This window comes from Hyla sarda, chromosome 5, assembly GCF_029499605.1.
Source record: "Hyla sarda isolate aHylSar1 chromosome 5, aHylSar1.hap1, whole genome shotgun sequence".
NCBI lineage: Eukaryota > Metazoa > Chordata > Amphibia > Anura > Hylidae > Hyla > Hyla sarda.
In genome coordinates, this window is record NC_079193.1 from 30385786 (window position 1) to 30529964 (window position 144179).

The window sequence follows — 144179 nt, forward strand, 5'->3', positions numbered from 1 at the left end:
AAAGGTGGAAACTACCAGAACAGCCATAAGCACACTAACCGGGGAAGGAGAGGGCACCAACCCAGCTAGCCAGTTGAAGACAACTGGCCTGCCAAAGCACCAAGGGCAGGCACGAAAATAGAGCCCCCCCTGCCCCCCCGCAACAGCACACTCACTAAGTCCAGAAGATGGAGAAGGCACAAAAGCAGGAGGAACCACTTCACCACCGCAGGCGTTGAACAAGGCACGCTGGAGACCACCTGGTTGCGGGTACTCTGCCGCCGCCCGGAATGGCGCCGGGAAACCAGCAGCAGAGAACTCAGGAAGAGGGACAGCAGCGGCCGCAGTGGTGGTTTTTCGGGAAATCGGGGCGGAGAGGTGATGGAGGGTTTGGGGTGCAGTGGCTGCCTGAACCATGCGCCGTGATCCGAAGTTTACAGCGATACAATTGTCGTGTCAAACAGAGTTGCGATATATATATATATATATATTTTATTTATTATTATTATTTTTTTTTTATAGGTATGAAAAGCGACCAAAATACGCTATATGGGACTGTAGAATTTATATATTTAATTTTTAATTCGCGCTTACACGCGGATCAAATGAGGATATATAACTTGATAGTGCGGACATTGACGCACGTGGCAATACCACATGTGCCTGTGTATTGAAATCTACACAGTTTGTACTTTTTTATTTTATTGTAATTTTTCTTTTCTTTTTTTTTTTTTTTTTTTTTTTTATTTCTAAATTATTTTTTTTTTATTTTATTTTTATTTTATTTATTTATTTATTTATTTTTTAAATTAATTAAATAATTTTTTTTTTTTTTTTGCGCATACGCCATTGAAGGAATGCTGCAATCGAAGACATATTTAGATAGTACGGACATGTACGCACGCAGCGATACCATATACATGCTTGATGTAATACAGTTTTTATTTTATTTATTTATTTAATTATTATTATTTATTTATTTATATTTTAATTCATGTTTTTATGTATGGGGGAAAAAGGGGGGGGAGGAGTGATCCAAACATTTATCATGGCAAGGGTAAAGTTTTTTTTTTTTTTTTTTTGTGCGCAATGCTATAGCTCCATAGGGAGCCATAACACTGCACACACAGATCACTTGCCATGTATTAACATGGCAATGATCTGGGTTGTCAGTGATTGATTGCTCAAGCCTGAATTTCAGGCTTGGAGCAATCAATCCACGAGCGGACGCGCAGGAGGCAGGTGAGTGACCCTCCTGCTGCGTTCCAGCTGATCGGGACATCGCGATTTAATCACGATGGTCCCGATCAGCCCGATTGAGCAGCCGGGATGCTTATACATACATTCAGATGCGGCGATCAACTTTGATCGCCGCATCCAAAAAGGTAATGCCGGACATCTGCCCGATCGGCGATGTCCGGCATTAGCACGGGTCCTGGTTGCTAATAGCAACTGGGACCCGACGGCTATGATGCGCGCTCGCCTTGTGAGCGCGCATTATAGCTGGGAACACGCAAATGGACGTTAATAAACGTCCATTTGCGCAAGGCTATACAAAACAGCCGCAGCAACCCAGGGGGCCGCCACCGCAGACGGAGGGGACAGCAACGGGGAAGGAGGCAAAGCGCGCACATAAGGAGCACGCCTGGCAAAGGGGCTCGGGCCAGGGGCAGAGAAGTGGATTGCAGGAACGGGCAGGGAAAAGGATTAAAGGTACGGGAAGGGGATTAAAGGAACGGGGCAGGGAAGAGGATTAAAGGAACGGGCAGAACGGGCGGACGGGGGGGGGGGGGGGCAAAGGAGGGCGGGACTGTGAGAGGGCGAGAGGTCCGCCAGCCTCCCGAACCTAACGCCAGGGTGCAACAGGAGGGGAGGTCAGCTCAGCCACATGCGAGCATGCCAACCCTCACCCTCCTGCTCCATCCGGGCCATAATATAAGGGGCAGATACATACCAACCGGCAGGCAAAACTCCGGGTCCTGGGCAGATTGAGGGGGGAAGGGAGGCACCACAGCTATAAATACCCAGGGGAGGGCCTCTGAAAGCCCGGGAAACTATTAAACCCCTGATTGGTGCACTCCTTCCCCCCCACCCATGGGACATACCACTGTAGCCATTTGCAAGTTTTACAGGCGAGGGAGGGGGCTAAAAATCTTGCCTGTATATTTCTTAACCTCTTACTGCTCACCAGTCAGGGGGCAAGCTAGTTATGCACAGCTTGCCCCTCCATACCCTAACTGCTATATATCCTGAGCCCATAAAGATAGCAGCTGTAGCATACAGATAGTGCTGGAGGGGAGGTGTATAACTACTATGTATCCTGATCCTATGGAGATAGCAGCAGCAGTATACAGATAGAGCTGGAGGGAAGGAGTCAGCTGACTGAGGATTGACCACTTCCCTTGACACATTAACACCTTAAGGACGCAGGACATACCTGTACACTCTGCGTCCGCTCCCCTTCTATGTCACACGCTAAGGAGCTGAGCATGCGTCATTGCGTTGGTATTAGCCAACGAGAACTGTGGTCAATGCCGGAGAGTGTATCACTAATCGCGGTGATGCCCGCATTAACCCTTTAGACGCCACAAGTAAAGTTGATTGCTGCGTCTAAAATTTAAAAAGTTACATCCCGGCTGCTCAGTGGTGCTAATCAGGACCACCACAGTTTTCCTGTTCAGCTTAGAGAATGGTGGGAGGACTCTTACCTACCTCCTCGCCTTCCGATTGGTGCTCCAATGCTCCAGTCAGTCATGGGACTGCACCATATAAGGAAAAAAAATACCAGCCCAAGTCCCGAATTGCGTATTTTTCATCTCTTTGTTTACCATAAAAAAATGTTTAAAAAGCAATAAAAAGGTCCCATTGAAACAAAAAAAGGTAGGTGGAAAATTGGTGGAGTCCTTAAAGGGGTACTCCGCTGCTCAGCATTTGGAACAAACTGTTCCGAAAGCTGGAGTCGGCGTCGGGAGCTTGTGACATCATAGCCCCACCTCCTCATGAAGTCACCTCCTCATGACGTCATGAGGGGGCTGGGCTATTACGTCACAAGCTCCCAGCGCCGGCTCCAGCGTTCGGAACAGTTTGTTCCAAACGCTGAGCAGCGGAGTACCCCTTTAAGGGATTAAACTGTGATTTTCTGGGGGTCAGACTTGTTGCAATCAGCTGTAACATCCAAGAGTTTCCTTCCCCCGCAGTATCACCTGAAGTCGAAAGTCTGAGGGTATCTAGTATTTTGGTGGGAGATTTATCAAAACCTGTGCAAAGGAAAAGTTGCCCAGTTACCCATAGCAACCAATCAGATCGCTTCTTTCATTTTGCAGAGGCCTTGTGAAAAATGAAAGAAGCGATCTGATTGGTTGCTATGGGCAACTCAGCAACTTTTCCTCTGGACAGGTTTTGATAAATCTCCCTTATTATGTGTGAAATTTCACCCCAAATTAGGCATTTTTTTTGTGACAGACACCTGAGGGACAGTTTAATAATAAGCCCCCTGATGTGCACAAAACATTGCCACTTTTTGACTGTCTGTGCTGCACATATCAAGTGAGCAAGGCTTTCCACTAAGGGGACATGGCCGCCCCAGGCGCCATATTTACTACAATTACACCTGCTGGCAGCCATGAATTGTAGTGAAAATCTACACCAGTATTTATCACGGCACATGAACCTCTTGATAAATCCTGTGTGTGATCTCACACTGGCCGCGGTTTACTTACCTGCATATGAAACACTTATCGTAGACATTTTTTTTTATTATTACTCTTCTTCAACCCTTCTATGTAAGATTTGCATTTTTTCATCGTGACATTGTAAAGAATTTAGTCAGAAGTGCTCTATAGGTGTACATTGCCTCTATCCTCAGAAGTGTATGTCTATGTACTGTATGTGTACGTTGTTGGCTTAGGGGGAAGTAGATGGCGGTGACTCAGCAGCACCTGACCTGTGCACATAGGAAGCAATTACAACCAATGATAGAAGAGTCAACAAGGCCAGTAGTACAGTTTATGCAACAAAGATTTCCTTTTCAGGACACATAGGTAAAGTGTGATGGGAGGAGATATGTTATAGAGTAATATGACCAAATTAAGAAGGATTAGAATCTTTAAGAAACCATACCATACTAGGAATCACTCACCATGGAGGCTGCGTGTACAGTTACCATTGGTGATTGGCTCGGTCAAGTCCTTTTTAGGCAGCAAGGACAACCACTGAGTCAGAGAAGCTTCGGTTGAGTAGGTCATTGACCTCTTTATGGAGCAGATATCCAATGCACAGAAAATGTATGTGTCAGGACAGGGTTAAGGGCTTGTAGCCCTAATCTCCACCAGCAATTCCTGTCTCTTGTCTACTTGGATGATCCGCCCTAGATAGCGGCATCCAGCTGAATGATGGTCCCTTTCCTGAAAGGAGGATGCCGGGAGCATTTGTGGTCCCTTAGTAGCTTTGGCAAAAAGGGACATTGAACCTGGAACCTCGCAGGTACCTTTTGGTCAGGAGGCGAAGGGTAAGGTTTGTTGGGGGGGCCTCTCTCCCATCGGAGAAGGGCTTGCGATAGACCGCATCCTTTGTGCACGTTTTTTTAGTGTAACACGTTTGCACCTTTTCACTTTGGGTGATTCGAGAGCACGTTCCTCGGCTCTTAGATAAAAGAGGGATAGGAAAACCATCACTAGGGAATATTCTACTGCTGGCCTTAAAGCGTACTCGTCAGATCCAATAATTTTATATATATATATATATATATATATATATATATATATATATATATCAGTCAGTACCTAATCCTGACCATGTACATCTAATTTTTATGTGTCTAGCACCTTTATTTATTTTTTTATTACACTTTTAATTTAGCTCACTAGTCTGAATTCCTCTCAAAGGGAGGGGGCGTGGCCTCACTGTGCAGGTCTCCGCCCCCTCCCTCAGTATCCTGTCTGCTCACATCTCCCCTCGCATTAGCAAAACTACAATTCCCAGCTTGTTCTCACTGACAGTAGCGGGACACAAGATGACAGTGGGAGGATTTTTCCTCCAGCTCTGAGCCCTGCACTCACAGCTGTCAATCAAGGACGTGTGTCCATGACATATGGTGATGACGCATGGACACAGCCGGACTAGTATGTGTCCAAGCAGGCAGGGGGGGCAGTTGTTTGACTGGCTTTTTCAGTATGAACTACTGAAAATTTTCTAATGAAAGCAATTGCAAAAACCTATTGGTTATACATGCTTTACAACATATCAAAAGTTTTTGTATCTGACAGTGCCCATTTAAGCCCAACCCCACATCCCCTTTTAAACCACTTCCCCCCTTTAAAAGAAGAATTGACACAAAAAGGTTGGTGCTAAGGCCACAGAAGCCCAATTTTATTTAACAGTCAACAATCACATCATTGTAACATAAAACTTTGTATGAACATCATACTTGAAAATATATAACAATAAAATCTATCCCTGATTCATTTCCATATGTAAAGCAGAAGAAAAACCTGGGGACACCATCTCTTTTCCTCCACCATCCACCATCCTCCAAGTCCCTATTTACTTCCAGTGGTGCATCACCAGGCCCAGGAGCACCAGTATCTGGAGGCTAAAGGCCAACCCGGGGCCCATGCCACACTGCTTTACAACACCACCATGATGACTACAGTTGCCTCCAGATCCCCTCCTGCCCCCACTGCTGCAACAAACAAGACAAACCACATACAAGGGGTGGGCGGGAACTTCTCTGTTGGCCAATGTGTCAACTGACCCCTCTTTTTCCACCCTAACCATATCTGATAGGATAACCAGCCCCTCTGTCAGTGGGGCTTGCAGCCATAGCAACAGAATGATGCCGCTACCGCTGCAGACACTTGGGCTGTCACTAGACCTCAGGCAGGTATGTTTCTTACAGTATATGTGTATACAACAATGATGGTCTTGGAGTTACTGTATGTCGTGAGTTACTGTACTGTACATGGTGTTGGACTGAAGGACAGTACCTTGGCCTTGCAAGAGGAAATAATTCTGGATGCCATCTCCCCTGTTTACACTGCCAGTGCAAGTCTACATTTAAAGGGGTACTCCCCTGCTCAGCGTTTGGAACAAACTGTTTCGAACGCTGGAGCCGGCACCGGGAGCTTGTGACGTCATAGCCCCGCCCCCATGACATCACGCCCCGACCCCTCAATGAAAGTCACGCCCCCTCCCATAGATTTGCATTGAGGAGGCGGGGTGTGACTTCATGAGGGGCTGGGCTATGACGTCACAATCTCCCGGCACCGGCTCCAGTTTTTTTTCCAAACGCTGAGCAGCGGAGTACCCCTTTAAAGGCTATGGACAACTATGACCCTTCACGTTGTGCTGTGTGCGCTCTATTTTTTCTCCATTCTTGTACACAGTCTAAATGATGCTCCACCTGCAGACTGCCTTGTATCTACTCTCTTCCCCATCTACAGCCTGTGTAAGTTGTAAGGATTCTCTTCCCCCTGTCCACACCCTGAGCTGATGTGTAACCCCTTCCCCCTCCCTGCCCCTATCTTAAACACTGAGAGGACATAAAGTCAGTCTGACAGTAGACTTATCTCTTTCTGAGTAGCAGCCAAATAGTAGGACATTTGTAGTAAAATTAAAAAAAAACTGTTTAGAAAATTGCTATATTTTGTATTCAGTAAACAAATAACTAGTAATAAAAAAAAAAGTATTTAAAGGGGTACTCTGGTGAAAATTATTATTATTATTTTTTTTTATCAACTGGTGCCAGAAAGTTATAAAGATTTGTAAATTACTTCTATTTAACAATCTTAATCCTTCCAGAATTTATCAGCTGCTGTATGCTCCAGAGGAAGTTGAGTAGTTCTTTCCAGTCTGACCACAGTGCTCTCTGCTGCCACCTCTGTCCATTTTAGGAACTGTCCAGAGCAGGAGCAAATCCCCATAGTAAACCTCTCCTGCTCCAGACAGTTCCTGACATGGACAGAGGTGTCATCAGAGAGCATTGTGGTCAGACAGAAAACAAATTCAAAAAGAAAAGAACTTCCTCTGTAGCATACAGCAGCTGATAAGCACTGGAAGGATTAAGATTTTTAAATTTAAGTAATTTAATCTGTTTAAAATTCTGGCACCAGTTAATTTTACCTTTTTTTTTTCCACCAGAGTATCCCCTTAACCTCTAAATGACATAGGACGTAAATGTACTTCCTGGTGCCCTGGTACTTAACGCACCAAGACGTACATGTATGTCCTGTACATGACCGCGAGCACCAGAGTGGTGCTCGTGTCATGCGCGGGAAAGGCGGACATCAACGATCATCTTTAACCCCTTAGATGCCGTGATTAATACAGATCACGGCATCTGCGGCAATGCGGTTCGTAAAATGGATGATCGGATCGCCCGCGGTGCTGTCGCAGGGATCCGATCATCCATAATGGCATATGGAGGTCTCCTCAACCTGCCTCTGTCTGTCTCCAGGGGTCTTCTGCTCTGGTCTGAGATCAAGCAGACCAGAGCAGAAGATGACCGATAACACTGATCAGTGCTATGCCCTATGCATAGCACTGAAAAGTATTAGCAATCAAATGATTGCAATAAATAGTCCCCTGTGGGGACTATTAAAGTGTCAAATAAAGTATAAAAAATAAAAGTAAAAAAAAGGTGAAAAATCCCCTCCCCAATAAAAATGTCAATCGTCCCATTTTCCCATTTTACCCTCAGAAAGTGTAAATAAAATAAATGAATAAACTTCGGTTGTATGTAAATTGTTTGAGGGTTTCCTAAGAGATGCAATTTTGGAATATCTTGATAAAAATAAGTGCATGAACCCGTATCAGCATGGATTTATGAGGGATCGGTTCTGTCAAACTAACCTGATCAGCTTTTACGAGGAGGTGAGCTCCAGACTGGACCATGGGCAATCGCTGGATGTCGTATATCTGGATTTTTCCAAAGCATTTGATACGGTTCCACATAAAAGGTTGGTGCATAAAATGAGAAGGATTGGGCTGGGGGAGAATGTGTGCAAGTGGGTAAGTAACTGGCTCAATGATAGGAAACAGAGGGTGGTTATTAATGGTACTTATTCTGATTGGGTGACTGTTACTAGTGGGGTACCACAGGGGTCCGTCTTGGGTCCTCTTCTATTTAATATATTTATTAATGACCTTGTAGAGGGGTTGAATAGTAAAATAGCAATCTTTGCAGATGACACTAAACTCTGTAAAGTAGTAAACACTATAGAGGACAGTGCACTGTTACAAATGGATCTGGATAGGTTGGAGGTTTGGGCTGGGAAGTGGCAGATGAAGTTCAACACTGATAAATGTAAGGTAATGCATATGGGGAAGATAAATCCGGGCTGGGATTATGTATTAAATGGGAGAACACTTGGAACGACTGACATGGAAAAGGACTTAGGAGTCTTAGTTAATAGTAAATTTAGCTGTAGTGACCAGTGTCGGGCAGCTGCTGACAAGGCAAATAAAATCATGGGGGGCATCAATAGGGTCATAGATGCCCACGACAAGGAAATAATTCTACCGCTGTACAAATCACTAGTCAGACCACATATAGAATACTGTGCACAGTACTGGGCACCAGTGTACAAGAAAGCTATAGTGGAGCTGGAGAGGGTTCAAAGACGGGCAACCAGGGTAATACTGGGAATGGGAGAACTACAGTACCCAGAAAGATTATCAGAATTAGGGTTATATAGTTTAGAAAAAAGAAGGCTTAGGGGGAGACCTAATAACTATGTATAAATATATCAGGGGGCCGTACAGAGATCTCTCCCATGATGTATTTATACCCAGGACTGTATCTATAACAAGGGGATATCCTCTATATCTAGAGGAAAGAAGGTTTCTACACCAGCACAGACGGGGGTTCTTTACTGTAAGAGCAGTGAGACTGTGAAATTTTCTCCCGGAGGAGGTGTCATGGGGAACTCTGTGAGAGAGTTCAAAAAGGGGTCTGGATGCATTTTTGGAGAGTAATAACATTGCTGGTTATGTATATTAGATTTATAGGGACAGAAGATTGATCCAGGGATTTATTCTGATGCCATATTTGGAGTCGGGAACAAATTTTTACCTCTAGTATGAGGGTTTTTTGCCTACTCTGGATCAACTCAACTCAATAGGGACTTATTAGGGATATAGGTTGAACCTGATGGACTCTGGTCTTTTTTCAACCTTATGAACTATGTTACTATGTTACTATTTGGCATCGTCGCGTGCGTAAATGTCCGAACTATCAAAATATAATTTTATGGATCCTGTACGGTGAATGGCGTAATTCCAGTATAAGTTATCCGGTATAAGGTACCCCGACAACGCAGAAGCCGCTGCAGATCAATGATTTAAAGCGGGCGCTTTAAATCAATGAACTGCAGCGGCTTTTGCGGGGCCAGAGACCACCGCCGCCATCCGCTTCTCTCCCCCTGCCTGTCCTGGGGTCTTGAGTCCAACCACCGCCGCCAAAATTAGCAGTCATACCGCTGCTTATACGGAAAAATGGAAAAGTTATAGGTAATCAAAATAGAGGGATTTTAAATGCACTAATTTGGTTAAAAAGTTTGAGATTTTTTTAAAGCGGTACAATAATAGAAAAGTATGTAATCAGGATATTATTTTAATTGTATTGACCCACAGAATGAAAAAAAACATGTCATTTTTGCCGTAAATTGTTCAGCATGAAAACATATTTTTTAAAGTATTTTTTTGGTTGCGCCCTACATGTTATGGTAAAATGAGTGATGTCATTACAAAGGACAACTGGTCGCGCAAAAAAACAAGCCACATACTCATCTGTGCATGGAAATATAAAAGAGTGATGATTTTTAGAAGGTGAGGAGGGAAAAATTAGAATGCAAAAATAAAATTGGCTGCGTCCTTAAAGGTTTAAAGGGATACTCCGCCCCCAGACATCTTATCCCTTATCCAAAGGATAGGGGATAAGATGTCTGATCACAGGGGGGTTTTGCTGCTTGGACCCCGCCGATTTTCACCCCCCAACATTCTGAACATTATGTTCGGCTGTCACACCCCCTCCTATAGACATTATTATTGGGGGTGGGGCATGATGTCACGACTATGGCCACCCGAAGCCGTTCTGAACATAATGGGCTGGCACAGAGGTTGCGGGGGTCCCAGCAGCCTTTGGATAGGGAATAAAATGTCTAGGGGCTGAGTACCCCTTTAATACTACCACTTTATGAAGCATTGGTATTGCTTAACCTTGTTAATCTTGTTAAGTTTTGTGCACTGATTCATATGAAGAACGGATGGGGAATCCTCTGCCTTGTGGGTTTTTTGGACAGATAGAATATATATTTTTTTTAAATAGATATCTTATGAATAGGGAATGTGTCATCAGAAATTGACTTATTGTTTAAATCAAGTTTTTTTGCTAAAAATCGTTTTTTAAGAATTTTCAGTGATGTTTTTCGAATTCTCTATTTTACTATGCATATTATATAACAATCCTGAGATCTTGCATTGTTCATTCTGGCTGCTTAGCTGACAAATAAGATGACACTTCCTGTTCAGTATCATTACAGACTACAAGATTACAGCAAAAGGTGACACCAGTATATAGATAAGATTGGATTAGACTGTTCACAATAGGTAATGATCAGGCTCAGCCACCCCCTCCCTGCAAACTGATCTCAGCACAGGTCACAAAGCATGTCAAGAGAGGAGGAAAGAAGACGAGCATTGAGGGAAGGAGGTCATATAGACTGAAAGAAAATGCATATGGATGCAAGAGGCAGTGCAGATGGGACCCGGGGATGCGTCATAGTTGCGGTTAGCCTGAGAAGACGTTCCAACGGTTGCAGTTGTTGTCTTCATTACTCTACAAGAAGTTTTGGCTATATCTCTGCAACCCTTGAAGGGATTTGGGTAAAAAAAAATACATCTTCTTACTCAGGATCAACCATACTAATCGCCTGTGTATTCAGGTTAGTGTGGGTGACCTATATGCCAGTTAACCTTAAGAGTAGGGTCACGCAGAGCGCACCTGCAGCGTATTGCATACTGCGGATGCGCCGATGGCAGTCACAAAAGTGAGCTCCCTGCTGCGGCGGGGTAGCTCTGTGTGTCCACTCATAGCGCTAGATTTCCTGCTGTAGACACAATGCCTGCTCGTAGCAGATCCGCAGCGGGAAATTTGCCGCTAAGAATTAAGACATCTGAAGCAAGGACACAGTAGAGGATGTGATTCTTATACTGCACTATATGAGGCGTGGGTGATTTGGCTGATACAGTGTAGGTGATTTAGCTTGGTATGATGTCTATTTTGATGGATTTATTATTCATTTCCTGCCAGTGCCCTCCTGGCCAATCTATTAAAAGAAAGGTGATCAAGCTATGTTGAGAATATCCTAATCTAGTTGTCTACCAGCCAAATGTATTTATCATCTAGGTTGTCTACCCTGTTTATTGATAATCTAGGGTTGGGCATGGCAGTGATCGGAACAAGTTCATGATTAACTGTAGTGCACAAACAACTGGCATGTGGCATAAACACTAGGAAAAAGGTCAACTGAGGATATGTTTAGACACCCAAAATATGGTCACATTTTATTTTTTAGAACTGTAATGTAGTGCACGGGGGAGGTTACATAGTAACATAGTTCATAAGGTTGAAAAAAGACCAGAGTCCAACAAGTTCAACCTATATCCCTAATGAGTCCCTACTGAGTTGATCCAGAGGAAGGCAAAAATCCCTCATACTAGAGGTAAAAATTCCTTCCCGACTCCAAATATGGCATCAAAATAAATCCCTGGATCAACATTCTGTCCCTATAAATCTAGTAATCATAACCTGTAATGTTATTATTGTCTAAAAACGCATCCAGGCCCCTTTTGAACTCTTGTACAGCGTTCACTATGACCCCCTCCTCAGGCAGAGAATTCCACAGTCTCACTGCTCTTACAGTAAAGAACCCCCCCCCCCCCCGTCTATGCTGATGTAGAAACCTTCTTTCCTCTAGACGTAGAGGATGCCCCCTTGTTATAGATACAGTCCTGGGTATAAATAGATCATGGGAGAGATCTCTGTACGGCCCCCTGATATATTTATACATAGTTATTAGATCTCCTCTAAACCTTCTTTTTTCTAAACTAAATAACCCAAATTCTGATAATCTTTCTGGGTACTGTAGTCCTCCCATTCCCCGTATTACTCTGGTTGCCTGTCTTTGAACCTTCTCCAGCTCCACTATATCTTTCTTGTACACTAGTGCCCAGTACTCTACACAGTATTCTATGTGTGGTCTGACTAGTGATTTGTACAGCAGTAGAATTATTTCCTTGTCGTGGGCATCTATGCCACTATTGATGCCCCCATGATTTTATTTGCCTTGTCAGCAGCTGCCCGACACTGGTCACTACAGCTAAATTTACTGTTAACTAAGACTCCCAAGTCCTTTTCTTGTCAGTTGTCACAAGTGTTCTCCCATTTAATACATAATCCCAGCCCGGATTTTTCTTCCCCATGTGCATTACCTTACATTTATCAGTGTTGAACCTCATCTGCAACTTCCCAGCCCAAACCTCCAACCTATCCAGATCCATTTGTAACAGTGCACTGTCCTATATTGTGTTTACCGCTTTACAGAGTTTAGTATCATCTGCAAAGATTGCTACTTTACTATTCAACCCCTCTACAAGGTCATTAATAAATATATTAAATAAAACAGGACCCAAGACTGACCCCTGTGGTCCCCAGTAGTAACAGTCACCCAATCAGAAGTACCATTCTCCCCCAGCCCCATCCCTCTCATTTTATGCACCAACATTTTATGTGGAACCGTATCAAATGCTTTGGAGAAATCCAGATATACGACATCCAGCGATTGCCCCTTGTCCAGTCTGGAGCTCACCGCCTCATAAAAGCTGATACGGTTAGTTTGACAGGACCGATGCCTCATAAAGCCATGCTGATACGGGGTCATACATTTATTTTTATCAAGATATTCCAAAATAACATCCCTTAGAAAACCCTCAAACAATTTACATACAACAGAGGTTAAACTAACAGGTCTATAATTCCCAGGGTCACCTTTTGATCCCCTTTTAAATATTGGTACCACATTTGCCATGAGCCAGTCCTGGGGAACAGCCCTTGTTACTATAGAGTCCCTGAATATTAAAAATAGGGGTCTGTCTGTTACATTACTTAATTCCTTTAGAACACGGGGTATGAGGACGGGACATGAGAACAGGACATGAGGACAGGATATGAGGTCGGGATATGAGGACGGGATATGAGGACGAGACATGAGGACAGGACATGAGGATGGGATATGAGGACGGGACATGAGGAGGGGATAAGAGGACGGGACATGAGGACAGCATATGAGGACTGGATATAAGCACGGGATATGAGAACGGGATATGAGAACGGGACATAAGGATGGAAAAAGAGGACAGTACATCAGGACGGGATAAGAGGATGGGAAATGAGGACGGGATATGAGGACGGGATATGAGAACAAGAGCCTCATTGTTGCTTTTTCTCTCCCACAAGGTTTAAGTCTGAAGACCGGGCAACACAGGTACTCCACTAGTTTTAAAATCATCTTTCACTAGTAAAAAATTTTTACAACAAACCTTAGCATTATCTAATGTAGCAGAAGCAGAAAGACGGTCCCTCCCACGATGATTTCACTTGGGCTATGAACAGTGTGAAAGGTTTAGATAGACTTTTATTAATGATTTACCTAAATTGAGGTTGTGTGTAGTTATTTTCCCAGGTCAGGATCCTGTGTTTTTCACGGCCACAGGTATAAGGATCTGAATGTTCACTGGCAAGTGATGTGGCAATAAAACAACAAAGACTTATGTATTGGACAGTAAGAAGACAGAAGGATATGAAAGGGTCAACTTCTGCTCCATATAAGTTTATGCTTCTCTATTGGAATGTTGTAAATTAGGTGCATTCAGGGTTTCTGATGATTGAGTACTCTAGTGCCGACTATTCCTCCTCCATTGTGCCCGGGCTGAAGAAAAATAAACTTTCACTCACCTTCCTGTGTTCCCCCGGGTGTGCTGCTAAAGCTGATTGGTCCTCAGGTTCCCGTCTTCTTCCGTGTGCACCGATCGTCAGACAATGCTCAGCCTATCACTGGCCGAGGCAGGACATCCCTGCACATTGTAGAACAAAAAATGTATAGGTAATATGCCCAAAATAATCACAGATATATACCTAACTGGAAGACATTGAATCCAAATTAAATATACTCAATAGGTTAATGATTAATTAAAAGCAATCATCACAAATAAAAAGTACATGATACAAGTTACTGAGATGTAATGGTGAAGGTAACTTTATTAATGGCAATAAATAACTTTATTAATGGCAGTAAAATAAATAGATACATATCCACAACTTATTGATGGATGTGAAAAGGAAAAACAAAAAGTAACATCTGACAATGACAAAAGATAAACATCCAGTCAGGGCTGGTGCAAGGATTTTTGCCACCCTAGGCAAAAGCAAATGTTGCCATCCCCTTGACTCGCTCCACTTTACCACTAAGAAGACACACTGTAACAAACCCCCTCCTCATGTAATCTCCTCACTACTGGGGAGACACACTGTAATAAACCTCCTCCTCATGTAATCTCCTTACTACTGGGGTGACACACTGTAACAAACCTCCTCCTCATGTAATCACCTTACTACTGGGGTGACACGCTGTAACAAACCTCCTCCTCATGTAATCTCCTTACTACTGGGGTGACACACTGTAATAAACCTCCTCCTCATGTAATCACCTTACTACTGGGGTGACACACTGTAACAAACCTCCTCCTCATGTAATCACCTTACTACTGGGGTGACACACTGTAATAAACCTCCTCCTCATGTAATCCCCTTACTACTGGGGTGACACACTGTAACAAACCTCCTCCTCATGTAATCTCCTTACTTCTGGGGTGACACACTGTAACAAACCTCCTCCTCATGTAATCTCCTTACTACTGGGGTGACACGCTGTAACAAACCTCCTCCTCATGTAATCTCCTTACTTCTGGGGTGACACACTGTAATAAACCTCCTCCTTATGTAGACTCCTTACTATATGTCATCTTGATTCCTTCTTACCCTCTGATTTGGCTCTCCTAATCCAGTCTTCATTTCCAATGATGACTCTGGTTTTGCAGTATCAGAAGAATCTCAGGGAGTTCTATCTAAGTATAGCAAACAGTAGAACTTTTGGAACATGGAACTTGTTCACTAAATTACTCTGCAGTCTCAATGTTTTCCTATGAGATGCAGCTTCAGCCTAGGTAGATTTCTCCTTGTCAGCTCTTACAAGCAGGAGACAGTGGAGAGCAGTGAGAAGCTGCATCTCATAGGATAAACTAGAGAATCTGCATACAGAGAGTCAGGAAAGTTTCCTAACTCCGCAGCTAATTATTGTAGGGACTCACCTACTACATCACTTCTCTTCTGATATCTTAGAAAAAGCTGAAATAGCTCCTTTATATTACATCCCTTACATAGGGATTAACTATATCACACAACCTTTCCTGCATCATATATATATATATATATATATATATATATATATATATACATATATATATATATATATATATATATATATATATAAAGTGTTGATGTACAGAATACTTTGGGGATAGTTTCTGAAGCCTGGCATCAAAAAAATACTGTATTCGCACGAACTATTGGTTTGCACAAAAATTGTGATTTTTTTCAACTTTACACCTAAGTCCCTGATGTATTAAGAGGTATGCTCCTTCTGATAAATCATGCTACTCAGAAGCCAGTTTGAAATTACTTAGGATTGGGGTGTAAAACTGTTCTTAGTAAATTGCCCCTGTGTATCTGTAATTCTGGGAAAATTCCGGTCTGTAAAAACATTGACTTCACCTTAGAATGATTATTAGTTGCACCTTCAGCCACAAAAGTCATAAAGTTATTAGAGTAACAAGACTGCCTGACATTCCACATGTTATCATCACTGGGGAAGTGCTCGGTCATTACTGGATAACAATTAAGGGACCATTTCTTATGTAGTTATGTTCTGTAAAAATGTATACACATCTATCTCACATCTATCTATCTATCTCATATCTATCTATCTCACATCTATCTATCTATCTCATATCTATCTATCTCATATCTATCCATCTATCTCATATCTATCATCTATCTCCTATCTATCTATCTCATATCTATCTATCTATCTCATATCTATCTCCTATCTATCTATCTATCTATCTATCTCACATCTATCTGTCTATCTATCTATCTATCTATCTATCTCATATCCATCTATCTCCTATCTATCTATCTATCTATCTCCTATCTATCTATCTATCTATCTATCTATATATCTCCTATCTATCTATCTCATATCTATCTATCTATTTATCTCATATCTATCTATCTCATATCTATCTATCTCATATCTATCTATCTATCTATTTCATATCTATCTATAACAGCAAATAGGTAGAGCAGCAGTTCCAGAGGCATAAGATGAGTGGGTGCAAGCAGTCACAAAGCCAGGTCACAGTATATAAAAGATAAACCGCAGCACTCCAAAAAGGTTTAAATGGTGAAAAAAAAGTGTATTTATTCCATCCAATAAGATGAAACGTTTCGGTCGCCCAGTGCGGCCATTTTCAAGCATTATACTTGAAAACGGCTGCACTGGGCTACCACAACGTTGCATCTTATTGTAAGGAATAAATACACTTTTTCTGTCAATCAAGCTCAGTGCAGAGAAATACTTCCTGAGTTTGGTCTCCTGCCAGGCTGGGAGGAGACCAAACTCACTGAATTAATTGTGGCAGGGAACAGAACAAAGCCACCTAGTGGCCATTTATTCAATTACATATTAAACATATTTATGTTGATGATTTTAAAAGCAAGTGAATGGGAAAGTATCTGCTAATTACACAAGGAACACTATATTAAAAGTTTTATTTGGTGACAGGTACTCTTTAAAGGAAAACTGTCACATGTTCACTCCCGCACTAACCACAGGTACTGACGGATAGTGCGGGGGGCGCTGATTCATTTGTTCCCTACCTTGCCTGGATTCGTCCGGCCATTCGCCCACAAGATTGTGGGCGAACGGACGGACGGATCCAGGCAAGGTTGGGATCATATGAATCAGCGCCCCCCGCACTATCTGTCAGTACCTGTGGTTAGTGCAGGAGTAAACAGTCAGTTTTCCTTTAAGCATCAGTTTCAGTCCTGTACATTGAAGGGAAACTATGCCAGTTATCCAGACATGTTAATAAACCCTTAGAAAAGTGTTTTCTAATCAGGGGGCCTCTGTTCTCCAGACGTGCTGAGAGTTCTAGTTCCGCAACAGCTGGAGGCAAACTGGTTGGGAAACACTGTCTTAGGGCCGTTTCACACTACAATTTGGCAATACGGGAACCCAATACTGCTGGGTGGGGGGGGGGGGGGGGGACACGGGTGACCTATGGGACCCCACATGAGTCTCCCCTATATAAGCCCTAGGAGGAGTCTCTTCACTCTCTTTGAGCTCAGCTCTGAGTCTTTGCTGCGGTCCAGTGCAGTCAAGTCCTAAGAGTGTGTCTGAAGTCCATAGGAGGCCTCAAGTCAGTCCTGCAGCCACAAGTCTACAAGTAAGCTACAATTGGGGTATAGTCAGTCCCATTCAAGTCAGTCAAGTCAAAGTCATCTGTTTTCAGTCAGCGTGGCCTGCATCAATATTGTCCCAGTCCACTACAAGTCCCAGCATGCCCTGAGGTTTCTGAAATCACTGGTCACCTCCGTGGGCCTGGCTGTACTGCATAGACTGTACCATCTGTCACTTAGTAAAGCTACCGTTTTCCGTAACTTGGAGTCGGAGTGATTATTGCCCCCGTGCATAGCCCAGGATCCAGCGGTGTACCTTCGGGTGGTATTGAGGATAATCCACGCCCTGGCGTCACGAATACAAGGGGTTAATGCCATCTGCCCCTAGGGTAATTCCATCTGCCCTCACACACATTCATCAAAGGTAATCAAGGCTTCCTTCTCACCTCTCAACACCCAAAAAGCAGCTGACCCTTGTGAATGGAGGTCTGATGAGTGAAAATGGTGGCCAGAGGTTTCCTCACCTGCTCCGTGATGCTCTGCTGCAATTCGCTTATATGGTCTGTCATCTTGCAGGCTGTACAAGTGGATTGTTGATATTACTTCTTAGTGCTTTACCATTACATAGAACAGAACAGTAATAGCAATCGAAAGATCGTTCTTAATAGTCCTCTGTGGGGACAGAAAAATTGTAGAACAGATAGTAAAAAAAAAAAAAAAGTAGCTTTTCCTCCAATAAAAATTAAAATCACCCCCTTTTCCGATTTAAAAAAAAAAGAAAAATTTAAGAAAAGTTATTATTTTTTTTTAAATATAATGTTAATGATCCTGTACAGTGAACGAATGATTTTTGGTCACATCCCAAACCAGAAAGAAATGTTTTAAAAAGTGATCAAAAAGTTCTATAATAAAAAAAATGGCAGTTTTACCGTAAAATGTACAGCATAAAAGGAAAACCCCCCAAAAGTTTTACTTACTTTTTTGGTTTTGCGGTACATTTTATGGTAGAATGAAAAGTGTGGTTATAAAGTACAATTGGTCGCACAAAAAACAAGCAAAAGTTTTGCAAAAATAAAACTGTCTGTGTCCTTAAGTCCAAAATGAGCTGCATCTTTAACCTGTTAATGACCATGGACATCTATGCTCGTCCAAATGCCGTTAACGGGGTATGACGCGGGCTTCCGACTCGAGCCCACGTCATATCAGCCGGCCCCCCAGTTGTAGCTGGGGGCCGGCTATTAACCCTTTAGATCGCCACTGTCAAAGCTGACAGCGGTGTCTAAAGGTGCCTTTATCCCATCCCTGGTTGTCCCGTGGGGTGGATCGCCCCCTCTGCAGCGTGATCGCGGTGGGGGGGGGGGGGGGGGCGAGCCACTGTGGAGATAGCCGGAGGGCTTACCTCTCCTTCATTGCTGGCTCTGGCACTCAGATTGATAAAGCCTGGCAGGACCAGGGTTTATCAATCGAGCACAGAGCACACAGATCAGTGTGGTTCTATGGAACTACATTGATCTGTATGAGGAATCAAATGATTCTTCATAAAAGTCCCCTAAGGGGACTAAATGTGTAAAAAAAAAAAAAGTTTAAAAACACACATTATCCCCTTCCTTATTAAAAGTTTAAATTCCCCCCCTTTTCCCAGATTCCATATAAAAAATATATAAACATAATAAAAATAAACATATGTTGTATTTCTGCGTGCGTAAATGTTCAAACTATAAAAATATATTGTTAATTAAACCGCACAGTCAATGGCGTACACGCAAAAAAATTCCGAAGTACAAAATAGCGTATTTTTGGTCACTTTTTATACCATAAAAAAGGAATAAGAAGGGATCAAAAAGTCCAATCAAAACAAGCATGGTACCGATTAATACTTCAGATCACAGCACAAAATATTAGCCCTCATACTGCCCCATACACGGAAAAATAAAAAAGTTATAGGGGTCAGAAGATGACAATTTTAAATGTATAAATTTTTGTGCATGTAGTTATGATTTTTTCCAAAAGTAAGACAAAATCCAATCTATATAAGTAGAATAGCAATTTGATTGTATGAACCTACAGAATAAAGATAAGGTGTCGTTTTTACCCAAAAATTTACTATGTAGAGACGAAAGCCCCCAAAATTTACAAAATGGTGTTTTTTCTTATATTTTTTCGCACAATGATTTTTTCCTGTTTTGCGGTATATTTTTGGGTAAAATGACTGATGTCATTACAAAGTAGAATTGGTGGTGCAAAAAAATAAGCCCTCATATGGATTTTTAGGTGCAAAATTGAAAGGGTTATGATTTTTAAAAGGTAAGGAGATAAAAATGAAAGTGCAAAAACAGAAAAACACTTGGTCCTTAAGGGGTTAAAGAGTCAAAGGTAAAGAGGGGGGAAAAAAACGCAAAAAATAAAATTTGGCTTTGTCCTTAAAGCGTACCTGTCATATCCCATAAAAAAAAAATCATGTTACTCAGTAGCTAATCCTGACCATGTACATCTAATTTTTATGCCTCTATCACCTATATTTATTATAAAAATCCCTCTTTTCATTAGCTCAAAGTGTTAGAAATCCTCTCAAAGGAAGGGGCATGATTGGTGTGTGGTGGGAAGGGGCGTGTCCCATCCTTATGGTAGGGGGAGGTGATTGGTGTGTGGTGGGAGGGGGCGTGTCCCTCCTTGTAGTGGTGGGAGGTGATTGGTGCGTCTGCTCATGCAGCCTTCTTCCTGAATCATTTCTTGTCCATGACTCATGGACAAGCCAGATGCTGCTGCAGGACTGGTTAGTGTCACAATAGGTATGGTGACCTCTAGTGGTGGGATTTTCATGAACCGTTTTCTTTATTAAATATTCAACATTTTTTAAACAACCATATTACAAAAGGTCTTTAATTTTCATCATTTACAACACATAAGAAGTTTTTGGATCTGAAAGTGCCCATTTGAGGGGATAAACTATAATTTATGCCAATTTCTGGCACAAAGACACATTGAGAATAATGTGAAATCTGCAAAAATGTGCTTACTTTGTGCAAAGTTTCATACACCGGAAACTGTTGTATAATCCTTGATAAGTAACTGATCAGGGTCAGAAGAGTTTTATTATAGACACCTGTTATCTCTTCTATCTGTACAATTCTCCTTGTCGTTCACCATCTATACTTTGGACTCTTTGGAGAAAAAACTCACTTCACCCGGCTACCGGAGCAGCGTGTTCTTAGCATTGTCAACCAGCAAACACGGCTATTACCTGCCAACTTTGAACTGTACAGAGATAAGATATCACTCCGCTGGTTATTTATAATGTTTGATTCATTGTTTTACACCTGAAATATGTCTTATTGCAAAAATCAGAGAGATATTATTGTGTTCATCTTTGTGTAACCAAGTACATAAATGACAACATTTAGAAAGTGCAGAAAGAGACTGTCTGGGAATAACAAAAAAATTAATAAAAATAGATATGTCTTAAAGGAGTACTCCGCCCCTAGACATCTTGGCGCATGGCAAATGTGGTGCCAATATTTAAAAAAGGGGTCAAAAGGTGACCCCGGGAATCATAGGCCTGTTAGTTTAACCTCCATTGTATATAAATTGTTAGAGGGTTTTCTAAGAGATGCTATTTTGGAGTACATTGATAAAAATAAATGTATGACTCCATATCAGCATGGCTTTATGAGGGATCGGTCCTGTCAAACTAACCTGATCAGCTTTTATGAGGGGGTGAGCTCCAGACTGGACCAGGGGGAATCGCTGGATGTCATATATCTGGATTTTTCCAAAACATTTGATCCGGTGCCACATAAAAGGTTGGTGCAAAAAGGAGAAGGATGGGGCTGGGGGAGAATGTGTGGATATCAGTGATAATCAGTGATAGGAAACAGATGGTGGTTATTAATGGTACTTATTCTGATTGGGTGACTGTTATCAGTGGGGACCACTGGGGTCAGTCTTGGGTCCTGTTCTATTTAATATATTCATTAATGACCTTGTAGAGGATTTGAATAGTAAAGTAGCAATCTAAAGCAGTAAACACTATAGAGGACAGGGCACTGTTACAAATGGATCTGGATAAGTTGGTGGTTTGGGCTGGGAAGTGGCAGATGAGGTTCAACACTGATAAATGTAAGGTAATGCACATGGGGAGGAAAAATCCGGGCTGGGATTATGTATTTAATGGGAGAACACTTGGGATGACTGATATGGAAAAGGACTTGGCAGTCTTAGTTAACAGTAAATTTAGCTGTAGTGACCAATGTCGGGCAGCTGCTGCCAAGGCAAATAAAATCATAAGATATCTGATCATGGCGATCCTGCAGCATCCCGAAATCTCTGTGCAGCATCCAGGGTTGATTTAGAACGCTGGGTGCCGGCCCTTGGGACGTCACAACCACGCCTTCGTGACATCACACCATGCCCCCTCAATGCAAGTCTATGGGAAGGGGCGTGGTGGTGACATCACAAGGGGCATGGTCATGATATTACGACCCCCGCAGCCCGCTCCGAGCGTTCAGAACAAAATGTTCAGAACGATGGTGCAGCGAAGTAACTATTTAAATTCTGACCCTGCCATCTGAATGTCACAGCTGGAATCGAGACTCATCAGACCAAATAACACTCTTCCATTGTCCAATTTTGGTGCCTGTTTGAGTTGTAGCCTCAGTTTTCTGTTCTTATCTGACAGGAGCCGCTTCCTCTGTGGTCTTCGGCTGCTGTAGCCCATCTGCTTCAAGGATGGACAATTTGTGTGTTCAGAGATGGTATTCTGCAGACCTTGGTTGCAACCACTGTTATTTGAGTAACTATTGCCTTTCTGTCATCTTGAACCAGTCTGCCCATTCTCGATTGACCTCTGACATCAACAAGGCATTTTTGTCCATACACCTGCCGCTTACTGGATATTTTCTCTTTTATGGACCATTCTCTGTGAACCCTAGAGATAATTGCGCATGAAAATCTCAGTAGATCAGCATTTTCTCAAATATTTAGACCAGCCTGTCTGACACCAACAACCATGTCATGTTTAAAGTCACTTTAATCCCCTTTCTTCTTTATTCTGATGCTCGGTTTGAACTTCAGCAAGTCTAGCAAGTTGACCATGTGACTGGCTGATTAGCAAGAAATTTAACAGATTTACCTAATAAAGTAGCCATTGAGTGTATACTTACCTCATCCGATCCCCCACAGCTGCCACACACCGATGCTCCTGGTCTCCATTCGTCACTGCTACTTTCTGGTTCCTAGTAAAACATCATCCCCACAAGAAGTGCCAGTGCGAGGTGCAGAACTGCGACCTATGCAGTTCTGCATTCGCTCCTCCCCTCCAGAGATTTCCGGAGATACTGCTAGGGGAAGGCAAAGATGAGCAGGATGCAACTCTGCACCTCTCTCAGCCCAGTACACTCTTCCCTCCTTGCACCTCCCTCAGGAAGAAAGGAGGGACGTAGATTTTCACATCCCCACTCGTGAAGATCTACATCCACAGGAGTCGGGCTGAGGTGCAAGCGGGGCTGTGAAATTCTACGTCCGAGTGGGGCTGTGAAAATCTACATCCCTCCTCTCCTCCTGAGGGAGGTGCGAGGAGGGAAGTGTGTACAGGGCTAAGAGAGGCCTTACCCTCCCCTTGCTGTGTCTTCGGAAATCTCCAGACAGCTGAGGGGAGGAGCGAACATAGAACTGCATAGGACGCAGTTCTGCACCTCACACAGGCCCAACCCTTCACTGTCTGAGGCTGGTGATTGACTAGGTTGACAGTTCTTGTGGGGATGATGCAGCACAGGAACAAGGAAGAAGTGAAGTGGAGCGGGAACCGACAACATGAGAGCAGCAGCTGTGGGGGATTGGAGGAGGTAATTATATGTGGTGTCCCGGCACCGGATACATCCGTTGCCTTCTGGTGAGGTCCCCAAAGTGTAGGTGTAGGTGGGGTCCTCATCCTTAGCTAGTCCCTTGTCACCCCTTTTGTAATTAAAATTATTAAAATTTAATGTGTATATATTTATATTGTAAGTGTACTTACCTGGTTAGCGTCGCAGGACCTGCGGGTCACGTGATGCGTTCCAAAGACTCTATGGTCTGTAGTTCAAGGACCTTTGGAGGAAGTCAGGTGTTTACCCATCAGGATATGTAACGGTGAGTGACAGCTGACTTGGACCAATCCAAAACGGCCCTGCCCCTGCCCATATAAGGGAGAGGTGGCCATTACTCTTTCTCTTGTTCCTGGGCTGTTGACAAGGAAGGATCTGCGCTGCTGTCATCAGTGAGTTTAGGCCCGAGCCTTGCGGCGACGGCTGATCTTTACTAAACTGTGAGTGTAATCAATCCCTACGCACTCTGCAAGATCACCGGACCATATCTAACCCCTATATCCGGACGGATCATATAAAAAGTCAAGGTCCGCAACAACTGTCAGTCACTGAGGTGTATAGAGACTGTATTCCTGAGACTGTTGTTGTACATTGGATGTACCGCAAGTCTTTAAGTAAAGTTTATCCAAGTTCAAGTTCAACTACCTTGTGGACCTTCAGTCATTTTATGCATGCACCTATCATTACTGGGAATGGCGGCGATAGGCCGGAGAATTACCTCAGCATACTACCCCTCAGCCTGGCATCACGAACAATAGGGTTAACCCCTGATATACTGAAGCAAAACCCTGACTACACTACCCCTACCCCAGAGGCTTACCACATATTCATATGTACATATCCCTAAACAGCCACTTCAACTTTTGATTAGATCTTCTGAAATTTTTTAGGCCAAATCACCACTTTGATGTCCTAATCATATTTCTTAAACCATTCTGCCCTCTCTACCCCTCGTAAGTAACACACACACACCCGACTGTCCACAGGATGTAATAAAAAACATTATTTATCAGATCAGGTCGCTTTCTTCCGGTGTTTGGTTGTCCAGTTCTGATGCTCACGTGCCCATTGTAGACACGTTCAGTGGTGGACAGGAATCATCACGAGTACTCTGACCAGTCTGCAATCTTTTCTATAAAGCCAGAAGGAACTTTTTCAGCAATTTGCTCTCCAGCAGCTCTTTCATGGGAACCAGATTGGCTAGCCTTCACCCCCAACACTCATCACACCTTTGGGACCCATTGCCCTGTTTTTGGTTTATCAGTTGTCCTTCTTTGGATAACTTTTGGTAAGTACTAACCCCTACATACCGGGAACAAGCCACAAGACCTCCCGTTATGGAGATGCTCTGACCCAGTCACCCTTGTTACAGTAGATCAGATCCTTTTTCCAGCTTCCAGCATCAACTTTAGGAACTGACTGGTTACATGTTCTGGCCTTTGTCACAATAAAATCAAAGTTTTTTTTTCAACTGTAATGTTATGGCTGATCAGTGTACATCTTGTAATATAATGTTTTGCCACCCAAGATCTGTCAACAGCAACAAACATGCTTGCTGACTGTTGTGTTATGTACTATGCACAGTGCACTGTCCTCTATTGTGCTATCTACTTAATACAGTGCACTGTCCTCTATTGTGTTAACCCCTTTGCAAAGCTTAGTATAATTGACACTTTACTATACAATCCCTTTACAAGGTAATTTAGAACTTTATGTGAACTTCTCAACTACTCAAGACAAATATCATAAATTTTCTACTTGTTCTTATTCAGTGGCTGCAGCATTGTGTGGCCCTACCCTGATATTACCTAGGATCGGGGCAGTGTATTTTGTTTGCCTTAGGATCACGGCCATGACTGGGCACGCCAAGTAAAAACTCTTCTGACCCATAAATGAGCTCATCGCGGTTTTCACTTTCCCCTGTGAACCATGTTTGCCTATGCAGAGATTGTGAATCAGAATAAAACCCTCACTGAAGCACTCTGGGAATTTCTTATTTTTACTTATATAATGCAGCATAGGCTGTTATTAGAGAATAATCTAAAGGTTCTTGTGTATGCCTTGTGCTTACCTGTTTTAGCCGATGTGGCAAGCATGAGTTCTTAGCCATCTTGATTCTATTTCAGAACAGAAATGCTTGTCTCATGCTGCCTACATTTCCCATGAATCCTTGCTCTATGACTGCCAGCAGTGCATCTGCAGAGTCAAATAAGCTGAGGATGCACTGTGAGTGACCCTACCGTGAGATTATGTGCCTGAATGCTATGTGACCAGTTCATCTGATTGCGTCATGGCCAATTATCATGGAGCGCTATGTTAATTTTAATTTGGTGTGTTTCTGTATCGCCAGTACAGATGCATAAGTAGCATCTATTCTTTATATTATCTCCTTAACAATGATTGACACCTAAAAACAGCCTTGTGTAAGAGAACCCTCGGGCTGCTGTTATACTGTGCAGTTTTGTTAAAGTTTTTGGGGCAGCTTTGAAACCAAAACAAAGTATAAATCATTCCTGTGATATTCTTCTTTCGGCAGGGTATTCCTATGAAGGACGCTGATTGGCTTGTATGTCACATGCTCCTCTGGGCCATGTTAATAAAGGAGTACTCCGGTAGAAAACTATTTTTTTTATATCAACTGATGCCAGAAAGTGAAACAGATTTGTAAATGACTTCTATTGAAAAATCTTAATCCTTCCAGTACATATCAGCTGCTGTATGCTCCAGAGGAAGTTGTGTAGTTCTTTCTGTTTCAACCACAGTGCTCTCTGCTGACACCTCTGTCCATGTTAGGAACTGTCCGGAGCAGGAGAGGTTTGTTGTGGGGATTTGCTCCTACTCTGGACAGTTCCTCATATGAACAGAGGTGTCAGCAGAGATCACTGTGGTCAGACTGGAAAGAACTACACAACTTCCTCTGGAGCATACAGCAGCTGATAAATACTGGAAGGATTAAGATTTTTTAATAAAGATAATTTACAAATCTGTTTAAATTTCTGGAACCAGTTGATTCACTGCAGAGAAGGTTGGGGAAGCAAGGGTGTCAGACTTCTCACAGCAGTAACAAATAACTAAAAATAAGTGACAACATTATTATTGAAGCACTTACAGAGAACCTGCGGCTAACCCCACATTTATGATTGTACTAGGCTGCCCAGATCACACACCATTTTACATTTCTTGATACACCCTTCCATTCCTGAGATGTGGGGGGTTTATAGCTTTTCTGACACTTCAGGGAATCAATCAGATGGGCGGGAACTACATTTTTATTTGCGAACAGATGATCGGTGGGATTATACATCCGGGGGGTGGGGGGATTGTGTATTACTCATGTGATGGGGGATTATACAGTCAGGGAGTGTGAATGCTTAACAGAGAGTGTGAATGTAAAACATTCACACTCCCTGACTGTAAAATCCCCCATCACATGAGTAACATGAGTAACTTTTATTATTATAATTAAAAGGGTTCTCCAGCATAAGGTGATTTTAGTACGTACCTGGCAGACAGTAATGGACATGCTTAGGAAGGATCTGCGCTTGTCTTGGGGCTAAATGTTGTGAGATTACCATAATGCTGGGGCTAGCTTTTTGTGAACTTGTATTTCCTGTTTGACTTTTCTTTTTTTTACTACAAATCCCACAATTCTATTTTCCTCCCTCCCACACATCAGCCCACCCCACCCATTGAAACATAAATGAGCTGCAGACCTGTGGTCTTCAATCAGGGTGCCTCCAGCTGTTGCATTAGTTGCAGATTGATTCCTCCACCCATTGAAGCAGACTGGCTCCCTGTCATCAGCTGACTAGTGATGTCAGGTCTCGGCCGCACTGCAAGCTGGGAAAAATCCGAGACAGCAGTCATTTTGTATGCTGGTAAAAATAAATAGGGGGTGAAAAGCACATAAGAATTGTGAGAAAACTGTCACACACAGGTACAGACACTATATTATGAACTACACTAACTTTACAGCCCCTGTAGCATAGTCAAATAAAAAAATAGTCCCGGAATACCCCTTTAAGTTCACGCCCAACTGAATGATTTAGAAAATGGTAAGGTGTCTACTGACAATAAAATCTAACATTTTATAGAGTTGGCCACAGGCCCTCTTTAAATATTAAAATGAAATTAAGTATAAAGTGGCCTACCCCGGAACGAGGTCTAATTTAAAGTCTTTTAACCGGTTGCAGACTAAGGACAGTTGCAGACTGAGACGGCAACCATTGTATGACGCGGGCTCTACCAGCCCCCAGCTGATTCCTATAGCTGGGGGTCGGCGTTAATAGCCGACATGCGTGGCTATTAATCCTTTAGATCGCCGCTGTCAAAGTTGACAGCGGCATCTAAAGGGACATTTAAATGCTCCCTGGTGGTCCAGCGGGGTGGATTGCCCCTACACAGCACAATCCCGTGGGGGGGGGGGGGGGCGATCCACTGCTGAGGTAGCCGGAGGGCTTAACCTCTCCTGTAGTGCCGGCTGCTGCGCTTTTTCAATCGAGCACAGAGCACACAGATCAATGTGGTTCTATGAAACCACATTGATCTGTATGAGGAATCTAATGACTTCTCCTTAAAGTCCCTTGAGGGGACTAAAAGAGTGAGAAAAAAAAGTTGAATATAAAGTTTTAAAAAGCACCCATTAACCCCTTTCTTATTAAAAGTTTAAATCACCCCCCTTTTCCCAGATTACATATTAAAAAATATGTAACCATAAGGAAAATAAACATATGTGGTATCGCCGCGTGCGTAAATGTCCGAACTATAAAAATATATAATTAATTAAACCACACGATCAATGGCGTACGCGCAAAAAAATTCCAAAGTCCAAAAAAGCGTATTTTTGGTCACTTTTTATATCATGAAAAAATGCATAAAAAGCGATCAAAAAGTCCGATCAATACAAAAATGGCACCGATAAAAACTTCAGATCAAGGTGCAAAAAATGAGCCCTCATACCGCCCCATCCATGTAAAAATAAAAAAAGTTATAGGGGTCAGAAGATGACAATTTTAAACGTATACATTTTCGTGCATGTAGTTCTGATTTTTCCCAGAAGTACGACAAAATCAAACCCTAGACATTTTATCCCCTATCCGCCACTGGGACCCTCTCAATCTCTGTGCAGCACCCGCCGTTCGTTTAGATCGCAGGGTACGGGCGGAGGGTTGTGACATCATGGCTACGGCCCTCGTGACGTCACAAGGGGCATGGTCGTGGGGCCACAAGCCTGCTCCAAGCATTCGGAACAAATTTTTCCAAGCGCTGGGGCAGTGAAGTACCCCTTTAACTCTCCCATAGAGCTGATAGATGTTCATGCTCAGGAGGCGGCCATTAAAAGTTTTTCTGTTTGTCCCCAGCCTAGTTACACCTTTAAATGACATCTGCAGTGAAATAAACGTATCCCCTACAATGTATCAAGTAGGGCCTACATGAACGCTGCATCCCCTCCTCTCCCATAGAGATACATGGGGATAAGTTAATTTCACTGCAGATTTCCTTTAACCCTTTCAGGAACAAGCCTTTTTTTTAATTTTTAAATTTTTTTTTTAGGTTTAGTTTTTTCCTCCTCACCTACTAATAGACATAAGTCTTCTATTTTTCCACCTACAGACCAGTATGAGGGCTTGTTTTTTGCAACAACAATTGTACTTTGTAATGACATCACTCATTGTACCTCCAAATGTACAGTGATACAAATATAAAATTATTTGTAGGACAAAATTGAAAAAAAAATACAAAAACACCAACTTTTGGGGGCTTCCGTTTCTACCCAGTGCACCTTTCGCTATCAATGATTCATATATTTATTCTGTAGGTCCATATTAAAATGACCCAATTGATATAGGTTTCATTTTACTACTTTTGAAAAAACCTAATTACAGTGATCCCTCAACCTACAATGGCCTCAACATACAATAGTTTCAACATACAATGGTCTTTTCTGGACCATTGTAAGTTGAAACCAGACTCAACATACAATATACTGACAGTCCAGATCTGTGAAACATGTCAATGGCCGGAAGAACCAACCAATCAGAATAGGCAATTTACTGGTAAAACCCCTGTATTACTGAAGAGTATGCACTGACTGATGTCTGGTAGCGCCCCCTACAGTACAGGGAGGTATTACATGTTCTGTACTACTCTTTACCTGTATTACTGAAGAGTATGCACTGACTGATGTCTGGTAGCGCCCCCTACAGTACAGGGAGGTATTACATGTTCTGTACTACTCTTTACCTGTATTACTGAAGCGTATGCACTGACTGATGTCTGGTAGTGCCCCCTACAGTACAGGGAGGTATTACATGTTCTGTACACTGTACCAGGATTACCTGCTCCTTTGGACACCAGGTGAGGGCGACTCCATGTTACTTTTTTAGGACACTGTGTACTGTACAGGACCCTGAAGAAACTTCTGTCTTCTACATAGACCAGTGTTTCCCAAGCAGGGTGCCCCCAGCTGTTGCAAAACTACAGCTGGAGGCTCCCTGCTTGGGAAACACTGACACAGACAGTGATTTACAGCTCTCAGCAGATCTTTCTTACTTTTATATGCAAGGATTTGCTTTATATTAGTTATCTACTTATTTTTCTTAAATTCTCACTTTTTTCCTATTTTTGGATGACATTTTGGGGCTTCAGAACCAATTCCCAGGTTTCCATAGAGTTCTGGTCTCAACATACAATGGTTTCAACATACAATGGTCGTCCTGGAACCAATTAATATTGTAACTTGAGGGACCACTGTATTTGTATGACAATTAGTATGCTTAAAATTGTCCTCTTCTGACCACTATAACTTTTTAATTTTTCTGCATATAAGGATATATGAGGATTCATTTTTTGCGCCATGAACGCTAGTATTTATCGTGACTATTTTTGTGTTGACGGCATCTTTTGATCGTGTTTCATTCATTTTTTTTTTCTAGTATATAAATTGATCAAAAATATGCATTTATGGACTTTGGAATTTTTTTACGCTTACGCCTTTGACCTTGCAGTTTAATTAATATTATTTTTTTATATTTTGGACATTTACGCACGCAGCGATACCACATGTTTTTTTTTTTTTTACTTTTTTGATTTGAAAAATGGGAAAAGGCGGGTGATTTAAACTTTTATTGTGAATTAAAACTTATTTATTACTTTTTTTTTACATTCAATTTAGATTGTATACACTGATCAATGGTACTCCATAGAACAGCACTGATCAGTGTTATCAATGCTCTATTGCTCCAGCCGGCCATGGCTGACTGGAACTTTAGAGCACCGATCGAATGGGGAGGAGGAATGAATGAGACCTTTCTCAGTCCTCTCAGATGATCGAGATGCCGCGGTTTCACCGCAGCAGTCCTGTTCAGTCCGCTGAGCTAGCCAGAAATTTGATTTACCGCATTTAGACGCTGCAATCAACTTTGATGGGAGTTGTAGTTTTGCAACATCTGGAGGTTCACAGTATGGAGACCACTCATTTAGTCTTGGCTCATCACAATGCCCTAATAAAAGATACAGAGGAGAATTTTTTCTCAGAGATCTTCAAAACCATAAAAAATGAATACAAAAGTATAAAGATAAAAGTTTATAACTTTCGATAAATGTCATTAAGGTTGATGATCTTTGGGCCACATGTGGCAGATTTCCACATAGAGTCACAAAGTGGCTACAAGTAATATTTGTATTACTTCAATGCAGTTTAAAAATTAAATAATAAAATAAATAAATGAAAAATAAAATAAATAAAATGAGCACTATCATAGGTTTATGGTGCCCTCTACTGGCAACTAGGGAACTGAATCAGTAATCTATGTATATTAATGGAATTGTATGTTTTGAAAATGAAATAAAGAAAAAATTTAAACGCATAATAAAAGGCGTTGTCCAGTTTAGAAAACCCCTTTGACGTACCCTATGAAGGAAAGGGATGTCAATGACTAAGACTGAGTTAAGCCGAAATGTGGAAGACAATTTGAAATAAAGAAACAGAGTATTTCATTAGGACTTTGTCATTCTGGAACTTTGTTTCTCTATGAAGGAAATTCTGGTCAGGATCCTTATTTGGCCAGAGAGGCTACAAAGAGTGTCTCAAAGAGTGTCTCTTTCTCTAGGAGTCCTGTCCAATTCTGTATTACACAGACAACCTATTGATTTGAGTGGACACAGTGTAATGCTTACTTTATCCTGTGGGGGCGCTGCAGGGAAACAGAACACTTAGGGTATGTTTACACTACATCATGTGAAAAGAATCTCCGCTCGCAGAATTCCGCGAGCAGTGATCCCATTTGGCGGCCACCACCGAAATATCTCTGTGACAGGACCGCGCGGCACTGTCCTATCACCATTGACGGCTATGCGGTGCTCACGGACTTCTGCGCAAAAAATGAACATGCTCTTTCTTTGCGCGGATCAATTTCAGCGGTTGAATTGTCCACCGCTGAAATTCCGCAGTGTGAACGGTCCGCGGAAGACCCATTAACACTGATGTTAGGAGTTCACACCGTGGAATTCCACACTAATTAATCAATGTGAACTTACCCTTAGGCAATGTTAACACGGCGTGAAATGTGCTGAAGTTTATTATTCCGAATGGATGTGTGCGGGGTTCCGTCTTCTGGGCCGCCCCTCGTGATGTCACGCCCGCCCCCTCATGACGTCACGCCCACCCCCTCATTGAAAGTCTATGGGAAGGGGGCGCGACGGCCATCACACCCCCTTCCCATAGACTTTCGTTGAGGGGGCATGGCGTGATGTCACGAGGAGCGGTCCTGAATACGGAAGCCCGCACACAGCCGTTTGGAACAATAAACTTCCGGACGCTAGGGAGCGGAGCGGAGCTCCGGAAGCAGGGCAGCGGAGTACCCCTTTAAAATTTTAAAAAGTTATCAAGACTATATACACACTTTGGGCATCACTGATGGAAAGTTGCACACATCTAACCCAGTGTTTTCCAACCAGTGAGCCTCCAGCGGTTGCAGAACTAGAACTTCCAGCATGCTGGAAGTTCTAGTTTTGCAACAGATGGATGCACACTGGTTGGGAAACACTGATCTAACTTACAAAAACAGCAAAGAGCTCCGTTTGATCGAAACATTTCACCAACTAGTAAATGATGATTTGAATAGTCAACTCGCTAAAACAAAGCACCACACCAAGGACAACCTGACGAGTGAAGAAAGAAAAGCTTTGAAAAATCTGAGATTCAACACTGAAATAGTGATACGCCCAGCGGACAAGGGAGGCGCTCTAGTCCTAATGGACTATGAACAATACCACCATGAGTCACTGCGCATTTTATCTGACACCACCTAGTACTCCATTGTTACTATAGATCCCTTTGAAAAAAAAAAAGACCTCACAGCGTTAGTCAATACAGCAACTGAAGATTCTATTCTTTCAAAAGACGAACAGAAATTCATGATTCAAACCTGCCAAAACAAGCCTTATTTTTACCAATTACCAAAAATTCACAAATCCACTACCTCCCCACCAGGACGCCCTATCATTGCCTGTACAAATTCCTCACTAAGTATTCTTGCCCACTATTTAGATTGACATCTCCAAATTTACGCCACAAGCCTTCAGAGTTACCTAAAAGACTCAACCCAGCTAATTGAATATCTCATTCCACTACAATGGCAACCGGAATATATATTCATCACTTGTGATGTATCATCCCTATATTCAAATATTAAACATGAACTCGGGATTAAATGTGTACGAGAAGCTCTTAAAAAAGACAGCAAAATATCTCCTGAACATCGTAACTTTATTATCAATTCTCTTTCATATATCTTGCATAATATTTTCTTTACATATAATGGTACCATATTTCATCAAGAACTCGGTACAGGAATGGGCTCAAAAGTCACCCCTGTATATGCAAATATTTTTATGGGTGCTTTTGGAGCAACCCCGACCCACATTTGGAGCAACCCCGACATTACACAGAATATTGCAGTTTATTATCGTTACATTGACGATGTATTCTTCATTTGGAAAGGCCCACCTGACACCATACCTTCATTTCTTCAATATCTCAACACCAACTCCTGGGGTCTCCAATTCACTTTGGATTCCAATAAAAACAGCATCAATTGTCTTGATATACAGATTACCCACAATGACACCTCTTTCTAACATCCACCTTTTTTTTTAAAAAGGTGGATGCCAACAGTTACTTAGATTTCCAGAGTGGGCATTTCATAAAATGGCTAACCAATATTCCGTACAGCCAGTATAAAAGAATTCGGAAAAATTGTACTGATCATCACACTTTCAAAAAACAATCCCAAATCCTATATGATAGATTCCATGAAAAGCACTATCCCGAAAAAATTCTCAACCACGCATACAATCGGACTAAAATATTAGCTCAACAGGAGTGCTTGAACAAAACCAAGAAAGATCTAATTTCCAAACCTTCATCATCAGAAGATCATAGCCCTCTAATCCGGAGCCCACCATTTCACTCGTTCACGCCTGCGCATTAATAGTCGCACGGCGCCTCGCTTACTATGCGCATATTCCTGAAACTTTTACACACCTAATACGCCTGCGCAAATCTTTTTCCTACCTGTCCATGACCGTTGAACTTCAGCCGGCGACCGATTCACTTAAGATGTGCAGACTCTGAATCATTGTGTACACCCAATATGCCTGCGCACATTGGTTTCCGGCTCAGTGTACACCTGTATACGTACCGGACTCTTTCCTATGATGTCACCTTTATTAGGTACGGAATATTGTGCTTTTCCTTTTTGGTTTACTTCTATTTTCAATTTATTCTATATGGGGGAGATTTATCAAAACCTGTGCAGAGGGAAACTTGCCCAGTTGCCCATAGCAACCAATCAGATCGCTTCTTTCATTTTTCACAGGCCTTCATAAAAATGAAAGCAGCAAGCTGATTGGTTGCCATGGGCAACTGAGCAAGTTTTCCTCTGCACAGGTTTTGATAAATCTCCCACTATGTGTATGTCTTTTTTACTAACAAGAGTAGACTTTTATATTGTATTTAATGGTTTTTAATCGATGCTTTAATATATATTTTTTTGTACATATCTTTCTCTTCCGGTCCGACTGGACCCCGAAGTAATTTTACACTTACTTTGTTTTAAATACCTGGTCATTCATTTGTTTGTCATTGCCTGACGAAGAGCCCGATACAGGCTAGAAATGCTCCTTACTGTTTAGCGTTGCATTCTTATCCAATAAAGAACCTTGCACTTTGAAGTCTGCGCCCCGGTACAATGTCCCAATTTTTTGGTCGCTGACCGCTTTTCTGTTCTGAAACTTACATAAACACCCTTACATTAAAGTACAATAATGAAATCAGCCATTTTGTTACTTCCTGTGCAGTCACATGACTTGATTTTTCATTTCTTCCTATTTTGTGTTGACATCGCGCACACTACACCCAGCATGCACTGCGAGGCAGTGTACCTATATAAAAGTTAGTGAAAGTTTAAAGGGGTACTCCAGTGGAAAACTTTTTTAAATCAACTGGTGCCAGAAAGTTAAACAGATTTGTAAATTACTTCTTTTTAAAAATCTTTATCCTTCCAGTATTTATCAGGTGCTGTTTGTTACGCCGAGCGCTCCGGGTCCCCGCTCCTCCCCGGAGCGCTCGCAGCATCCTCTCATTCGCAGCGCCCCGGTCGGACCTGCTGACCGGGTGCGCTGCAATATCACTCCCAGCCGGGATGCGATTCGCGACGCAGGAGGCGCCCGCTCGCGATGTGCGTCCCGGCTCCCGTACCTGACCCGTTCCCCGTCTGTCTTGTCCCGGCGCACGCGGCCCCGCTCCTTAGGGCGCGCGCGCGCCGGGTCTCTGCAATTTAAAGGGCCACTGCACCACTGATTGGCGCAGCAGGCCTAATCAGTGTGTTCACCTGTGCACTCCCTACTTATACCTCACTTCCCCTGCACTCCCTCGCCGGATCTTGTTGCCATTGTGCCAGTGAAAGCGTTTCCTTGTGTGTTCCTAGCCTGTGTTCCAGGCCTCCTGCCGTTGCCCCTGACTACGATCCTTGCTGCCTGCCCTGACCCTCTGCTACGTCCGACCTTGCTCTTGTCTACTCCCTTGTACCGCGCTTATCTTCAGCAGTCAGAGAGGTTGAGCCGTTGCTGGTGGATACGACCTGGTTGCTACCGCCGCTGCAAGACCATCCCGCTTTGCGGCGGGCTCTGGTGAATACCAGTAGCAACTTAGAACCGGTCCACCAACACGGTCCACGCCAATCCCTCTCTAGCACAGAGGATCCACCTCCAGCCAGCCGAATCGTGACAGTAGATCCGGCCATGGATCCCGCTGAAGTCCCGCTGCCAGTTGTCGCTGACCTTACCACGGTGGTCGCCCAGCAGTCGCAACAGATAGCGCAACAAGGCCACCAGCTGTCTCAACTGACCGTGATGCTACAGCAGCTATTACCACAGCTCCAGCAATCTTCTCCTCCGCCAGCTCCTGCACCTCCTCCGCAGCGAGTGGCCGCTTCCAGCCTTCGATTATCCTTGCCGGATAAATTTGATGGGGACTCTAAGTTTTGCCGTGGCTTTCTTTCGCAATGTTCCCTGCACTTGGAGATGATGTCGGACCAGTTTCCTACTGAAAGGTCTAAGGTGGCTTTCGTAGTCAGCCTTCTGTCTGGAAAAGCTCTGTCATGGGCCACACCCCTCTGGGACCGCAATGACCCTGTCACTGCCTCTGTACACTCCTTCTTCACGGAGATTCGAAGTGTCTTTGAGGAACCTGCCCGAGCCTCTTCTGCTGAGACTGCCCTGCTGAACCTGGTCCAGGGTAATTCTTCTGTTGGCGAGTACGCCATCCAATTCCGTACTCTTGCCTCCGAATTATCCTGGAATAACGAGGCCCTCTGCGCGACCTTTAAAAAAGGCCTATCCAGTAACATTAAAGATGTGCTGGCCGCACTAGAAATTCCTGCTAACCTGCATGAACTTATTCATCTTGCCACCCGCATTGACATGCGTTTTTCCGAAAGGCGTCAGGAGCTCCGCCAGGATATGGACTTTGTTCGCACGAGGCGGTTTCTCTCCCCGGCTCCTCTCTCCTCTGGTCCTCTGCAATCCGTTCCTGTGCCTCCCGCCGTGGAGGCTATGCAAGTTGACCGGTCTCGCTTGACACCTCAAGAGAGGACACAACGCCGCATGGAGAATCTTTGCCTGTACTGTGCCGGTACCGAACATTTCTTGAAGGAAAGACGTACGCTGACTCCGCACAAAGGTGAGACAGTTCTTGATGTGAACTCTGCTTCTCCACGCCTTACTGTGCCTGTGCGGATATCTTCTTCTACCTTCTCCTTCTCTGCTATGGCCTTCTTGGATTCTGGATATGCAGGAAATTTCATTTTGGCCTCTCTCATCAACAGGTTCAACATCCCGGTGATCAGTCTCGCCAGACCCCTCTACATCAATTCTGTTAACAATGAAAGATTGGACTGTTCCGTGCGTTACCGCACGGAACCTCTCCTAATGTGCATCGGACCCCATCACGAAAAAATTGAATTTTTGGTCCTCTTCAACTACACTTCAGAAATTCTTCTTGGATTACCGTGGCTTCAACGCCATTCCCCAACCCTTGATTGGTCCACAGGAGAAATCAAGAACTGGGGTACTTCTTGTCACAAGGACTGTCTTAAACCGGTTCCCAGTACTCACAGTCTTGACCCTGTGGTTCCCCCGGTATCTGGTCTTGCTAAGGCTTATCTGGACTATGCTGATGTTTTTTGCAAAAAGCAAGCAGAGACTTTACCTCCTCTCAGGCCTTATGACTGTCCTATTGACCTCCTCCCGGGTACTACTCCACCCCGGGGCAGAATCTATCCTCTGTCTGCATCAGAGACTCAAGCCATGTCGGAGTACATCCAGGAGAATTTAAAAAAGGGGTTTATCCGCAAGTCCTCCTCTCCTGCCGAAGCTGGATTTTTTTTCGTGCCCAAAAAAGATGGCTCCCTACGCCCTTGCATTGATTACCGCGGACTTAATAAAATCACGGTAAAAAACCGCTACCCCTTACCTCTTATCTCGGAACTCTTTGATCGCCTACAAGGCGCCCACAGCTTTACCAAACTGGACTTAAGAGGTGCTTATAATCTCATCCGCATCAGGGAGGGGGACGAATGGAAGACTGCATTTAACACCAGAGATGGACACTTTGAGTATCTGGTCATGCCCTTTGGCCTGTGCAACGCCCCTGCCGTCTTCCAAGACTTTGTTAATGAAATTTTTCGTGATCTCCTATATACCTGTGCTGTGGTTTATCTGGACGATATTCTGATTTTTTCTGCCAACTTAGAGGAACACCGCCAGCATGTCCGCATGGTTCTTCAGAGACTTCGGGACAATCAACTTTATGCCAAAATGGAGAAATGTCTCTTTGAATGTCAATCTCTTCCTTTCCTAGGATACTTGGTATCTGGCCAGGGACTACAAATGGACCCAGATAAACTATCTGCCGTCTTAGATTGGCCACGCCCCTCCGGACTCCGTGCTATCCAACGTTTTTTGGGGTTCGCCAATTATTACAGACAATTCATTCCACACTTCTCCACTATTGAGGCTCCTATCGTGGCTTTAACCAAGAAAAATGCCAATCCTAAGTCCTGGACCCCCCAAGCGGAAGACGCATTTAAACATCTCAAGTCTGCCTTTTCTTCTGCTCCCGTGCTCTCCAGACCTGACCCATCTAAACCCTTTCTATTGGAGGTAGATGCCTCCTCTGTGGGAGCTGGAGCTGTCCTTCTACAAAAAAATTCTTCCGGGCATGCTGTTACTTGTGGGGTTTTTTCTAGGACCTTCTCTCCGGCGGAGAAAAACTACTCCATTGGTGATCGAGAACTACTGGCCATTAAATTGGCGCTTGAGGAATGGAGGCACCTGCTGGAGGGATCAAAATATCCAGTTATTATATACACTGATCACAAGAATCTCTCCTATCTCCAGTCTGCCCAACGACTGAACCCTCGCCAGGCTAGGTGGTCGTTGTTCTTTGCCCGTTTTAACTTTGAAATCCATTTTCGCCCTGCTGACAAGAACATTAGGGCCGATGCCCTCTCTCGTTCTTCTGATGCCTCTGAAGTAGAGGTCTCTCCGCAACACATCATTCCTCCGGACTGTCTGATCTCCACTTCCCCAGCTTCCATCAGGCAAACTCCTCCTGGGAAGACCTTCGTTTCTCCACGCCAGCGTCTCGGGATTCTCAAATGGGGACACTCCTCCCACCTCGCAGGCCTTGCGGGCATCAAAAAATCCTTGCAACTCATCTCTCGATTTTATTGGTGGCCGACTCTGGAGACTGATATTGTTGATTTCGTGCGGGCCTGTACTGTCTGTGCCCGGGATAAGACTCCTCGTCATAAGCCTGCTGGTCTCCTTCATCCTCTGCCTGTTCCTGAACAGCCTTGGTCACAGATTGGTATGGACTTTATTACGGACTTGCCCTCATCCCGTGGCAACACAGTTGTTTGGTTGGTCGTTGATCGATTTTCCAAGATGGCACATTTTATTCCTCTTCCTGGTCTTCCTTCAGCGCCTCAGTTGGCAAAGCAATTTTTTGTACACATTTTTCTCCTTCACGGTTTGCCCACGCATATCGTCTCGGATAGAGGCGTACAATTCGTGTCTAAATTCTGGAGGGCCCTCTGTAAACAGCTCAAGATCAAATTAAACTTCTCTTCTTCTTATCATCCCCAATCCAATGGGCAAGTAGAAAGAATTAATCAGGTCCTGGGTGACTATTTACGGCATTTTGTTTCCTCCCGCCAGGATGATTGGGCAGATCTTCTACCATGGGCCGAATTCTCATACAACTTCAGAGTCTCCGAATCTTCTGCTAAATCCCCATTTTACGTGGTGTACGGCCATCACCCTCTTCCTCCCCTCCCTACTCCCTTGCCCTCTGGTTTGCCCGCTGTGGATGAAGTGACTCGTGATCTTTCCACCATATGGAAAGAAACCCAAAATTCTCTTTTACAGGCTTCATCCCGGATGAAAAAATTTGCTGATAAAAAAAGAAGAACTCCCCCCATTTTTGCTCCCGGAGACAAGGTATGGCTCTCCGCTAAGTATGTCCGCTTTCGTGTCCCCAGTTACAAACTGGGACCACGCTATCTTGGTCCTTTCAACCCTGCCAGATTAACCCTGTCTCTTACAAACTCCTTCTTCCTCCTTCTCTCCGTATTCCCAATGCCTTCCATGTCTCTCTCCTTAAACCACTCATCCTTAACCGCTTCTTTCCCAAAGTTGTTTCTCCCACTCCTGTTTCCGGTTCGTCTGACGTCTTCTCTGTGAAGGAGATTCTGGCCTCCAAGACTGTCAGAGGTAAAAGATTTTTTTTGGTGGATTGGGAGAACTGTGGCCCAGAGGAGAGATCCTGGGAACCTGAGGACAACATCCTAGACAAAAGTCTTATCCTCAGGTTCTCAGGCTCCAAGAAGAGGGGGAGACCCAAGGGGGGGGTACTGTTACGCCGAGCGCTCTGGGTCCCCGCTCCTCCCCGGAGCGCTCGCAGCATCCTCTCATTCGCAGCGCCCCGGTCGGACCTGCTGACCGGGTGCGCTGCAATATCACTCTCAGCCGGGATGCGATTCGCGACGCAGGAGGCGCCCGCTCGCGATGCGCGTCCCGGCTCCTGTACCTGACCCGTTCCCAGTCTGTCTTGTCCCGGCGCGCGTGGCCCCGCTCCTTAGGGCGCTCGCGCGCCGGGTCTCTGCAATTTAAAGGGCCACTGCGCCACTGATTGGCGCAGCAGGCCTAATCAGTGTGTTCACCTGTGCACTCCCTACTTATACCTCACTTCCCCTGCACTCCCTCGCCGGATCTTGTTGCCATTGTGCCAGTGAAAGCGTTTCCTTGTGTGTTCCTAGCCTGTGTTCCAGACCTCCTGCCGTTGCCCCTGACTACGATCCTTGCTGCCTGCCCTGACCTTCTCCTACGTCCGACCTTCTCCTACGTTCCTGTGAAGTGTTCACCCACAATGCACTGTAACAGTGAGTGACAGTTGTTACGGACCAATCCAAAATGGCGGGCCCCTGCCCATATAAGGGACCTGCGCCATCTTGGTCGCTCTCTTCTCTCTTGGGTTGCTGACTCTGGAAGAGGTAGGACCTCCGCAGCTTACAAGATGATTTACTAGGCCAAAGCCTTGCGGCCTCGGCCTCTAACATAGCGGATAGACTAAGCAATTCCCCGCTACTCACCGCAAGATCACTGGACCTAAATACTCCCCTAAATCCAGCGGATCTCTGCTATACAATCCTTAAGAAGCTAAATTGGGCTTATCTGATCCCAACCGCCTGTCAATCGCTGCTCAGCTATATCTATAGAGACTCTGTTATCTGGACTGTTACTACTGTTACATGCACAGAAATTCTTCAGTAAAAGTTCCTGCAAGTTTTCAGTTAACAGCGGTTGTGGACAATCCTTTATTTCTGCATCACCTATTCCTCCTGGGAAGGGTGGCAATAGGCCTATCAAGAAAAACAGCACTTAACCCTCACCCTGGCGTCACGAGTGACAAGGGTTAATAGCGCCCTTAACTATTCTGAACAGCAACACCCTAACTACCCTACACCCCACAAGACAGTGTCCTCCCATCCGCCACCACAACTCCTTTCATTTTTCAGAGGCCTTTTCAAAAAATGAAAGAAACAATCTGATTGGTTGCTATGGGCAACTCAGCAGCTTTTCCTCTGGGCAGATTTTGACAAAAAAAATCCCCCCAATTTATTTTGGGAGCTGCTTGCAATCAACCCATAGTCCAGCATTGGAGCAGTCCGACCAATAGCTTGTCTAAGATGTCTAAGCGCCGGAGTACCCCTTTAATAAATAAATAAACAGCGAAAAGCCCATTATTTATAAATCGTTGTTTATTATTTCAAGAGCTTTGTCTGAAAGCTTAGTAAGAGCTGTAGTTATTAAATCCACCACTTGATGTCACTCTTGCCATTCTGTATAAACTCCTGTATAATTATTCATATATGATACAGAAGTGGTCTCCAAACTGTGGACCTCCAGATGCTGCAAATCTGCAACACATAGCATGCCCGGACAGCCGTTGGCTAGGAGTTCAGAGACTACAGCTATACAGCCGAAAGTATGTACACCCCTGACCATCACAAGTGTGGATAAATGAAGAAAGTGTTTGTCAGTGCGCTGCTAATAAAGGGCCTCAGATTCCACGATTATGACAGTGCACGCGCATAATAACGTTTTTTGCACCACTTGTTACGGAGTTACGTGGCAAATTTTTGAAGCAAAACTACTGTTTACCAAAAAAAATAAAAAATAAATGTGCATTCCAGTCTTTTAATTGACGGCTTTGTAATGGTGTGAAAATGTTTACATTTTCATAAATATATATACAGTGGTCCCTCAACATACGATGGTAATCCGTTCCAAATGGACCATCGTTTGTTGAAACCATCGCATGTTGAGGGATCCGTGCAATGTAAAGTATAGGACAGTGGTCTACAACCTGCGGACCTCCAGATGTTGCAAAACTACAACACCCAGCATGCCCGGACAGCCGTTGGCTGTCCGGGCATTCTGGGAGTTGTAGTTTTGCAACATCTGGAGGTCCGCAGGTTGAAGACCACTGGCATAGGAAGTTGTACTCACCTGTCCCTGCCGCTCCGGACCGTCACCGATCGTCACCGCTGCCCTGGATGTCGCCGTCCATCGCTGTCGCCGCGTCCCCGACGTGTCCCCGCCGCTCCGGCAAGGCCTCTGCTTCCCCGTCATCCTCGCTCTCCGTCGCCGCCATCACGTCGTTACGCACGCTGCTCCTATTGGATGACGGGACGACGTGCGCAGCGACGTGATGATGACGATGGAGAGCGCCGACGATGCAGGGGATCCCGAAGAGGACGCGCCAGAGCCCCGAGGACAGGTAAGTGATCGTCAGCGGACAACACGGGGCACCGTAAACGGCTATCCGGGGGCAGCTGAAGCTACACTGATGAGTCCCCCAGCAGCATGAGCGTGTCCAAGGCTCATGGACATGGATGACTTATGGACAAGGCTGCAGGAGGAACGTAGCCTGCAGCAACACTGCTGTAAAAGAGTTTTACCAAACATGTGCCTCCAGCTGTTGCAAATCTACAACTCCAAGCATGCTTGGACAGTGAAAGAATGCCTGGGCATGCTGGGAGTTGTAGTTTTACAAAAGCCATAGGCACACAGCTGAAGGCAACACTGCTGTAAAAAGAGTTATCCAAACACTGTACCTCCAACTATTCCAAAACTACAAGTCCCAGCATTACAGGATGACAAACACGAATGACACAGGAAGATATAAGTTATACACTCACCATATTGTCTTTGGTGGTAGAGTACAGGCAACCCCCAATAAGCATTCCTCCTCTTTGTGTAACATGTACAGCATAAAACCAGAGAGGAAAAGGTTACAGAGCAGGGCTGCCAGGTTCGCTCCCCAGACCAGTGAGTCAGCAGAGTGAGGAAGAAAGCTGAGCCATGCACAGTGCAGGCAAGAGAAGGACTCGCCCCCCTCCACAAGAGAGAATTAAAAAAAGACAGTGAGCAGCTGTAATATGCAATTTTTTTTGTGAAATATGGGTGTTAGAGACAATAAATTATATGTACATGATCAGGATTAGGTACTGAGTAACATCAGTTTTTTTTCAAATACTATACTATACAGCTATACAAAAATGGCTATTTTTATCTGACATCTTCGATCATTTACAGCCAAAAAAATATGTGCAAAAATATTATCGTGTCCCAAAGCAGTAACCCCTTTGCTACCTGAACCTTGTTTGGGTGGTTGGAGTACAGGGGTCAAGTCCTGGGAAAAAAAAGGTCGAATGCGTAATTTTTAAAACAATCTGTTACATGTACAGCCTTTGGGTGTCCGGGATTGCAGGGAATTGTAGTTTTGCAACAGCTGGAGGCACCCTGGTTGGAAAAAAAAAACCACTGGTCTAGCACAGTGTTTCCCAAACAGGGTGCCTCCAGCTATTGCAAAACTACAACTCCCAGCATGCCCGGACAGCCAACGGCTTTCCGGGCATGCTGAGAGTTGTAGTTTTGCAACAGCTGGAGGCACCCTGGTTGGAAAAAAAAAACCACTGGTCTAGCACAGTGTTTCCCAAACAGGGTGCCTCCAGCTATTGCAAAACTACAACTCCCAGCATGCCCGGACAGCCAATGGCTGTCCGGGCATGCTGAGAGTTGTAGTTTTGCAACAGCTGGAGGCACCCTGGTTGAGAAACACTGGTCTAGCAGTGGAATTATTATTTTTTTTTTTTAAATCAACTGATGCCAGAAAGTTAAACAGATTTGCAAATGACTTCTATTAACAAATCTTAATCCTTCCAGTACTTATTAGCAGCCGTATACTACAGAGGAAATTATTTTCTTTTTGGATGTCTTTCCTGTTACGACCAGAGTGCTCTCTGCTGACACTTCTGTCCATATCCGTAACTGTCCAGAGCAGGAGAAAATCCCCATAGCAAGCATATGCTGCTCTGGACAGTTCCTAAAATGGACAGAGGTGTCAGCAGAGAGCACTGTGGTCGTGACAGAAAAGAAAAGAATTTCCTCTGTAGTATACAGCCACTAATAAGTACTGGAAGGATTAAGATTTTTTAATAGAAGTTATTTATAAATCTGTTTAACTTTCTGGCACCAGTTGATTTAAAAAAAAAAAAAGTTTTCCACTGGAGTACCCCTTTAACCCCTTCATGACCCAGCCCATTTTCACCTTCAGGACCTGGGCATTTTTGGAAAATCTGACCACTGTCACTTTAAACATTAATAACTCTGGGATGCTTTTACTTCTCATTCCGATTCCGAGATTGTTTTTTCGTGACATATTCTACTTTATATTATTGGTAAAATTTCACTGATATTTGCATCCTTTCTTGGTAAAAAATCTAAAAATTTCATGAAAATTTTGAAAATTTAGCATTTTTCTAACTTTGAAAGTCTCTGCTTGTAAGGAAAATGGATATTCCAAATAAATTACATATTGATTCACATATACAATATGTCTACTTTGTGTTTGCATTAAAAAATTGACAAGTTTTTACTTTTGGAAGACACCAGAGGGCTTCAAAGTTCCGCAGCAATTTTCCAATTTTCTCAAGATTTTCAAAATCGTAATTTTTCAAGGCCCAGTTCAGGTTGGAAGTGGATTTTAAGGGTCTTCATATTAGAAATACCCCATAAATTACCCCATTATAAAAACTGCACCCCCCAAAGTATTCAAAATGACATTCAGTAAGTGTTTTAACCCTTTAGGTGTTTCACAGGAATAGCAGCAAAGTGAAGGAGAAAATTCTAAATCTTCATTTTTTACACTCGCATTTTCTTGTAGACCCAATTTTTGAATTTTTACAAGGGGTAAAAGGAGAGAAATCACCCTAAAATTTGTAACCCAATTTCTCTTGAGTAAGGAAATACCTCATATGCGTATGTAAAGTGTTCGGCGGGCGCAGTAGAGGGCTCAGAAGGGAAGGAGCGACAATGGGATTTTGGAGAGTGAGTTTTTCTGAAAGGGTTTTTGGGGGGCATGTCCCATTTAGGAAGCCCCTATGGTGCCAGAACAGTGGACCCCCCCACATGTGGCCCCATTTTGGAAACTACACCCCTCATGGAATTTAATAAGGGGTGCAGTGAGCATTTACACCCCACTGGCGTTTGACAGATATTTGAAACAGTGGACTGTGCAAATCAAAAATTTTATTTTTCATTTTCACAGACCACTGTTCCAAAAATCTGTCATACACCAGTGGGGTGTAAATGCTCACTGCACCCCTTATTACATTCCGTGAGGGGTGTAGTTTCCAAAATGGGGTCACATATGGATATTTATTGTTTTGCGTTTGTCAGAACTGCTGTAACAATCAGCCAGCCCTGTGCAAATCACCTCAAATGTACATGGTGCACTCTCCCTTCTGGGCCTTGTTGTGCACCCCCAGAGCACTTTGCGCCCACATATGGGGTATCTCCGTACTCGGGAGAAATTGCATTACAAATTTAGAGGGTCTTTTTTCCCTTTTACCTCTTGTGAAAATGAAAAGTATAGGGCAACACCAGCAAGTCAGTGTAAAAAATTTATTTTTTTACACTAACATGCTGGTGTAGACCCCAACTTCACCTTTTCATATGGGGTTAAAGAAGAAAAAGCCCCCCAAAATTTGTAAGGCAATTTCTCCCGAGTACGGTGATACCCCATATGTGGCCCTAAACTGTTGCCTTGAAATACGACAGGGCTCCAAAGTGAGAGAGCGCCATGCGCATTTGAGGCCTGGATTAGGGATTTGCATAGGGGTGGACATAGGGGTATTCTATGCCAATGATTCCCAAACAGGGTGCCTCCAGCTGTTGCAAAACTCCCAGCATGCCTGGACAGTCAATGGCTGTCTGGCAATACTGGGAGTTATTATTTTGCAACAGCTGGAGGCTCCGTTTTGGAAACAGTAGCGTACCAGACGTTTTTCATTTTTTTGGGGGGAGGGGGGCTGTGTAGGGGTATGTGTATATGTAGTGTTTTTTACTTTTTATTTTATTTTGTGTTAGTGTAGTGTAGTGTTTTTAGGGTACAGTCACATGGGCAGAGGTTCACAGCAAGTTTGCCGCTGGAAGTTTGAGCTGCAGCGCAAAATTTGCACCATCTCAAACTTGCAGCACTCACTGTAAACCTCCGCCCATGTGAGTGTACCCTGTACATTCACATTGGGGGGAGGGGGCAAACATCCAGCTGTTGCAAACTCCGAGCATGCCCTTTGGCTGTCCGTGCATGCTGGGAGTTGTAGTTTTGCAACAGCTGGAGGAACACTGGTTTGGAAACACTAAGTTAAGTAATAAACTTTCAGGTGTTTTGCAACCAAACTTAGTGTTTCCAAACCAGTGAGCCTTCAGCTGTTGCAAAACTACAACTCCCAGCATGCATGGTCTGTCAGTGCATGCTGGGAGTTATAGTTTTGCAACAATTGCAACAGCTGGAGGCACTGAGGTAGGAAACGGACAATGTTTCCCAACTAGTGTGCCTCCAGTTGTTGCAAAACTACAACTCCCAGCATGCCCAGACTGCCCAGGCATGCTGGAAGTTGTAGTTCGGCAATATCTGAAGGATCAGATGTTGCCGAACTACAACTTCCAGCATGCTTGGGCAGTCTGGGCATGCTGGGAGTTGTAGTTTTGCAACATCTGGAGGTCCACAGTTTGGAGACCACTGTATAATGGTCTCCAATCTGTGCTCTTCCAGATGTTAGAGAACTACAACTCCCAGCATGCCTGGACAGACTGAGCATGCTGAGATTTGTAGTTTTGCAACATCTGGAAGAGCACAGATTGGAGACCATTATACAGTGGTCTCCAAACTGAGGACCTCCAGATGTTGCAAAACTAAAACTCCCAGCATGCACAGAAAGCCAAAGGTCACATGGTAAGATGGCTGGCTATCAGTGATAGCCACCATCTTTCCGGGTGCTGCGGAATGCCGCGAGTAGCGGCAAAAATGTTCATGACGTACCTGTATGTCATGGGTCGGGAACACCTTGCCACCCATGACGTACAGGTATGTCATAGGTCGGGAAGGGGTTAAACACTCTCAGGTTCCTAACATAAGAATTTCATCCTTTACAGAGTCACGTAAGCATGAATAGGAAAATACATCTGTCCATCCATGATAACACGTAATCCTGCATTTTTTTTGTGCGGATGGTTTAGCTGGATTGTGCGTTCCAGTCTCAGTTTACTATTTATGGAGATTATGAATAAGTCACCTATAAATAAATTCCCATTTCGGGCAGCGTCTCGCATTATTGTGATAAGGTTTGTGCAGCTCTTCACTCCCGGCTGAGTAGTCTACGTACAGCAGAGGAGGTATAGACGGAGACGAGAAGTGCAAAGATAACAATACAACATGGATACAATAAAATCTGCGCTTAAAGGGGTTGTTCACAGGATTAGATTAAAAATAAAATACAATTGTTCTTTGTTTTTTCTCTGGCATTGCAATTATTCACTTGTATGAGATTAAGCTGCACCATAAGCAATCTTTTGATAAGAATGGCGCTTTGTCTCGCAAAAAAATTAAATTTAAATTAAAAACAAAACATGCTTTACTTATCCTGTATTTTTCAGAACTGTCTTTACAATAGAGTTGTATGGGAATAAAAAAAAAAAACATAAAGAACAGAAACACAGTTCCGCACCAGCCCATGGGTTGCGTCTATTTTTTGCAGCTTTCCTTTAGTGAAATAAACAGAACTGAGTTACATTAATACAGCTGTTGCAAAACTAAAACTCCCAGCATGCCCGAACAGCTTTTTGTGGTATCCCAGTACTGGGGTGCGTCCTGTCAGGTAAACATTTCTCCAGGTGCCTGCACTAGGTTCTGCTGCTTGGGTGAGGCCTTAAAGGGGTTATCCAGGAAAAAACTTTTTTTATATATATCAACTTGCTCCAGAAAGTTAAACAGATTTGTAAATTATTTCTATTAAAATATCTTAATCCTTTCAGTACTTATGAGCTTCTGAAGTTAAGGTTGTTCTTTTCTGTCTAAGTGCTCTCTGATGACACCTGTCTCAGGAAACGCCCAGTTTAGAAGAAAATCCCCATAGCAAACCTCTTCTAAACTGGGGGTTTCCCTAGACAGGTGTCATCAGAGAGGACTTAGACAGAAAAGAACAACCTTAACTTCAGAAGCTCATAAATACTGAAAGGATTAAGATTTTTTAATAGAAGTAATTTACAAATCTGTTTAACTTTCTGGAGCCAGTTGATATATATATAAAAAGTTTTTTCCTGGAATACCCCTTTAATATTCATTGTAGTCTTTGTTAATTTATAATGTTTGGCACTGTATCTTAAAGAAATGTACAGGATATCTGTTAGGAGGAATGATGCAGAGTACCCATGTGACCCTAAATGGGAGGCCCCCTAGCTAGACCATATATAGTGTAAGGGGGGGGGGAGTTATTCAGTTAGGTGTGTTGGAGTGTTAGTGTTCAGTTCAGAGTTCAGTTGAGTTTGTGCAGAGCTCAGTGTGAGCTGTAGTGTGGATAAGAGACAGCTGGAGTGTAAGGGTGATTTAAGGGAAGCCTAAAGAAAATCTTCAAGCAAGCGACCTCGCCATTCTGCAAGTGTTCCCCGCCCAGGAGGAACCAGGGGGGTCAACAGGCCACACAGTGATAGTTCATACCCTGGTGGTGTAGTGTTAATTCTGAGGCCTCCCACCCTGGTCAGCGTGGGAAGCCTCAGAATTAAGTCTAAAGTCCAAAGTCTGCAACAAGTAAAGCTAAATGGGTGTAAAATACTACAAGTCAAAGCAAGTCTACAGGGCTCCCAAGGGTTACTCTGTATCTCATTTACTCTAATCTGTGCTGTGTGGATTGTAACAACTACTACTGTCTCAGTAAAGACAATTATCCGTAACCTGGCATTGGTGTATTTATATCCCGCGCCTGGCCCAGAAGAAGCTATCAGATCCTCGGACTGTGTAGGTTAATGGTGCCCTGGCATCACGAAGTGATACATCTAACCACCCTGAGTCATTTACCACCATCTGCCCAGTTCCCCGTGGCTGCCACACTTTTGCTGTACAAATAACTATGCAGAAAATATTAATAACACAGCTATACTTTACAAATAATTATAAAGGCACATAATTAACACTGCCATACTGTACAAGTAACTATCCAGCATATTCAACTCTGCAATACTTTACAAATATGTATAAAGATGCATGAATAACACTGCTATACTGTACATGTAACTATGCAAAACATATAAAATAACACAGCCATACTGTACAATTATAAAGACAAATAACGCTGCCATACTGTACAATTATAAGACAAATAACACTGCCATACTGTACAATTATAAAGACAAATAACACTGCCATACTGTACAATTATAAAGACAAATAACACTGCCATACTGTACAATTATAAGACAAATAACACTGCCATACTGTACAATTATAAGACAAATAACACTGCCATACTGTACAATTATAAAGACAAATAACACTGCCATACTGTACAATTATAAAGACAAATAACACTGCCATACTGTACAAATAATTATATAGGCACATAATTAACACTGCCATACTGTACAAGTAACTATGCAGCACATTTAAATAATACTGCCATACTGTACAAATAATTATAAATACACAAATAACACTGCCACACTGTACAAGTAACTATACAGTTCACATAAATAACACCGCCATACTGTACAAATGACACTGGTTCTCACATGGGAGATGGAGCGAGAAGCTTTGTCTCTTATTGCACAGTTATATACAGCATTTAGGCACCAAATGAAAAATGAGTATTGCACACAGCGTATTTGTCAAAAAAGCATTGGGTGCACCCTTTAGAGTCTCTGGGAGCTATATAAATGTATGTGTGCTCGGCTCCCCCTGTGGCGGCTGCTGGCAGGTCTGAGGGGTAGACTTCTCAAATGTGACAATTATATCCAAGCAGTAAGAATATAAGACATTAGATTACGTGTCAGACAGACATCTGCCCTCAGCCAGCACCGGGGTCAACACCAGCCGACGGGCTACATCTGTTACTTCACACCATTGAACTTACTAGAGTGTTACAGCAATACTACAGGGTCTATTAAACATGGAGACACCAAGAAGTACCTGACTGATGTTTAGTCTATGAACCCTGGAATTAGCAATCATTACCCATCATGCTTTTCTATTCATGATTATATTCTGAACTTGTTATCACTTTGTGTAAGTCTTGAACTGCATGGCGGTGATATTATAGGCAATTTGTGGTAAACTCGGCCCCATCCAGTGTTGATATGTTTCATACTTCTCACAGTACGGTACATTTTAACTGCTATGTCTACATTTTCATCAATTTTTAAAGGGGTTCCCTCAGACAATGAATGGAGCGGCATTGCGCATGCGTGACTTACCAATGAATGAAGCATCACCGCGCATGCGCGACTTATTGGTGTATTCAAAACAAAGGCTAGATGCCCTGTTTTCAAAATCTGACACTTATCCCCTATCCTGTGGATAGGGGACAGGTGTCAGATCTTGAGAATAGGGCCCTGAGCCTTTGTTTTAAATACAAGTTGCGCATGCGCGGTGCTGCTCCATTCATTGTCTATGGGAACAGTGTTACATAGTTACTATGGTTGAATAAAGACATACGTCCATCAAGTTCAACCAAGTAATTAAAGGGAATGGGTATGGTTAAATGAAGGGGGAGGGATGTGATTATATTTCTGCATAAGCATTAATGTTATATTGTTCTAGGAATGTACCTAAACCTGTTTTGAAGCTTTCAGCTGTGACCAGTTTCTGAGGTAGACTGTTCCATAAATTCACAGATCTCATGGTAAAGAAGGCGTGTCGCCCCTTGAGACTTAGGGGGTTATTTATCAATAATGGTCTTGGCTAGATCATTTTAGTGGTTTGTCTAGATGCATTTTTTTTTTTTTTTTGTGGTGCTGCTCCAAATGTATCATATTGTCGCAGAGACCATGATAAATTTCGCACAGATCTGCACCCAGATCATTTTCTACCGCTGCTTTCAGATCATGTCTACCCTGCTTCTGAAGAGCTTGTTTGTCTGTGTGTGTTACGCCGAGCGCTCCGGGTCCCCGCTCCTCCCCGGAGCGCTCGCTTCACTCCCTCCGCTGCAGCGCTCCGGTCACGTCCTCTGACCCGGGGCGCTGCGATCCTGCTGCCAGCCGGGATGCGATTCGCGATGCGGGTAGCGCCCGCTCGCGATGCGCACCCCGGCTCCCCTACCTGACTCGCTCCCCGTCTGTTCTGTCCCGGCGCGCGCGGCCCCGCTCCCTAGGGCGCGCGCGCGCCGGGTCTCTGCGATTTAAAGGGCCACTGCGCCGCTGATTGGCGCAGTGGTTCCAATTAGGGTTTTCACCTGTGCACTTCCCTATATTACCTCACTTCCCTTGCACTCCCTTGCCGGATCTTGTTGCCTTAGTGCCAGTGAAAGCGTTCCTTGTGTGTTCCTTGCCTGTGTTTCCAGACCTTCTGCCGTTGCCCCTGACTACGATCCTTGCTGCCTGCCCCGACCTTCTGCTACGTCCGACCTTGCTTCTGCCTACTCCCTTGTACCGCGCCTATCTTCAGCAGCCAGAGAGGTGAGCCGTTGCTAGTGGATACGACCTGGTCACTACCGCCGCAGCAAGACCATCCCGCTTTGCGGCGGGCTCTGGTGAAAACCAGTAGTGGCTTAGAACCGGTCCACTAGCACGGTCCACGCCAATCCCTCTCTGGCACAGAGGATCCACTACCTGCCAGCCGGCATCGTGACAGTAGATCCGGCCATGGATCCCGCTGAAGTTCCTCTGCCAGTTGTCGCTGACCTCACCACGGTGGTCGCCCAGCAGTCACAACAGATAGCGCAACAAGGCCAACAGCTGTCTCAACTGACCGTTATGCTACAACAGTTGCTACCACAGCTTCAGCAGTCATCTCCTCCGCCAGCTCCTGCACCTCCTCCGCAGCGAGTGGCCGCTCCTGGGATACGCTTATCCTTGCCGGATAAATTTGATGGGGACTCTAAGTTTTGCCGTGGCTTTCTTTCCCAATGTTCCCTGCATCTGGAGATGATGTCGGACCTGTTTCCCACTGAAAGGTCTAAGGTGGCTTTCGTAGTCAGTCTTCTGTCCGGAAAAGCCCTGTCATGGGCCACACCGCTCTGGGACCGCAATGACCCCGTCACTGCCTCTGTACACTCCTTCTTCTCGGAAATCCGAAGTGTCTTTGAGGAACCTGCCCGAGCCTCTTCTGCTGAGACTGCCCTGTTGAACCTGGTCCAGGGTAATTCTTCCGTTGGCGAGTATGCCGTACAATTCCGTACACTTGCTTCAGAATTGTCCTGGAATAATGAGGCCCTCTGCGCGACCTTCAAAAAAGGCCTATCCAGCAACATTAAAGATGTTCTGGCCGCACGAGAAATTCCTGCTAATCTACATGAACTTATTCACCTAGCCACTCGCATTGACATGCGTTTTTCTGAAAGGCGTCAGGAACTCCGCCAAGATATGGACTCTGTTCGCACGAGGCGTTTCGTCTCCTCGGCTCCTCTCTCCTCTGGTCCCCTGCAATCTGTTCCTGTGCCTCCCGCCGTGGAGGCTATGCAGGTCGACCGGTCTCGCCTGACACCTCAAGAGAGGACACGACGCCGTATGGAGAACCTCTGCCTGTACTGTGCTAGTACCGAACACTTCCTGAGGGATTGTCCTATCCGTCCTCCCCGCCTGGAAAGACGTACGCTGACTCCGCACAAAGGTGAGACAGTCCTTGATGTCTACTCTGCTTCTCCACGTCTTACTGTGCCTGTGCGGATGTCTGCCTCTGCCTTCTCCTTCTCTACAGTGGCCTTCTTGGACTCTGGATCTGCAGGAAATTTTATTTTGGCCTCTCTCGTCAACAGGTTCAACATCCCAGTGACCAGTCTCGCCAGACCCCTCTACATCAATTGTGTAAATAATGAAAGATTGGACTGTACCATACGTTTCCGCACGGAGCCCCTTCTTATGAGCATCGGATCTCATCATGAGAGGATTGAACTTTTGGTCCTCCCCAATTGCACCTCGGAGATTCTCCTTGGACTTCCCTGGCTTCAACTTCATTCCCCAACCCTGGATTGGTCCACTGGGGAGATCAAGAGTTGGGGGTCCTCTTGTTCCAAGAACTGTCTAAAACCGGTTCCCAGTAACCCTTGCCGTAACTCTGTGGTTCCTCCAGTAACCGGTCTCCCTAAGGCCTATATGGACTTCGCGGATGTTTTCTGCAAAAAACAAGCTGAGACTCTACCTCCTCACAGGCCTTATGATTGCCCTATCGACCTCCTCCCGGGTACCACTCCACCCCGGGGCAGAATTTATCCTCTCTCTGCCCCAGAGACTCTTGCCATGTCCGAATACGTCCAGGAGAATCTAAAAAAGGGCTTTATCCGTAAATCCTCCTCTCCTGCCGGAGCCGGATTTTTCTTTGTGTCCAAAAAAGATGGCTCCCTACGTCCTTGCATTGACTACCGCGGTCTTAATAAAATCACGGTTAAGAACCGCTACCCCTTACCCCTCATCTCTGAACTCTTTGATCGCCTCCAAGGTGCCCACATCTTCACTAAATTGGACTTAAGAGGCGCCTATAACCTCATCCGCATCAGAGAGGGGGACGAGTGGAAAACGGCATTTAACACCAGGGATGGACACTTTGAGTATCTGGTCATGCCCTTTGGACTGTGCAATGCCCCTGCCGTCTTCCAAGACTTTGTCAATGAAATTTTTCGTGATCTGTTATACTCCTGTGTTGTGGTATATCTGGACGATATCCTAATTTTTTCTGCCAATCTAGAAGAACACCGCCAGCATGTCCGTATGGTTCTTCAGAGACTTCGTGACAACCAACTCTATGCCAAAATTGAGAAATGTCTGTTTGAATGCCAATCTCTTCCTTTTCTAGGATATTTGGTCTCTGGCCAGGGACTACAGATGGATCCAGACAAACTCTCTGCCGTCTTAAATTGGCCACGCCCCTCCGGACTCCGTGCTATCCAACGCTTTTTGGGGTTCGCCAATTATTACAGGCAATTTATTCCACATTTTTCTACCATTGTGGCTCCTATCGTGGCTTTAACCAAGAAAAATGCTGATCCCAAGTCCTGGCCTCCTCAAGCAGAAGACTCCTTTAAACGACTCAAGTCTGCCTTTTCTTCGGCTCCCGTGCTCTCCAGGCCTGACCCTTCCAAACCCTTCCTATTGGAGGTTGATGCCTCCTCAGTAGGAGCTGGAGCTGTTCTTCTACAAAAAAATCCTTCCGGGCATGCTGTCACTTGTGGTTTTTTCTCTAGGACCTTCTCTCCAGCGGAGAGGAACTACTCCATCGGGGATCGAGAGCTTCTAGCCATTAAATTAGCACTTGAGGAATGGAGGCATCTGCTGGAGGGATCAAGATTTCCTGTTATTATCTACACCGACCACAAGAACCTCTCCTACCTCCAGTCGGCCCAACGGCTGAATCCTCGCCAGGCCCGGTGGTCTCTGTTCTTTGCCCGATTTAATTTTGAGATTCACTTTCGTCCTGCCGATAAGAACATTAGGGCCGATGCTCTCTCTCGTTCCTCGGATGCCTCAGAAGTTGATCTCCCTCCGCAACACATCATTCCACCTGACTGCCTGATCTCCACTTCTCCTGCCTCCATCAGGCAGACTCCTCCAGGAAAGACCTTTGTTTCTCCACGCCAACGCCTCGGAATCCTCAAATGGGGTCACTCCTCCCATCTCGCAGGTCATGCGGGCATCAAGAAATCTGTGCAACTCATCTCCCGCTTCTATTGGTGGCCGACTCTGGAGACGGATGTTGGGGACTTTGTGCGAGCCTGCACTATCTGTGCCCGGGATAAGACTCCTCGCCAGAAGCCCGCTGGTTTTCTTCATCCTCTGCCTGTCCCCGAACAGCCTTGGTCTCTGATTGGTATGGATTTTATTACTGATTTACCCCCTTCCCGTGGCAACACCGTTATTTGGGTGGTCGTTGATCGATTCTCCAAAATGGCACATTTCATCGCTCTTCCTGGTCTTCCTTCTGCGCCTCAGTTGGCTAAACAATTTTTTGTACACATTTTTCGTCTTCACGGGTTGCCTACGCAGATTGTCTCGGATAGAGGGGTCCAATTCGTGTCTAAATTCTGGAGGGCTCTCTGTAAACAACTCAAGATTAAATTAAATTTTTCCTCTGCATATCATCCCCAGTCCAATGGACAAGTAGAAAGAATTAACCAGATCCTGGGTGATTATTTGCGACATTTTGTTTCCTCCCGCCAGGATGACTGGGCAGATCTCCTTCCATGGGCCGAATTTTCGTATAACTTCAGGGTCTCTGAATCTTCCTCCAAATCCCCATTTTTCGTGGTGTACGGCCGTCACCCTCTTCCCCCCCTCCCTACCCCCTTGCCCTCTGGTCTGCCCGCTGTGGATGAAATTTCTCGTGACCTTTCCATTATATGGAGAGAGACCCAAAATTCTCTCTTACAGGCTTCTTCACGCATGAAGAGGTTCGCGGATAAGAAAAGAAGAGCTCCCCCCGTTTTTTCCCCTGGAGACAAGGTATGGCTCTCCGCTAAATATGTCCGCTTCCGTGTCCCTAGCTACAAGTTGGGACCACGCTATCTTGGTCCTTTCAAAATTTTGTGTCAAATTAATCCTGTCTCTTATAAACTTCTTCTTCCTCCTTCTCTTCGTATCCCTAATGCCTTTCACGTCTCTCTTCTCAAACCACTCATCCTCAACCGTTTTTCTCCCAAATCTGTTCCTCCCACTCCTGTTTCCGGCTCCTCGGACGTCTTCTCGGTCAAGGAAATTTTGGCTGCCAAAAAGGTCAGAGGGAAAAAATTTTTTTTAGTAGACTGGGAGGGTTGTGGTCCTGAAGAGAGATCCTGGGAACCTGAGGACAACATCCTTGACAAAAGTCTGCTCCTCAGGTTCTCAGGCTCCAAGAAGAGGGGGAGACCCAAGGGGGGGGGTACTGTTACGCCGAGCGCTCCGGGTCCCCGCTCCTCCCCGGAGCGCTCGCTTCACTCCCTCCGCTGCAGCGCTCCGGTCACGTCCTCTGACCCGGGGCGCTGCGATCCTGCTGCCAGCCGGGATGCGATTCGCGATGCGGGTAGCGCCCGCTCGCGATGCGCACCCCGGCTCCCCTACCTGACTCGCTCCCCGTCTGTTCTGTCCCGGCGCGCGCGGCCCCGCTCCCTAGGGCGCGCGCGCGCCGGGTCTCTGCGATTTAAAGGGCCACTGCGCCGCTGATTGGCGCAGTGGTTCCAATTAGGGTTTTCACCTGTGCACTTCCCTATATTACCTCACTTCCCTTGCACTCCCTTGCCGGATCTTGTTGCCTTAGTGCCAGTGAAAGCGTTCCTTGTGTGTTCCTTGCCTGTGTTTCCAGACCTTCTGCCGTTGCCCCTGACTACGATCCTTGCTGCCTGCCCCGACCTTCTGCTACGTCCGACCTTGCTTCTGCCTACTCCCTTGTACCGCGCCTATCTTCAGCAGCCAGAGAGGTGAGCCGTTGCTAGTGGATACGACCTGGTCACTACCGCCGCAGCAAGACCATCCCGCTTTGCGGCGGGCTCTGGTGAAAACCAGTAGTGGCTTAGAACCGGTCCACTAGCACGGTCCACGCCAATCCCTCTCTGGCACAGAGGATCCACTACCTGCCAGCCGGCATCGTGACAGTGTGTTTGGCTTTATTTGTTTTAGTTTTACTTTTTAGTTTTAAAGAAGGTCTGCAAAGAGAGTCTCCCTCACATTTAAAGGGGTACTCTGGGGGAAAACAAAATAATATAACATTTTATTAAAATACAATAAGTGCAAATAAACCTCATAGCACAGGGCCCTTGTGCAGAGCTAATAAATATGAGCATATGTTATATCATAATAATATACACCGATAGCTTGCACTGCTATAGAATGTTAAATTAGTGGATTTTTTGACAATCCGGTATTTGATAGTCCAGACGGTAATGCAATGTCCCATAGATAAGATAGGGCTCCGATGTAGCAAATGAAAGATGGTATAATGAGAGTATAGTTACCAGCCTGATATCCTCAGTAGTAGTTGCCTATGGACAGATGGTGATGTCCGCAATGCTTGGATGGTATAAAACGCTGGTGTGCGTTACCGCGGCGGTCTACCTGCCACAGACCAAGTTGGAATTGATGCCGCTCCCAAGATGCTCGCTGTTAGATGGTATTAGGCGGCCTCTGGATGCAGACCTCGTGGTGTCCTATGGCGTGTGACGTCACAGACAATCGGCAAGATCCAGCTTCCAGACAATCTTCACAGCCATTCCACTGTCGCCTATCTCCAGTGAGTGATGTTTCCATAGACAATGAATGGAGCTGCGTTGTGCATGCCTCACTTGCTCTATGGGAGCACCGGATATAGCTGAGCACTGTTCCAATAGGCCATGAATAAAGTGATGGCACACATGTGTTACTGCCTCTTCATTTATGGTCTGTGGGAACAATGGAGATAGCGGAGTGCTGTTTCTATAGACAATAATGAATGCGTTACTTGCTGCTCCATTCATTGTCTATGGGAGCACTGGCAATGAATGGAGCGGTGATGTGCATGCGCGACTTACCTCTCTATTCAAAACAAAGGCACGGGTGCCTGTTCTTGAGAATATGTGTGGGGGGACCCAGTGGTCAGTCCCCCAAAATCTGACACTTATTCTCTATCATTGAACGGAAGGAGCAGCAATACCAGATAGAGCTGCTGCAAGTGCTGATCAGCATTGGGGGGTGGGGAGGCAAGGAGCCAGACCCCCACCGATCTGATATGGATCATCTATCCTTGGAATAGGCTATCAATAAAAAAAAATTCTTGGAATCCTCTTTAATGAGATTTCATGATGAACTGTTCTGCAGAGGAGAGATGTGGACAGGTCGGCCGGATCAGCAGAGGTCACACAACTCCCATCTATTCCTCCCCAATCTGCCGAATGATGTATATTTAACAAGGTCAGGAGTGAATTAAATAGAAAACCCATTCACCACGGCGGGCGGCCATTATTCAGCCAGATGGCCTAGTTTGATGTCTCCTCTGTTTGTGAAAACATAAAAATTGAGCATTATTATTATTGTTATTCTTATTGTATTCTATCATAAATAATGCATCCAATTATACAAAGCTATAGAATACATGTACATTATGGTTACGTATTAAAAGACAACTGCAGCGTTATTGCACTTATCCCCTATACACAGGATAGGGGATAAGTGATCGCGGGAGTCCAACCACTGGGACCCACCGCGATCTCCTGAACGGGGCCCCCGCATTAGCCCTCAGTGAGAGTGCTAATGCGTGAAGCGCCGACCTAGAAAGGTCGACGGTTACGCCTCCTCCCCATACAGTTTTATAGGAGAGGCGGGGAGGCATGAACACTGTCTCCCCCCCTCTCCCATAGAACTACATGGAGGAGGCATGTCGGCCGCGACGCGGCAGAGCCGTGGTCCAGTGAAGGAGACCGCGGGAGGTCCCAGTGGTCGGACCCCCCACGATCAGACACTTATCCTGTGGATAGGGGATAAGTTGTATTTTGCCGCAGATGTCCTTTAAATGGGCGCTGTCAGAATTAAAAACTTTTTATATGTTGTACATCTTAGCAAAACATCAACCTTTCTAATATACTTCATAAAAAAACATTTTACCTCCTTTTTATAGAAATCATGGCGTATAAAAAAAAAACCACTAGGGGTCCCCATACCGTTCAGAACATAGTCCTGTCTGGCTGCAGCATCACCTTTGTCCCAGCTGAAGCACAGACATAGGACACAGTCCAGGAAGTGAGGGTGAGACTAGCACTTCTCTGTGCTCACTCCTGTCCTATCAGACTGCAGCATAAAAACAGAGGGGAAAGGGTTACAGAGCAGCCTGCAGTGATTGGATGAAGAAACCCAGGACAGTACAGTAGCCTCAGGGAGGGAGTGAATGCATGGTGAGTGAGGGCGGGCTCAGTGCTTGCCTTGGATATGCCCCTTCCTGAGCAGTGGATGCCAGAATGAGTGAGCCACAGAATTGTTACAGGGATTTGTGAGCCAATACTGAAGCTAACATATATGACAGGTGCGCTTTACGATAAGTCTGTAAAGCAGTGGTCTCCAAACTGTGGCCCTCTAGATATTACAAAACTACAACTCCTAGCATGCCCAGACAGCCGTTGGCTGTCTGGGCATGCTGGGAGTTGTAGTTTTGCAACATCTGGAGGGCTACAGTTTGGAGACCACTGCCTTTGTTTTGGGAATAGGACTGATCAACCGAGGGCTGCATTTTGAGAGGGGTCTGTGCACTTAATTTGTGTTGTCGATGGTGACATCTAAATACCATAATCATGCATACTATATATGTAATTGTTGTAATTGTGTTCTAAATTTTCAATAAACTATATTCCGGCTTTATACATCTTATCCCCTATTCAAAGGATAGGGGAAAAGATGCATGATCACAGGGGTCCCGCCGCTGGGGACCCCTGCAATTTCAGTGCAGCCCCTGGCGTGGCGTGACATCACTTGGGGGCGTGGCTGTGACGTCACATCCCCATCTCGGAGGCTGCGTCCAGCACAGAATGCCGTATCGGGGATAAGATGTATAAAGCGGAAGAATAGACCCGTCTTGCAAAATTTGTGCCAGAAGAAAAATCCCTTGGGTGGCCCATGACGAGGACCCAGGAAAAGACTGCACAGAGTTTGCGATTTTTCCATAGAGGTGTATAAGAGTTAAAACCCCAAACTCTCGGCAGAGTCCGAAATGTTACCCATAACCATAAGTGCTTGTATAGAGCTGCCCAAATCAAGAGCAGCCAAAGGTGGATTATTACTAGTGTTGCTCGCGAATATTCGCAATATCGCATATTCGCGAATATTCGCTAATATAGCACTATATATTTGTAATTACGAATATTCTTTTTTTTTTTTTTTTGTTTTTCACAGTACACATAACAGTGATCACCCCTCTCTGCTTCCAGCTTGTGTAGTGTAAAGAAGGCTCTAATACTACTGTGTGAGACTGGCGTGCGAATTTTCGCATATGCGAACATTTGCATATGCTAATGTCCGCATATGCAAATTTTCGCCTATGCTAATTTATGTATACGATAATTTTCGCATACGCGAATTTCCGCATATGCGAAAATAAAACGCGATTATTACGAATATGCGAATATATGACGAATATTCGTCCATATATTCGCGAATATTCGCGAATTCGAATATGGCCTATGCCGCTCAACACTAATTATGACCTGAATCTACCCAAAATACCGAGACCCCCTGGCTGACCCCAACCCTTCATGTGCTTCAACTGAGATGCCAAGAAAGGATTAGGAACAGGCAGACCTCCAGATCAGGTTGTAGAAGTTCTCCTTTTCCAATTGAGATCCATAAAAAATGGTGTCAATCTTTTTAAAGAACTTGGCAGGGTCCATATGAGAGAATTATGGAGAACATACAATAATTGGGGTAACGTTATAATTTTAAGAAGATAACATTAACTGACAGTGGAAGGTGCGACCTAGCGTCCACTTTGGCGACAAATGTATGTGTCAAGGGAAGTAGATTAACAGAAAAGTCGTCTCTCTGTAGTCGTACCCGACATGCCATATTTGTATCATTAGAAAGAGAATCCATTGGTATATAGAGATAGTATTGTCTATAACTGCAGATAACAACCCTGGGAGGTGATGGAATCAGACTCCTCTTCCTCTCAAACTTAATGCCCGATGGCCTCGCGGAACTATTGTACTTGTAAGTTTTTCTTTCTCTGCTCTATTACCGCCTATCTCTTATCTCCTTTTTTATTTGCTATTTTCTTTTCCCTTTTGATATTTTATTTTGCTCCTATACTTTTGGGAGACCTGATATATAGGTTACCATTTACTTATATATACCTCCGGTCTGCTGCCAATTGACATTACAATTTCTGGTTAGATATATTGTTAAAATATAATTGTTTGGACAAACTGCCTTGAATGTAATTACTGTTACGAAATATTTACTTACTAAAGTGAAGAGATTTTACATCTCAATGTTATACAAATGTTCTTATTGGACTTCCCTCTCTATGTCTGAACATTTCAAGGTACTATTTGAACTACTCTACATATGTTGCAGACCGAGAATATTGAAAGCGTTATTTTCTCAACCTTGTATATTTCACTTACTGTTGATATTGTATGTTTTCTTTTTGAAAATGAATATAAACAGTTATATAAAAAAAAAGAAAGAGAATCCATACTAATGTCCCCATATAAGCAATAAACAATTTATATAAAAATAGGAGTAAGAACAATTCCTGCACTCAGGACATCGAGATAACCCGGCAGGAAAAACACTTGAAAACAACAACTAAAAAAAATCCAAAAGACAATGGTCCAGATTTATCAATCTGTGTACTAAAATGGAGGGAATTTCACAACAGCAACCAATCACAGCTCAGCTTTCACTTTACCAGAGCTAGTTAAGATATGAAAGCTGAGCTGTGATTGGTCTGGGCCATTGTCTTCAGCAGAGATCATGAGGCTAGTAAAAGGCTCAGACTAGTTCCAAGTATGAACCCATATAGGTCTATGAAAAAGAAATGCAGATAATATCTGACAACAACCAAGAAAAAGTAATCACTGACAATGAGCGCACACAACTATGTGGTTGTCACATAGTGTTATTATTTTACACATATTTTTTGTCACCTATATACCAACTGTATTGTGGACGGGGTCACTTATCTGTGTGAAGGGGTTCATGGCCCTTCCCCAGGGTTGTGCTATGCTCTGTATTGACAAACAACAACAAAAAACGTGGTCTCAAATGGCTGGAGGTGCTCAACCCCAAATGCAGTTGTGCATATATACTGGGGGAGCAGATCCTGCCCTTGTAGTCCGTTGCTAGGGGTGATCCCCAGCATAAAAATGCATACAATGGAGGATGCCTGCAGCGGACTACAAGTGCCACAATAGAATCCTACACCAGATAAACGGTGTGGATGTGTAACAATTAGAATACAATACAGGAATATGGGTGCACTACTGTGGTAGATGTAAACAATGACATTGGCTAATCCCTCAACTCTAATGTTAAAATTGAGACATTCGCCAGTGTATCCTTATATTAAGGACACACCAGAGCCCGCACACCAACGCCAAGGTTTCTCAGATGGCACGGGACCTAACGCTAACCTACCTGTGCGTAATAAGCAAAAACCAGGGGCCAGTGGGCAATTACAGCAGCACTAGGTCGACATGTAGCCTGCTCCCAGTTCCCTCCAACGTGACTAAGCACACCTGGGAACTGGGAGCAGGCTACATGTCGACCTAGTGCTGCTGTAATTGCCCATTGGCCCCTGGTTTTTGCTTATTACGCACAGGTAGGTTAGCATTAGGTCCCGTGCCATCTGAGAAACCTTGGCGTTGGTGTGCAGGCTCTGGTGTGTCCTTAATATAAGGATACACTGGCGAATGTCTCAATTTTAACATCAGTGTTGAGGGATTAGCCAATGTCATCGTATACATCTACCACAGTAGTGCACCTACTTTTCTGTATTGTATGCTCTGTATTGAGCTATTTTTTAATTGTTTTTAACATGTCTCTTTTTCTATGGCTTTGTTGATATGTGCATGAAATAAAGATATTATATATATTTTCTCATTATAATTTTGGTGGTGTGCGCTCATTGTCAGTGATTACTTTTTCTTGGTTGTTGTCATATGTGTCTCCTTCACTGGAGCTGCACCCCCTAGCTTTGCGCACATATTTGTATAGATTAGTTGAGCCCCCCTTTATCATATTGTTGATGCAGATAATATCGGCAATGGAGATGGGCCGCAGGATCTGCCGGAAACAGAATCAAGTGACTCGCAGTGAACAAGGAGCACATGGAGAGCACAGGACAGTGAATCCCAGAAAGGATACCCAAAAAGTTCTCCTCCTTGAGTGTAGAAAGTTGGAAGAATTCAGTCATCTTCTTTGGTGAAGGAGACTCAAAAGAAGTGGATTGTGCCTAAGGCAACGCCCCTGGGCATGGCAGGATACAGCACAGATTAAACAATCTGCAATGCACGGGAGAGACAGAGACATCAAAAAGACACCCAGAAAGATGGTAATGTGTCCCCCAGTGAGATCAGGATGGTCCCAAACAGAGCGTAAAATGGTGTCTCTGTCCTTGAAAAGGATCTTGAGTAGAACAGGTCATGGGGAGCTCCATTTTAGGTTCTGTGGGTCTTTTAGGTCACTGACCCTGCCTTCCATAACATGCCGGATTAGAGACATGCCCTTTTAGGGAGCCCATATCGGCACTCAGAGAAAGGACTGCAGCATATACGTCCTTAAGAGAAGAACTACCTCAGGTTGGGCCTTAATAGGTTATGTGGAGCTAGAGTCCTTCTGTGGACAGGCAGTAGGCAGCTCCTGTTGGCTGAGGTGAAGTAGGGCCTACCTCAGGTTGGGCCTCAGTAGGTCATGCACAGCTAGAGTCCTTCCATGGGAGTAGGAACCTCCTGTTGGTCCACAGAGCTATCGGAAGAAGAGTCGTGTCATTAATATCGGCCAGGGATGCCTCCAGAGTTCTGTAGGATGACGAGTAGGCATATTTTCCCAGGCACAGAGTGAGGTCTCTGAGCCTGTTGTGGCAGCGCCATGTTGTTCCTGTTGACTGCCCGTCTCGGCATCGTTCATGGCCTGATTACTCACTCACCATCACTGTAAAGGTGCTGCAAGGGAGAAAGAAAGCCCAAGCAGCAAAAAGGGACCGGTTGAGGGTATCAAATCACTGCAGATAGGAGAACATACAGGACACTTCAGCAGGAGTTCTAAGCTGAAGTCGTTGGTCAGTCCCTCTCCTCCTTTCCCTTGTTTCCCTTCTTTTCTCCATAGACTTCTATAGGCAGCGGTAACCTGATCCCTCAGTGAGCTGATCCATCTCAAGACAGATGTGAACACAGTGGATGATGAATTTCGGAGGGGGCAAGAGAGCAGTCTGCATTTTCCTCTGATATATTTCCTCTAGTAAAATATAAAGTTTCTTATATTCGCTTCTGCTATTGATTCATGCAAGGGTTGTTGAAACGACGGTGACCATTTAACCTCACACAGTTAGTGAACACAATATGAGAGAGGATTTTTAGTATTTGTTCTTATTCTTTGCATATCTCTCTTTTCTGTGTCTGTTTAGATATCACTTCACATACCAAGGAATCTTCAGTCATGGATTTTTGGCTAAAGAACATCACAAAATGTATCAAATAGCCGGAGAGGAAGGCGCCTGCTGTATCCTTAGCAAACATCAACCACACAGATCAAGAAGATGGGAAGCAGCGGGACATGTTTTTTTTTTTTGATGTGATGAGACGTTGAGCCTTGTAGTTCAGCACAGAATCTGCTGGACAGCTCCTCAGTGAGGTTCAATACTCGCAGTTATCGGCCGCAGCGTCTTTTCCGTGTGATCAGGTCAGTGAGTTGCTTTCTCTTTGACTCTTCTGATTATTTATGCTTTTTGTATTTAAGGAAATAACAAAAAAAAAAAAAAACTTAAATACTTATCTGTTGTTTTAATTTATGTCCTCTAACCAGCAGCTACCGCTGCTTAAAGGGGTATTCCGGCCATAGGCATCTTATCCCCTAGGGGATAAGATTACTGATTACGGTGGGCCCATTGCTGGGACCCCCGCGATCTCTGTGCAGCACCCGCATCGCGGGTGCTGCACAAAGATCGCGGGGGGTCCCAGCGGTGGGCTCCCCGCGATCAGACATCTTATTCCCATATCCTTTCTATGGCCGGAATACCCCTTTAAAGGGGTACTCCGCCCCTAGACATCTTATCCCCTATCCAAAGGATAGGGGATAAGATGTAAGATCGCTAGGGTCCCGCTGCTGGGGACCCCTGGGATCTAGGCTGCAGCACCCACCTCAACGGCTTCCAGCAACGCTGAAGGCTTCGGATCCCGATCACGCAAGCGGAAGAGCGTGACGTCACGACTCCGCCCCCGTGTGACGTCACGCCCCGCCCCTCAATGCAAGTCTATTATGTCACATGGGGGCGGAGTCGTGACGTCACGCTCTTCCGCTCGCGTGGTTGGGATCCGAAGCCTCCAGCGTTGCCGGAAGCCGTTGAGGTTGGTGCTGCAGCTGAGATCCCGGGGTCCCCAGCAGCGGGACCCCGCGATCTGACATCTTATCCCCTATCCTTTGGATAGGGGATAAGATGTCTAGGGGCGGAGTGCCCCTTTAAGCACCTTATCTGGCTTTCTGCAGGAGAAATCTCACAACTCTCTCTCTCACTGCTCTGTCATTGTAAACATCCCGCCAGTTCCTTAGTAGAAATCAATCTTTTATATTTTGGACACATTCCTAATAATTGTGACATCTCCTTGGAATTGTTCTCTTTCCTTTTTTTTAACTCCATCCAGCCCAGATGACCATGATGACTTCCTCCAGCCACAACTTGTCTCAGCAGAATCTGCCGAACTAATATCTTCCCAACTTTGTGGGGGACCCCCTTGGCATAGGGGCCCATTGGAAACTGCAACCCCTCTTGCTACAACACTGGTTGGAACATATATATATAAATAAGTATATAAGTATTTTGCAATTATTTATTCTGTCTGGAAATACACAAAGAGACAGAAGGATCTAAGCAAATCTACTTTCACAGAAGATCTGTCCTTAATTCTTGAGTTTTCGAGTTCCTCCAAAAACTGTGTACAGTGGTCCCTCAACATACGATGGTAATCTGTTCCAAATGAACCATCGTTTGTTGAAACCATCATATGTTGAGGGATCCGTGCAATGTAAAGTATAGGAAGTTGTACCCACCTGTCCCCGCCGATCCGGACCGTCACCGCTGCCCTGGATGTTGCGCTCCATCGCTGTCGCCACGTCCCCGCGATGTCCCCGCCGCTCCGGAACATCTCTGCTGGCCGGGAACATCGCTCTCACGTCGCCATCATCACGTCACTACGCACGCTGCTCCTATTGGATGACGGGACGGCGTGCACGGCGACGTGATGACGACGATGGAGAGCGCCGGCGATGGAGGGAATCCCAAAGAGGACGCTCCGGAGCGCCGAGGACAGGTAGGAGACCATCACCGGAGCACACGGGGCACCGTAAATGGCTATCCGGTGGCAGCTGAAGCAGTCTGCGCTGCCGATGGCCCCGACATACAAAAGCATCATATGTTGATGCTGCCTTCAACATGCGATGGCCTCTGAGAGGCCATCGCATGTTGAAATTATTGTATGTCGGGGCCATCGTAGGTCGGGGGGTCACTGTACAAGTACCTAGAAGAATTGACGCTGTTTTGAAGGCAAAGGACGGTAACACCAAATAGTGATTTGATTTAGATTTTTCTTTTGTTCATATGTATTTTGTTAAAAAAAAATATTGCATTTATATGTTACTCACTAGGTCAGGCAGATTCTTTAATGTGTTTTCTATGTGTCTAGCTTCTGTATTTGGCTCACAAATCTCTCCGTTCTGCTGATCACTCTTTCTGACATCCACTGCTCAAGAAGGGACGTGTCTGAGGAAAGCACAAAGCCAGCCCTCACTCACCATGCATTTACTTCCTCCCTGAGTCTGCTGTGCTGTGCTGGGTTTCTTCATCCAATCACTGCAGGCTGCCCTGTAACCCCTCCTCTCTGTTTTTATGCTGCAGTCTGATAGGACAGGAGTGAGCACAGAGGAGTGCTAGTCCCGCCCTCACTTTCTAGACTTTGTCCCTGCCTGTACTCTAGCTGGGACAAAGAAGATACTGCAGCCAGACAGGATTTTGTTCTGGATGGTATGGGGACCCCTAGTGGTCTTTTTTTTTTATAAGCCATGTTTTCCCAAAATAAGAGATAACAATTCTGTATGCAGTATATTAGAAAGGTTAATGTTTTGCCAAAATATACAACATATAAAGTTTTTAATACTGACAGTGCCCATTTAATTGATAAAAAATGAACTATTAACAGTATTTTTGCACCTGTACTTTTTTAGACCTGTCCTGTCCTGCATTAGACAGAGAACACTGTGGGGTGCTACAGAGCAACTAAACACTCGCTGCCAGGTTTCCCTATAAAGTGCAGATGAGGGGGGGGGGGGGGGGGGGAGGAACCTTTGTGATCTGCTTATTGGCAAACGAAGTTGGCATTGTCCAATTGTCTTAAAACAATGAACCCCTTTAGCTGAGTTCACACCCTAACCAACCCCCTTTTGCAAAGGTGGGGATTTTTGTCTAAAATCCCATGAAAGTCTATGGGACTTTCCAAACTTCACCTGATACTCTCTGGCTGCAAAGATTGCCCAGGACTTTTAAACATTCTGTTGACTGTACAGCAGGCAGGTGCAGAGAATAGTTAATGCGGGAGATATGAGGATGGGATATAAGGTCGGAATATGAGGATGGGATATGAGGACGGGATATGAGGACTTAATATAATATCGGGATGTTGTTGGGATACGAGGACTTGACATAAGGTCAGGACATGAAAACGAGATATGAAAAGAAATATAAGGTCAGGATAAGAGGACTGAATATGGGGTAGGAATATGAGGGGGCAAATATATGGATGGGATAGGAAGAGTGGACATGAGGATAGGAAATAGGAATATGAGGTAGGGATATGAGGTCGGGATGGGATATAAGGACAGGATATGAGGTCGGGTTATGAGGACAGGATATGAAGATAGTATATGAGATCAGGATATAAGGTCGGAATATGAGGTTGGGAAATGAGGTCTGGATACGAGGATGGAATATATATGGGCAAGATATCAGGATGGGATATAAGGACAGGATATGAGGATGGGATATAAGGACAGGATATGAGGATGGGATATAAGGACAGGATATGAGGACGGGATATAAGGACAGGATATGAGGATGGGATATAAGGACAGGATATGAGGACTTGATATAAGATCAGGATATGAGAACGAGATATGAAAAGAAATATGAGGGCAGGATATAAGGGCTGAATATGGGGTAGGAATAAGAGGGGGATGGATATATGGATAGGAAGAGTGGACATGAGGATAGGAAATAGGAATATGAGGTCAGAATATGAGGTTGGGATATGAGGTTGGGATACGAGGACGGGATTTAAGGACAGGATATGAGGTCGCGATATGAGGTCAGTATATGAGGATGGGATATGAGGTCAGGATATGAGGACAGGATATGAGGATAGGATATGAGGACAGGATATGAGGATGGGATATGAGGACAGGATATGAGGTCGCGATATGAGGTCGGTATATGAGGATGGGATATGAGGTCAGCATATGAGGTCAGGATATGAGGATGGGATATGAGGACAGGATATGAGGTCGGGATATGAGGTCAGGATATGAGGATAGGATATGAGGACAGGATATGAGGTCAGGATATGAGGACAGGATATGAAGTCGGGATATGAGGTCCGGATATGAGGACAGGATATGAGGTCGGGATATGAGGTCAGGATATGAGGTCGGGATATGAGGATGGGATATGAAGTCAGGATATGAGGTCGGGATATGAGGATGGGATATGAAGTCGGGATATGAGGTCAGGATATGAGGTCAGGATATGAGGACAGGATATGAGGTCGGGATATGAGGTCAGGATTTGAGGACAGGATATGAGGTCGGGATATGAGGTCAGGATATGAGGACAGGATATGAAGTCGGGATATGAGGTCAGGATATGAGGTCGGTATATGAGGATGGGATATGAGGTCAGGATATGAGGTCAGGATATGAGGACAGGATATGAGGTCGGGATATGAGGTCAGGATATGAGGATAGGATATGAGGACAGGATATGAGGTCAGGATATGAGGTCAAGATATGAGGACAGGATATGAGGACAGGATATGAAGTCGGGATATGAGGTCAGGATATGAGGACAGGATATGAGGACAGGATATGAAGTCGGGATATGAGGTCAGGATATGAGGACAGGATATGAGGTAGGGATATGTAGTCAGGATATGAGGTCGGGATATGAAGTCAGGATATGAGGTTGGGATATAAGGATGGGATATGAGGTCGGGATATGAAGTCAGGATATGAGGTCGGGATATGAGGATGGGATATGAGGTCGGGATATGAAGTCAGGATATGAGGTCGGGATATGAGGACGGGATATGAGGACAAGATATAAGGTCAGAATATGACGGAGCGTCTTTTTTGCTATTCCTCTCCAACAAGGTTTAGGTAGGAAGACTGCACAGTCCTCAGCTAGTACTATATACAAGTTCTATAATGGCCAGATATAGTGCTGCTCCTCATGCACACACACAGGGGAGCTTACCCTGAAAAGTCACGTGAAATGACAGGCACTCTCTATGACAATGTATCACAACCAGGATGTCTCGGGGATTGTAGTTTTGCAACAGCTGGAGGCACCCTGGCTTGGAAACACTGCTTTGAGGGCTATGTGCCTGTGCCTGGAGATGCCCTTTAAGTAAACGGCGCAGATGCTGCTTTTCCCTTTGATATAGCAGAGCCGGTCCATTCCCCTCCGCTTGCCGCATGCACTTGCATCGCCTCCATCTCCCAGCATCCCCTCTCCATTGTGTCTTGTCCTGTGCACTCACACAGTCCTGTCAGGAGGCTGGCTGCTCTGCACTTCCGCTTCAGTCACATGAGGAGAAGAAGAAGAAGCTGGATCCAGCTGTATGACTAAGGAGCAGCTGCTGTGCAAGGAGAGGAGCAGTCACTGGGGGGCTAAGCCATTACCACACTGCACCTGCTGTCCTGCAAAGTGTCATATCCTGAGGAGGGTGCCAGGCTGCAGCCCTGTGCCCAGCTGGAGTGCCCTGATGACAGACAAGCCCTGACCCCCTCCCCAGTCCTCTGCTGCACCCCAGCCTGTGTCCAGAGTGACATCAGCAGAGACACCAGAAGAAGAGGAGGGGGGGAGCAGCTCATCAGTCAGGACCATAATATTCCTATAGAGGAGACAAAAGGCTGGCAGTCCAGTGTGGAGATGGCTTCCCTCAGCTTGTCCAGGAAGAAGAATGCCTCCAGGAATGCAGCGGTGGAGAGGAAGAACCTGATCACAGTCTGCAGGTAACACTAAACACTCAATGTGGGGTGATGCCAGAGGGGGCAGGAGAGTGATTGAGTCCATGAGGAGGCTGCAGACTGATTAGGTGCACCGCTTGTTTACATTGTATCATGTAGCAGGGATGTATTTGTAACACTTTGTGACTGTGTACTGTTAGAACTGCAACTTCTGTGTCAGTGTTTTCCCAATCCGGGTGGCAAAAACTACAACTCCCAGCATCTCTCCCATCTCTTCTTTTCATTTTCTTGAAACTTTACAGGCAGAGTTTTCAAGAGTAATCTGTATGCATCTACAGTGATCCCTCAACTTACAATGGCCTCAACATACAATAGTTTCAACATACAATGGTCTTTTCTGGACCATTGTAAGTTGAAACCAGACTCAACATACAATGCTACAGACAGTCCAGATCTGTGATACCTGTCAATGAACCGACCAATCAGAATGGGCATTTACTGGTAAAACTCCTGTATTACTGAAGCGTATGCACTGACTGGTGTCTGGTAGCGCCCCCTACAGTTTAGGGAGGTATTACATGTTCTGTACTCTTTACCTGTGCCAGGGTTAGCTGCTCTTTTGGACACCAGGTGAGGGCGGCTCCATTTTACTTTTTTAGGACACTGTGTACTGTACAGGACCCTGAAGAAGCTCCTGTCCTCTACATAGACCAGTGCTTCCCAAGCAGGGTGCCCCCAGCTGTTGCAAAACTACAACTCCCAGCATGCCCGGACAGCCTTTGGCTGTCCGGGCATGCTGGGAGTTGTAGTTTTGCCACAGCTGGAGGTACATGATTGCGAAACACTGTTCTATGAAAATGCGCTTTGTGCGGTCTGCAGGGACCAACTCTGACAAACTTAACTCTGCTTCATCTGAGCCTGCTAGATCTAGGCATAGTGCTGAAGTTGGTGCATAGTAAGGCTATGTACTGCACTACATCTGCGGCAGCGACATAACCAGATACAACAATGTATGCAGTACCCTATAAGTGTCCCCTAAGGCTGCATTCACATCTCGTTTTTGCATCTCGTTTTTTTCCCGTATCCGGTTTCAGTGAAAAAAACGTATTGCAAACCGCACGTACAGACATTTAATGGAAAATTGTATGCCAAACGTAGCATCCGGTTGTGTACGTTTTGCATCATTTACGTTTTTTTTCCCCCGTCTCCAAAACCGTAGCCTACTAAGGTTTTATGTCCGGGTAAAAAAACGGATACAACCAGTATACGTTTTTTTTTTTTTTAAATGGTGGTCTATGGGTACCGTACTGAACCGTATGTGCGTGCGGTTCCATCCGGTTTGCACAATACGGTTTTGCAGTTTGCACATGCGCAGTGCACGCCGAAAGTTCTTCCCACAAATAGAACAAGAAGAACTTTAATTAAGGAAAAACATAAAACCATATCCGTCTTTTTTCTTTCTTTCAAAAAACGTATTAAACCGTATTTAACCGGACATCTGTTTTCAAACCGTATACGGTTTAAAACGGTAGAGAGGTCTATACGGTTGTATACGGTTGTATGCGGCTCGGTCCGGTTTTGAGACATACATTTTTTTATTAAAAAAAAACTGATACGGGAACCGTATTGCAAAAACAAGATGTGAATGCAGCCTAAGCTGGCGCAGGGATGTGCACAGACATTTTGGGGGGCAGGGGCTGAACTAAAAAATAAAAAAATAAAAAAGGGCACTTCTTATAATAAATTATATAAATGCCCACATAATGATGCCAGACTGCCCAGGACACTTATAGGGGGAACATCAATAGGACAGGGGCTGAAGCCCCCTTTCTAGTCAACCTGTGCACGTCCCTGGGTGGGCGTGTAGGTAGTCTATAATATAGCAATGATCATGTGATCAATAGGAATTTTTTTTTTTACCTTATATTTTTCACTGTTAGGATTTAGGGTAGGTTCATTTAACATCAGTGCCCCCATAAGCCGTAAATGACATACAGTCATGGCCGTAAATGTTGGCACCCCTGAAATTTTTCAAGAAAATTAAGTATTTCTCACAGAAAAGGATTGCAGTAACACATGTTTTGCTATACACATGTTTATTCCCTTTGTGTGTATTGGAACTAAACCAGAAAAGGGAGGAAAAAAACAAATTGGACATAATGTCACCAAACTCCAAAAATGGGCTGGACAAAATTATTGTCACCCTTACCTTAATATTTGGTTGCTCACCCTTTGGAAAAAAAATGACTGAAATCAGTCGCTTCCTATAACCATTAATAAGCTTCTTACACCTCTCAGCCGGAATGTTGGACCACTCTTCCGTTACAAACTGCTCCAGGTCTCTCTTATTGGAAGGCGCCTTTTCCCAACAGCAATCTTAAAGGGGTATTCTGGGGAAAAACATTTGGGATAAGATGTCTGATCGCGGGTGGCCCGCTGCTGGGACCCCCCCCCCCCCCCCCACGATCTCCCTGCAGCACCCGCATTCTATGCGGGAGCTGCATCTTCAGTTTCGGAAACCTCCGGGTTTCCGGGACTGGGGACGTGACATCACGCCACGCCCCTTCCATTTATGTCTATGGGAGGGGGCGTGGCCATCACGAATGCGGGTGCTGCAGGGAGATCGCGGGGGTTCCAGCAGCCGACCCCCCGGGATCAGACATCTTATCCCCTATCTTTTGGATAGGGGATAAAATGTTTTTCCCTGGAATACCCCTTTAAGATCTCTCCACAGGTGATCAATGGGATTTAGATCTGGACTCATTGCTGCCACTTCAGAACTCTCCAGAGCTTTGTTGCCATCCATTTCTGGGGGCTTTATAGATAATGTATTAACCCCTGACAGGAGCTAGGAGAAATGTGCATGTCAGGTGATCTGTATGGACTCATAATTTAAGTCTAGAGCAGTGTTTCCCAACCAGTGTGCTTTCGGCTATTGCAAAAATGCAACTCCCAGCATGCCCGGACAGCCGTTGGCTGTCCGGGCATGCTGGGAGTTGTAGTTTTGCAACAGCCGGAGGCACACTGTTTGGAAAACACTGGTCGATGTGTACAATGGCCTCTTGACTCTCTGTTGACTCTGGATGCCAGAAGAGAGAAAAGTTGGGCAAGTGCCCCCCAACAGAACACATGTGCAACTGTATGCAGATGGGGAATAAATGCTGGGAGTTGTAGTCTTGCAACAGCTGGAGGCACCCTGGTTAGAAAACACTGGTCTATAGGGTCCAACAGAACTCATAGACACAAAGCAAGTAGAGGAGTATGCGGCATAGCTTCTCTCTTGGCTCCTTCTTGTCACTGGTCAGAGTGGGAACAGAGTGTAAATCAAAGGGTCCCCTTTGATTTATTGTGTGAATAACAACATAACAAATTGTTATATATATAAAAAAAATTATCAGAATTGTTATAAAATAAATGGCATTAAAGTATCCCTTTCATTAGAAAATAATTTTACATGTGGCAGAGACACGTCAAAAGTTTTGATCCATCGGGGGTCTGTGTTCAGACCCCGGTTGATCTCAAAAACAAGCTGGGAGAAGCGCACGGTTATACGCTTCACTCCCTAGCTTATTGCATGAGACGAGCTCCATAGACTTATAGACTGGGCAAAGATTCAGAGATTGCAACAATCATATCTGCACATTTCCTCTGGCTTGTTTCAGAGATTGATTGGGGTCTGAAAAGTCAAAACTAATCTGACCCCGACCAATCTAATCTGTCTCTGCGATGTGTCAAAAGTGTGTTTTTTTCTGATAGCTGGAAGACTTAGCCTAATGAAATTTTGACATGTTGCACAGACATGGTAAAAGTTGTGATCAGTCGCTCTCTTGGTGCTGAGATTGCCTCTAATTGTTAGTTACAGCCAGATGAAGCACGCTGCAGGGCACTTCGCTCCCCAGCTCGGCACTTAAAGGGGTATTCCAGTGAAAGCTATTTTTTTCATATCAACTGGCTCCAGAAAATAAAACAGATTTGTAAATTGCTTCTATAAAAAAATCCGAATCCTTCCAGTACTTATCAGCTGCTGCATGCTCCACAGGAAGTTCTTTTCTTTTTAAATTTCCTTTCTGTCTGACCACAGTGCTCTCTGCTGACATCATGACCACAGTGCTCCCTGCTGACACTTCTGTCCATGTCAGGAACTGCCCAGAGTAGGAGCAAACCCCCAGAGCAAACCTCTCCTGCTCTGGACAGTTCCTGACATGGACAGAGGTGTCAGCAGAGAGAACTGTTGTCAGACAGAAAAAAAACTAATCAACTTCAGCAGCTGATAAGTACTGGTAGGATTAAGATTTATTAACAGAAGTAATTTACAAATCTGTTTAACTGTCTGGAGCCAGTTGATAAAAAAAAAAAAAAATGTTTTCCACCAGAGTACCCCTTTAAGGATCGTACCCAGAGAGTGGTGGTTAATGATTCGTGCTCTGATTGGTCCCCAGTTATTCGTGGTTGTTTTTCAGTGAAATACCCCTTTAATGCCGGAGCTGGACTTCATAATATGATTTTAGCACTGAGACCTCAACTAAGTGTTGGCATGTCTGACGTTTATCTGAAAGACTGTAATGCTTTGGAGGCAACCTGATGCTTTGGAGGCAAGATTCATGCTGCCCAATTAATGGGAAAGGAACAGACTCCCATATTACTTTATGCTGCATCATTTGTGAAAAATCATATTAAAAAAACTGACTTTGTAAGTAGCTTTAAATGGTTACTCTGCCCATAGATATCTTATCACTTAATCAAAGGGGATAAGATGTCTGATCACGGGGGTACGGCTGCCTGGACCCCCCGAGATCTTTGTGCAGACACCCAGCATTCTAAACATTTTGTTCATAATGTTGGATTCTGGCGGCCGTGGTCGTAATGTCACGCCACACCTCCTCGTGACGTCACGCCACGGTCACCCGAATCCAGCATTCTGAACATAATCTTTAGAACGCCGGGTGTCTGCACAAAGATCGCAGGGGTCCCAGCTTCCAGGGGTCCCAGCTTACGCACCTGTATATTCCTATTGGTGAGTGCCATCTACTCATTCTTTATGCAAGTGGATAATGTTCAGAACGCCGGGTGTCTGCACAGAGATCGCGGGGGGTCCCAGCGGCCGGGCCCCCACGATCAGTCGTCTTATCCCCTATCCTTTGGATAAGGGATAAGATGTCTAGGTTCAGAGTACCCCTTTAAGGCCCTTTTAAGTCTCAGCGAATCACAGTCCATCTCACACTAAAGTGCTCTGGGCTGTGTGCAGCAGAGTGAGGGAGGAAGTTCTCCCCCGTATGGCTTCAGATGATGTCACGCCTACTGGGGAACGCCCCTTCCCAGTCTGTGAATCTGACTGAGACTGAGCAGAAAATACAGAGCAATATCAAGGTAGAAACTAAAAAATTATAAAAAATAAAGGCACGGAGTGGTTTAGCATGATGGGGGCAGTGAACTGGGAGCATCAAAACATTTAGCAAGATCATGATAGGTACTCTTTAAGCTTCAATAGCTGAAACTGGAAAAATCATAGAAAAAAATGCCCACAGTGTGCCCTTGTATAGAAGAAACACCCTGCGCATGCACATCATATTGCGGCGCAGACACAGTGATCTGTCTCTGGTAACACTCACTATGGATGTGCCACCAGAAAGTAATTGTTGAGACAGATCCAAACCTGGCCCTCTGGTGGCGCATGCGCGGTGAACATTACCAGTAAGGCCGCGGCTTCGATAGCTCACCATACCTGCATTGCAATGGTATGTGGCGATGCACGCGCAGGGGATGTAAGCCAGAGATCTTGTGGCCATACGGCTTTGACAGCTCACCGTGCCTGCATCGCAATGTGACGCAATGGCGCATGCGCAGGTGGTGTAAACCAGAGACATTGTGGCCCTGCAGTTTTACAGCTCACTGTGCCTGCATGGCAATGGTGCATGCGCAGGGGGTGTAAACCTGAGACAATGTGGCCCTACAGTTTTACAGCTCACCGTGCCTGCATGGCAGTGTGACGCAATGGCGCATGCGCAGGTGGTGTAAACCAGAAACAGTGTGGCCCTGCACTTTTACAGGTCACTGTGCCTGCATGGCAATGTGACGCAATGGCGCATGCGCAGGTGGTGTAAACCAGAGACAATGTGGCCCTACATCTTTACAGCTCACCGTGCCTGCATGGCAGTGTGACGCAATGGCGCATGCGCAGGTGGTGTAAACCAGAAACATTGTGGCCCTGCAGTTTTACAGCTCACTGTGCCTGCATGTAATCAAGACATGTTGCAGCCCTAGGGCACAGCATACCCTAGGCCACGCCTCTGTGACACTTGAGGCGCCCATTAAACTGCATTTTGTAGTGAAATAAAGACAGTTGTAACAAAGGTATGACATGATCTATTGGAATGTTTCCCAACAAGTGCGCCTCCAGCTGTTGCAAAACCACAACTCCCAGCATGCCCGGACAGCCGAAGGCTGTCCGAGCATGCTGGGAGTTGTGGTTTTGCAACAGCTGGAGGCACACTGGTTTAAAAAAGTCCAATCTATTGAATAATGCTGCCACTTTATTAGTAAATTTGCACGTGACAGGTGTGGGTACAGTTACCTTAGACATAATAAAAATGATTCTTTATTTATATAGCGCACACAGATTCCGCAGCGCTGTACACTCACATTTTTACAAATACAATAGAATATTCCCTATTTATTTGTGGTGTTTTTTCCTATGGTTTGTTATCCTCTTGTTATGTTGCTCATAAATAGGTTTCCATATTCCATTGCTTCCCCATCACTGTCTGGTGAGATAATTCTAGATGACTGATGAACAATGGGCGCAGAATCCCAGGTGGCACCGCACCATTATATTTAGGGAGATGGGGCTGAGCGGTAACACAAGTGCATTTAAGGTACCTTGGCAGCGCCAGTCACTCCTTCACAAGCTGTAACAAATAAACCTTCACCTCACATGCCAGGTACAGGCGCTCAGCATGGAAGCTGTTACTCTGCCAGAACATTTTAATATACTGATGTAGCAGAGCAGAGGTTGTCACTCAGCTGGTTACGTAATTTAAAGGGGAACTCCGGTGGAAAACTTATTATTATTTTTTTTTTTAAATGAACTGGTGCCAGAAAGTTAAACAGATTTGTAAAGGACTTCTATTAAAAAATCTTAATCCTTTCAGTACATTTTTTGCAGCTGTATGCTACAGAGGAAAATCTTTATTTAAAAAAAAAATAATTTTGTGTTGTCTACAGTGCTCTCTGCTGACACCTGATGCCCGTATCAGGAACTGTCCAGAGCAGGAGAAAATCCCCATAGCAAACCTATGCTGCTCTGGACAGTTCCTGACATGGACAGAGGGGTCAGCAGAGAGCACTGTGGACAACACAAAAAAGAAATTCAAAAAGTAAAGATTTTCCTCTGTAGCAAACAGCTGCTAAAATGTACTGAAAGGATTAAGATTTTTTAATAGAAGTCCTTTACAAATCTGTTTAACTTTCTGGCACCAGTTCATAAAAAAAAAAAAAAATATATAAGTTTTCCACCGGAGTTCCCCTTTAAATTACGTAACCAGCTGAGTGACAACCTCTGCTCTGCTACATCAGTATATTAAAATGCTCTGTGTAGGACGCAGATGCAGATCAGATGCAGGAGGCTTTCTGCTGTATGTGTGTGAGCCGCGCATATAGCAGAAAGCAGCGCTGTCTGCCTGAAGATTCGGGACAAGTGTCCTGGATCCCCAGTAGCAGCTGAAGCTGCGGGCCCTTTAAAGGGGTACTCCGGTGGAAAACATTTTTTTTTTTTTAAATCAACTGGTGCCAGAAATTAAACAGATTTGTAAATTACTTCTATTAAAAAAAAATCTTAATCCTTCCACTACTTATTAGCTACTGAATACTACAGAGGAAATTCTTTTCTTTTTGGAACACAGAGTTCTCCGCTGACATCACGAGCACAGTGCTCTCTGCTGACATCTCTGTCCATTGTAGGAACTGTCCAGAGCAGCATATGTTTTCTATGGGGATTTTCTCCTACTCTGGACAGTTCTTAAAATGGACAGAGGTGTCAGCAGAGAGCACTGTGGTCATGATGTCAGCAGAGAGCTCTGCGTTCCAAAAAGAAAAGAATCTCCTCTGTAGTATTCAGCAGCTAATAAGTACTGGAAGGATTAAGATTATTTTTAATAGAAGTAATTTACAATTCTGTTTAACTTTCTGGCACCAGTTGATTTAAATTAAAAAAAAAAAGTTTTCCACCGGAGTACCCCTTTAACTGGCCGGGCCATTGGACCACCTGTCTGTCCACCCTTGCTGGAGACGGATAGAGGAGCGGTGTCTTGGTTCCTAAGACCATCGGAAATATGTGGCGACCCCTGGGGGAAAGGGTTGTCCGACCCCCAAAGGGGTCGCAACCCGCAGGCTGACTATATGAAGGGCAAAAGGCCAACCCAATTTCCGGGGCCATTTTTCAGGTTATCACGGCCAGAGTATATTTTAGCGATCTGAAACCGGTCTGTGTGTAGCCATATTTTTTGCACAAACGTTTTGTAAATCAGTGGTCTCCAAACTGAGGACCTCCAGATGTTGACAAACTACGACTCCCAGCGTGCCCGGACAGCCGTTGGCTGTCCGGGCACGCTGAGAGTCGTAGTTTGGCAACATCTGGAGGCCTGCAGTTTGGAGACCACTGCTGTAAATGATATTTGTAGCAATTACATTATAAGCAATTCTCTCTAACGTTATTACTGGAACCGTTCTCTTTACAGGCAGGAACTCCTCCAATAATAACTGCGCAGATTCCAATCATTACAGTGTATTAAGGAATGACTCCGAATATAATTCCCTGATATAATGGAGAAGGTGGCTCCATACCAGAGCTTTACTATTATTATCATTGCCGTTACCATTATATCTTATAGGCATAAATGTTTTGTTCGCCGATGTGATACTGTATTTCCTTGTTTGCAGTAATACAATATAACCGTAAATTAAATGGCTCATATGTGACATGAAAAGTTTATATGAAGAGTTTTATGTCCTTCTGATATGGTTTTTGCTTCATCTCTTTACTTTTTTTGTTTGTATGCAAAGGCTAAAAATAGGGACGCACTAATAAAGTCCCATACAAGTCTATGGGAAATATATGTTACTGCATAACTTCCAAACGGCTGGAAATATTTCCATAATACTTGGTCACTTAGAATATAGGATAGTTAATTTAACCCTTAACTACCCCCATTTGTGTGGGTCAGGGCTTTTGTTTAAAGTCCCACGCAAATCAATGGGAAATGTATGTTCCCACATAACTTCCGTACAGCTGGAGATATTTCAATACCTGGTACACATATTACGGGTCGGGATATGAGGACAGGATAGGAGGTCGGGATAGGAGGTCTGGATAGGAGGTCGGGATAGGAGGTCGGGATAGGAGGACGGGATATGAGGTCGGGATAGGAGGAAGGGGTAGGAGGTCGGGATAGGAGGACGGGATAGGAGGTTGGGATAGGAGGTCAAGATAGGAGGTCAAGATAGGAGGTCGAGATATGAGGATGGGAAAGGAGGACAGGATAGAAGGTCGGGATAGGAAGACGGGATAGGAGGTCGAGATAGGAGGTCGAGATATGAGGACGGGAAAGGAGGATGGGAAAGGAGGTCGGGATAGGAGGTCGAGATAGGAGGACTGGATAAGAGGATGGGATAGGAGGTCGGCATAGGAGGTCGCGATAGGAAGTCGTGATAGGAGGTCGAGATAGGAGGTCGGGATAGAAGGTCGGGATAGGAGGTCGAGATATGAGGACGGGAAAGGAGGACGGGATAGGAGGTCGGGATAGGAGATCGGGATAGGAGGTCGAGATAGAAGGTCGGGATAGGAGGACGGGATAGGAAGACGGGATAAGAGGACGGTATAGGAGGTCGGGATAGGAGGACGGGATAGGAGGTCGGATATGGGGTTGGGATATGACAACAATATATGAGGACTGGATATAAAGTCAAAAGCTTCCTCCTTGGTTTATTTTCCTCCCCAACAAGGATTAGGAAGGAAAAACCGGGCAACGCCGGGTACTCAGCTAGTATCAAAATAAAAATAATGCTTCTATATGTTACTCATGTAGATTCTTTACATGTCTTTTTTATGTGTCTATCTTCTGTATTTAGCTCCCAAATCCCTCTGTTTTGCTGTTCACTCATTCTGACATCCACTGTGGCCAAGGCTGAGCCCGCCCTCACTCACCATGCAAGTTATGCACGGCGCTCCGGCTGGACATACCGGCCGTGAGCACACCTCCTCCTCCTTGTCCGGCGCCGGCGGGGCTGGGATTCGCATTGCGGGACGCGCCCGCATGAGAGTCCCAGCCCGTCACTCACTTCCATCCCCGGTCTCTGTGCCTCAGCTCCGGCGTGCGTGCCCCCGCCTCCTAGCGCACGCGCATGCCGGAGCTTTGAAATTTAAAAGGCCAGTGCGCTCGGAATTAGTCACTCACCTGTACCTCTCTTATAAGTTTCAGCCCCTTCCTATTGCCCTTGGCGGATCTTTGTTTGCCCTAGCGCCTTAGAGAAAGCAGTTTTACAGTGTTCCTTGCTGTGTACAGACCTTGTATTCCGTGACTTGACCGTGTTCCTAGCCGCCTGCCTACTGACCTTCTGCTTCCCTACTGACTACGCTCATGTGCCACCTGCCCTGACCTCTTGCCTGCCTGACTACGTCCTGCCTGTTCCTTTTGTACCATGCTTCACCTCAGCCACCTGTGGGGTCGAGTCGTGCCAGGGGTAGCGACCTGGGTGTCGCCTGCCGCAGCAAGTCCATCCCGCTTTGCGGTGGGCTTTGGTGAAAACCAGCGGCACCTTAGACTCCGCTCCCTGGTACGGCCCGCGTCATCCGCCCCACAGGATCAGTGGATCTACTACATCTCCTGCTCCCGACCACCGTGGAATTACGGATCTACTACCTCCTGGGTACCTGCGGTGAGTCTAACAACGCATTCACTTTCTCCCTGAGTCTGCTGTGCTGTGTCTCTTCATACAATCACTGCAGGCTGCTCTGTAACCCCCCTCCTCTTTGTTTTCATGCCGCAGTCTGATAGGAAAGGAGTGAGCACAGAGGAGTAGGATTATGTTCTGGTCCCTAGTGGGTTTTTTATATAAGCCACGATTTCTATAAATGGAGATAACATTTTTTGTTTTTTTTTGTTTATGAAGTATATTAGAAAGGTTAATGTTTTGCCAAGATGTACAACATATAAAATGTTTTTGAATCTGACAATGCACATTAAAGCTCTGTGCCCACCTAGTGTTTTATTGTGCTGCTTCCCACTGTGACTCTATCCAGACACCACCTGACTAAAAGACGCCATGATGCCATGCCTGTTCTGAGAGCTGTCTCTTGTATAAAGGACACTATGCATGGGGGAAATGGCTTTGTTTCCTATAAACAATCCCTCTCACGGTGAAGCAATTCCCTGCCTGATGTTGCTGAAGAGTTTCTTTTCTCCCAGTCGCAGGTTGTCAGGACGTGGCTAACTGGTGGTTTTTCAGGGGTCCACGTTGTAGGGATTCCATAAGAGTCATGTTATCGAATTGTGGCTGCCAAGGGGAGTTTAACAGACTGTGAGATGGTTTGTCACTCGGGGTGGTGAGATTTTGTGATGCCAGGGCACCCTTAACCAACATTTACTTTCTTTACTTGTTGCAAGCTCAGGACTTTAGGCTTAATTCTGAGGCCTCCCACGCTAAGGAGGGTTCTGATAGTGTCCAATTAACGCTACACCGCCAGAATATGAACTATCACTGTGTGGCCGTCGACTCACTGGGTATTATGCTCAGTATTAAGAATTTCTGACTCCTCCTGGGCAGGGAACACTTGCAGAATGGCTGGGAACACTTGCAGAATGGTGCGATCACTTGCTTTAAGCTTCCCTTGAATCACATCACACTCCTGCTGTCTCTTCCCCACACTGCAGCTCACCCTGAGCTCTGCACACAGCTCAACACAGAGTTAGACTGAATAACTCCTTCCCCCCTACACCATATGTGGCCTAGCTAGGGGGCTCCCATTGGGCAATCAGGGTCACATGGGTACTCTGCATTATACCTCCTAACAAATATCCTTTACATTTCTTAAAAGTACAGTGCAAAACAATATAAATATCAAAGCAACACCTGAGCGTCAGGGCCTAGAGTGGCGCCTGAAGCAATGTTTGCCTGACAGGATGCACTCTGGTACAGGGACACAACAAATTCCCCCCTCTTGAAAACAGCCGCCCTCGGGATCCAGTCCTGGAGGGTGAAAATTGCTTAAGGTGCAAAGATATAGAAATAAACATTAGTGCAAACAGTCCCTGGAACATTATCTAGACACAGTCCTACACTGGGGCAAAACAAATTTCTTTGAAATAGTGCAGGTTGGTAAAAAGTGCAAAGAGTTCCTTCCAAAGAGATAACACTATGTGGTTGGTGCCTTTGATGTTAACCACTCACTTGTTGTTTTAAGTTCCACAGATTAAAATTTTTACCTGAGATTACATTTATTACTACACTCCTACTTAGCATTTTTTTCACTGGCTCTGACATAATGGACATACAAACACGTAAGACATACCAGCATGAGACCGACACACATGTAACAATTCTTGAAGCTCTTCCTTGGGTTGTGTGCATTTTCACAAAGTGGCTCTTGAATTCGGGCCGGAGCTGCTGTAGGCTTTCCATCACTACCGATCCTGTGCCACAGGCCCTATTGGCTTATAGCATTTTCTCCCTGTGACTTAAGTATGTTGAGAACACTTCAGGACCACACTGAAGAAATATGACAAGAGACAAACTGACACCTCCTGGTGTGCAAAATTTTAGCCAAGGTATCTCCTTGAATTTCGGGTGCACCTCATGCACACCAGAAGACAATCAACAAGGACAACATTGAACAAATACAGAGAAGTTAATACATCCTGACTTAGGCATTATATATGTGGGCGTACGATCACACCCCTAACATAGACAGTATATATAGGTCTGCATATATGGACTGGGGCACTCATATAGACATACCAACTAGCAAACAACAGTCCTAACCCGAGACAATTTTATAATATAGACGATTATACACCATATACATAATTCACTAGACATTATAAGGTAGATTTCTGACTACTATTGTACCATACTGACTATGTTAAGAATTTTCTTACCACTAGGCAATACTGTCTGAAAACACATTACTGAAAATTTTGTTACATTATCAACCATCTAGTTTACATTTCTCTCATCACTAGACAATCCTGACTAAAGACATTTTTGGCACATTTTAAGGCACTGAAGTGGTTTGGCAGAGAAGGCTCGTGAAGATTTAAGAAGTTCACGGTATTATACCAGGTACTAAAGTGTAGTGGTTTCTTCTTGGCAAGACGCCAGGCACATATTTTTAACTTGTAACTGAAACTGAAGCAACAGGCTCAGACGCCTAAATAGGAAAGTTTTAACAATAAAGCAATAGTCAGCTTTTTCTTTGATTTAGCATGAAGGGTACTTTCCATCCCTTTGGCAGCCTTCGCAACTCATTCTGGGTTGGGACATGAATCTTGCATCTCTTTCTTGAGGACCCTCTGGTGGGTTAATGGTAATGTCTTGACAAGTTGGAATTGGACACGCTGGGGCGTTTTGTACTAAGGCGGCTTCCGCCACTGGGGCTGGTGGTGCTGCAGCAGCAGCTGCTACCTCAACTTCTTCCTCTGGAGTCCTAGGCAGTAGTGAAGCAAGCCTAGGTAGTGCTAAAGCAGATGTGGGGGTCATGGACTGAGGTTTCTTCCCTTCAGTCGCCTTGGGGGTAAACAGTCCATGTGGATCAGAGGTTCAGTCCTCAGAGGGGAAATAAACAAAGGGCAACTGAGTAGGGTTTTTGGGTTGCGTCTCCGCAGCTGCCCACTCTCCTCTTGAACTCTGTATCAGGGTATACTCCACAATCTCCCCGTTCTCAAGGGAGTTTAAGTGTGCCGACAGGTAGTCCCTTTTCACCGCCCTCCCATTAACAAGTATGGTGCCTCCGTGGTGACAGTCTATCAATGTCCCGATTTCCTGGACCCAGTCAAACGTAACAGCTGTGGTTTGTTGCCGTTCTAAGGGGGGGGGGGGGGGTTCAACATGTCGCAGGTAACCAAGCATACGTATATGCGCACGCTCCAGAAACGTGGTGTCTATCTACTGCTGCTGACGTACCTTGAATGGGAGCTGTCGCTGGCAGGCTCATTTTGCCTCCCGGATCTCCTTTAGGATGGCCGCGTTGTGGGCCTCTCGCTCTGCCTCTGGAGTCAGGCCCAAGGGGATCGGTGGATGTTCCTTTCCCCGTAGGGGCATCAGGAACTGGTGCATGGCACAGATGATGACTGGCTGGTTGCCAAACACCCACTGCGGCAGTGGGGGTGACTTGGGTCTCTTATAGAAGGCAGTCGCTGGCTTCTCTGGTGGGGCCCCTGGCGGCGTACACTGTGATGCGGGGGGTGGGGCATCCGCATCTGGTTCTGTGGTTACAGCTGCTAAGTCCATAAGAGAACTCCATGTTGGTAACTGTGGGGCCGCTGGCTCTTCCAGCTTCTGTGGTCTCGGTGGGTCTCTAGGTACTGCGATTTCAGATCAGGCATCATCCTCCGGTAATGGCACGTTCAGTCACCGCTTTTCCGCAGACAGGAGCGACAGTTGTTCCACAAGGAGTTGCTCCAGCTCGGCAGCATCGATCTTGGCCTGATGTGGAGTGCTGATCGCCATCTTGGTACACTCTCTTGCAGTGCTCTCCGCCATACTCTCTCTCTTTCTCTGAATCTCACGAGGTGTACTTGCGGGGTTTTGCAGTCTCTTTTGTAGTGTGCTCCAACAAAGTGGCCTCTGACAGGAAGCACAGCATCTGTGCAGCCTCTTCAATCGTCCCCTGTGCAACAGGGTGGCGGTCCTTTTGGTTCCGCTTTGGACTTGGCACAGCATTTTGGTCCCCACGCCCGGGGCCGGGGATTTTTCTATTGATCGGACTTTTTGATGCTTTTTATTCATTTTTTCATTATATAAAAAGTGACCAAAAATACGCTATTTTGGACTTTGGAATTTTTTTCACGTACGCCATTGACTGTGCTGTTTAATTAAATATATATATTTTTATAGTACGGACATTTCTGCACACGGCGATACCACATATGTTTATTTTTATTTACACAGTTTTTTTTTTTGTTTTTTTTTTAAATGGGAAAATGGGGGGATTCTTACTTGCAATGTTATAGCCCCCTTGTTACGCCGAGCGCTCCGGGTCCCTGCTTCTCCCCGGAGCGCTTGCGGCGTCTCTCTCTCTGCAGCGCCCCGGTCAGACCCGCTGACCGGGAGCGCTGCACTGACATTGCCGGCGGGGATGCAATTCGCGTAGCGGGACGCGCCCGCTCGCGAATCGCATCCCAAGTCACTTACCCGTCTCGGTCCCCGGCTGTCATGTTCTGGCGCGCGCGGCTCCGCTCTCTAGGGTGCGCGCGCGCCAGCTCTCTGAGATTTAAAGGGCCAGTGCACCAATGATTGGTGCCTGGCCCAATCAGCCTAATTAGCTTCCACCTGCTCCCTGGCTATATTACCTCACTTCCCCTGCACTTCCTTGCCGGATCTTGTTGCCTTGTGCCAGTGAAAGCGTTTAGTGTTGTCCAAAGCCTGTGTTCCAGATCTCCTGCTATCCTCTTTGACTACGAACCTTGCCGCCTGCCCCGACCTTCTGCTACGTCTGACCTTGCCTCTGTCTAGTCCTTCTGTCCCACGCCTTCTCAGCAGTCAGTGAGGTTGAGCCGTTGCCGGTGGATACGACCTGGTTGCTACCGCCGCTGCAAGACCATCCCGCTTTGCGGCGGGCTCTGGTGAAAACCAGTAGCAACTTAGAACCGGTCCACCGACACGGTCCACGCCAATCCCTCTCTGGCACAGAGGATCCACCTCCAGCCTGCCGAATCGTGACACCCCTCTACTGGCTATAACACTGCACACACTGATCTTCTACACAGATCACTGCCATGCATTAACATGGCAATGATCAGTGTTATCGGCGGTCGATTTCTCAAGCCAGTATTTAAGGCACGGAGCAATCAATCGCTGATCGGATGCGCTGGAGGCAGGCGTTCTAGCTGATCGGGACATCGCAATTTCACCGTGATGGTCCTGATCAGTCCGACTGAGCTGCTGGGAGTGTATTTTAGTGTCTAACCCAGAAAGAAGTACAGGTCACCCGTCTAACCCAGGAAGAAGTACAGGTCACTTGTCTAACCCAGACAAAAGTACAGTGCCGACTACAAAAAATTCAAATAGACAAATCACCAGGTCCAGGTGGTATTCACCCCCGTGTTCTAAAGGAATTAAGTAAAGTAATAGACAGACCCCTATTTTTAACCCCTTCAGGACGGAGCCCATTTTGGCCTTAAGGACCGGAGCGTTTTTTGCACATCTGACCACTGTCACTTTAAACATTAATAACTCTGGAATGCTTTTAGTTATCATTCTGATTCCGAGATTGTTTTTTCGTGACATATTCTACTTTAACATAGTGGTAAATTTTTGTCGATACTTGCATCCTTTCTTGGTGAAAAATCCGTAAATTTAGCATTTTTCTAACTTTGAAGCTCTCTACTTGTAAGGAAAATGGATATTACGAATACATTTTTTTTGGTTCACATATACAATATGTCTACTTTATGTTTGCATCATAAAATTGACGTGTTTTTACTTTTGGAAGACACCAGAGGGCTTCAACGGTCAGCAGCAATTTTCCGATTTTTCACAAAATTTTCAAACTCAGTATTTTTCAGGGACCAGTTCAGGTTTGAAGTGGATTTGAAGGGTCTTCATATTAGAAATACCCCATAAATGACCCCATTATAAAAACTACACCCCCCAAAGTATTCAAAATGGCATTCAGTCAGCGTTTTAACCCTTTAGGTGTTTCACACGAATAGCAGCAAAGTGAAGGAGAAAATTCACAATCTTCATTTTTTATACTCACATGTTCTTGTAGACCCAATTTTTGAATTTTTACAAGGGGTAAAAGGACAAAATTTTTACTTATATTTGTAGCCCAATTTCTCTCGAGTAAGCACATACCTCATATGTCTATGTAAAGTGTTCGGCGGGCGCAGTAGAGGGCTCAGAAGGGAAGGAGCGACAAGGGGATTTTGGAGAGTACGTTTTTCTGAAATGGTTTTTGGGGGGCATGTTACCTTTAGGAAGCCCTTATGGTGCCAGAACAGCAAAAAAAAAACACATGGCATACCATTTTGGAAACTAGACCCCTCGGGGAATGTAACATGGGATAAAGTGAACCTTAATACCCCACAGGTGTTTCACGACTTTTGCAAATGTAAAAAAAAAACAACAAATTTTACCTAAAATGCTTGTTTTCCCCAAAAAATTTTATTTTTAAAAAGGGTAATAGCAGAAAATACCCCTAAAAATTTTAAGCCCAATTTCTCCTGATTCAGAAAACACCCCATATGGGGGTGAAAAGTGCTCTGCTGGCGCACTACAGGTCTCGGAAGAGAAGGAGTCACATTTGGCATTTAGGAAGCCCCTATGGTGCCAGAACAGCAAAAAAAACCCCACATGGCATACCATTTTGGAAACTAGACCCCTCAGGGAACGTAACAAGGGGTTAAGTGAACCTTTATACCCCACAGGTGTTTCACGACTTTTGCATATGTAAAAAAAAAAATTTTTTTTTTTACCTAAAATGCTTGGTTTCCCAAAAATTTTACATTTTTAAAAAGGGTAAAAGCAGAAACTACCCCCCAAAATTTGTAACACAATTTCTCCCGAGTACGGCGATACCCCATATGTGACCCTAAACTGTTGCCTTGAAATACGACAGGGCTCCAAAGTGAGAGCGCCATGCGCATTTGAGGCCTAAATTAGGGACTTGCATAGGGGTGGACATAGGGGTATTCTACGCCAGTGATTCCCAAACAGGGTGCCTCCAGCTGTTGCAAAACTCCCAGCATGCCTGGACAGTCAACGGCTGTCCGACAATACTGGGAGTTGTTTTGCAACAGCTGAAGGCTCCGTTCTGGAAACAGTGGCGTACCAGACGTTTTTCATTTTTATTTGGGAGGGGAGGGGGGCTGTGTAGGGGTATGTGTATATGTAGTGATTTTTACTTTTTATTTTATTTTTTGTGGTAGTGTAGTGTAGTGTTTTTAGGGTACAGTCGCACGGGCGGGGGGTTCACAGTAGTTTCTCGCTGGCAATTTGAGCTGCAGCAGAAAGTTTGCGGCAGCTCAAATTTGCAGCCAGATACTTACTGTAATCCTCCGCCCATGTGAGTGTACCCTGTACGTTCACATTGGGGGGGGGGAACATCCAGCTGTTGCAAAACTACAACTCCCAGCATGCCCGTTGGCTGTCGGTGACTGCTGAGAGTTGCAGTTTTGCATCAACTGTAGGCACACTGGTTATGTATCACTGAGTTTGTGACCTAACTCAGTGTTTCACAACCAGTGTGCCTCCAGCTGTTGCAAAACTACAACTCCCAGCATGTACGGTGCATGGTGTACGGTGACTGCTGAGAGTTGTAGTTTGCAACAGCTGGAGGCACACCGGTCGTGAAACACTGAGTTAGGTAAAAAAAAAACTCTGAGTTTCACAACCAGTGTGCCTTCAGCTGTTGCAAAACTACAACTCTCAGCAGTCACCGACAGCCAACGGGCATGCTGGGAGTTGTAGTTATGCAACCAGCAGATGCACCACTACAACTCCCAGCATGCACTTTAGCTGTTTGTGCAAGCTGGGAGTTGTAGTTAGACAACAGCTGAAGGTACACTTTTCCATAGAAAGAATGTGCCTCCAGCTGTTGCAAAACCATAAGTCCCAGCATGCCCATAAGGGAATGCTGGGAGTTGTGGTGGTCTGCCTCCTGCTGTTGCATAACTACAGCTCCCAGCATGCCCTTTTTGCATGCTGGGAGCTGTTGCTAAGCAACAGCAGGAGGCTGTCACTCACCTCCAATGATCCAGACGCTGCAGGTCAGTCCCGCCGCCGCAGCTGCTCCTGGGGCCCCGATCCCAACAGGGGAGCACGTCCCGCACCCGCTCACGTCCTCCGGAAGAGGGGCGGAGCGGGTGCGGGAGTGACACCTGCAGCAGGCGCCCTGTTTGGTCGGCCGGTAATCCGGCCGACGAATCAGGGCGATCATGAGGTGGCACCAGTGCCACCTCACCCATGCAGGCTCTGGCTGTTCGGGGCCGTCAGAGACGGCCCCGAACAGCCAGTAATTCTGGGTCACCGGGTCACTGGAGACCCGATTGACCCGGAATCGCCGCAGATCGCTGGACTGAATTGTCCAGCGATCTGCGGCGATCGCCGACATGGGGGGACATAATGACCCCCCTGGGCGATATGCCGGGATGCCTGCTGAACGATTTCAGCAGGCATCCGGCTCCGGTCCCCAACCGGCTAGCGGTGGGGGCCGGAATTCCCACGGGCGTATGGATACGCCCTCGGTCCTTAAGGACTCGGGATTCAGGGCGTATCCATACGCCCTATGTCCTGAAGAGGTTAATATTCAAGGACTCTATAGTAACAGGGACTGTTCCCCAGGACTGGCGCATGGCAAATGTGGTGCCAATATTTAAAAAGGGGTCAAAAGGTGACCCCGGGAATTATATACCTGTTAGTTTAACCTCCATTGTATGTAAATTGTTTGAGGGTTTCCTAAGAGATGCTATTTTGGAGTATCTTGATAAAAATAAATGTATGACCCCATATCAGCATGGATTTATGAGGGATCGTTCTGTCAAACTAACCTGATCGGCTTTTATCAGGAGGTGAGCTCCAGACTGGACCAGGGGCAATCGCTGGATGTTGTATATCTGGATTTTCCCAAAGCATTTGATACGGTGCCACATTAAAGGTTGGTGCATAAAATGAGAGGGATTGGGCTGGGGGGAATGTGTGTAAGTGGGTAAGTAACTGGCTCAGTGTTAGGAAACAGAGGGTGGTTATTAATGGTACTTATTCTGATTGGGTGACTGTTACTAGTGGGGTACCACAGGGGTCCGTCTTGGGTCCTATTCTATTTAATATATTCATTAATGACCTTATAGAGGGGTTGAATAGTAAAGTAGCAATCTTTTTACTAAACTCTGTAAAGTGGGAAACACAATAGAGGACAGTGAACTGTGTATAGTAGATAACACAATAGAGGACAGTGCACTGGAAATAATTCTACCGCTGTACAAATCACAAGTCAGACCACACATAGAATACTGTGTACAGTACTGGGCACCAGTGTACAAGAAATATATAGTGGAGCTGGAGAGGGTTTAAAGACGGGCAACCAGAGTAATACGAGGAATGGGAGAGGAATAGGGGAGACCTAATAACTATGTATAAATATATCAAGGGTCTGTACAGAGATCTCTCCCATTACCTATTTATACCCAGGACTGTATCTATAGCAAGGGGGTATCCACTACTTCTAGAAGAAAGAAGGTTTCTACACCAGCACAGTCGGGGGTTCTTTACTGTAAGAGCAGTGAGACTGTGGAGTTCTCTGCCAGAGGAGGTGGTCATGGTGAACTCTGTAAAAGAATTCAAAAGGGGCCTGGATGCATTTTTGGAAAATAATAACATTACAGGTTATGGAAAATAGATTTATAGGGACAGAATGTTGATCCAGGGATTTATTCCGATGCCATATTTGGAGTCCTGAATTTTTTTAACCTCTAGTATGAGGGTTTTTTGCCCTCTGGATCAACTCAGTAGGGACTCATTAGGGATATAGGTTGAACTTGATGGATTCTGGTCTTTTTTCAACCTTATGAACTATGTTTGTGGTGCTTACACATGCTGATAGCAAATATCCTTAACATTTCTTAAAGGTACAGTGCAAAACAATATAAATGAACAGGCAAAGACTACAATGGATATAACAGGATTACCTGAGTGGCAGGGGCTGGAGCAGGCACCTGAAGAAATGTTTACCTGACAGTACGCACTCCTGTACTGGGACACCACAGAATATGTTATTTGTTATCACTGAGTAATCCCATAGAGATAGCAGCAGTATACAGATAGTACTGGAGAAGAGGTGCAAAACTACTGTATAACCTGATCCCATATACATGGCAGCAGCAGTATACAGATAGAGCTAAAGGGGAGGTGTATATCTACTATATATTCTGATCCCATAGAGACAGCTGTAGCAGTATACAGATAGAGCTAGAGAGGAATTGTATATCTACTATATATCCTGATCCCATAGAAGTAGCAGCAGTAGTATACAGATGGAGCTGGAGGGGAGTTGTAAAACTACTATATACCCTGATCTCATAAAGAGCAGATGGAGCCGGGAGCAGAGGGATCTAGCAGGCGATTATTTGATCCTGAAGTTCACAGAAAGTCAAAACCCTGGACTGACATCCTGTTCTGACACATTAAAGGGGTACTCCGGTGGAAAACATATATATATATTTTTTTTTTTTTCAAATCAACTGGTGCCAGAAAGTTAAAAACAGATTTATTAATTACTTCTTTTAAAATATCTTAATCCTTCCAGTACTTATCAGCTGCTGTTTGCTCCAGAGGAAGTTGAGTTGTTCTTTTCTGTCTGACCACAGTGCTCTCTGCTGACACCTCTGTCCATGTTAGGAACTGTCCCGAGCAGGAGAGGTTTCTATGGGGATTTGCTCCTACTCTGGACAATTCCTGATACAGACAGAGGTGTCAGCAGAGAGCACTGTGGTCAGACAGAAAAGAACAATTCAACTTCCTCTGTAGCATACTGCAGCTGATAAGTACTGGAATGATTACGATTTTTTTAATAGAAGTAATTTACAAATCTGTTTAACTTTCTGGAGCCAGTTGATATGAAAAAAAAAATTGCCTTTCACCGGAGTACCCATTTAAGTACCTATGATTTTCCGTGGTCAGACTGGCGATCACATGACCCAGTTACTGTAACAAAACACATGGATGCAGCTGGGCTGGAATAAAAACAGATGGGGGGAGATTTGTCAGTGTGCCTCCAGCTGTTGCAAAACTACAACTCCGGGCCTGCTGGGAATTGTAGTTTTACAAGCATTGTTCGGCACAAAAAAAAAAACAGGCCCTGAACAGGTTGGAGCAGTGTGAACACAGCCATAGCAGGTACATTGTGGAACATGATGCCCGTACAATAGAGCCGACAACAGTCAGTATGAAAGTGACAAGGCCTTTGTGGCATCTCTTGTTACATTTCTGCGGCTTTATACTGTTTCTAGCGCCGCTTATAATGATGCCGGGTACAGAGCGACTCTCGGCCCATTATTTGGATGAAAGAACTTTTTCGTACTTTCTGACGGTTTCATTATATTAATGGAAATCTAGACCCGATGTATGCGAGCTGCGTCACAAAACAACATATCCCTGCCACCTACCCGGAACACACCATTTCTTTACTGCATTTGCGTTGAAATGGCTTTTATGTTCAGGCTTTTAGGCATTGTGGTCTTAATTTTAACACCTTTATTTATTGTATTTAATATAAACTAGGGCATCTATACTGAACACTATGAAGCAGGATAGTGTTATCATGTCCTGATGTCACTGATCACTATTGTAAAACGTCTATTTTACAGGGTTTTTATGGGTGGAAATTTGATTTGATGCGGGACTTGAAGAATTTAAAGGGGTACTCCGGTGAAAAATTATTTTTTATTTTTTAAATCAACTGGTGGCAGAAAGTTAAACAGATTTGTAAATGACTTCTATTAAAAAAAATCTTAATCCTTCCTGTACTTATTAGCTGCTGAATACTACAGTGGAAATTCTTTTCCCGTTTGAAACACAGAGCTGTCTGCTAAATCACGAGCACAGTGCTCTCTGCTGACACCTCTGTCCATTTTTAGGAACTGTCGTAGGGTAAAAGGAAATCCCCATAGCAAACATATGCTGTTCTAGATAGTTCATAAAATGGACAGAGATGTCAGTAGAGAGCACTGTGCTCGTGATGTCAGCAGACAGTTCTGTGTTTCAAAAAGAAAATAATTTCCTCTGTAGTATTCAGCAGCTAATAAGTACAGGAAGGATTAAGATTTTTTTAATAGAAGTGATTTACGAATCTGTTTAACTTTCTGGCACCAGTTGATTTAAAAAAAAAAGTTTTTCACCCGGAGTACCCCTTTAAGTTTATCCAGAAAAACAGAGCTAATTTCTTCTAACAACAGCGCCACCCTTGTCCTCAGGTTATGTGTGTTATTACAACTTGGCTCCATTCACTTCAGTGGAACTGAGTTTAAACACCGCACCCCACCTGAGGACAAGGGTGGCGCTGTTTTTGAAAGAAATCAGCTCTGTTTTTCTAATCCTGGATAACCCCCAATCAACTGGTGCCAGAAAGTTAAACAGATTTGTACATTACTTTTATTAAAAACTCTTATTCCTTCCAGTACTTATTAGCTGCTGGATACTACAGAGGAAATTATTTTCTTTTTGGAACACAGTGCTCTCTGCTGACATCACGAGCACAGTGCTCTCTGTTGACATCTCTGTCCATTTTAGGAACTGTCCAGAGCAGCATATGTTTTCTATGGGGATTTTCTCCTACTCTGGACAGTTCTTAAAATGGACAGAGATGTCAGCAGAGAGCACTGTGCTCGTGATGTCAGCAGAGAGCTCTGTGTTCCAAAAAGAAAATAATTTCCTCTGTATTATTCAACAGCTAATAAGTACTGGAAGGATTAAGACTTTTTAATAGAAGTAATGTACAAATCTGTTTAACTTTCTAGCACCAGTTGATTAAAAAAAAAAAAGTTTTCCACTGGAGTACCCCTTTAACCCCTTAAGGACCAAGGACGTACCGGTACGTCCTTGGTCCTGCTCTCCTGATATAACGTGGGGTTATACAGTAACCCCGCGTCATATCACGGCGGGCCCGGCGTCATAGTGAAGCCGGGACCCGCCTCTAATAGCGCGCAGCGCCGATCGCGGCTAAAAGTGAAAGTGGCCGGCTAGCTCAGTCGGGCTGTTCGGGATAGCCACGGCTAATCGCGGCATCCCGAACAGCTGACAGGACAGCGGGAGGGCCCCTACCTGCCTCCTCGCTGTCCGATCGCCAAATGACTGCTCAGTGCCTGAGATCCAGGCCTGAGCAGTTATGCGGCAGAATCGTTGATCACTGGTTTCTTATGAGAAACCAGTGATCAATGATGAAGATCAGTGTGTGCAGTGTTATAGGTCCCTATGGGATAACAATGATCAGTATAAGAGATCAGTGTGTGCAGTGTTATAGGTCCCTATGGGATAACAATGATCAGTATAAGAGATCAGTGTGTGCAGTGTTATAGGTCCCTATGGGACCTATAACACTGCAAAAAAAAGTGAAAAAAAAAGTGAATAAAGATCATTTAACTCCTCCCCTATTAAAAGTTTGAATCACCCCCCTTTTCCAATAATAAAAAAAAAAACACAGTGTAAATAAAAATAAACATATATGGTATCACCGCGTGCGGAAATGTCCGAATTATAAAAATATATCATTAATTAAACCGCTCGGTCAATGGCGTGCGCGCAAAAAAATTCCAAAGTCCAAAATAGTGCATTTTTGGTCACTTTTTATATCATTTAAAAATGAATAAAAAGCGATCAATAAGTCCTATCAATGCAAAAATGGTACCGTTAAAAAATTCAGATCACGGCGCAAAAAATGAGCCCTCATACCGCCCCATACACGGAAAAATAAAAAAGTTATAGGGGTCAGAATATGACAATTTTAAACGTCTTAATTTTCCTGCATGTAGTTATGATTTTTTCCAGAAGTCCGACAAAATCAAACCTATATAAGTAGGGGATCATTTTAATCGTATGGACCTACAGAATAAAGATAAGGTGTCATTTTTACTGAAAAATGTACTACGTAGAAACGGAAGCCCCCAAAAGTTACAAAATGGCGTTTTTTTTTTTCAATTTTGTCGCACAATGATTTTTTTTTCCGTTTCACCGTAGATTTTTGGGCAAAATGACTGATGTCATTACAAAGTAGAATTGGTGGCGCTAAAAATAAGCCATCATATGGATTTTTAGGTGCAAAATTGAAAGAGTTATGATTTTTTAAAGGCAAGGAGCAAAAAACGAAAATGCAAAAACGGAAAAAACCCCGGTCCTTAAGGGGTTAACCACTTAAAAGAGTACCCCGCCCCTAGACATATTATCCCCTATCCAAAGGTTAGGGGATAAGATATCTGATCGTGGGGATCTTTTTTTTTTTTTTGTTCCCATAAGGGACTATTTATATAGCAATCTTTGGATTTCTTTTTATTTTTTTATTTTTTTTATTTAGCAATTTTATTAAAATTTCACATACAAAATGTCAAAAAACAGAATTAGGGAAAAGAAAAAAAAAAGACACTTTAATTACTCAACCCTTCCCTCCCCCCACCCGCTGTCAGAAGGGAAGAAAAAGAAAAGAAAAGAAAAAAAGAAAGGAAAACCGATGCTACTTAGCCTTCTTTCTCTTCCCATACTGCCCAAATTGCTTTATACCTGTTTAATCCTCTCCTGGAGTTACCTGTTCTCCAGTCCTCATATTTCTTAACTTTAAGAACCAGCCTGTACCATTCTATTATATTAGGACCCGTATTCTTGAATTGTCCTCTCAAGATCACTACCTTAGCCAACATAAGGATACGATTTATTACGTCTCGCCCTTTTCCACTATTACCCAAGTTACCTAATATCACCTCTGTACCCAACCATTCTTTCTTGAGATTAAAGGGGTACTCCGGTGAAATCCTTTTTTCTTTTAAATCAACTGGTGGCAGAAAGTTAAACATATTTGTAAATTACTTCTATTAAAAAATCTTAATCCTTCCAGTACTTATTAGCTGCTGAATGCTACAGAGGAAATTCCTTTCTTTTTGGAACACTGATGACATCACGAGCACAGTGCTCTCTTCTGACATCTCTTTCCATTTTAGTAACCATGCATAGCAGATGTATGCTAAGGGCAGCATGGTGGCTCAGTGGTTAGCACTGCTGCCTTGCAGTGCTGGGGACTTGGGTTCAAATCCCACTAAGGACAACAATAAATAAAGCGTTATTATTATTATAATAACCTCAGCAGAGAGAACTGTGCTCGTGATGTCATCAGAGAGCATTCCAAAAAGAAAAGAATTCCCTCTGTAGTATTCAGCAGCTAATAAGTACAGGAAGGATTAAGATTTTTTAATAGAAGTAATTTTCAAATATGTTTAACTTTCTGCCACCAGTTGATTTAAAAGAAAAATGGTTTTCACCGGAGTACCCCATTAACTTTATTCCCAATAGTGTGAAATACCTTAGCCCAAAACTCTTTAATTATTGGGCATGTCCACAATAAGTGAATCAAATCGGCATCTGGTGTACCACACTTCGGGCAGTCTGCCTTCTTCCAACAACCTGTCTTTTTTAGTTGTTGCGGTGAGTAAAACAAATGATGAATTATTCTTTATTGCATAATTTGATGTGTTTTATTAATTGAGCATTTTTTAACGTTCCTAAGAATATCATCCCATACTTCCTTTGTAAGTGGACCAAGGATGGTCTCCCATCTCTTCTTTTTATTTTCTTGAAACTTTACAGGCAGAGTTTTCAAGAGTAATCTATATGCATCTACAGTGATCCCTCGACTTACAATGGCCTCAACATACAATAGTTTCAACATACAATGGTCTTTTCTGGACCATTGTAAGTTGAAACCAGACTCAACATACAATGCTACAGACAGTCCAGATCTGTGAAACATGTCAATGAACCGACCAATCAGAATGGGCATTTACTGGTAAAACTGCTGTATTACTGAAGCATATGCACTGACTGGTGTCTGGTAGCGCCCCCTACAGTACAGGGAGGTATTACATGTTCTGTACTCTTTACCTGTGCCAGGGTTAGCTGCTCTTTTGGACACCAGGTGAGGGCGGCTCCATTTTACTTTTTTAGGACACTGTGTTCTGTACAGGACCCTGAAGAAGCTCCTGTCCTCTACATAGACCAGTGCTTCCCAAGCAGGGTGCCCCCAGCTGTTGCAAAACTACAACTCCCAGCATGCACGGACAGCCTTTGGCTGTCCGGCCATGCTGGGAGTTGTAGTTTTGCAACAGCTGGAGGCTCCCTGCTTGGGAAACACTGACATAGACAGTGATTACAGCTCCCAGCAGATCTTTATTACTTTTATATGTAAGGATTTGCTTTATCTGTATTAGTTATCTACTTATTTTTATTCTCACTTCTTCCTATTTTTTGGATGACATTTTGGGGCTTCAGAACCAATTACCAGGTTTCCATAGAGTTCTGGTATCAACATACAATGGTTTCAACATACAATGGTTGTCCTGGAACCGATTAATATTGTAACTTGAGGGACCACTGTATATGCTTCACACAACTGTATATACCAAAATGTATGTTAATTTTTCAAACTGTACTCACTCTTTAGTGTATCAAATTTTTTAATCTCTCCCTTTTAAAAAGTCTGTGCCACATATTTAATCCCTTTACCTTTCTATTTCATTAAAGAATACCTGTCATGATCTTATTAAATTTTACAATCCTCCCAGTTCATTTCCCCCATCATGATAAACCACCCCCGGCCTTTATTTTTATTATTTTTTAGTTTTCTACCTTGATATTGCTCTGTATTTTCTGCTCAGTCTCAGATTCACAGACTGGGAAGGGACGTTCCTCAGCAGGCTGTGACATCATCTGAAGCCATACAGGGGAGAACTTCCTCCCTCACTCTGCTACACACAGCCAATAGAAGTTCAGTGTGTGAGATGAGCTATGATTGGATAAGGCTGGACCCCACCCCCTCAGCATTTCCTGATTTTGGACTTATTTCAGGCCAGCAGGAGTCCAAAGTCTGTGCAAAAGATAGGGGGAAATGTGCTCTGGACAAGTAGAGAGACACCTAGTGGCAGCTTTTTTTAAAACACAAATAAAACATAGAAAACTTCATTTTTTTAAGCAAAGTACATTAGAAAGATTTTTTTATTTACCATGAGAAGTGCAATAGCAAAAATTTGTTAAAATGAGAGTGCCCATTTAAGTGCTATGCATAGGCTTCTGTGGGCAGACTATACAAGAAGATCCCCTGGGAGGTGGAGCAAAAAAACACACATACCTTTTTCCATCCCCCAATGGCTCCAAGTTCACGCAGCTCCGGTCTCTGTTGTAATGGCTTCCAGATTTTTTGACACAGGCTGGCAGGCCTGCTCAGCCAATCCGTGGGGCCCTAAAAATGGTGAGGACTTATTAGGAATTGTAGCAATATTAGAAAGTTTTCTGGAAATTTTCAAAAAAGGGGCACGCGTCTTCCCTACATTTTTCTTTATACCCAAACAGGAATGGATCTATCAATTAAAGGAAAACTGTCAGCCAGGTTCACTCACACTAAACTCAAAACAATGGGTTATAGTGTGGGTGAACAGGATTCTAAGGAGGTCACTTCCTTAAATTGCTTTAGTAGGTCCCGAGATATCAGCTTCCAAAGTTCGGTATTTCTATTCAGGGAGCTGTGCTTTGGAGGTGTGGCCGGGGGGTCAGTCACGTGAGCGCAGCGCTCTCACTGCAGAGCACATTGTCATGTCTGTCTTGGTCTATGTTCACACACAGCTATTGGATCTGGTTGTGTTTGAACAGTTATAAGTTTCCCAGTCAGGGAATAGTTAAAGCCTTTGGCTTTATATCCAAAAGCTCTTAGGGTGTATCTACATAAGGTGTCCTCAGTCCAGCCCCTGGGCTGGTGATTATATCTTGACTTGAGATCCTGTTTTTTGCTGACTTGCCTGACATGCTGCTATGGAGCGTTTGGTGAAACATTCCTTGTTTGAACTTTTAATCTACTATCTCTGTTTTAGCATGCACCTTGCATTTATCTTTGATAGGTTCTTGGCTTTTACCCATGGTTAGTTAGCATGCTCATAGTAGATTTTAATCCATGTTTGTATAGTCGGTTTTATGATTTGTATGTCCTTTCTGCTATGTATCTGTTCACACTGTGTTTTCTCTTGTATCCCTTTTCTGTGTTTCTATAACTAGATATCCCTGTTACCGGTCCATGGGGACTCTGGGAGATTGATCCTGTGTCTACTGGAGGTTTTCTGAGGGATTGTGATTATTCCTGTCTTTTGTTCAGTGTGAACAGTGTTCTATAATTATATCCTGTTGTATCCGTTTTTTTTAAGCTGTAACCAGGCATCCCTGTTACCGGTCCATGGGGACATTCCTGTGTCTACTGGAGGTTTAGGGATTGTGACTATATTAGTTTAGCGATAGATCCCATTTACCTTTCCATGGGGCCTCTGGGGAATTGAGAATTAATACAGGATATCTCTGTGCTCCATCCTGGACTCTTGGAGATTGAGTTTTAGTGTCAAGACATTCCTGTGCCTACTCGAGGTTTTCTGGGGGATTGTATATTCCTGTTTGTTTCTGGAGTCCATGTTGACTCAGACTCAGACTTGATTTCAGATCTTTGGAGTTTTTGTACATGCACTGATCATAGAGTACATTATCACTTAGCTAGTGTTTTCCTCTGTGCTGTACTATTGGTCTATAGTGTCCTCTGTGCAGCTCACTGATCTGTGTCCTCTGAACTTAAAGTTATTATAGAGTTCTATCTTCCTGTTATATTTCTGGCTTGTGACTGACTGTTTATTAGTATGTGTTTTTAAGGCCACTGCACTTTAGTTCAGGGAGGGACCAGCACCCAGTTGTCTATCCACCATTTAGGGTGGATGGGCAAGTAGGCAGGGAGAGCAGTTTTAGGGTCAGTTTAGGCCTCACTCTCCCTGTCCCCTGGTCGGTCCCTGACACGCATGCACCAGAAGATTTAATCATGACTGGAGAGCAGGGGAAAATCTTCTGGTGCATGTGGTCTGCAGAGAGAGCACTGCGCTTAAGTGATTGGTGACTCCACGTCACTAGGACGTGGAGTTGAAGACTATGAATATTTCAATCGCAGGAGCAGTATTAGGAGGTAACAGAGGGAGCGGTATTAGGAGGAAACAGAGAGCCAGTATCTCCGCCTCAGGAGGAACTGCTTTCAATCTGAGGACTTTATTGTACAGGCTAATGACCTGAGAACCCGGTTTCAAAACCAGGGTTATCCTGACCACATCCTGAGGGAGGCTTTCCAACATGCCCCGATGGACCTCTAGATGGCCCAATTAGAGTAATAGGCACATTTGACCAAGCCGCAAGTCCGATTAGAACGATCCTTGAAAAACACTGGGGGATCCTAAAAATGGACCAGGATTTAGGTGAGGTTATAGGTGAACGGCCGCCAATCACCTACTGGAGAGGAAAGAGTTTGGGGGATATTCTTACCCAGAGTAATTTGGCCCCGGACACCCGGTCGAGGGACACTGGCTGGGCAATCTAACTAAACCGAAGGGTTGCTACAAATGTGGCAAATGGAAAGCTTGTCCCTATGTAAAGAAAGCACGGATTTTCAGTGATACTAACTCCAATATGAGCTTTAGAATAGGGAGCTGTATGAATTGTGATTCCAGTGGGATTATTTATGTAGCCACTTGTCCGTGTAAAATTAACTTTGTGTCCAAAACCACACAGGCCTTCAAGCGAAGAGTTCTTGATCACTTGGGCGACATTAGGAACAACAGGGAGACCTCTCTCACATGCATAGTATACATGGAGGTCGCCTAGAAGGACTTAGCTTCATAGCTGTGGAATGGGTTAATCCTTCCCCCGTGGTGGAGACATCAATCGTATATTACTGCAGAAGGAGTGTCGATGGATCCACCAGTTAAATTCCACTGCACCCACAGGACTTGAGGACATTGACTAAATAATATTCCTACCAGCCTAAATCACATGTCCGTTTCATTAACTTTGATGACTCTGTGACAGTATCGCATACCGAGGGGCGGTATCTAACCCCCAGGCATTGACATTGCAGAGCGGACACAGCATCAGACCAGATCACATGTGTGTCTCTTCTATCTCGCGAGAACGCAGTATTGCGACTCATGTGATCGGGATGTGCATCATGTGACGCGCATCACATTAAAGCGGCATTCTGGATATGAGGCCCGGTACTATATATTTATTATGCACTGTTTCAACTCTATTGATACTGCACAATGATGGGCTGATGTAACTGTTTAGACCTATCTATAAGTAATATGCACTTTTGAAACAGTGGTTTGAGACCCTATGAATGTATTTTAATAATTAGTTATCTAACCCAACATATAGGTGATAATTGATTGTACCAATGCTATTCCCCTGAGGAAACTGCTTTATGCAGTAGAAACATGTTGGGATAATTACTATTGGTAAAATTGGTATCCAAATTTAATCCGATATTTTATTGGGTCACATTTGTTGGTGTATTTTACCAAGGAACCATTAAAAGTTACATCTTAGAGCACATCCCATGGGCATTATATTCCCCCCTTTTTCTTTGAGGTAACAGAGGAAGACAGAAGCTGCCAGTCTGGACGGGCCCCCCTCCAAAGCGCAGCACCCTGAATAGAAGAAAGAAACTTCGGAAGCTGACCCCTCGTTAGAATATTGTTTACCCACACTATATCCCATTGTATTGGATTAAGTGTTGGTGAACCTGGATGACAATTTTCCTTTAAGGCCAAGAGGCCTTAGAAAATGAACAGAATGCTGGCCAGGCATGCGTGGTATGCTTCATTTTTCCTGGGAAAGTTACGTGCTTTTTTCTCAGGATTGGTTGCAGGCCCAGTGGGCAGCCATTCTTTGGGTAGGGGAGACCTTCCTCAGATGGGAATACCTATTTAAGCTTTAGTAACCTAAAAATGTAAAACGAACTGGGAAACAACCATTTGTAATAGGCTACACTGGCACTAAAGAGGTTGTCACATGAAGATGTCTCTCCACATTCTGCTGGCCCTATGTGTCATATTCTGCTGCCAGCATTGTTTGTGAGTGGGCTCCCTTCTGTTTATTCGGGGCCCTCTGCCAGTATTGCTCATGTGGGTCACTTTGCTGTCGTTCACCGCACAAGGATATCCCATTGAACACAAGAGGTTAATGCATTTATAATAGAGACAACTAAAGGTGCTTCAGCCAAGTGGAAATAAGCCCAGATCATGCGCCTGCATTCACTCGGTGTTCCTTTCTGATCTGCACCCTGCATTGTTTGCCTCCAGCTCCGCTCTGAGAACGTTGCGATCACTGACTCATATCCTATTGTGTCTGCCAAGCCCCATCACTCGGAGCTGTCTGCAGAGTGAACGCTATACACCCGCTAGTTTTGTAGTATCACGATGATAAGACTTTTTCTATGTTCTTGAAATTTTGCTGTCAAAAATTACATGTAAGACTTGTCTGGAGACTAATGGCTGCCGAGTGCCAGGATACAGGAGTTAGTTAGAAGATAATGGAGATTATGTGCTGTGTTAAGTTCCATTTCATCCCCAGCCTTGAAGGTTTTATTACTAAAGTGTTTTTTTTGTTCATAATTTCCTCCCCCCCCCCCCTTTTTTTTTAACCATAGGCAATAAAAGACTAGATTCCCACCCTCTCAGATTAAAGGGGTATTCCAGGATTTTTTTTTATTTGACTATGCTACAGGGGCTATAAAGTTAGTGTAGTTCTTAATATATTGTCTGTACCTGTGTGTGACGGTTTTCTCACAATTCTTAGGTGATTTTCACCCCAATATTTATTTTTAACAGCATACAAAATGACTGTTGTCTCAGATTTTTCCCAGCTTGCAATGCGGCCGAGATCTGACTCACTAGTCAGCTGATGACAGGGAGCCTGTCTGTTTCAATGGGTGGAGGGATCAATCTGCAACTAATGCAACAGCTGTAGGCACCCTGATTGAAAACCACAGGTCTTTTGAATGGATGCAGCTCATTTTTGTTTCAATGGGTGGGGTGGGCTGTGTGGGAGGGAGGAAGATTGAATTGTGTGATTTGTAGTCAAAAAAAGGAAAGTCAAACAGGAAATAATCTCACAACATAGCCATTTATCCCCAAGACAAGCGCAGATCCTTCCTAAGCATGTCCATTACTATCTGCCAGGTATGTACTAAAATCACCTTATGGTGGAGAACCCCTTTAACACTCCCTGAACCTGATTCACACCCACAGCCTCACAATCACACCATGTGATCCTGGTTTATGCCCCCTCAGCATCCTGATGACACCATCTGAGCTTGGTTTAAAACCTCCATTATTACTCCCGGCAAAAAGTCCTGAAAATGGCCGTCAAAAAATCCCATTCATGTCAATGGGATTTTTTTGAACATCCTTTTGCATCAGGCATGTTTTGTTTTTCATGTTCTGTTTTTACTAATGTCAGTTATTTTTGAGACGGTGCATGCACTAATTTATGGTCCGGCAAAAAAAATGGTGAAAAAAACGGACGTTAAAATTTAACATTGAATGGGAACCGGATGTTCAAAAAAAAAAAAAAAAACATCCGTTATCATCAGTTCTTGTCTGGTTTTTTAACATCCGTTTTTTTGTACTGAGCATTCTCAGTACAGCTTTACAAAAAAAAGGGATAAAAACCTGATAAAAAAGAGAAACGGATGTTACTGGTAACAATGGATGATAACGGATGAACAATATCTGTTTTTTTAAGAAGAAAACACATTAAAAATAACAGATGATAGTCATCAGTTATCATCCGTTATTACCAGTTATTGCATCCAGTTTTTTTTATTCGTTCTTGTAAAATAAAGGCAGTAAAAAAGCAGGATGATACCTGTAGTGTGAAAGGGGCCTTATGCACCTTCAGCCTCCTGATCTTACCATCTGAGAATTGTTTCACACAGCCATTGCATCCAACCCTGCAAACAGCTACTACACGGTCATGACGGACCCCATTCACTTGCAAGCTTGCACTATTTTATTCTCCGCTAAACTCCCGTCCTTCTGGCCAGATTGCCAATTAGCGGAGTCCGACAGCAATCACACCATCTGATCCTGGCTCATGTCCCCCATTCCTCCTAATCACACCATCTGAGCCTGGTGTATATCCCGTCAGCAGGGGCTTATCTAGAATTTATGGGGCCTCATGGGAAAAATCATAATCACCATTAGCACCACGTCTCCACTCCGGCCCCTTCAGAGTGAGTTTCGCTGCACCAACAGCATAGTGCAGGAATTAGGAAGGTTTGCAGTCGGCAGCTTGGGGGGCCACACAGGCAGATCACACAACCGCAGTCGCCCCCCCACCCCCAGTCCCATGGGCCCCATAGACCGCATAGCAAGTGCCTGGCCTGTCTATATGAATGCTACACAATGAAGTTCTCTCCCATCAGACTATTTATGGAAAGTGCAGTCAAACAAATAGTAAAATCCCAATATCTAGAAATCAGGGCACCCGAGGCTACAAAATGGTATAAAAACTCATTAAAGCCAACTTTACTTAATATTTTGTTATGATAGGTCTGATTTACAAGGCAGCATTTGTGACCCTTCCCTGCTCCTTGTGTGTTTTCTGTCTTTTAGTCATATTTTTATCAAAATCTCATCTGTTTTGTGTGTAGCATTTTCTTTGATGGGCTGTATAATATCAGGCAGAGAAGAAAACACATATAAATTGGAATATTTTTCTGGAATATCTTCTCGCTGAACGTCCTAATCACATGCGATTTTTCGGATTACCATATTTTCCATCTCTAGTGTAAATTGTGATGCCAATAGGCAGACATTTTCCTCCTCTGCTTCCTGTTTTCTTATTCAATTATATTGGTTCATCTTTGTCTCCTCTGAAGGTTGATGGGTGAGAACTGAATAACCAAGTAGAGTTCACTGTACGTGTTGTCTCTCGATCCCTCTCTTTCTTTATTCATTAGGCTAACACTGTGAATAAACTGTTCTGTCTTCCTGCTGACATAGCTGCAAACACATCCACCCAGGGAGGATTAAAGTACTAGAGTTTAACTAAAGTAGAATTTGTTTTAATTAAGGACTTGAGGTTTGATATGTTTGATGTAAATGATCTCATATTTTATTATATTTTTGGGAATAAAGGTCCCTTTTAATGATTATCAGTACATCCTGTTCTTGGAACCTCGGAGGTGGGGCTAAATACAGGGTTTAAAAGTTCTAACTTGAGGAAGTAGTCTCTGTTGGAAGCTGCATCCTTTCTTATTACCTTTTAGTTTTGGTTAGCTACATGAGGTTATGTTTGTTCTTGACTGTCACAGCTGGCAGGTGTTACATACATTCCTCGTCCAAGCTTCAGTGATGGCTCCATTCCTCATCCATTGCAACCATGACTTTGCTCGTTCCCCATGCAATGGCCAAGTAAGTCTCAGGGCCGTTCGTCACTGAGTGACGTGGCCCACCTGACCAGTAAGGAGGCATGAGAGTCGGTGCCAGCTCTCATATATTCTAGAGGCAGGATATTTAAACCTGCTCTGTATGTACACCTACGCCCGTGATAGAGGTTCTTCCCATCACTTGTGTTCCTTATTCCCTGTATATCCTTGCTAGCCTCTTGTGACTTGACCTTTGCCTGTTCCCTGATGTTGCCTTTGTCTGCTGATTTTGTACCATGCCACTCTCTAGATTTGACCCATTGCCTGTCCTGCCTCTGGTTTGTGATTTTGTATCTATCTGTGTTCTTGGCCTGGTTTGTGAGACTATTCTGACTTTCCTGCATGTAGCACAGTGTGGGGACTTTCACCATGTGGGGCCACTGTTTAGGTAAGTCCAAGTAGGTAGGGACAGTGGTTGGGGCAATATCCCTTGTGCATTATTTCCTAGCCCTGGATGTGACAGCAGGGGTATTATTTATGGGAAGTACTAATCTACCACCTGTCCTCCCTTATAGGGTGTCTTGGCACTTTGATAACTTTTGAACCATCTCCAAAGATTGTTCCATGTTCACAGAATAGGGGAGGAGAAGCTAATCAGTGGGGGTGCGACTATATAGGCTAATTAGGAGAACAGAGGAAAATTGTCTCCCTTGATGAATGGAGAGGCCCATGCTTTATTCATTCAAGTGGGGCCCCAGCAGTTGGTCCTCCACCGATCATCTAGTTATCCGCTAGCCACTCCTTCAGGGAATATTTCACAAAAAGGTGCATACTATAGGCCAGTGGTCTTTAACAGGTGTAAAACAGCTTTATGAAACTATCTGTAAAAAAAAACCTGATCTGGGTTCCAGCAATGCATCCTCCATCTCTTCTGGCACTCGGCTGTGTCTCTGATTGCCATGGCAGCATCCCAGCACATCGCAGGACCCATTGGAAAACAGAGAGTTAGTCGGTTAGGCCAATAGGAAGGTGTGCTAGTTGGGCTAATCTGTGTACACTCCTCCTAGAGGCAGGATATTTAAATGCCTGCTCAGCTTCGAGGCCGTGCTTGTGATTGCAGATTATACCTTTTTTTACCAGCGTTTTTTCCACCCCATACTTCTGGGAGTAGTAGTTTCACAACAGGCCAGGCCAATCTATGCCTGAGGCTTTTAGGGCACTCCAGGAGTTGTAGTTTCACAATAGAGACACAGATTAAAGACCACTGTTATAGGTATTGATCCATTGTCAAATGCACCAATGTAACAGGCTATGAAGAAACATTTCAGGCGTGTTTCAATTATAGTCTCCTTTGTTGCTCTAGTGTTTTTCAGACTTTGCTTTCTGGTTGTAATGTTCCTTTGAAATTTACACATGTAAATGCCCATATGCCAAGCCCCTGGGGCCCTGGGTTATTGTTAGATTGAATAGAGAAGTGGGTACAGATGGTGCTTATGTAGTAGAGTCCTTATAATGTGTTGTAGAGGAGTCTTTGGCGTTCTGCCTATCTCCAGATAGCACTCATCGTGAATGGTAAGCCAGAGAAGTGTGAATCATCGTGTATTGGAGCAGACCATGAGGCTTGTACAGTTCTGCCATCGGCTCCTACAGCAAAAAATAATTTCTGATGTGTAAATAGGGAACCAAACCAAAGTAAATCATGTTCTGATTTTTACCATATAGACGTGGCCTCCACCAACTCATAATGGGCAGAAGATTTAACTCTGTCTGGCCCATATCTCTGTTATCTTCATCAGGGAAAGTTGTGGCAATGAATATAGCAGTCATAGCAGGGGTTGGTGCCTAGCATTATTATATTGGGTGAATAGAATTTTAATCACCCGGATGGAACACAATGCCACGGTTCTACCATTAGCGGCATCACCAATGAAGATCTTACATTGCTCAGTAGGTGTGACGGAGACCAGGGAATTTTTGTGTTTTTGGTGCCATGGTAATAACATTTTGTTACTAGAAAAATGCCAAAATATTTGTAAAAAATCCTGTGGAAGTGGGTCTCATTTTGTGTTCACGTTGGTTTTTCATAGGTCTCAGGAATCTGTACTTTACAAGAACAATTCTGTAGACTTTGTCATCTACTGGAAGAGGGTATTAGATGGAGGGTGTCATCTACTGGGAGGAGGTACTGGGTGGAGGGTATCATGTACTGGGAGGGGGTATAAGATGACGGGGGTCACCTACTGGTAGGAGGTATTAGAATGGAGAGTTTAATCTACCTGTAGGGGGTATTAGATAGAGTGTGTCATCCACTGGGTAGGAGTATAAGATAGAGGGTGTCATTGTACTGGGTGGGAGTATTAGATATAGGGTATCATGTACTAGGAGGGGTTATTTGATGGAGAGTGTCCTCTACTGGGAGGGAGTATTAGGTGAAGAGTGTCATCTACTGGGAAAGGGTAAAAGTGGAGCATGTCATCTACTGGAAGGGGGTATTAGATGGAGAGTATCATCTACTGAGAGGGGGTATTAGATGGAGGGTGTCCTCTAGTGGGAGGGGGTTTTAGATGGAAAGTGTCATCTACTGGGAGGGGGTATTAGATGGAGAGTGTCATGTACTGGGTGGGAGTATAACATAGAGGGTATCAGATACTGGGAGGGGGTATTAGATGGAGTGTGTCATCTACTGGGAGGGGGTATTGGGGGACATTAGATGTGTACTGGTAGGGGCTACTGAGTTCCAGATAGCCACCTTACCACTGCTTTTCTGAAGGAAAATATTTTTTTGTCTGGTCTGGAGTCTGAGGAATGTATGGGGTCTTGTCTGAGGTCTGATAAATTTAGGGGTATGGTCTCAGGTCTTTAGGGGGTCTGGCCTTGGGTCTGATCAGTTTAGTCTTTGTGGTCTGCAATCTAAGAGTGTAAGAGTGTAGTCTGGGGTCTAAATGTAGGGGTCTGGTCTGTGGTCTGATCAATTCAGGTGTCTGAATAAATTGGGTGGCGGAGGGGGAGGGTCTGGGTCTGGTCTAAGGTCTGGATTATTTTAGGTGTTCTGGTCCAAAGTCTGAATGAGATAAATGTCTGAAATAATTTAGGGGTCTTGTATGGAATCTGAATTATTTTAAGTGCCTGGTCTAGGGTCTCCAAACAGTGGCCCTCCAGATGTTGCAATAGTGGTAGTTTTGCAAGAGGGCCACAATCTGGAGGCCACTGAATTAGACCAACAATGATAAATCCCCCCATATTGTTTGCAAAAAAGTTTTTCATATGGTGGGAAATATTTCACCTATATTCTCCTATTCCAATCATGTCCCTATTGCAAGAATAATTTTTTTTGTTTTATGTCCAGCAGAACCTTATTTGCATGTAGATAGGAAAAACATTTATTATGGTATACTTTTGTTAAAGGGGAACTCCGAAGGAAACAAAATGTTTTCATATCAACTGGTGCCAAAAAGTTATACAGATTTGTAAATTTCTTCTATATAAAAAAATAAAAAAAATTATAACCCTTCCAATACTTATCAGCTGCTGTATGCTGCAGAGGAAGTTGTGTAGGTCTTTCCAGTCTGACCACAGTGCTCTCTGTTGCCACCTCTGTCCATGTCAGGAACTGTCCAGAGCAGAAGAGGTTTCCTATGGGGATTTGCTCCTATTTTGGACAGTTACTGACATGGACAGAGGTTTCAGCAGAGAGCACTATTATCAGGCTGGAAAGAACTACACAACTTCCTGTGGAGCATACAGCAGCTGATAAGTACTGGAAGGATTAAGGTTTTTATATACACTACTCAAAATAAATAAAGGGAACTCTAAGAAAACACATCCTAGATCTGAATGAATGAACTAATCCTATGAAATACTTTCGTTTTTACATAGTTGAATGCGCTGACAACAAAATCACACAAAAATTATCAATGGAAATCAAATTTATCAACCCATGGAGGTCTGGATATGGAGTCACACTCAAAATCAAAGTGGAAAACCCCACTACAGGCTGATTCAACTTTATGTAATGTCCTTAATACAAGTCACAATGAGGCTCAGTAGTGTGTGTGGCCTCCACATGCCCGTATGACCTCCCTACAACGCCTGGGCATGCTCCTGATGAGGTGGAGGATGGTCTCCTGAGGGATGTCCTCCCAGACGTGGACTAAATCATCCGCCAACTCCTGGACAGTCTGTGGTGCAACGTGGCGTTGATGGATGGAGCGAGACATGATGTCCCAGATGGACTCAATCGGATTCAGGTCTGGAGAACAGGCGGCCAGTCCATAGCATCAATGCCTTCCTCTTGCAGGAACTGCTGACACACTCCAGCCACATGAGGTCTAGCATTGTCTTGCATTAGGAGGAACCCAGGGCCATCCGCACCAGCATATGGTCTAACAAGGGTCTGAGGATCTCATCTCGGTACCTAATCGCAGTCAGGCTACTTTTGGCAAGCACATGGAGGGCTGTGCGGCCCCTCAAAGAAATGCCACCCCACACCATTACTGACCCACCGCCAAACCGATCATGCTGGAGGACGATGCAGGCAACAGAACATTCTCCATGGCGTCTCCAGACTCTGTCACGTCTGTCACATGTGCTCAGTGTGAAACTGCTTTCATCTGTAAAGAGCACAGGGCGCCAGTGGCGAATTTGCCAATCTTGGTGTTTTCTGGAAAATGCCAAACGTCCTGCATGGTGTTGGGCTGTAAGCACAACCCCCACTTGTGGACGTCGGGCCCTCATACCACCCTCATGGAGTCTGTTTGTGACCATTTGAGTGGACACATGCACATTTGTGGCCTGCTGGAGGTCATTTTGCAGGACTCTGGCAGTGCTCCTCCTGCTCCTCCTTGCACAAAGGCAGAGGTAGCGGTCCTGCTGCTGGGCTGTTGCCCTCCTATGGCCTCCTCCATGTCTCCTGATGTGCTGGCCAGTCTCCTGGTAGCGCCTCCATGCTCTGGACACTACGCTGATAGACACAGCAAACCTTCTTGCCACAGCTCGCATTGATGTGCCCTCCTGGATTAGCTGCACTACCTGAGCCACTTGTGTGGGTTGTAGACTCCGTCTCATGCTACCACTAGAGTGAAAGCACCGCCAGCATTCAAAAGTGGCCAAAACATCAGCCAGGAAGCATAGGAACTAAGAAGTGGTCTGTGGTCACCACCTGCAGAATCACTCCTTTATTGGGAGTGTCTTGCTAACTGGCTGTAATTTCCTCCTGTTGTCTGTTCCATTTGCACAACAGCATGTGAAATTGATTGTCAATCAGTGTTTTTCCTGAGTGGACAGTGAGATTTCACAGAAGTGTCATTGACTTGGAGATACATTGTGTTGTTTAAGTGTTCCCTTTATTTTTTTGAGCAGTGTAGAAGTAATTTACAAATCTGTATAACTTTCTGGCATCAGTTAATTTGAAAACATTTGTTTTTTCCTCCGGAGTACCCCTTTAACTCCTGAATGACATGTTATCTCCTGTCTCGTTCTTCACGCTAAAGCATTGCACAAAACAACAAAACGTTGATTGTGCCGGAGCAGCGCCTGTTCCCAGCGCGACTTCTGGAAGAACTAATCAGCGTTATTGTTGCATACAGCGAGCGCTATTGTTCCGTTATCAGTGTCATCTGGAATTGCTTCGCCCACGTGGTGCTGTAGCATCGTCTGTGTGCCCCGAGACGGATGAATTGCAGGAGCTCGCTCTCTTCTTTTGCTGGTATTAAGAAATTGCTAAAATGACCTCCATTATTTTTCTTTGTGTTTTCTGCAAATAGCGAGATGCTAAAAAACAAGAAAAAAAATACGCCAGATTTTTATGTTACAAATTTTGGATAAGATGTTACTGTTGGCAGGAGCTGTTTATAGAGAGTGAAAGGGAGGGAACTGATATTTCCGCTATGGGAGAATTCATCAAACAACATAAGTTATGGTAGAGCTTCGTACTGGTGCTTGTGAAAGTTTTGGCGCCTTTGGACACATTCTGGTTCTGCAAGTATAAAAGAGTTATCAGAAACATTTTAAAGGAAAAAGTTTAGGTCAGTGGTCTCCAAACTCTCCAAACTGTGGCCTGCCAGATGTTGCAAAACTGCAACTCCTAGCATGCCTGAACAGCCGTTGGAGGGCCACAGTTTTGAGACCAATTTTGTAGGCAATTGTCTTCCTTTAGTAGTGTTATGCAACTTTCATAGCAGTGGATGCTCTGTTCCCATTATAAAGAGATACCCAATCTTTTGAACCTTGCAAGCCAGATTCAACTTGACACGACACGTAGATTTGTGTGACAGTCTTGACGCGTTTTGGTAAATAGACCTTAATCATAGGAGGGTCTATGAGTAAGGACTATTGACCGAAACACGTCAGGTTTTAAATATTTTTTATGCCCCTGTCGTGTCCCGGTAAAGAACGTGGAACGTGGTTCTGTACAGCTTCCTAAAGTCCCCTCAGGTAGAGTCCCTCAAGTCCACAGGGCTCTCCTGCAGGATCCCCCAGGTCATTATTATGATTACTATTGTACATTAATTATGTACATTTATTATAGGTATTGTACAGTGAATGTAAACTGTGTATAAGGGTTATTAGGGTGTTTAAAGCATATAGGACCTTCCTAAGGTCATGTGACATGGTCATGTGATATGTAATCACCTGATACCCAGAGCTCCAGAGGCACAGGTAACCACAGGCAACCAGCTACCAATGGGCTTTAGTCCAGCCCCCTGATATATAAAGGGCTGTAGTCTCCACACTAGGGCTCTTCTCTTTCCCTTGATTCCTGGACAGTAAAGCACAAGTCCTGTACAAGTTCAGTCCAGCCCAGCTAGGCCAAAGCCTACAAGTCTGCAGCCACATCTAATCTGTAATTCTCATCAATGTCTGCAAGTCAAGTCTCTACTGTCCATACCAAAGTCATAACAGTAGTACAGTGTCCTGCATCATTATTATTACCATTACAAGTCCAAGCCTGAGAGGTTTCCTGTGTCCCGGTCACCTCTGTGGAAGTTGTCTATTTGTAAAGACTGTTTTCTGCCTTCTTTAGTAAAGTTCCAGTTGCATCAAAACCTGCTTTGGACTCTCATTTACTAAATGCCGTTTCTGGGTTGGTTGTCGGTGGTGCCCTACACATACAACCACATCCTGGCGTCACGAACACTAGGGGTTAACAACATCTTGCCCCAGGGGTTAATACCATCTGGCCCCACCACCTACACTGCTATACCCCGTGGTCCCGCCACACCCCATATTTCATCCGGCTTTTTCTGGATGTCTTATACACTTCCTGAAATTTAGTATCCACATACGACAGGTACCTTGGAGAAATATAGTGATCCCTGATGACCATTCCTGTCATTGTTTCACAATGGTCATGACATGGGACTCCAATAGTGAGCCACACAGCATGGAGTGTCAACTGTTCTAATAGCACTAACTAGACTGAATACAGGGTATAAGGGATTCACCTTTGAACTTCCTAATGGAGGGAAACCTCAGGTCTGTGTAGCCTAAACTAGTGGGATTGAGAGTAAAGGCAACAGCATAGTCAACAAGCGGTGTGAAGGCAATGTAGGTACCAGGGTAGTGAGCATGAGCCAGGGGTCAAGCAGGGGTCACGCCCCCTCCCATAGACATGAATGTAGGGGACATGGTGTGATGCCACGAGGGGACGTGACATCACGTCCGCAGTCCCAGAAACAAAGAGGTTTCCGAGACTGGAGACGCAGCCCCGCATAGAATGCCGGCGCTGCCCAGAGATTGCGGCGGGTCCCAGTGGCGGGCCCCACGCCATCAGACATCTTATCCCCTATCCTTTGGATAGGGGATAAGATTTATATGGCCGGAATACCCCTTTAAAGCCCCTGGGAATCTATTTGCCAACCCTTATATGAGTTGTAGTGATGGGCGGATGGGTTGTTGGGACATCTCAGAACCAATATGTACGGCTTCTATATACTTTTGGAGGTAAGCTCATTGTAACTCATCATATTTTCCATTTTAGAATATTAATGTGTTCTCCTTGTTTTCTCGCACTGTAATCGGCTCATTCTAGAATATAAAGAGAATTCAGAGAGTGACTCAGTAGGTAATGGTCCAGCGGCCACTAGATCAGCCGGCAATGACAGGTCATCTACCATGTAAGGTTACAGGCTATGGAGGACGTCCTGCTTTCAGCCGTCTTCCTTCTACCATGGGTTTATAGATTTGGTATTTATAGATATAGTATATAGCCTAGTAAATATTACTAATATAAGAAAGCATGGAAAGGATGTCATGGGAGGCCATTTAAAGTGTTTTTTTTTAAGATGAAATAGAAAAATAGGGACTGCTTTGTTTTTCCAGAAGCAGCGCCACCCTTGTGTATAGGCCGTGCAGGTACTGTTAATTAGATGGGCACTTATAGATTGAAAAACTTTTTATATGTTGTACATCTTGGCTATTAAAAAAAATCACCTTTCTAATATACTTCATAAATAAAAATGTTGTTATCTCCTTTTTATAGAAATCATGTTTAAAAAAAAAAAAATAAATAAACCACCAGGGGTCCCCATACCATCCAAAACATAATCCTGTCCCGTCTGCAGCATTATCTTTGTCCCAGCTGAAGTACAGGCTGGGACAAAGTCCAGGGACAAACACTTCTTTGTGCTCACTCCTGTCCTATCAGACTGCAGCATGAAAACAGGGAGGAAGGGGTTACAGAGCAGCCTGCAGTGATTGGATGAAGAGACCCAGCAGAGTACAGCAGCCTCAGGGAGGAAGTGAATGCATGGTGAGTGAGGGCGGGCGGACTCAGTGCTTGCCTCGGACACGCCCCTTCCTGAGCAGTAGATGTCAGAATGAGTGAGCAGCAGGACTTCTAGATTTCCTGTTTTAAGACCAGATAAGTCAATCACTATTCTTGCATTTATAGCAGCGCATTTCCTATTGATAATGTCACTTACCACCCCCTTCAGAATCGTAATTTTTTTCAAAGCTCTACCACTGCTGTAGCTCTAGGTCAGTGTTTCCCAACCAGGGTGCCTCCAGCTGTTGAAAAACTACAACTCCCAGCGTGCCCAGACAGCCAAAGTCTGTCTGGGCATGCTGGAAGTTGTAGTTTTGCAACAGCTGGAGGCACCTTGGTTGGGAAACACTGCTCTAGGTGTTAAAGAAGTCAAAGGGGTACTCTGGTGGAAAACATTATTATTTTTTTTTAAATTAACTGGTGCCAGAAAGTTAAACAGATTTGTAAATTACTTCTATTAAAAAAAAAATCTTTACCCTTCCAGTACTTTTTAGCAGCTGTATGCTACAGAGGAAATTATTTTCATTTTGCATTTCTTTTTTCCTGTCCACAGTGCTCTCTGCTGACACCTAATGCCCGTCACAGGAACTGTCCAGAGCAGGAGAAAATCCCCATAGCAAACCTATGCTGCTCTGGACAGTTCAAGTGACGGGCATTAGGTGTCAGCAGAGAGCACTGTGGACAAGACAAAAAAGAAATTCAAAAAGATAATAATTTCCTCTCTAGCATACAGCTGCTAAAAAAGTACTGGAAGGGTAAAGATTTTTTTTATAGAAGTGATTTATAAAAGAACAAGGGCTCTTCCTGACAAATCTGTGTGTTGCAGTCATGTTAGACATTGTCTTGAACCTGATATTCAACCTGCTGAATCCTTTAAGCCTCTGCATCGTGAACCATATTGATCTTCCTTAGGAAAGGAGATCTATTTCAGGCAGGGATGGAGTAGATGGATACGTTTCTTGCAATCCTTATATGTGTTCGGGAAGAAAACGCACAATGATTTTCCACTCCATTTAACTCTGAGGTTACTGATAATCTACCACCTTGTCCAGGGAAGACGCATCGTGTTTACTTGTCTCAGTAACACCATTAAGAGGGATCATCCGTTTTTCCCATTTATGTAATATAGAAAGTTTTTTTTAGGTCTTTCTAGTTTATTTAAAGGGGCCCTCCATAACAAATGCTGATATGACATTAATAAGAAATTCTTTAAAAAAAAAAAATAGAAATTATAATAATTATAAAGCAACCCCTTAAAGGGGTACTCCGGTGGAAAACTTTTTTTTTTAAATGCCTGGCTGGCTGCTGCTGTCATAACCAGAGGTGGACAGGGAGAGTGAGCCCTAAGCCATCCCTAGTAACACTCTCCCTGCATACTTGCCCATCCACCCTAAACGATGGATCGAAAACTTGGAGCCGGTCCCTCCCTGAGCTAAAGTGCAGTGGGCGTAAAAACAAATAATAAATATAGTCGGTCACAGGCCAGAAACAGAAACGGAATAACTACCAAAAACCAGACATAATATAATTATACAAACAGGGCAGAATATTGTGTATTAACAAACAGTTCATAAACCGTAATCCAGAAGAACGGCAGACATGATAAAATGAACAAGACTAGGTATGGAACAGGTATGCAGCAGAATCCAGGAGATGCAGGGGATGGTCAGAAGAACTGAATGAAAAAACACTAAACAGATCAGAAACATAGAACACTGTTCACACTGAGACACAGAACAGAAACAAACTGGACACCCCACTCCACAAAAGGAGTAGACAGCATATTAAAGCCAAATAGACTGCTAGCCAGCAGACACACTCCACCATGTGATCAGAATGCTGACCTAGTAGGAAACAAAAATATAAAACACAAAACTCTAGACTAGAACTGGATGAGTCTGAATAGACTCCAGGATACAAAACAGAAATTATAACATACAGAGCACAGGTAACACTAGACTAGAACAGTGTGAACACAGACTAAGCAGAACAGACATACATATTCCTAAAAACCAACAGATGTAACACCGACTAAAATCTGCAATAAACAAGACTATTTAACCATGGCGAAAACTCACAAAAATCACAAGATAAATACAAGGTGCATACTCAAGCAGACATGGAAGTATATAGCACAAATAACCAACCCAGAATGCAGGATAACTCTGGATAAAATAACCCTACCTGAGTTCTTATTGGTTCAGAGCATTAACTATTCTCTATCCAGGGAGAATAGGAAACTGCTTGGAACATCCTAGTGTGTGAATACACACCTAAACAGAAAAATACAAAAACAAATAAACAGACATTACAGCAGCTTTCCACTCTTTGCTCTGTTTCGGCTGACTGGAGAAGCAGCGCGCAGATAACACTGATCAATGCTGTGCTATCGCATAGCATTAAACAATGTTTGCAATTGAAAGATTGTATGTAATAGTCTCCTATTAGGGCTAAAAATGAGGAATAAAACAAAATAAATTGTATTAATAAATGTAAATAAGCCCTTTCCCTAATACAAAGTTTGAATCACCCCCTTTTCCTATTTTTTTCAAATAAAATAATGTAAACAAAATTAAACTAAAACATATCGGGGGAAATTTATCAAAACCTGTCCAGAGTAAAAGTTGCTGAGTTGCCCATAGCAACCAACCAGATCACTTCTTTAATTTTTAAAAAGGCCTCTGAAAAATAAATGAAGCGATCTGATTGGTTGCTATGGGCAACTCAGCAACTTTTCCTCTGGACAGGTTTTGATAAATCTCCCCCATTTAGTATTGCCGCCTGCAAAAAATGCCCAAACTATTAAAGTATAATTAAAACGCACAATAAATGGTGTGAAAGTAAAAATCCTAAATTGCTGATTTTTTTGGTCACTTCATATATCAGTAAAAAAAATAAAAAGGGATCAAAAAGTCCCATCCAAACAAATATGGTACCGATAAAAACTACAAATCACGGCGCAAAAAATGAACCCTTATACAGCTCTGCATACAAAAAAAATAAAAAGACATATCAGAAGAAGACATCTTTAAGCACTTTAAGCTTATTTGTTTACAAAAAGTTTGAAGTAGTAAAGTAAAGCAAAATTTACATAAATTGGGTATCGCTGTAATCGTATGGGCCTACACAATAAAGAGAACATGTAATTTTAACTGTATAGTGCACTGTGTACAGACGAACCCCCCCCCCCCCCCCAGAGTTCCAAAATTATAAAGGGTTTTCTCAATTTTGCCCCACAAATAATACACTTTTAAGCTTTGTCGTAGATTTATAGAATGCGTGAAGTTATTACAAGGTGCAATTCATCCCATATAAAACAAGCCCCTCAAATGGCCATGTAGGTGGAAAATTGTAAGAGTTATGGTTATTAAAAGGCGAGGAAGGAAAAACGAAAACACAAAAATAAAAAAATTGCTGCATCCTTAAGGGATTAAGTCCCAAAGATTCCGTTTAACCCTCTTCCAAAGGTGCGGCGTCATTTTCTACTCCATATCTATTGGCACCATTATTATCAATCTACCAAAGTGTTTCTTTATGCTGTAGTACCCCTTTAAGATTAGAAGAAATGTTTGAGACACCAATCTTTATTTAAAACCATTTTGTGCAACATGACGGTACCGCTGTGCAACTTCCATTAGCTTTCAGAGTGTTATTCCGCATTTTCGGTCTTTTATCCTTAATAAGCTTCTCTGGTAATTTGTTGAGACGGCGCAGCCAGAAGAAGAGTCTTACAATTAATAGACACAGACAATTCCTATTAATTTAACTAACGTTCAGACCCAAAGACCTTTTTTCCATTTAAATGAAAAAATGTAATACTTTCCCTAAGCCGACTGTCTTAGCGCACTAGGATTATATCTAAATGTAAGATGAAGAGAGCGTGGTTTATGAGGCTCCTCCAGGCAAGAATGGTCTGCACCTGTAATGTACGTGAGCTTATGGTGCGATAGCCACAGGACACATTGATAATATGATTAAAGAACATGGCGGACCTCCATGTTATACCAGGAAATGCGGGAACACCGTCAGGAGGGGATCTTGTAGCCTTTTTTCTGATCAATAATAAACTAATTCATGAATGGACCTCTATAAATTAAAACCTATCTCCACTTTCAAAACCTAATTTCTGCAATTTAATGATGGTACATTTTCTTGTATCAAAGCACTGGGCATGTTATGGGAGATATTCTGTGTCCTAGAGACAAGACAGTAGATAGATAGTATCTGGTCATTGCAATACAATTTAAAGGGGTACTCCCGTGGAAAACTTTTTTTTTTTTAATCAACTGGTGCCAGAAAGTTAAACAGATTTGTAAATCATTTCTATTAAAAAATCTTAATCCTTCCAGTACTTTTTAGTGGCTGTATACTTAAAGGACAACTGTAGTGGTACACTTTTATATATGCCCGTGCCTAAAAAATAAGCAAAATAAACTCATACATACCTTCCTACGAGCCCCCGTTGGTCCGGCACAGGCCTCACGGTCTGGCAGTGCTGACGTCATTCCACTTCCTGGGGACAGGGATGCCGCAGAGCCATCGGCGTATCACCGGCCATAGCGATGTCCTGCCCCGGCCTGTGATAGGCTGAGCCCACTGTCATGTAAGGAGCTCTGGCTGGCTTCTTACATGACAGTGGGCTCAGCCTATCACCGACCAGGGCGGGACATCGCTATGGCCGGTGATACGCCGATGGCTCTGCAGCGTCCCCGTCCCCAGGAAGTGGAATGACGTCAGCACTGCCGGACCGTGAGGCCTGTGCCGGACCAACGGGGGCTCGTAGGAAGGTATGTATGAGTTTATTTTGTTTATTTTTGAGACCCGGGCACGGGCATATATAAAAGTGTACCACTACAGTTGTCCTTTAAGATAAATCCCCAAAAGAAATGGATTTCCTCTGATGTCATGACCACAGTGCCCTCTGCTGACTTCTGCTGTCAATTTTAGGAACTGTCCAGAGCAGCATATGTTTGCTATGGGGATTTTTTCCTGCTCTGGACAGTTCCTAAAATGGACAGCAGAGGTCAGCAGAGAGCACTGTGGTCATGACATCAGAGGAAATGCATTTCTTTTTTGGATTTCTCTTTAGTATACAGCCCCTAAAAAAGTACTGGAAGGATTAAGATTTTTTAATTGAAGTGATTTACAAATCTGTTTAACTTTCTGGCACCAGTTGATTTAAAAAAAAAAGGTTTTCCACGGGAGTACCCCTTTAATGACAATACATTATCTTGCCCAACAACCGGGTTGCAGAATTGGGTCTTGGATGTTCTGTCACTTCAAGTGAAAATGTGTTTTAATAGGTTTTACTACCGGTAGTATATATGCTGGTCGGATTCTGAAAGGGTTTCAAACGCGTTTCCACCCAAGTTGTGCTGCAGAGAACTTACCCAGGTAAGGATCCACTGCCTTCTTGTTGCCAAAACCTAACACTGTGCTCTCCATGGAGGAGCATTAAAGGGATACTCCGCTTCTCACATATGAAAAGAAAGTTTTAGGCTCCCTATCCCCTTGCTTTAAAGGGGTACTCCGCTGCTCAGCATTTGGAATAAACTGTTCCGAACGCTGGAGCCGGGAGCTTGTGACGTCATAGCCCTGCCCCATCATGATGTCATGCCCCGCCCCCTCAATGCAAGTTTATGGGAGGGGACGTGACAGCCACGTCACAGTCACGCCCCCTCCCATAGACTTGCATTGACGGGGCGGGGCATGATGTCGTGAGAGGGCGGGGCTATGACGTCACGAACTCCCGGCGCTGGCTCCAGCATTCGGAACAGTTTGTTCCAAATGCTGAGCAGCGGAGTGCCCCTTTAAAGAAAGGGGATAGGGAGCCTAAAACTTTCCTTGCATATGTCACACCATGTTAGCCAGAGTCTATAAAAACCCTGGATCACAGAACCTGAGTTGATCCAGTTGATCGAGTTGATAACCATAGAAACGTAGAAAATGTAGGAAGATAAGTACCATTTGGCCCATCTAGTTTGCCCAATATTCTAAATACTATGAATAGTTCCAGGCCCTATCTTATATGTAGGATAGCCTTAAAGGGGCACTCTGGTGGAAAACATCTTTTTTTTTTTTTTTTTTTTTAATCAACTGGTGCCAGAAAGTAAAACAGATTTGTAAATTCCTTCTATAAAAAAAATCTTAATCCTTCCAGTACTTATCAACTGCTGTATAATACAGAGGAAGTTCTTTTCTTTTTGAATTTATTTTCTGTCCAACCACAGTGCTCTCTGCTGACACCTCTGTCCATGTCGGGAACTGTCCAGAGCAGGAGAGGTTTTCTATGGGGATTTGCTTCTACTCTGGACAGTTCCTGACATGGACAGGGGTGTCAGCAGAGATCACTGTGGTCAGACAGAAAGGAAATTCAAAAAGAAAATAACTTCCTCTGTAGTATACAGAAGTTGATAAGTATTGGATGGATTAAAGGGGTATTCCAGGATTTTTTTTCATTTGACTATGCTACAGGGGCTGTAAAGTTAGTGTAGTTCATAATATAGTGTCTGTACTTGTGTGTGACAGTTTTCTCGCAATTCTTCTGTGATTTTCACTCCAATTTTTGTTCTTATCAGCATACAAAATTACTGTTGTCTCAGATTTTTCCCAGGTTGCAATGGGGCCGAGACATGACTTACTAGTCAGCTGATAACAGGGAGCCTGTCTGCTTCAATGGGTGGAGGGATCAATCTGCAACTAATGCAACAGCTGTAGGCACTCTGATTGAAAACCACAGGTCTTTTGAATGGATGCAGCTCATTTATGTTTCAATGGGTCGGGTGGCTGATGTGTGGGAGGGAGGAAAATGGAATTGTGGGATTTGTAGTCAAAAAAGAAAAGTCAAACAGGAAATACCAGTTCACAAAAAGCTAGCCACAGTGTTATGGTAATCTCACAACATAGCCAATTAGCCCCAAGACAAGCGCAGATCCTTTCTAAGCATGTCCATTACTGTCTGCCAGGTACGTACTAAAATCACCTTATGGCGGAGAACCCCTTTAGGATTTTTAAATAGAAGTAATTTACAAATCTGAATATAGAATAGAGTTAGTGCAGCTCAATCAACATTCTAACCCGAGGTTAACTGGTATGGTCTAAGAACCCCAAAAGACCAAATAGTAGGCAGAGAAAAATTATATAATAATAAAATATGATATAACCAGTCCTCAAGGGGTAGTGGAAAAAAGGGAAAAGGGAAAAGGAATAAGAGAAAAGGGGGTGACAATAAAAAAATATACAGTAGTAGTGATAATGAAAATAAAAATGGTAATAAAAAGCCTGAAAGGGTAAAATAAATTAAATAATCTTATACATTTATTAAATTGTAATAATACAATCAATACCCGAGCAGGGCCCTTGCTCAGATATTAAAAATATATAGAATAAAATGACCTAAAATATGATGCTAAAAATTGCCAACCATCTCAAAAAAGAAAAAATAGTCTATAGTAGCAAAGAATTGACAGCAAAAACGTAACAGATTCCACAAGTTTAAATGAGTGAATTGAGGTAGATTTAAATGTCATTCATCAAAGTGTTGAGAGGAGAAGTTTGTAAGATGCCGGTAATTGTATCCAAAATGTAACAAGATTGAGATAGAATGCTGATACAGTTAATGATAGGAATTGAAGCGATACTTTACCGCTGAGTAGACAGAGCTTGTAGGCAACCGAGTGTCCCTGAAAACGGCAGATTCCAGAGAGCAATAGCAGTAAGTGTCCGCATGGACGATGTCCGGTGCTCAGATATCTTAATATATTTTGGCTACTGAAGAATGCGACACTAGTCGTGAAACGCGTATAGCCCTTGGTATTTTACTACTGCCATATCCATCTCACCGGCTAATAGCCGCTATACAAGCCGATCCAGTCTTGACAGCCCTGCAGTACCCCGGTTTGAGGACCACTGTAAATCATGCGCAATTCACACTGCACGCGGACGCCGACTCACCTCTGCTGAAACTCCCCTATAGGCCGGCTGCCGATCCGTGGCCAAGCAGAGTGATTTTCTCTTACTCAACACACAAATATCTAAAGCCGGTTACTGTTGTACCACATGCCCATGCCAGGGCAGTGACGATCTGAGCACCGGACATTGTCCATGCGGACACTTACTGCTATTGCTCTCTGGAATCTGCCGTTTTCAGGGACACTCGGTTGCCTACAAGCTCTGTCTACTCAGCGGTAAAGTATCGCTTCAATGCCTATCATTAACTGTATCAGCATTCTATCACAATCTTGTTACATTTTGGATACAATTACCAGCATCTTACAAACTTCTCCTCTCAACACTTTGATGAATGACATTTAACCCCTTAAGGACGCAGGACGTAAATGTACGTCCTGGTGCGGTGGTACTTAACGCACCAGGACGTACATTTACGTCCTGTGCATAACCGTGGGCATCGGAGCGATGCCCGTGTCATGCGCGGCTAATCCTGGCTGCTGATCGCAGCCAGGGACCCGCCGGCAATGGCCGACGCCCGGGCGTCCGCCATTAACCCCTCAGGTGCCGGGATCAATACAGATCCCGGCATCTGCGGCAGTACCCGATTTCAATGAATGATAGGATCGCCCGCAGCGCTGCTGCGGGGCTCCGATCATTCAGAACGCCGCACGGAGGTCCCCTCTCCTTCCGGCTCCTGGCGTCTCCTGCTCTGGTCTGAGATCGAGCAGACCAGAGCAGGAGATGACCGATAATACTGATCTGTTCTATGTCCTATACATAGAACAGATCAGTATTAGCAATCATGGTATTGCTATGAATAGTCCCCATAGGGACATAAGTGTAAAAAAAAATGTAAAAAAGTGAAAAATCCCCTCCCCCAGTAAAAAAGTAAAACGTCCGTTTTTTCCTATTTTACCCCCAAAAAGCGTAAAAAAATAAATTTAATAGACATATTTGGTATTGCCACGTGCGTAAATGTACGAACTATTAAAATAAATTGTTAATGATCCCGTACGGTGAACGTAAAAAAAAAAGTCCAAAATTGCTACTTTTTTTAATACATTTTATTTAAAAAAATTATAAAAAATGTATTAAAAGTTTTTTATATGCAAATTTGGTATAAAAAAAAAGTACAGATCATGGCGCAAAAAATGAGCCCTCATACCGCCGCTTATACGGAAAAATAAAAAAGTTAGAGGTCATCAAAATAAAGGTTATAAAAATTATAAACGTACTAATTTGGTTAAAAAGTTTGCAATTTTTTTTAAGCGCAACAATAATAGAAAAGTATGTAATAATGGGTATCATTTTAATCATATTGACCCTCAGAATAAAGAACACGTCATTTTTACCGTAAATTGTACGGCGTGGAAACGAAACCTTCCAAAATTAGCAAAATTGCATTTTTGTTTTTAATTTCCCCACAAAAATAGTGTTTTTTGGTTGCGCCATACATTTTATGATATAATGAGTGATGTCATTACAACGGACAACTGGCCGCGCAAAAAACAAGCCCTCATACTAGTCTGTGGATGAAAATATAAAAGACTTATGATTTTTAGAAGGCGAGGAGGAAAAAATGAAAACTTAAAAATTAAATTGTCCAAATTAAGGCCAAAATGGGCTGAGTCCTTAAGGGGTTAACCCCTTCATGACCCAGCCCATTTTCACCTTCATGACCTGGGCATTTTTTGAAAATCTGACCACTGTCACTTTAAACATTAATAAATTTGGAATGCTTTTACTTATCAATCTGATTCAGAGAGTGTTTTTTCGTGACATATTCTACTTTATGTTATTGGTAAAATTTCACTGATATTTGTATCCTGGCAAAAAATCTAAAAATTTCATGAAAATTTAGCATTTTTCTAACTTTGAAAGTCTCTGCTTGAAAGGAAAATGGATATTCCAAATAAATTACATATTGATTCACATATACAATATGTCTACTTTGTGTTTGCATAAAAAAATTTACAAGTTTTTACTTTTGGAAGACATCAGAGGGCTTCAAAGTTCAGCAGCAATTTTCCAATTTTTCTCAAGATTTTCAAAATCGTAATTTTTCAGGGCCCAGTTCAGGTTGGAAGTGGATTTTAAGGGTCTTCATATTAGAAATACCCCATAAATGACCCCATTATAAAAACTGCACCCCCCAAAGTATTCAAAATGACATTCAGTAAGTGTTTTAACCCTTTAGGTGTTTCACAGGAATAGCAGCAAAGTGAAGGCGAAAATTCTAAATCTTCATTTTTTACACTCGCATTTTCTTGTAGACCCAATTTTTGAATTTTTACAAGGGGTAAAAGGAGAGAAATCACCCTAAAATTTCTCTCCAGTAAGGAAATACCTCATATGCGTATGTAAAGTGTTTGGCGGGCGCAATAGAGGGCTCAGAAAGGAAGGAGCGACAAGGGGATTTTGGAGAGTGAGTTTTTCTGAAAGGGTTTTTGGGGGGCATGTCCCATTTAGGAAGCCCCTATGGTGCCAGAACAGTGGACCCCCCCCCCACATGTGACCCCATTTTGGAAACTATACCCCTCATGGAATGTAATAAGGGGTGCAGTGAGCATTTACACCCCACTGGCGTTTGACAGATATTTGAAACAGTGGACTGTGCAAATCAAAAAAATTTTTTTTCATTTTCACAGACCACTGTTCCAAAAATCTGTCATACACCAGTGGGGTGTAAATGCTCACTGCACCCCTTATTAAATTCCGTGAGGGGTGTAGTTTCCAAAATGGGGTCACATATGGATATTTATTGTTTTGCGTTTGTCAGAACTGCTGTAACAATCAGCCACCCCTGTGCAAATCGCCTCAAATGTACATGGCGCACTCTCCCTTCTGGGCCTTGTTGTGCGCCCCCAGAGCACTTTGTGCCCACATATGGGGTATCTCAGTAGTCGGGAGAAATTGCGTTACAAATTTTGGGGGTCTTTTTTTCCTTTTACCTCTTGTGAAAATGAAAAGTATAGGGCAACACCAGCATGTCAGTGTAAAAAAATAATTTTTTTACACTAACATGCTGGTGTAGACCCCAACTTCACCTTTTCATAAGGGGTTAAAGGAGAAAAAGCCCCCCAAAATTTGTAAGGCAATTTCTCCCGAGTACGGCGATACCCCATATGTGTCCCAAAACTGTTGCCCTGAAATACGACAGGGCTCCAAAGTGAGAGAGCGCCATGCGCATTTGAGGCCTGAATTAGGGATTTGCATAGGGGTATTCTATGCCAATGATTCCCAAACAGGGTGCCTCCAGCTGTTGCAAAACTCCCAGCATGCCTGGACAGTCAATGGCTGTCCGGCAATACTGGGAGTTATTATTTTGCAACAGCTGGAGGCTCCGTATTAGAAACAGTAGCGTACCAGACGTTTTTCATTTTTTGGGGGGAGGGGGGCTGTGTAGGGGTATGTGTATATGTAGTGTTTTTTACTTTTTATTTTAGGTTAGTGTTAGTGTAGTGTAGTGTTTTTAGGGTACAGTCACATGGGCAGAGGTTCACAGCAAGTTTGCCGCTAGAAGTTTGAGCTGCAGCGCAAAATTTGCGCCATCTCAAACTTGCAGCACTCACTGTAAACCTCCGCCCATGTGAGTGTACCCTGTACATTCACATTGGGGGGAGGGGGGGCAAACATCCAGCTGTTGCAAACTCCGAGCATGCCCTTTGGCTGTCCGTTCATGCTGGGAGTTGTAGTTTTGCAACAGCTGGAGGAACGCTGGTTTGGAAACACTAAGTTAAGTAATAAACTTTCAAGTGTTTTGCAACCAAACTTAGTGTTTCCAAACCAGTGTGCCTCCAGCTGTTGCAAAACTACAACTCCCAGCTTGCATTATCTGCCAGTGCATGCTGGGAGTTATAGTTTTGCAACAATTGCAACAGCTGGAGGCACTGAGGTAGGAAACGGACAATGTTTCCCAACTAGTGTGCCTCCAGTTGTTGCAAAACTACAACTCCCAGCATGCCCAGACTGCCCAGGCATGCTGGAAGTTGTAGTTCGGCAATATCTGAAGGATCAGATGTTGCCGAACTACAACTTCCAGCATGCTTGGGCAGTCTGGGCATGCTGGGAGTTGTAGTTTTGCAACATCTGGAGGTCCACAGTTTGGAGACCACTGTATAATGGCCTCCAATCTGTGCTCTTCCAGATGTTAGAGAACTATAACTCCCAGCATGCCTGGACAGACTGAGCATGCTGAGATTTGTAGTTTTGCAACATCTGGAAGAGCACAGATTGGAGACCATTATACAGTGGTCTCCAAACTGTGGACCTCCAGATGTTGCAAAACTACAACTCCCAGCATGCCCAGAAAGCCAAAGGCTGTCTGGGCTTGCTGGGAGTTGCAGTTTTGAAACTCTCAGAGGCAGCAGTGAGATCGCTTTACGGCGATCTCACTGCTGCCAATGAAGATGCCGCACTGCTGCCGGAAACTCACCTCCGGGACGCAGCGCAGCCGGGACCGCATGGAGGACGCCGGGACCGCCGGGACCGCTCGGGACACCGCTCGGACGGGTAAGTGACGCCGGGGGACGGGTCAGGGACACTTAGCAGAGCGGTGTGTGTCCCGATCCCCGTCAGATTTGACCAGCTGATAGCAGCGATCGCTGGGGGGGTGGGGGATGAAACCCCCCGTGGTCGCACGGTAAGATGGCTGGCTATCAGTGATAGCCACCATCTTTCCGGGCGCTGCGGGGTGCCGCGAGTAGCGGCAGTAATGTTCATGACGTACCTGTATGTCATGGGTCGGGAACACCTTGCCACCCATGACGTACAGGTATGTCATAGGTCGGGAAGGGGTTAAAGGGGTACTCCGGTGAAAACCTTTTTTCTTTTAAATCAACTGGTGGCAGAAAGTTAAACATATTTGTAAATTACTTCTATTAAAAAATCTTAATCCTTCCAGTACTTATTAGCTGCTGAATGCTACAGAGGAAATTCCTTTTTTTTTGGAACACTGATGACATCACGAACACAGTGCTCGCTGCTGACATCTCTGTCCATTTTAGCAACCGTGCTTAGCAGATGTATGCTAAGGGCAGCGTGATGGCTCAGTGGTTAGCACTGCTGCCTTGCAGTGCTGGGGACTTGGGTACAAATCCCACTAAGGACAACAATAAATAAAGCGTTATTATTATTATAATAACGTTAGCAGAGAGAACTGTGGTCATGATGTCATCAGAGAGCATTCCAAAAAGAAAAGAATTTCCTCTGTAGTATTCAGCAGCTAATAAGTACAGGAAGGGTTAAGATTTTTTAATAGAAGTCATTTACAAATTTGAATTCGGGTAGAAGAAACAGACATGGTCGCACATCTACAATCTTGTATAATGATCTGATTGCTTCTCAGCATAATATCAAAAACTAACAGGTTGTTAGTATACATTTTTGATCAAAAAGTACAAGCCCACTCGCCACGTCAAGGCCACCTATTCAGAGTGGGTCCCTAACGTCCCTAGCATAAAATGGCGTAGCACCGGGCGGCGACCACCACCATGCTCTGCCAGTGGGTCGTTCCCCCCCTGTGGGCACTGGTGTCGCGGCGGTGGTGGTCGCCGCCCAGTGCTACGCCATTTTATGCTAGGGACGTTAATTTACAAATATGTTTAACTTTCTGCCACCAGTTGATTTAAGAGAAAAAAGGTTTTCACCGGAGTACCCCTTTAAATCTACCTCAATTCACACATTTAAACTTGTGGAATCTGTCAAGTTTTTGCTGTCAATTCTTTGCTACTATAGACTATTTTTTCTTTTTTGAGATGGCTGGCAATTTTTAGCATCATATTTTAGGTCATTTTATCCTATATATTTTTAATACCTGAGCAAGGGCCCTGCTCGGGTATTGATTGTATTATTAAAATGTAATAAATGTATAAGATTATTTAATTTATTTTACCCTTTCAGGCTTTTTATTACCATTTTTATTTTCATTATCACTACTACTGTATATTTTTAATTGTCACCCCTTTTTCTCTTATTCCTTTTCCCTTTTTTCTTTTTTCCACTACCCCTTGAGGACTGGTTATATCATATTTTATTATTATATAATTTTTCTCTAATTTACAAATCTATTTAACTTTCTGGCACCAGTTGATAAAAAAAAAAAGAACTGTCTGTAACATCTGAAAGTTGTTTCCAAATAAAATTGTATTGCACCTTTTTCCTTGTCACCCTATGTCTGTATCCAGTACCCATAACACCAAGGACCCCCCAACTTCAACCTACCGGCCACAGTGCAAAAGATCACGTCTTAAGGGATCCTGCTTATGCTACCACTACTTGTGCACTGTGCATAGTTCAGGGTTAGAGGACACTGACTGGTAGGTTCTGCTGACATCTCCATTTATAGCCAAAATCACAGTGTAGTGCCGCACCCATCATATGGTAGACAGCAGTGCCGCCCAGCAGACACCTTTAATGTACAATAGACTCCATCAGGTTTTGCTGAAGTGCTGTGACAGAAGAACGTGGCGATGATGGATATAATGGAAGCTTTGTTGGAGGCTTTCAGAGCCTTATGGTGAATCATTCTTTGCCTTGATTTAAATGGCAAATCCCACTCAGTTCAAGTTCACCTGATTCATTTATTTCATATGATTCTGATGATTTGTAGCTCACACTAAGCTCCTGATGGGTATTAGTCTTCCTTGTGGAGCAGGGGCGGACACAGACAGCAGAGGGCCCCTGTGCAAACAATGTGCCTGACCCCCCACCAACAACACAGATGAACATATATGTATATATATATATATATATATATATATATATATATATATATATAAATGCAAATAAATCTATGCTGTAGATATAGGGCTCCCCTTTAAGCAGCATAGATTTAGAGCTCCCCTTTAGGCAGCATAGATTTAGCTCCCCCTTTAGGCTCTGCTGCCTAAAGGGGATCTAAATCTATGCTGCCTAAAGGGGGGAGCTAAATCTATGCTGCCAAAAGGGGAGCCCTATATCTACAGCATAGATTTAGAGCCCCCCTTTAGGCAGCATAGTTTTAGAGCCCCCCTTTATGCAGCATAGATTTAGAGCCCCCCTTTAGGCAGCATAGATTTAGAGCCCCCCTTTAGACAGAATAGATTTAGAGCCCCCCTTTAGGCAGCATAGATTTAGAGCCCCCTTTAGGCAGCATAGATTTAGAGCCCCCCTTTAGACAGAATAGATTTAGAGCCCCCTTTAGGCAGCATAGATTTAGAGCCCCCTTTAGGCAGCATAGATTTAGAGCCCCCTTTATGCAGCATAGATTTAGAGCCCCCCCCCCCTTTAAGCTATGCTGCCTAAAGAGGGGCTTTAAATCTATGCTGCCTAAAGGGGGGCTCTAAATCTATGCTGCCTAAAGGGGGCTCTAAATCTATGTTGTAGATTTAGAGCCCCCCTTTAGGCAGCATAGCTTTAGATCCCCCTTTAGGCAGCAGATATTTAGAGCCCCCACATCAGGCACTGGCAGCATACTTACATCTGCCGGCGGGTCGCGGGATGCGGGGACTTCTTGGAGGTGCGCACTATAAGTGATGTGTGCACGTCATCGCATGTGCCGCGCAAGAAGTCGCCATAGCGGCGCAGCGCTGTGCTTGCAATGACGTCACTATGCGCACCTCCGCCAGGAAGTACCCGCATCCTGTGACCCGCAGGCAGATGTAAGTAGCTATTAGCAGAAATCTCCTGCCCGGCGCCCCGGGACTGCTTGTCCCAGGCGTCGGGACACGTGACGAGAGATACAAATGCCGCCTGCATCATTCAGGTCCCTTGGTAGAGGCATGAGAGGGGGCCTGCCGCCGACGGGCACCCTCTCACGCTGGGCCCCTGTGCAGTTGAACATGTTGCACATGTGATATGTCCGCCCCTGTTGTGGGGACCCAGCTGGTACAGGGAGTCTTACAAGCAATGCTTCCTGGGAAAAAAGATACTAAAGAATTCTACTGCAGTAGGAAGAAAACGTTGTGTCTAGTGGCAACTATAGGTAGCTACCCTGTAGGTCATTGTTCCTCAACCTGAGCAATCCAGTCATCCAAAACTACAACTCCCAGCATGCCCTGACAGCCTGTGGGAGTTGTTTTGCATCAGCTAGAGAGTGACAGATTGGGGAACATTGCTGAAAGTAAATGTCCGAGTCAGGTTTCAAAGCTCCTTATGAGCAAATCTGTATGGGTGACATCAAGTGAAGTTATATAAGAATACGTATTCTTCTAAGTTTGTATATATACATAATAGATAGATAGATATGAGCTAGATAGATAGAAAGATATGAGATAGATAGATATGGGATAGATATGAGATAGATAGATAGATAGATAGATATTAGATAGATAGATAAATAGATAGATAGATATGAGATAGATAGATAGATATGAGATAGATAGATAGATATGAGATAGATATGAGATAGATAGATGATAGATAGATATGAGATAGATAGATAGATAGATAGATAGATAGATATGAGATAGATAGATATGAGATAGATATGAGATAGATAGATAATAGATAGATAGATATGAGATAGATAGATAGATAGATAGATATGAGATAGATATGAGATAGATATGAGATAGATAGATAATAGATAGATAGATAGATAGATAGACAGATAGATATGAGATAGACAGATAGATATGAGATAGATAGATAGATAGATAGATATGAGATAGATAGATAGATAGATATGAGATAGATAGATATGAGATAGATAGATAGATATGAGATAGACAGATAGATATGAGATAGATAGATAATAGATAGATAGATATGAGATAGATAGATATGAGATAGATATGAGATAGATAGATAATAGATAGATAGATATGAGATAGATAGATAGATAGATATGAGATAGATATGAGATAGATATGAGATAGATAGATAATAGATAGATAGATAGATAGATAGACAGATAGATATGAGATAGACAGATAGATATGAGATAGATAGATAGATAGATATGAGATAGATAGATAGATAGATATGAGATAGATAGATATGAGATAGATAGATAGATAGATAGATATGAGATAGATATGAGATAGACAGATAGATATGAGATAGATAGATAGATAGATATGAGATAGATAGATATGAGATAGATAGATAGATAGATATGAGATAGATAGATATGTTACTTTGGTGTTGCTCCATTTTATAGGTCATATACTGTAGTAATTTTTTTATGTGGGTCAATAAATTTGTGTCTAATCTATTTACTGACAGACATGTTTGATTTCTCCGATTAAGGTATTACAGTCCTATCATTTTGGAAATAAAAGCCTTTCCTCACATCCTCCCGCAGCTCTCTAAGAAGTGTTTTATCACTGTGCTGAATGTGAGCAGATCTGCAGGAGCGGATCATATCACGTATTATACCGTTTACATCAGACTAGCGCGTTTCGGGCTCTTTACGCAGATTACACCTATGTTCCGTAGTAACACATTCAGCACTACAGAATATTTTACAAGCCTCTGAGTAGTGATGTTCTTGCAGAAAAAGCTCAATAGTGTCAGGGTAAAAGAGCACGTGTGATTTACAGCCATGTCTTTCCTTTTTTGTTATTCAAACCAGTATTTCTCAACCATGGTGCCTACAGCTGTTGCAAAACTACAATTCCAAGCATGCCCAGACAGCTGAAGGCACGATTGGCATTTGCATTGGCAATTGCCCTAGTAATGGAATGTGTGGGGCAGGTAAGTCGCTCTAGGCCTCTAGGGCTACATGAAAGCACATATAGGGAGATTTATCAAAACCTGTGTTGAGGAAGAGTTGCCCAGTTGCCCATAGCAACCAATCAGATCGCTGCTTTCATTATTAACAAGGCCTCTGAAAAATGAAAGAAGCGATCTGATTGGTTGCTATTAGCAACTAGGCAACTTTTCATCTGCACAGGTTTTGATAAAGCTCCCCCATAGCATATACACAGGGTGAAGCTAAATTTATTTTATTAACCCCTTTTTCATTTTTGCACTTTCATTTTTTCCTCCTCACCTTCTAAAAATCATAACGCTTTCAGTTTTCCTTGCCACCAATTTTAAGTTGTAATGACATCAATAATTTCACCACAAAATCTATGGCGAAACAAAAAAATATATATATATTTGTGGTACAAAATTGAAAAAAAAAAAAACGCCATTGTGTAATTTTTGGTGGCTTCCATTACAACACAGAGCACTTTTTGGTAAAAATTACACCTTATCTTGATTCTGTAGGTCCATACAATGAAAATGATACCCAACTTATATACAGTAGGTTTGATTTTGTTTTACTTCTGTTAAAATTATTTTTTATTTTTTTCACGAAAATTAGCATGTTTAAAATTGTCCTTGTCTGACCCCTATTACCTTTAAATTTTTCCGTATACAGGGATGTATAAGGGATAATTTTTGGCGCTGTGATCTGTAGTCTTTATCAGTACCATTTTTGTTTTGATGGGACTTTTTGGACTTTTGTTTTTTTCGTAAATGCCATTGACCGTGCGGTTTAATTAACAATATATTTTATAGTTCGGACATTTACACACGTGGCGATACCACATATGTTTACGTTTATTTTTGTTGACCTATTTTTTTTTAAGGGAAAAGGGGATGATTTAAACTTTGATTAGGGAAGGGGTTAATTCACATTTATTAACTTTTTTTTTTTACACTTTTAGTGTCCATAGGAGACTATTACATGCAATCCTTGGATTGCATACACTGTTCAATGCTATGCCATAGCATAACATTGATCAGTGTTATCGGTGCTCGATTGCTCCAGCCTACCATGGCTGGTTGAAGCATCAGATCACCGATCGGACGGCGAGGAGGCAGGTAAGGGCCCTCCCGCCATCCTTTCAGCTGATTAGGACACTGCAGTTTTACCGCAGTGGTCCCGATCAGCTCTGCAGAGCTGCCAAGACTGTTTTTTTTATTTTTTTATTTTAGATGCCGTGATTCTAGTTTTTTGGGGCATTATTACCTGTCCTAGTTTAAAGAGATTTCTCTGGTGACAGATCCTCTTTGAGTAACATAATTTTATGAGCTCCAGAAATCACTTTATTCTCGATAATTGACTGTCGTAGAGTGTGAAATCCTCACTAGGGAACTGTACTTATGTCCAATAAGGCTACACAGCAGAACTGAAAGAAAGAAAAAAAAACGCGGAGTAATTATAAATGGTGGAAATGTAATATGTAGAAATGATCTTGTGGTGATGAATCGCTGGACACCAAGAGCTGCGCTCATTATCTCGGGTCGCGTAGTGAGAGCAGCCGCTAGGGAAGAAGCATCTCTCCCCAAGAGTCCTTACCTGAGCTTCTGATACAGAAGGAAATTGTTGTTTATTTTCTTATCTGTGTACCAGACAGTTTTCTTGAGAGGTTTCCGAAGGCAGCAGAATACAAGACGTCTCCAAAGAGTTCCAATCAGACCTCCATTGACAGGGTTTATACATGGACTGTGGTTGAGGAATGCAGCACATCCAGGCTCCAAATCCTCATGGGTTTCTTGTATTCTGCTGCATACGGAAATCTTTCAAGACAGCCAAAAGCTGTCTGGCCATGCTGGGAGTTGTACTTCTGCAACAGCTGAAAGCACCATGGTTGGGAAACACTTTCCTAGACCAAGAAGTTGCATAGCCTATTTGCAAAACTAGTTTTGCAACAGCTGGAGGTGCCTTGGTTTTGAAACACTGTCATAGACTAAGAAGCTGCATAGCCCATATCCCTGCACTATAAACTTTGGCTGTCCAGGCATGATGGGAGTTGTAGTTTTGCATATAAGCTAAACAACTTCTTGGTCTAAGACACAGTGTTTGTCAACCAGTGTGCTTCCCTTCATCCATCTTCTTCCTTCCTTCATCCACCCATACCCCTTCCCTTTATCCACTCATACCCCTTACCTTCATCTATCCATACCCCTTTTTGTCATCCACTTATACCTCTTCCCTTCATCCATCTTCTTCCTTCCTTTCTTCCACTCATACCCCTTCCCTTCATCTATCCATACCCCTTTTTGTCATCCACTCATACCCCTTCCCTTCATCCACTCATACCCCCTTCCCTTTATCCACCCATACCCCTTACCTTCATCTACCCATACCCCTTTTTGTCATGCACCCATACCTCTTCCCTTCATCCATCCTGCGGAAAAAAGTGTAGGAACCCAAGATTTCCACTCAAGGGCTGGTCCTGCAGGACTCCTGCTAATAGGAACAGTGTTTCTGCTGTGGAACTCAGCTCCCATGCATTTCTGCAGGACTTGAACCCTGCCCTTCCCCCTTCCCTTCATCCACCCATACTTCTTCCCTTCATCCACCATACCCCCTTCCCTTCATCCACTAATACCTCTTCCCTTCATCCACCATACCCCCTGCCCTTCATCCACTAATACCTCTTTCCTTCATCTACCCATACCCCTTCCATTCATCCACCCATACCTCTTCCCTTCATCCACCCATACCCCTTCTCTTCATACTCCCATCCCTCTTCCCTTTATCCTCCCATCCCTCTTCCCTTCATCTACCCATCCCCTCCTCTTTACCCACCCATACCCCTTCCCTTCATCCACCCATACCCCTTCCCTTCATCTTCCCATATCTCTTCCCTTCATCCACCCATACCCCTTCCCTTTATCCACCCAACCCTCTTCCCTTCATCCACCCATACCCCTTCCCTTTATCCACCCATACCCCTTCCCTTCATTCACCCATACCCCTTCCCTTCATCTGACCATATCTGTTCCCTTCATCCACCCATACCCCTTCCCTTCATCCACCCATACCCCTTCCCTTCATCCACCCATACCCCTTCCCTTTATCCACCCATACCCCTTCCCTTCATCTGACCATATCTGTTCCCTTCATCCACCCATACCCCTCCCCTTTATCCACCCATATCTGTTCCCTTCATCCACCCATACCCCTTCCCTTCATCCACCCATACCCCTCCCCTTTATCCACCCATATATTTTCCCTTCATCCACCCATACCCCTTCCCTTTATCCATCTTCTTCCCTTCTAGGTTGAACTTGATGGACATGTGTCTTTTTTCAACTAACCATGTACTAGGTAATTTCAGCATTTAAGGAACATTTCCTAACTGGTTTCTTTGGCTTTCCCTGCAGATTTTCTGTAAAAACGCTGATCGACCGTTCCTGCTTTGAGACCATTGATGATTCTGCCCCTGAATTTTTAAACTTTGCCTCCATTCTGGAACAGATCCTAAGCCATCGTCTCAAAGGTAAGAAGTCGATGAAAGTTCAGAACTTTCCATCTCTTTACTACATCTTACTCTCAATTAATGAGATGTCTAATAAATTCTATTCTACAATATTATATTTAGGAACTATTTTAAGGGATCTCGGTTATCACAATAATGGATTTCTGAAGGATTTTTCATGCTTTGTGGTCTGACCAACCACCTTGACCCGTCTTTTGCCCTCTGCTTTGAGCCGACCTCAGTGATCTGAGGCAGACTGGTTGCTAGGAATGTGCTTTTTATTTTAATTTTTTTAACCCTGACTTTCTAAGAGCGGTAACTTTTTGTTCATATTTTTCTGTTGAGAGGGCTTGAATTTTTTTTATTTTAATCATGTGATTTATGAGTCCCTATAACCTAATGGATAACTGTTATTAACTCTTTTTTGGAAAAAGAAAACAGCAATTTTTTACAAACTTTGCGCCATTCACTTTACTTTACATAACGCATTACTTTTATTCTGCAGGTCATCAATGCTAAATTTGTGGTTTGTTTTATGCTTTAGTATTGTTGCGTAATAAAAAATACTTTAAAGGGGAACTCTAGTAATGAACTTCTGACCCACTATCCACAGGATAGGGGATAATTGTCTGATCGCGTGGGTTCCAAACACTGGGACCCCTACAGTCTCCTGCCTGACGCCCCAGCTCTCCTCATTCACGGAACGACCACTGCTCTATGTAAGGAGTGGTGACAGAGCGGTGGTCAACATACCTTCTTTATGCATCTCTATAGAAGTGACAGAGATACAGCGCTCGTGTATCTCCGGCTCTCCCATAAAGATGCATAGAGGGGGCTCGGTGTGGTGGGCGACACAGTTCCGTGCACAGAGTGGTGGTGGTTCAGTGCATGAGGAGAGCTGGGGCACCCTAGTTGGGAAACACTAGCTTAGGCCCTGAGCTTATCTTTCATGCAAAGCCACAGTCATAGGTTCAGCTCTGTGTCTGTGAAAATAAAGTGCCATGGCCCCTTTATTCTGGGGGTTCGCACCCCACAAATCATAGATTGATCTATACAAATAAAATAAAAATAGCTAAATAGATGACGTCGGAGACCTGAGAAAGAGGTTGGAGCTCATAATCTTGAACAAATAATTAAGATAATTTCAATATTTTCTTGAGGGAGAGGCCCCCGCTGACATTCAGGGCATTTATTTACTTTTTTTTTTTTTTGGGGGGGGGGGGGGGGGTCCAATCTGTTGGTGTTTTCAAGGGATATTACATTAAGCTCAATGTGTTAGTAACATAGCTGTAGTCCGAGGCTTGATGGCATTTCTAGACAGGATGACATTTTCAGTGATACATTCAGTAATTTGCCTGTATATATATACAGAATTATTATAAATTAGGTTTTCTTATTGCAGGGATTCAGAATAGGTCAAAATTATTTACCAATAAAGAGAAAACAGCGCCTTCGCCAAGTGACATTTCACATAGAAACACCAAAGAAATTACTTTTGCACAACAAAAACAAAGTGAAATGCAAAGCAAAAATCTGTTAAAGTATAGATTGCTCAGGTTACAAGGAAAAAGACTTTTGCAGGACATGTGATTTTTTTTTTTTAACTCAGTGAATCCTTAAGTCATCCTAGAAAAAAATTAGACCCTCTGTTTTTTTATGGCAAACCTGAACAAAATACAGCCCATGGGTACTGGCAGCCTGCCAAAGGATTCTGGGCAGTCCCCGATCATATGTCAAGTAAAATCCTGGTCTAGTAACCAGAACCTTCTTTGACGTTACTAGTTGCTGCATGCGCAAGCGCAGCTGATGGCGTACGTATGTAGGCACCACTTGCCTATAGAGGACAAGAGTTCGATTAATAGGGGTTTGGTACACAAAACAGCCACAGGTTTGAGAATAAGGGAGACGAACAGTCTGGGAAAATAGGAGATTGGATCGCGGCCTAGCTGGGAGTGAAGCCAGGACTGGTGGAAGCTATAACTGACTGGTTGACCCAATTGGCCACACAGTAGCAGTGATATAATACCTGGACCTGGCTGCCACCTGCATAGAGCTGAGCTAGTGGAGAACGAAACCCCAGGAACGTACATAGAAAACGTCAGAATTAGAAAAAAGAGGGCACCTTGTACCTGTGGAGCCCAATTTGCGAGTACTGTGTGTGGGGTGTATTGGTATGATCGTGACGCCAGGGCACCGTTAACCTACGCGGTCCGAGGATAGGACAGCTTCTCCTGGGCCAGGTGCGGGATAAGAAATACACTGATGCCAGGTTACGGATAACTGTTTTTACTGAGGCAGTTATAGATGTTAATTGAACAAATAGGGAGGTGTTTAAAATGTAACTTTTAATAACAAAGTTTAAAATACACCAATAGACAAATGTGGACCCACCCCCCAAAAAATAGTACCATATCCTTTTAAAATGGGTAAATATTTCACATTTATCATCAGACTACATCCAAATATAGGTGTCTTCCATTGCTACCCGACGCGTTTCTGTCAGTTCATTTGACGTCCTCAGGGGATAATGCAACAGACTCCCACTTGGCAACCATGTATGAGTCGAGAAATAATCAAATGGTCAGGGTACATTTATATTCCCAAATAACTATGGAGTTTATGTAGTAAGGTACACTAATCCCCCTTTCCTATAGCCAGCTATCCATGAGTGTATGTATATTGTTCAAGTCTGTACATAGCAGAGGAGCTGAGGAAACAGTTGGACCATATATGTACCGGGAACTACCATAGGTGTTCAGTAATAGAAAGGCATGTTAAGCCGTCTCCATGGAAACAGTTAGATGGTCCGGGGGATGTGCATGCAGTGTGGAAAGCGCTAAACCTGCAGCGGCAGGGAGCCGTATCAGCTGGCTACTGTGCTTCTCATGAACTGACCGAAACGCATCGGGTAGCGACATATGACACCTGTATCTGCATGTAGATCTATGGAGTCTGATGATCAATGTGAAATATTTATTTTTAAAGTGTATGGTACTATTATTTGGTGGTGGGTCCACATTTATCTATAGGTGATTTTAAAACTTTGTTATTGAAAGTTAAATTTTAAGCACCTCCCCTATTTGTTCAATTGATATTTTTGCTGGGAGAATAATGAATACTGGTTCCCGCAGGGCCAATACAGTTCTGGGAATATAATTGCAGGAGTAGATGTTACAATCCTCACAGAGCATATTAGAGTAGAGGAGATGCAGTATAACTCTTGGGAGCCCTTTGGACTTGTTATGACTTGTAGTATTGTGCTTGGGATTTTAGGCTAAATACTGAGGCCTCCCACACTTACTAGGGTTCTGTTGGTGTCCAATTTACTCACCTTATCTCTGTGTGGCCCATTGGCCTACCGAGTATTACGCTTGCAATCATGAATTTCTGAATCCTCCTTGACGGGTAACACTTGCAGAATGGCGCGGTCGCTTGCTTGCAGATTTAATTTAGGCTTCCCTTAGATACACCTCACACTCCTTCTGTCTCTGCTCCACACTGTAGCTCACACTGAGCTCTGCACTAGTCTCAGGTAAACTAAAAGTTAAAAATTCACTGAACTATAACTGAATAGCTCCTCCCCCTACACTATATATATATATATATATATATATATATATATGTGTGTGTGTGTGTGTGTGTGTAAATTTGAGTAGCCGTATTATTCCAGTGATTTGCATCTATATATATATATATATATATATATATATATATATATATATATAGCCTAGCTAGGGGGCCTCCCATTGGGCAACCAGGGTCACATGGGTACTCTTCATCATACCTCCTTACAAATATCCAGTACATTCCTTAAAGGCACAGTGCAACACAATATAAATTAACAGAACAAATATTGCAATGAATATCATAGCATCACCTGAGCAGCAGGGCCTGTCGTAGGCACCTGAAGTAATGTTTACCTGACAGGGCTCACTCTGGTACTGGGACACCACAGACCGAGAAAACCCACTACAAGACAAGGCACAGAGGAATGGTGGGACAGTTGGAGGCAGTGGCAGAGCCCTGGGAAAGGCAGCGGCAGAGCCCAGAGAGTGGCAGGAGGCAGAGACAAAGTCAAGCCCAAGGAGAGAGAAAAGAATTTGGAATACACACCTAATCCCGATATACAATTAGTGATGAGCGGCATAGGCCATATTCAAATTTGCGATATTTCGTCGAATATATGGACGAATATTCGTCCTATATTTGTGAAATTTGCATATTCGGAATGTTCGTTCTCTTTTTTTCATGCAAAAATTCGTAATGAAATTCGACTGGAAGTGCCGATATTCGCATATATTCGCAAATAAAAAATAAATAATATTCGTCATTACGGATATATATCACTATATTCAAAATATTCGTGAAATTGTGAAGTGCCGATTTTTGCGGTAATAATTTGCATTTCGAATATTTGCGCTCACCACTATATACAATGAGCTGTGAACAGTGGAGGACAGGAGCAGGATGGAATATCAGGAGAAGGAGGCAAGTTTACTCTTCAATTTTAACTATGAGTTGAGATGGGAGTTGGGAATTGTGATGGGAGTTGGATGATACCCCACTTGAAACCAATAGTGTAGTTTATTTTAATTTTACTTCTGCAGACCTTCAAACACCCTGCATGAACATAGACTCACATTTACTTACCAGTTTATACCAGTTTTTGGGTCTAAAAATGAAGCAAATCATGGCACCTGCCAAATACATTGATCCCTCAACTTATAATGGCCTCAACATACAATAGTTTCAGCATACAATGGTCTTTTCTGGACCATTGTAACTTGAAACCAGACTCAACATACAATTCTACAGACAGTCCAGATCTGTGAAACGTGTCAATGGCTGGAAGAACCGACCAATCAGAATGGGCATTTTATTGGTAAAACCCCTGTATTACTGAAGTGTATGCACTGACTGGTGTCTGGTAGCGCCCCCTACAGTACAGGGAGGTATTACATGTTCTGTACTACTCTTTACCTGTATTACTGAAGTGTATGCACTGACTGATGTCTGGTAGCGCCACCTACAGTACAGGGAGGTATTACATGTTCTGTACTCTTTACCTGTCCCAGGGTTAGCTGCTCCTTTGGACACCAGGTGAGGGCGGCTCCATGTTACTTTTTTATGACATTGTGTCTTCTGTACAGAACCCTGAAGAAGCTCCTGTCCTCTACATAGACCAGTGCTTCCCAACCAAGGTGTCTCCAGCTGTTGCAAAACTACAACTCTCAGCATGCCCGGACAGCCTTTGGCTGTCCGGGCATGCTGAGAGTTGTAGTTTTGCGACAGCTGGAGGCACCCTGGTTGGGAAACACTGACAGTGATTTACAGCTCCCAGCAGCACTTTCTTACTTTTATATGTAAGGATTTGCTTTATCTATATTAGTTATCTACTTATTTTTCTTTAATCCTCACTTTTTCCTATTTTTGGATGACATTTTGGTTTCAGAACCAATTCCCAGGTTTCCATTGAGTTATGGTCTCAACATACAATGGTTTCAACATACAATGGTCGTCCTGGAACCAATTAATATTGTAACTTGAGGGACCACTGTATTTGCAGCTTTTCCCAATGTTTAACAGTATTGAAATGTGCACAGAACAGCTGGGTTACTGCTTGTTAGTAAGATCTACTACCTTTAGACAGAGTGTAGCTCTTAACGTATATGTTTAATGGATGCCATGATGGAAGCCATACAGTGGCATCCATCACCAGTAGGCTATTGTAGCATCTGTTTAACCTACAGGTCCAGAATAGCTCATGAAGTATATGTTTAATGGACTATACAACCTTACTACATAGGAACTTACTATTGAAACCTCTAGCTATGACGCTGAGCACGTGCACTCAACTTCTTTGATGGGCCATGCGAGGCCTGTTCACTGTATATAAGGAAATAAATCATGACAAAATGATGAACCGAATGTTTTAGGTTTATACTGTGTAGAATTGTAATGTGTGCTTTTCCTTTAAATCTCCTAATGTTGAATGTGCAGTTTGCACCATGAATCCTATGGACACCTTTCTTTCGGCTAAGTGCTGTGACATTCTCCTGTACTGTGTACTATGAATGTCAGCTGCATGTAGTTATCTTTCCAATTACATTATATTGAGAAATCATTATATTGAATGTAAAAAGCGAGGTCCCCTCTGGCTTCACACTTTAAAGTTTAATGGAAGGTATATCCATTATATGCTCGATAACCTGTTCTCAGTTATTGCCATCTCACGTTGGGGAGATCGATGGCTGCCATATATAATGATATTGATTTTTGGTCGTTTGTTTTGTCCTTTAGGTCCTTTTTGTGCTGTAGATGGTTATATCAGGTGGGACATAACTATAACTGAGGTGTCCTGTATGACCTGAACCCTTTTTTTCCCTCCTCAATTACAACCTATTATGGATGAGCCCTAAAGGGGGTCTTCCAGTGGATACTAATAAGTTGTAAGGTCAGGAAGAGGGTGGGGGGGGGGGGGGGGGGTACTTGGTATTCTGGTCCCAGTGGTCAAGTCTCTGCCGATCTAACATTTATCACTTCTCACGTGGCTAGGCTACATAGGGGGAGATTTATCAAAACCTGTGCAGAGTAAAAGTTGCCCAGTTGCCCATAGCAACCAATCAGATTGCTTCTTTCATTTTCAAAAGGGCCTGTGGAAAATGAAAGAAGCGATCTGATTGGTTGCTATGGGCAACTAGGCAACTTTTCCTTTGCACAGGTTTTGATAAATCTTCCCCCATAGTGAGTATGTTAAAAAAAAACTATTTATATCCATCAAGGTGATAAATTTTATCTCCAGGAGCTACGTAAAAAATATTAAGCTTAATTTCTGACATATTAACCCCTTAAGGACCAAGGACGTACCGGTACGTCCTTGGTCCTGCTCTCCTGATATAACGCGGGGTTACACAGTAACGCGCGCTATTAACCCTTTAGCCGCGCGCTCAGAGCTGAGCCGCGCGGCTAAAAGTGAAAGTGAAAGTTGCCGGCTAGCTCAGTCGGGCTGTTCGGGATAGCGGATAATCGCGGCATCCCAAACAGCTTACAGGACAGCGGGAGGGCCCCTACCTTCCTCCTCGCTGTCCGATCGCCGAATGACTGCTCAGTGCCTGAGATCCAGGCCTGAGCAGTCATGCGGCAGAATCGTTGATCACTGGTTTCTTATAAGAAACCAGTGATCAACATAGAAGATCAGTGTGTGCAGTGTTATAGGTCCCTATGGGATAACAATGATCAGTATAAGAGATCAGTGTGTGCAGTGTTATAGGTCCCTATGGGAGCTATAACACTGCAAAAAAAAAGTGAATAAAGATCATTTAACTCCTCCCCTATTAAAAGTTTGAATCACCCCCCTTTTCCAATAAAAAAAAAAACACAGTGTAAATAAAAATAAAAATAAACATATATGGTATCACCGCGTGCGGAAATGTCCGAATTATAAAAATATATCATTAATTAAACCGCTCGGTCAATGGCGTGCGCGCCAAAAAATTCCAAAGTCCAAAATAGTGGATTTTTGGTCACTTTTTATATAATTTAAAAATCAATAAGTCCTATCAATGCAAAAATGGTACCGTTGAAAACTTCAGATCACGGCGCAAAAAATGAGCCCTCATACCGCCCCATACACGGAAAAATAAAAAAGTTATAGGGGTCAGAAGATGACAATTTTAAACGTATTAATTTTCCTGCATGTAGTTATGATTTTTTCCAGAAGTCCGACAAAATCAAACCTATATAAGTAGGGTATCATTTTAATCGTATGGACCTACAGAATAAAGATAAGGTGTCATTTTTACCGAAAAATGTTCTACGTAGAAACGGAAGCCCCCAAAAGTTACAAAACAGCGTTTTTTTTTTTCAATTTTGTCGCACAATGATTTTTTTTTCCGTTTCACCGTAGATTTTGGGGCAAAATTACTGACGTCATTACAAAGTAGAATTGGTGGCGCAAAAATAAGCCATCATATGGATTTTTAGGTGCAAAATTGAAAGAGTTATGATTTTTTAAAGGCAAGGAGCAAAAAACGAAAATGCAAAAACGGAAAAAACCCCGGTCCTTAAGGGGTTAAATTAGATTCCGAGAAGTTCTGGGTGTGTTGTTGTTACCCTCAAACTTCACTGGAAAAACCGGCACCCCATGTGGTTGCACCCTCTGTATAGTGGTAAACATGGCTCTGTGTAAATTAAGTAATATAAACCAATGTCCACAATAGAAAGAAGTAGCGGAGCAACTCACCCGGTTTCAGTGCAGTTAATTCAAACGATCAGTGTTGCGATCAGCATCGCCATCAGGCAAAGGTGCAGCGTGAGGCAGAAGGTGTTACGGGGGGAGATCAGGCGTCAGGCCACAGCCGTATCACACCTTCCGGTGCTTCGTCAGGCCCCTGCGACTTGGTCGTGAATTTGACAAGTATATGGGGCTGTGCCGGATCTGTTTGCTCTTTTGTGATTGCAGTAAGTAATATAAACATTTCTAAAAATGCAGCAAAATACTGTGTGAATTCATCCTAAAGGGGTTTTATTATCTGACACAGTGATAAAGTTTTGATCACTGGGGGTGATCAAACCCTGATCATGAGATTAGGTTTAAAGGGGTATTCCACCTCTAGGCATATTATCCCCAATCCAAAGGGATGCTGCATCCGGCATTCGTTTAGAGTGTCGGGTGCAGCATGCCCCATCCCATAGACTTGCATTGAGGGGGCGTGGTTGTGATGTCACGAGCGTGGCGTGGCCGTGATGTCACGAGCCTCCGCCCCACATCGTCAGGCATCCGGCACGGAGGGAACTTCACTCCGTGCACCGGATGTCAGGGTTGGCGTAGCCGAGATCGCAAGGGTCTTGCCGCTGGGGTCCTGACATCTTCTCCCCTATCCTTTGCATAGAGGATAAGATGTCTAGGGGGAGAGTAGCCCTTTAAGATGGTGGACAGAAGTATAAATCTTGCAGATAAAGGGGATGTGCTGCGACTCCTTTACTCTCATGATCAATGGGGGTCCCGCAAATTCCACTGGTAATGATCAGAACGTGGTCACATCTCTGAATCATATCTTGATCTTAGATTGGAAGTCCCCTTTAAAATGCATCTGCTAAATGGGAGCTGCTCACCAAGGACGCGACATAAGGT

General features: G+C 43.9%; 1 protein-coding gene and 2 long non-coding RNA genes across 6 annotated transcripts in view; all 3 read left to right on the forward strand.

The window, feature by feature from the left end:
* Positions 1 to 5447: 5447 nt before the first annotated feature.
* Positions 5448 to 65505, forward strand: LOC130273012 (uncharacterized). The gene is made up of 3 exons (XR_008843836.1): positions 5448 to 5860; positions 64139 to 64413; positions 65373 to 65505. It is a non-coding gene; the product is annotated as an uncharacterized LOC130273012 (long non-coding RNA).
* Positions 65506 to 69589: 4084 nt separating this feature from the next.
* Positions 69590 to 144179, forward strand: part of RUNDC3B (RUN domain containing 3B) — a 238260-nt gene continuing 163670 nt past the window's right edge. Inside the window, exons 1-2 of one of the 4 annotated variants that reach the window (XM_056519126.1) lie at positions 69590 to 70008; positions 134952 to 135067. In XM_056519126.1, the coding sequence (XP_056375101.1) occupies positions 69926 to 70008; positions 134952 to 135067 (199 nt within the window). In that variant the 5' untranslated portion in view covers positions 69590 to 69925. Of the gene's footprint in view, positions 70009 to 131746; positions 131775 to 131813; positions 132096 to 134951; positions 135068 to 144179 lie in introns of those variants that run through there. The other 3 variants (XM_056519128.1, XM_056519130.1, XM_056519129.1) reach the window with 3 other exon arrangements.
* Positions 141091 to 144179, forward strand: part of LOC130273011 (uncharacterized) — a 4009-nt gene continuing 920 nt past the window's right edge. Inside the window, exons 1-2 of the long non-coding RNA XR_008843835.1 lie at positions 141091 to 141230; positions 144114 to 144177. This is a non-coding gene — a long non-coding RNA (uncharacterized LOC130273011). The remainder of the gene's footprint in view (positions 141231 to 144113; positions 144178 to 144179) is intronic.